Genomic DNA, 144,179 nt, shown 5'->3' with positions numbered 1-144,179 from the left:
GTGATTCCTCTGCATTTCATTTGGATGTAGCTTTGTTCATTGTTTGAGACTGACATCCACACACTGCTATATTTAAAATAGATTATCAACAAGGACTTACTCTGGGCTTCCCTGGTGGCTCAGCTGGTAAAGAATCCACCTACAATGTGGGAGACCTGTGTTTGATTCCTGGGTTGGGAAGATCCCCTGGAGAAGGGAACAGCTACCCACTCCAGTATTCTGGCCTGGAGAATCCATGGACTTACTGTATAGCACAGGGAACTCTGCTCAATAACTATTTCCTAAAAACCTACTGGAAAAAGAATTTGGAAAAGAAGAGATATATGGACATGCTTTTAAAAATGTCTGTAGTAAAGATAGTCGGTAGGAATGCTAGTGAATGTTAATGTCACAGTACTTGGAGAGATTTAGTTTAACTTAAAATATTCACTTCACTTGATTAAATTTTACCTTGATTAAACTATTTTTTTTTTCAGTTCTGTTCTTAATGATGTTGAGGAAAAAATTTTTTTTCTACCGCATTCTTTCTTTTGCACAACTTAATATTAGGACAGTTTTCCCATGCACTATCCATTCTTATTATTTTCTTACAATTCAACCATTAAACATACAAATATTACTATTAGAAAACATTGTAAATCAAGTGTCTAATTACCAAATAACTTATGTAAGGTATCTTTTAAGCAAGACTGAAGTAAGCTAAAGATGTGCATGTCTGTGTCTGTACTCTTTGCAACCCCATGGACCATATAGCCCATCAGGCTCCTCTGTCCATGGAATTCTACAGGTAAGAATACTGGAGTGGGTAACCATTCCCTTCTCCAGGGGATATTGCTGACCCAGGGATTCAACCCAGGTCTCCCACATTGCAGGCAGATTCTTTATCATCTGAGTCACCAGGGAAGTTAAATGAAAAAAAGAAGGGGAGGGGTGGTTATACATTTACTTCTCACATGGCTACAGCCAGAGACCTATAAATTCCTAAAGAGTAGCATATAGGTGATTTTGACCCATAGATTATGGGTTTAGTTTTGAAATAAACAGCAAAGGAAGATATTTTGATTTTTTTTTCCTTCATGAACTCCTCAGGCAGATGATATTGTAAAAATGGGAGCATCAGTTTTTAATAATTCTTTATTTAGGGTTTCCTAGCTGCCTATGGCATCCCACTCCAGTACTCTTGCCTGGAAAATCCTATGGATGGAGGAGCCTGGTAGGCTGTAGTCCATGGGGTCGCTAAGAGTTGGATACGACTGAGCGACTTTACTTTCACTTTCCACTTTCATGCATTGGAGAAGGAAATGGCAACCCACTCCAGTGTTCTTGCCTGGAGAATCCCAGGGACGGGAGCCTGGTTGGCTGCAGTCCATGGGGTCGCACAGAGCCAGACACGACTGACGCGACTTAGCAGCAGCAGCTGCCTACAATGTTCTAAGATTTGATAGAATAAACATAAGAATTCTCTCTTCTTTTTGTTAGAATCAATAAATAAATTTTGATAAGAAATGAAGATTCAAATGTAACTTTGTAGCCTCAGAAAATAATATTAAGTTGGTTAGACAGATCTCTTATGACATTTAAGTGACAGAAATTACTTTTAAAAAGGCAGTCTCTGAAGAGAAGGATTATGGTAATTCAGTAAATCGAATTCACACTAATGATCAGATCAGATCAGATCAGATCAGTCGCTCAGTCGTGTCCGACTCTTTGCGACCCCATGAATCGCAGCACGCCAGGCCTCCCTGTCCATCACCAACTCCCGGAGTTCACTCAGACTCATGTCCATCGAGTCAGTGATGCCATCCAGCCATCTCATCCTCTGTCATCCCCTTCTCTTCCTGCCCCCAATCCCTCCCAGCATCAGAGTCTTTTCCAATTAATCATATGCTTTAAGACAGATAACTAGCAACTGGTAATTTAAAAAATCCCTTTAGCTGGCCCTCCAAAGTGAGTGGTAAGATATACTACATAATACAACATAGTGATAAAGAATCAATACAAAATAGTATACAAAATATGGACTAAATTGTATGATGTACTAAAAGCACAACAGGCTTTCAAAGTAGAGAATTATTAACAAAGGGCCAGTCAAAAAATCTTTCCTGGAAAATAGAACTTCTAATTTTAACTTGAATTTTCAAGTTCTGAATGGGTAAAATTTTATATTCATGTAAAGATAAAAATGAGTACAGAGTTCATGGAGATGGAAGAGTAATTTTTTGTGGAAGAGAAAAGAAAATATTCTGATGAGGGCAGAAATGTCTGTTAGGCAGACATAGCTAAAATAGTTCAGAACTATCTGGGCTCAGATAGTTCTAATCATATAAAACTAGACAGATAATTTTAGATTTAAATCAGAAAGTAATTCATGTTTTTGGAAGGATTAAATTTGTAGAAATTTTTTAGAAGAAAAGAACATTGAAAGAATATTTGCATGGCATATTGAAATAAATTAGTTAAGTCAAGAAGTATATTTTAAAAGACAATTGAAGGGATACTGTTTTGTTTAGTCTGGTATCAATAAAAATAAAACAACCAGAATTTGTTGTCCTACTAATTACAAAGCTGTGTGTTGTCACCCTGCTTATTTAATTTATATGCAGAGTACATCATGAGAAATATTGGCCTGGATGAATCACAGGCTGGAAGCAAGATAGCTGGGAGAAATATCAACAACTTCAGATATGCTGATGATATGACCCTAATGGCAGAAAGTGAAGAGGAGCTAGAGACTCTTGATGAGATGAAAGTAGAGAATGAAAAAACTGACTTGAATCTCAACATTCAAGAAGCTAAGATTACAGCATACAGTCCTATGACTTCATTGCAAACAGAAGGGGAAATGTGGAAGCAGTGACAGATTTTACTTTCTTGGGCTCCAAAATCACTATGGATGGTGACTGCAGCCATGAAATTAAAGGATGTTTGCTCCTTGGAGGAAAGCAATGACAAACCTAGACAAGTGTATTAAAAATCAGAGACATTGCTTTGCTGACAAGGTCCATATAGTCAAAGCTATGTTTTTTTCCAGTAGTCACATATGGATGTGAGAATTGGACCATAAAGAAGACTGAGTGCCAAAGCATTGATGCTTTTGGATTGTGGTGCTGGAGAAGACTCTTTAGCATCCCTTGGACTGCAAGGAGATCAAACCAACCAATTCTAAAGGAAATCGACCCTGAATATTCATTGAAAAGACTGTTGCTGAAGCTCCACTTCTTTGGCCCACCTGATGCAAAGAGCCGACTCATCGAAAAAGACCCTGATTCTGGGAAAGATTGAAGGTAAAGAATGAGGGGGTGGCAGAGGATAAAATGGTTAGTTAACATCACTGACTCAATGGACATGAATTTGAGCAGACTCCAGGAGATAGTGGAGGACAGGGCAGTCTTACATGTTTCACTCTATAGAGTCACAAAGAGCCTGACAGGACTTAGTGGCTTAACAACAACAACAACAACTAATTATATGCAGTGAATAAGAGGAATTTGTCAACATTTCAAATTACAAGCTTAACAACAAAGAGAATGTGAGAAATAGAATATTTAATATATGTAAAAGTAGTCTTGAACATCTTCCTGTTACACCTGTGAGACAATCTGTTTTATGTGTTCATTCCCTAGTTTTATAGCAAACTCTTGCTTTTAGATCATGTTTCAAAGACCAATGAAGTACTCTTAATTTCACTTAAGTTACGCCAATACTCCTGAATTTCTTTAAAGTCTATCTATTATGTGCCATTTATTGATTTTCTTTGCTCAAGAAATCATACTTTAAATATACAAATATAGTTTCAGGATAAATTCATTTACATAATTATTTTTGTGACATTAGTATAGGTTAAATTCTCAATGCTAGACACGATGGTTTACATGCTGATTTAATAAACTAAAGGAGTGAAGGTATAAGAAAGATATTTAGATCAACCTAATTTTCTGTCCTACCACTAACATACTTTAAGAAGAAATGCAAAGTGCTTCAATAAATCACAGATTCTTTACTAGCATTAGGAACATTTCTAACATTTGGCTCCCCCCAAATAAGTTGTCTAGTTATTTTAGACTCTCTTTTCATGATAATACTTAAGTAATATACACACTTGAGTTCTAAGAAATGCTGCCCGCACATCAAGGCATGAATTCATAGGGCATTAAAATATTTTACTCTGTAGGCAAATGTTTTGATTAGGAAAACACAGAAGTCTATATAAATTCTCCAGTATATGATTTACATCTAGTTTAAAAATACTTTAAGAATTTATTAGCTCTACAAAAAATTCAATGAGTTAGAAATGAAAAGAAAAATGCCTCAGCTTTGCAATCCAATGCAGATCCTACAAATCACTGAATGTGCAGTTCATAGAGAATACAATACAGAATATTTCTGCCCTTGAAGACAGGGCAGAACCACAGGCCAGCACAGACAATAAGGAAATCAAACTAAGTGCTTTGTATGATTGTAACCATCTTTAAATGCACTTGAATAAAGATCAAGTTTAAAATTTTATACTTGCAATACTACAGAGGCTAATTCTCTGCAAATCAGTAATAAGGAAACTGATATAAGGAAATATGTATTCTGGCAAAAGTTAGTATAGTGCAAGAAGAGAAACTACAAACCAGGCAATGAAAAGAGAAACCCATATTCAATATTTCAAAAATTATTGTTTTAGGAAAATTAGGTAAAGAATCTGCCTGCAATGCAGGAGACCCAGGTTCAATTCCTGGGTGGAGAAGATCCCCTGAAGAAGGAAATAGCAACCCACTCCAGTATTCTTGCCTGGAGAATCCCCACTGACAAAGGAGCATGGCAGGCTACAGTCCATGGGGTCACAAGAGTCGGACCCGACTTAGTGACTAAACCACCACCAAACTAGGAGGACTTCCCTAGTGGTCCAGAGGTTAAGAATTCACCTGCCAGTGCAGGTGACATGGGTTCCATCTCTGGTCCGGAAAGATCCCATGTGCCTCAGGGCAACTAAGCCTGTGTTCTAGAGCTCACAAAGGGGAAGTGAAGTCACTCAGTCACCCATGCTCTGCAACAAAGAAGCCATGGCAGTGAGAAGACTACGCCCCACAACTAAAGAGTAGACCTCAGTCACCAAACTAGAGGAAGTCTGTGCACAGCCATGAAGAGCCAGTGCAGCCAAAAGAAGTTAGTAAATAAATACGTTCTACAAATGAAGGAGTCTTATAGGAATCTAAAAGAGGCTCCAGTGAATCCCAGTGGTTATTACTGCTAGGTAACTATATGTTAGGTTTAAATTAACTCTACTGCTAATGACAAAGAGTTCTTTCACAATGCGGATTTCATAGTGTGGATTTGGACTATCCACACCACATTTAAAAAACAGCATATATATATATGTGTGTGTGTGTGTGTGTGTGTGTATAAAACCTGTGAAAGTGAAAGTGAAGTCGCTCAGTCGTGTCCGACTCTTTGCGACCCCGTGGTCTGTAGGCCACCAGGCTCCTGCGTCCATGGGATTTCCCAGGCAAGAATATTGGAGTGGGTTGCCATTTCCTTTTCCAGGGGATCTTCCCAACCCAGGGATCGAACCCGGGTCTCTCTGTACATAGTCAATATTTCAAATTCTGATTCTGGAATAGCAAATGGGGTAAGCACAACCTGGAATGTTTCTTAATGTTTTATAATACTAGCAGAAAACATTTCCTTTTTTTTTTTCTTTTTTTCACCATAATGCATTCAAGGAAGATTTCTTGAGACCTTTAGTATGGATTTTTCCCCTGAAATTAATTAATAACAGTTATCAAAAATAGGTTCATGCCCTGAGTGAAAAGAAACAATTAGCTAGTTTAGGATAATTAATTCCTACAACTTGTATACTTTTCAGGGACTGCTTATATATGCCAATATTCCTTTGGCTGTCTGCCAAATAATGAGCTGCTGGTGTTTTTTTTTCTTTTTTAAGGTTAGCCATATCATCATTGCTAAGAATACTCTAAGCACTGAGTTGTATATTGGATAATATATGCTCTCCATATTACTTTCAACTCAAACATTTTAGTTTTGTCCACAAACAATTTTAGAAAGTATTTGCCTGTTAGTTTTCTTTCTGATGAATTACTTTAGGCTGCCTTTTAAAATTCATCATAAATCACCAGTGTTTGATGGTGAAATTTTAAAAACTCATTACATAGTCCTATCATAAAATTTCTTTTATATTGCATCACACTTAGCAATATGTACAACTGACAAGTAATGGAAACCTAGAAGAGGCATGCTAAGTGTGCAGTACATATGAAAAAGAGGACACTGAGATTAAAGAAGAGATTAAGGGCTGAAGGAAGAGAAAGAAATGGAAAAAAAAAAAAAAGAAGTCTAGTATAAAAGAAAACTGCTTTCAATTGGCTGAGTTCTACCATACCACTTTCTCTAATATAGTTGTCACTTTCACTGAACTTCTTTAAGATGCATATCTTAAAGATGCCATTTGACCTGTGAGACACAAAATTTTGATAGTTTTCTCTTAACTATTTGAATTGAATTTCTTATGTGATTGAAGTTGGTTTCATGGGAAGAACAAAAGGCAACAGTGATTCTACGATCAAACAGTGTATAATTCTGGTAGAGTAAAATCAGGGTAAAGACACAAGAGGGGGAGGGTGAGCTGCCGGGAGCCACCACGGGAGATCCCACCCATGACAAGGTCATGTGGAAGACCAATGACGAGCGAGGCGGATCATGGCTCAAGAGATTCCTTGGATCTGCTCGAGCATCTACCCCAAAACCAAAATCTGTCTGTCTTACTATTTTGTGCCTTTCACCAACTCTTTTGACATTAACAGGGGGCTATCCCCGATCACATTTCTCTGGAAAAAATCAACTTAAGGATTTAGTTAATAAGTCTCATGGGCATGAAAGGAGTGTTTTAATTCAAACCCCTCTGATGGCTTTCTAGCTTGCCTGACAGGTTTATCCAGACTCTTGCAATTAACACACATGATTGCTCGTCATGGCTCTTCCACATGACCTTGCCATGGGTAGGATCTCCTGTGGTGGCTCCCGGCAGTGAGCATTTTAGCACATTCATATTTATTTAAATTTCAAGATAAGACCAAATTTTGTTCAATTTAAGTAAGTAAAATGAAAGTTGCTCAGTCGTGTCTGACTTTTTGTGACCCCATGGACTATATAGTCCATAGAATTCTCTAGGCCAAATACTGAAGTGGGTAGCCTTTCCCTTCTCCAAGGAATCTTCCCAACCCAGGGATCAAACCCAGGTCTCCCGCATTGCAGGCAGATTCTTTACCAGCTGAGCCACAAGAGAAGCCTAAGAATACTGGAGTGGGTGGCCTATCCTTTCTCCAGCAGTTCTTTCCAACCCAGGAATCAAACTGCGGTCTCCTGCATTGCAGGTGGATTCTTTACCAACTGACCTATCAGGAAAGCCTGATATTTGTGACTTGAATATAAAATAACATTAATATTTTGAATATTTCATAAGTTATGAAAATAACTTATGAAACAAAAAACTTATGAGAGGGCCTCAACAGTAGATTTGACCACAAAGAAGACTCAGTAAGTCTGAAGATGCCTCAACAAAGGTCTTCCAATTTGAAATACAAAAAGGAAAGTACATAAAATGAATAGATCCTCAGAGATCTGTGGGGCACAATCAAACAAAAGGACATGTGTATAATAATAGTAAAAAATGAGGAGGAAAAGAGAAAGAGAAAGAAAAATTGTTCAAAGAAGTAACTGGTAAAAAGTTTCTAAGTTAAGTGAAAATGTTACACATCTAAGAACCTTAAAAAACTCCAAAAAGATAAGCTTAAAGAGATTTCCATCTAGTCACCTCAAAGCCAAGAGATATCAAGGGAACATTTCATGCAAAGATGGGCTCGATAAAGGACAGAAATGGTATGGGCCTAACAGAAGCAGAAGATATTAAGAAGAGATGGCAAGAATACATAGTAGAACTGTACAAAAAAGATCTTCACAACCAACATAATCACAATGGTGTGATCACTCACCTAGAGCCAGACATCCTGGAATGTGAAGTCAAGTGGGCTTTAGAAAGCATCGCTATGAACAAAGCAAGTGGAGGTGATGGAATTCCAGTGGAGCTATTTCAAATCCTCAAAGATGATGCTGTGAAAGTGCTGCATTCAGTATGCCAGCAAATGTGGAAAACTCAGCAGTGGCCACAGGACTGGAAAAGGTCAGTTTTCATTCCAATCCCAAAGAAAGGCAATGCCAAAGAATGCTCAAACTACCGCACAATTGCACTCATCTCACACGCTAGTAAAGTAATGCTCAAAATTCTCCAAGCCAGGCTTCAGCAATACATGAACCGTGAACTTCCTGATGTTTAAGCTGGTTTTAAAAAAGGCAGAGGAAAACAGAGATCAAATTGCCAACATCTGCTGGATCATGGAAAAAGCAAGAGAGTTCCAGAAAAACATCTATTTCTGCTTTATTGACTATGCCAATGTCTTTGACTGTGTGGATCACAATAAACTGGAAAATTCTGAAACTGATGGGAAAACCAGACCACCTGACCTGCCTCTTGAGAAACCTGTATGCAGGTCAGGAAGCAACAGTTAGAACTGGACATGGAACAAAACACTGGTTCCAAATAGGAAAAGGAATACATCAAGGCTGTATATTGTCACTCTGCTTATTATAACTTATATGCAGAGTACATCATGAGAAATGCTGGGCTGGAAGAAGCACAAGCTGGAATCAAGATTGCCGGGAGAAATATCAATAACCTCAGATATGCAGATGACACCACCCTTATGGCAGAAAGTGAAGAGGAACTCAAAAGCCTCTTGATGAAAGTGAAAGAGGAGAGTGAAAAAGTTGGCTTAAAGCTCAACATTCAGAAAACGAAGATCATGGCCTCTGGTCCCATCACTTCATGGGAAATAGATGGGGAAACAGTGGAAACAGTGTCAGACTTTATTTTGGAGGGCTCCAAAATCACTGCAGATGGTGATTGCAGCCAAGAAATTAAAAGACACTTACTGCTTGGAAGTTATGACCAACCTAGACAGTTGATCAAAAGCAGAGACATTACTTTGCCGACAAAGATCCGTCTAGTCAAGGCTATGGTTTTTCCAGTGGTCATGTATGGATGTGAGAGTTGGACCATGAAGAAAGCTGAGCACCGAAGAATTGATAGTTTTGAACCGTGGTGTTGGAGAAGACTCTTGAGAGTCCCTTGGACTGCAAGGAGATCCAATCAGTCCATTCTTAAAGAGATCAGTCTTGGGTGTTCATTGGAAGGACTGATGCTAAAGCTGAAACTCCAATACTTTGGCCACTTCATGCGAAGAGTTATCTCATTGGAAAAGATTCTGATACTGGGAGGGATTGGGGGCAGGAGGAGAAGGGGATGACAGAGGATGAGATGGCTGGATGGCATCACCAACTTGATGTACATGAGTTTGAGTGAACTCTGGGAGTTGGTGATGGACAGGGAGGCCTGGCATGATGCAATTAATGGGGTCGCAAAGAGTCAGCCATGACTGAGCAACTGAACTGAACCTCAAAGCCAAATAGGTGAAAGATAAAGAAAAAATAAAATTATGAAAACATCAAGGGAAAATGAGTCATTATGCACAAGAGAAACCCTTTAAGAGTAACAAGAGTAACAATGATTTCTTATAAACAATAGAAGCCAGGAGGCTGTGGTCAGGATAACATTTGAAATGATGACAGAGAAACAAACCAAAACAAACAAAAATCCATCAATCAATAATCCTGCTAACTATCTTTCAAAAATGAAGGCAAAGTAATGATACAATCAGATCGAATTTGTTGCTGGCATACCTACCTTACAAGAAAGATTCGGTCTAGATAGGAGTGACATCAGATGACAATTGAAATCCACATGATGAAGCAAAAAGTACCAGTAAATGTAATTATAAAAGGGATTATAAAATCTATTACAATTATATATTTTGTCCTCCATTTTCTCTTAATGAGTTTTAGCTATAAAAATCTATAAAATTTTATCACTGAAAAAGCTATATTATTAAATGTAATAGATGTAATTTATATGACATTAACGCCACAAAGAAAGGAGGGAAGAATGGAGTTATATTTGAGCAAGAATATGACACCAAGGAGAAATTCAAATATATGGAAGAAAAATGCCTATTCAAATATTTTGTTCATTTTTTAAAATGGTCTTCTCCTAATTCATTCACTTACTCGCCCTACCCACATTGGCTAGTTGTTCCTGCACAAGTCAAGCTCGATTTTCCCTTACGACATTTACTTTCTGATCTGTCTCTGCTTGAGGCACTAGATTTTCAGATCTTCAGAGCATTAGGATTTGTCATGTATGGCTAATTTTATTCAGGATTCTACAGAAAAGTCACATGATAGAAGTCCCCTTTACCAGTCTAAGACATCATTAAAACTTCTGTCATCATTTCTATCCCAGTTAGACACATATTGTATAAATGCTCAGACACAGACAAAAAATTAATCACAAACATCCATAAATAATCATAATTTCTATCAAGAAAGACATAAAAACCTGATGCAGAGCTATTCTTTCTAATAGTAATCATTTGACTTTATGTTGATTCATTTATTAATAAAAAATTAAAATTCTATCCATAATTTCTTTACTTCAATATTTGCTTATTATTTCTCCTGAACAATATAGGTACCCTATTTTTTAGTCACTATTATGTGCTTGTTTTTCTCTTCCCAGTGCAATCTGTACTCAGTGAACAGATGGTATATTTAGGGTGTATCAGGCATTTGAACTGATGATAACTCATTATCTGACAAGTACCAGTCAAAAGGCTTGAGTTTCTTAGGAATTTCCAAAAGATCCATCATAGAACTGAAATGGCCTACTCCAGTGGATTACATAAAGTCCTGAGCCCCATTTCAAGGTATGCACGGCAGCTTTGTGCTGCTAGCTACAATTCTACCTTAAAATCTTTTCAGAACCAAAGGTTTTGTGTTTCATTAGTTGTACTAACTCTGAAAGAAGATAACACACAAGTGTGTGTGGTCTAGGCTTTAATATCTTTTACAGTCCGGTATGTGAAATTAAAAGATGCTTACTCCTTGGAAGGAAAGTTATGACCAACCTAGATACCATATTCAAAAGCAGAGATATTACTTTGCCAGCAAAGGTCCGTCTAGTCAAGGCTATGGTTTTTCCAGTGGTCATGTATGGATGTGAAAGTTGGACTGTGAAGAAGGCTGAGCGCCGAAGAATTGATGCTTTTGAACTGTGGTGTTGGAGAAGGCTCTTGAGAGTCCCTTGGACTGCAAAGAGACCCAGCCAGTCCATTCAGAAGGAGATCAGCCCTGGGATTTCTTTGGAAGGAATGATGCTAAAGCTGAAACTCCAGTACTTTGGCTACCTCATGCGAAGAGCTGACTCATTGGAAAAGACTCTGATGCTGGGAGGGACTGGGGGCAGGAGGAGAAGGGGATGACAGAGAATGAGATGGCTGGATGGCATCACTGACTTGTTGGACATGAGTTTGAGTGAACTCTGGGAGTTGGTGATGGAAAGGGAGGCCTGGCGTGCTGCGATTCATGGGGTCGCAAAGAGTCGGACACGACTGAGCGACTCAACTGATTGAACTGAACTGAATGTGAAATTAAGAAACAAACAACAAATACCAACAACAGTCTAACTTAAGCTTGTATCTTAATGTCATCAGATAATTTGGTCATACTGAATGGGATTTAATAGAACCTCTGCATTAAGCCCTGGTCAAAGAATGGGGAAAGTGATCATTCATACACAATCCCAATGTTTAAAGAAATTGAAAGACCAAAATACACTTAACCTTAAAACCATACTTAATTAAACTTAATTTTCTTTTGGCTGTAGAAAAGGCACTTGAGAATTTCACAGGGCTTTGGGTTTATTACAGACATTAATTATCACTGCACTGATAAGTATAAAGGAGCCAGCTAATAGGGAATTATTGGAGAAGGAAATGGCAACCCACTCCAATATTCTGGCCTGGAGAATCCCATGGACAGAGAAGCCTGGTGAACTACAGTCCATGGGGTCACAAAACAATAGGGAATTATGGTTAATAGGAAGCCCAGAAAGAGTATTTTATTAGATCTTTAATGTTGAACAGTTTTGAAAAAGAAAATTCCAAAAGTCAATTATACAAAGTGTGGTGAAATAGAGGAGGAAAAGAGTGTAAAATGACAGTTACTACCTTGGTTTAAATGCAACAGAAAGATAAAGCAAACAAGCAAACGAAATACAGCCTGTTTGGCTTTCTATTTGATGAATGCTTTTAAATTGGGAGTTATTTTGCCTCCCAGGGGATCTTTTAAGATGTTTGGACACTTTGTTGTGACAAATTGAAGGTGCTATAGGACAGCCTCTCATGGCAAAGAATTATATGGACCAATTTAACCCTTATAAAGTTGAGAAAACCTCTGTTAGGAAATTCCATTTTTTAAGAATAAATTAATTGTGTATATTATATTTTGTCTATCTGCAAATTGCAGAAAAGAATTAGATCAAATGTGGAAAATTCTAGAACTTTGCTGGAAAGATAATCAAATAGGACTGGCAAACATTCAAAACTTAGATCCAAGTACAACTTTCTGAAGGTTAAATCCTTTTTAACTTCATCCAAATCAAGATGGGATGTGCGTCTTGAGAGATTAGAAATTCTGGTCATCTTTTGACATGTTTCCCTATCTGTTAGAGAGTATATAGCAAATGCTGGTCAGGAATGTATCCCTGTCAATTTTCCCTTTTCTTTTACCTCAGCTCATTTTCTCTAGCTTGATAGAAATAAAGTAGATACAGACAGATTGTGTGTGTAGAAGGGAAAAAGAGCTGGAAAGAAACTGAAAAGCTAATCCACTGTGATGCCAGTCTACACCTTAGATAGTATGCCAGAACACTAAGGAGCCATTGGTTAGAAATGCTGACAGTGTTGTCTCCTATGACAGTCTTTGAAACAGTAACTTTCAATAGCTATGCTCTCAAATTATGAAGGCAACTGTGAACTGTATCCCAACATTTTTTTTTTGAAACTTCTAGCTAAAATAGATCTTTTTTTTATGTCAAAATTAGTGTTTTCCAAAATATTTGGAGATTGTCTATCTTTCATTCTAATAGTGTCTGGCATATCAGGATTTTATAATATTCTAAAAAATAAGTATTTGTTTATTCTTGGGAATTTCACAGTTGAAATAACTTAGAGCCAACACCGTGTCATGAAATATTATGCTTTTGAATCACTATATTAACATATTGTCATATCTGAGAATTAACAACTGTTTTAAAAATAATTTTCATTTACATTCTGTAGAGTATTATCATCCATATAATGAATAGTATCATTACTCTTTATCTTTAGCATTTTTTTTGTTAAGAGTTATGTGGTATAGAGGAAAGATGATCCCATTTGCTTCAGAAAAAATAAGGCTGCTCTTGACTACCTGGAGCCTTCCCAGCAACTAGAGGGCACTATGGTTCCCCTCCATAATATAGCTTTGTTTCAGGCATAGGTAGAACTAGCTTGGGTGCTCTTGGCCAATAATACTTTGAAATTTCTGGCCATTTCCCCCTGGTCCAGAGGATCCCAGAAGTAATTTGCCCCACCTCTATACTCATGGACAGCTCACCTCCACTCAGATTGTCCTCAGAAGAGCCTGACCAAGGATGTTAAGTCAGCTTTCATCACACAAGCAGATGGAGTATGGCCTATATCTGGCCTTGCTATTCTTGTCACTCCTTTCCAATCCCACTATTTATGCTTAGACAATAACCAGGGTTTGATTGCAGAAAACAAAACCAACAATAACAACAAAAATAAATTTAAAAAGTCACTTTCATTCAAATTATTTTGACATACATGAGTGGTTAAACTCTTCTCAGATCCACTTTCTTGGGTTATAAAGTGAAGATAATAACAATAGCTACTCTAACAAGCTCAAAGTTATTCTCAGGTTCAAAAGAGATATCATTTATTATCTTCAAATTCTAGCATCTCCTTCTCCATTCTCACTTTGTCTCACTTGATGACTTATATCTCTCTCTACTTTACACCTTCAATTGGATGGTAACAGATATTCCAAACTCAACATGTTCAAAATTGAACTGAACTTTCCTCCAAATTTATTCTACCCACAGCCTTTCCAATCTCACTTGATCACAACAACTCTCATTTTCTCAGGCTAAAATATTGGAGGTATAATTCATTTCATTCTTATTCAATCCCAGTTTACTCTCTCAGGAAATGTTGCTTGTTTTACTTTCAAAATATATTTATAATTTACCTCTATAATTGTATGTGTTGAATTGTGTCCCACCAAAAAGATGTGTTGAAGTCTTAACCCCCAGCGCCTCAGAATATGTCCTTATTTGGAAACACAGTCTTTATAAAGGTAATAAGTTTAAAGTGAGGTCAATAGAATGGACCCTAAACAATATGATTAGTGTCTTTACAAAAAGAAACTAGGAGACAGACACATACAGAGAAGATAATCATGTGAAGATGGAAGATTGGACAGACACACACCTACATGCCAAGGAACACCAAGAGTTGAGGGCAATCCACCCAAATCCGGGAAAGGCAAAGGAATGATCTTCCTGTTCAGGTTTCATAGGGACCATTGCCCTACCAACACTTTGATCTCATATTTTGGGACCGCAGAATTGTGAGACAATGTATTTCTTTTGTTATAAGGCTCCTAGTTTGTAATACTTTATTATGGCAGCTTCAGAAACTAATATAATATCTATTATAACCTTTCATTTGGATAATCTCCCTAACCTCCTAAAACATCTCTGCTTCCATTCTGGAACCACTACAGAATGATCTTTTGAAATATATGTATAGTATTTTGTCCTATTCAAAACCCTGAAGCAAGCATTATTATAATTCCCTGAAGGCTAAAATGTTATGTTCTCCCACTACCTTTTGACCTTACAGTTGTGTTCTTTCTCACTCCTCTGCTCCAGTCACACCGTCCTCTGCACTGCATTTAGTGTAACCAACTGTTCTGGTTTGCCTGGAGCTGAGCATACAGGACATTCAGTACTAATCAAGACAATGCCAGGAAAACTGGGAAAGTTGCTCACTTTATTGCTATTTACTTAATAGACTAGACATGTTTCTTAGTAAGATCTTTGATCTAGAATTTGCTCTGGGTAGAGCAAGAGTTATTACCTCCCTCAACTACTTAAAGACTGTTCAAATCTTACTTTATTCACAAAGTCTACAATGTTCAGCCTAATTAAATTGTCACCCTCCCTCCTATGCTTCCAAACCTCCTATCTTGTTCTGTTTTCTTTTATTAATCATGCCAATCAACTCCCAATATATTACATATAATCTATCATATATAAATTACTTATTATTATTACTAATTTATTATAGATAATAAATCCATACACTAACCTCTGAATTTATAGGGATAAAGTATTTTACAGCAGGGATTGTGTGTTAGTCGCTCAGTTGTGTCTGACTCTTTGTGACCCCTTGGACTGTAGCCCGCCAGGCTCCTCTGTCCATGTGATTCTCCAGGCAAGAATACTGGAGTGGATTGCCATACCCTTCTCCAGAGGATCTTCCCTACCCAGGAATCAAATCCTGGTCTCCTGCATTGAAGGCAAATTCTTTACTGTATGAGCCACAGGGAAGTCCTGCAAGGATTATGTTCTATTTATATTCCTTCCCTTTTCTTTTATATTAAAAAAATTATCAATATAGGTGCATTTTTTGCTCTTATGAGGGGTAGAATACTATATTTTCTTTCATTTTTTATGCACTCTATATCATAATTCACTCTCTTTATTTTCCATATAAGATCACACGTTTGCCTAGCATCCTCATATAGCTGTTTAAGATCTCTACATACATCATTCATTCACTGTATCTTTTACTTGGGCTATCCTAGGTTTAGCACTGGGGTTTAAAGGATGAATATAATATAACCCTTGCTCTCATGAGTAGGTGTACTTACAAACAAACAGAAGTTTAATGTTAAATTTTAAGGACTATTTGAATTTTAAAAGACATAGTTGTAAGAAAAATGTCTCAATCCAAAGAAAGGTATTTCTGTTAAAGATCTGTAGATTAGTAAGCTATTTTAGAGATTTCTAAAATGAATAGTATGCCAAATATGCTAATAATACTTAGGATAATAATAATAATACTGAGAATAATACTAATGATTAATACTTAATAAATATATTATTAGCTAATAATATATTTAGGATATAGTATGGGTTAGGAAACCATGTTCTAGAGTCAAGACTGCATTTTTTAAAGACCTATTTCCTTTATTTAGTAGCTTGCGAATTCAGATGGGCCAAATTCTTTAAGCTCTTGTTTTCTTATCTGTGAAATGTAGCAAACAACTGTATAACACTTTCTGGCTCATAGTACATTGCACAGTGTCAAACACATAGTAATTTGCTCAGTAAATGCCACAGTTCATTATAGTATATAAATACGCTGATTTTATTTTAATATTTAGGTTAATATTATATTAAATATTTTATAATATTTAAAATTTTATGTTTTAAATTGTATGTTTTAGATGTACAGCTTTCAGTGTCTGCATACACTACAATGTGATCACCACAAGTCTAGTTACCATCCATCACCATGCAAGTTACCTCTTTCACCCATCTCACCCACCCTGCCAATATCCTTACCCTCTGGTAACTTGTAAAATCTTCTGAATGTCTTTGAATTATGACATTATATTATATATATGTGTGTGTGTGTGCATTCCTACATGTGCACATGTTCTTTTATTTCAGGACTGTAAGAGAATCCACAGATATGCAGATGTAAAGCAGACCTCTGGAAACAGGTGCTTATCCTATTTTTGGTGTACAGGAAGGGCTGACATAGTTTACAGATAGCATTTGTAAATGTAGTTCTATAGCTTAAGGACCTGAATCAGAATTATTCTTCTGTCTGAAAGGATGTGGAATATATATGATGCATGGATGTGAGAGTTGACCATAATGAAGACTGAGTGCCGAACAATTGATGCTTTTGAACTGTGGTGTTGGAGAAGACTCTTGAGAGTCCCTTGGAATTCAAGGAGATCAAACCAGTCAATCCTAAAGGAAATCAATCCTGAATATTCATTGGAAGCACTGATAATGAAACTGAAGCTCCAATACTTTGGCCACCTGATGTGAAGAGCCAACTCAGAAAAGACCCTGATGCTGGGAATCATTGATTGAAGGCAAGGGGAGAAAGGGGTGACAGGGTGAGATGGTTGGATGGCATCACTGACTCAATTGACATGAATTTGAGCAAGCTCTGTGAGTTGGTGAAAAGCCTGGCGAGCTTCATTCCATGGGGTCACAAAGAGTCGGACACAACTTAGAGACTGAACAACACCAACAATGCCACAAGTGGTTTCTTCAGGAAGCCTTTTGAAGGGGTAAAGTTGGTATATATCTCTGTTTTGAATATACTAGTTTCTTTTAAATTTCTGGTGAGCATCGCCTGAGTATGTGTCAGACTATGTTCCATGTGTAAAACCTCATACAGGTCTGTTCAACTTGTCTCTCTTCCAAAAGTCACTATATATTCCTACATCTCACAGTTGACACACAGTTCTTAGCATATGAACGCATTCATGTAACTCCTGCAGAAACTCATTCAGATCTATCATTTATTTGAACATTGTGGGAAATTGCCCATCTTCCTAACAAAGTTTTATGAAATTTAGAGAGCATTTTTTAACCCATTCAATTTCTATTCCCAAATTATTTCATACTTAATCTAGAGGAAATTCTTTTGAAACAGTTCATTATTATTTCCAGGCTACATTTTGACTTTTTTGATATTATATGATTTGTATGCTACAAATAGAAGGGTAAAATGATAGTTCCAAGTTTTCTTATTTTTTTGGTAATTTTTACTTTCAATTTACTCTGTTTTGATAACTAAAAATTAATAAAATATTAGTCACTAAAGGAAAGTCCTTAAGTTACATTTAAATATGCGATTGTGTATACCCCAAGACAAAGACATTGATTCAACAATTTTATGCATTGATTTTTTCCACTGAGTAAATTCATAATTTATATAAAGCCATCTTCCCTAAAATACAAGAATTATAACATGCTTAAAAGTCTTCAGATTTTGAGGACATAGTTTATAGCATAAAATAATAATAAATATACCTCCATCTAAATTGACCCTACATATCTGCAGGAAGATTAAACTACACCAAGTTGTACCTGTAATGTATCCATTCCAGTGAGTATTTGTGGGGTTAAATACTTCCTGGTAAGAGCAAGCCATGTGAAACAAGGCTACTATCTCTTTTGGCACTGGTTCTGCATACATCTTAGAATTTAAAAGGAGAATTATCTTGTTCATTATGCAGATTTTGATCACAGCATTTTTAAAGCAGATTGAAACAATAATAAATTTAGGAAAATCATTCCCCAATTTCATTCAATCATTCAGTTCATATTTACCTACTAAGTACCATAAAGTATTCATGGTGCTGGGGACTCACCCTATCTCCTCTTGATAAACAAGGGGAGTGAGGCAGTGAGACAGGCAGGTAAAATAATGGTATCAACCAAATTAAATAGTAGTAAGTACTAAAGGGAAAAATAATTGTCACGGCAGATTATGATAGAAAGTGACAAAATTATAGGGCTTGAAGTTTTGCTACATAGGTAGCTGTTCATGGAATATCACTTTAATATGATGGCAACTGAAATGAATAGGAACACTGAGAGAGTCAGACATGGTAAAACATGTAGAAAGTACTAGTAGAGTACAAATATTCAGAAGCAGGGAACATCCTGGGTTTATTTTTTATTTTTTTAACTGATAAAAGTTTTTATATCACTTTTGAGTGTAGGTTTATTTTTTGAAAAGGAGAAAACTAGTGGCTAAGGCATATTGTGGAAGTGGAAAGGTATGAGGAGATACTGGAGAATAAGTAAGGGATAGATAATAAAAAGACCATGTAGATCTCTTGGCTCCACCAGCAATAACATCTCTTCTCAAGAGGCAGGTCAGGTGGTCTGGTAGTCCCATCTCTTTCAGAATTTTCCACAGTTTATTGTGATCCACACAGTCAAAGGCTTTGGCATTATCAATAAAGCAGAAATAGATGTTTTTCTGGAACTCTCTTGCTTTTTCCATGATCCAGCAGACGTTGGCAATTTGATCTCTGGTTCCTCTGCCTTTTCTAAATCCAGGTTGAACATCAGGAAGTTCACGGTTCACATATTGCTGAAGCCTGGCTTGGAGAATTTTGAGCATTATTTTACTAGCATGTGAGATGAGTGCAATTGTGTGGTAGTTTGAGCATTCTTTGGCATTGCCTTTCTTTGGGATTGGAATGAAAACTGACCTTTTCCAGTCCTGTGGCCACTGCTGAGTTTTCCAAATTTGCTGGCATATTGAATGCAGCACTTTCACAGCATCATCTTTCAGGATTTGAAACAGCTCCACTGGAATTCCATCACCTCCACTAGCTTTGTTCATAGTGATGCTTTCTAAGGCCCACTTGAGTTCACATTCCTATGGAAAATTCTTCAAGAGATGGGAATACCAGACCACCTGATCTGCCTCTTGAGAAATTTGTATGCAGGTCAGGAAGCAACAGTTAGAACTAGACATGGAACAACAGACTGGTTCCAAATAGGAAAAGGAGTACGTCAAGGCTGTATATTGTCACCCTGCTTATTTAACTTCTATGCAGAGTACATCATGAGAAACGCTGGACTGGAAGAAGCACAAGCTGGAATCAAGATTGCTGGGAGAAATATCAATAAACTCAGATATGCAGATGACACCACCCTTATGGCAAAAAGTGAAGAGGAACTCAAAAGCCTCCTGATGAAAGTGAAAGAGGAGAGTGAAAAAGTTGGCTTAAAGCTCAACATTCAGAAAACTAAGATCATGGCCTCTGGTCCCATCACTTCATGGGAAATAGATGAGGAAACAGTGGAAACAGTGTCAAACTTTATTTTTGGGGCTCCAAAATCACTGCAGATGATGACTGCAGCCATGAAATTAAAAGACGCTTACTCCTTGGAAGGAAAGTTATGACCAACCTAGATAGCATATTCAAAAGCAGAGACATTACTTTGCCAACAAAGGTCCATCTAGTCAAAGTTATGGTTTTTCCAGTGGTCATGTATGGATGTGAGAGTTGGACTGTGAAGAAGTCTGAGCCCCGAAGAATTGATGGTTTTGAACTGTGGTGTTGGAGAAGACTCTTGAGAGTCCCTTGGACTGCAAGGAGATCCAACCAGTCCATTCTGAAGGAGATCAGCCCTGGGATTTCTTTGAAAGGAATGATGCTAAAGCTGAAACTCCAGTACTTTGGCCACCTCATGCGAAGAGTTGACTCACTGGAAAAGACTCTGATGCTGGGAGGGATTAGGGGCAGGAGGAGAAGGGGACGACAGAGGATGAGATGGCTGGATGGCATCACTGACTCGATGGATGTGAGTCTGAGTGAACTCCGGGAGTTGGTGATAGACAGGGAGGCCTGGCATGCTGCGATTCATGGGGTCGCAAAGAGTCTGACATGATTGAGCAACTGAACTGAACTGAACTGCACCAATGGTATAATGTTCTTGCCTGAGTAGTATAGTGGATCTGAAAAGAATAGGTCAGCACAGACTTAACTTGAGCACAGAGGTTTAGGCAATTCTTTGTCCTAGTAAATAATTTATCCAACTGGAATTTTGAAAATAACTACAATCTTCTACAATACATCTTTCAGTTAGGTTAGTGTATTGGAATATTTACTCCATGGTCTCTGAACTTTGTTGACTAGTACTTCCTGCCAAAAAAACTCTTGTCCAGCTAAAACTTCTGAATGTAACCTTATATGAAAATAGAGACTTTATTGAAACAGTTAAGATGGTGTCATACTGACTTAGAGCAGACCCTAAATCCTATGTCTGGTGCCCATCTAAGAAACAGAGGATATACAGGATCATACACAGGGAAGAATACCATGTAAAGATGATGTCAGAGACTGCAGTGATTCAGCTACTAGCCAAGGAATGGCAAGGTAGCCACAAGAAACTAGGAAGAGGAAAGGGAATAATTTTTCTGTAGATCCTTCAAAGGATGCATCGCCCTGCTGACATCTTCATTTCATACATCTACCTTCTAGAACTACAAGAAGAAAAAGAATTCTGCTGTTTTCAATCACCAACTTAGTGGCAACTTGTAACAGTAGCCCTAGGAGACTAATAAAGACCATACAGTCAAGATTCTAGTTACAACAAGTATCACCAGGGTTTTCGCTCTTCCCGTGGGAATCAGACAATGGGAGACACCAGCATGACATCAGAGGATGCACAGTAAGAACTCAGGATATATTACCCTGGCTTTCTTCTTTCTTCAGCTTTACAGTCTGGCAATAACTTCATCAGTCTACAACCACAGCTCCTATCTGTCTTTCATATTTCAGCCCTCACTGGCGCCTATGACACTGTATCCCTATCCCTTATCCCTTCATCCTGGGTGATGACAGCTACCCTTTGTCATTTATCACTAGATTCCTAAATATGCCATTTCCACCTCGTCTTTCTCTTTTGTATTAGTATCTGAAATTTTGTTCATTTTTTAATGTGTTCACTTACTATCTGTTTTCCTAATAAGAATATTTTCTATTAGACCTGAATCTCATCTGTTCATTGCTCTATTTCCAGTAATGGCACAGTACCTGGCTCAGAAAAGGAGCTCAGGATACTTCTTGAATGAAGAAAGATGACTGAATGGAAAAGAAATCCAAAATGTCACAAACCATCTTCAAAAGTAAATTGATCAAAATTTATGTCCACTTTATTAGATACTATATATATATGTATGCATGGATGTGTGTGTGTGTATATATATATATGCATATGCATACATGCATATGTATATGTCTATATAATACACATACATGTAATAGTTAGCTTGATGCCTTGATTAATTGACTAAAAAAATTAAGTAATTTTACCACACAGTAAAATTTCCCACACAGTAAAAGCTGTGACATAAAACCTAATCTACCAGATCTGATTCAATATTCTTTCTGGTGACAGCAGCATGTCTAGACTACATGGGTCAATATCTATGAATGTTCTCAAGTAACTATACTTAGTAAGTGCCCTAATTTATACTCAAATTTAAAGATCCTGGGTATATTATTTAGACTGCAATGAATTTCTTATTGGTAGAATCTTGATTACAATGTCTATATAATAAATGTCCCAGTGCAGTTTATTTCATTATTGCTAAAAAAAACTGCACAATTAAAGCATGGTGAATGTTGAAATTTCCACAATTGTTTCCTTTTAAATAGCACCACAACAAAATAGCTCAGATAATAAAAGAAAATTTATGTAAAGTAACACATGGACCATTTGGTTATATTTGACTTCTTAATATATTCAAAGGCATCTATTGCCTCAGGGAGAGAGTATATTTTTATAGTGAAAAATAATAACCTAGAGAAGAGCAAACAATAGGGGAAATTCCATTTATGGCTGAGGATAATAATAAGATGATATCTCAACTACCTAAAATAGAGATAATTTAAGGAAAGAAAAGAAACATAATTGGTGGAGAATAAATAGCAGTGCACATCCAAGGGATAGCAATGTGATACACATATTTGAAAGGAATACTAGTAGATTTAGAACAAGAGATGCAAGGAAGTCATAATAACAGAGATAATGCTCTTTGAAGGGTGTCATGAGATCAAGGACAACATGAGTCACTTTTTCTTAAAAGGTTTAAACAGAAAAGGAAAAATAATAATTTAAAGTATAAAAGAGAATCTAAAATATGTTAAATATGAAATGAGATATGCATATTTAAGAGTAACACCACCAGTCCTCAGATTGATATTCATATTTTTAAGGGTTGCCAGAAAAACCACACATGGAAAAATGAAGATAATATCTATAATGTATATCAAAAGGCATACAGTAGAGGTTTACTTAGATGCTTGGGTTTAAGGAGTATAATGACATGGATAAAAGGAAGGGTATAATCAAATGCATAAATGAAATGGCATAATGAGATGCATAATCGGACAAATGCAACGATACGCAAAGGAGAAAGCTGTAATATTATACACATTTTTAAGGAGTGTAATGAGATGCATAAATAGTAAGGTGTAATGAGATGTGCATGTTTAAGTAATGTAATGAGAAATATAGGTTATAATAACATACATGAAAGTAATTTAGTAACGAGATATACAAGGGAAAGGCTTTAATGAATTCCACAAACGGAGAATATGTAAAGATGCTTAAAGGAGATGTAATGAGATGTACATATTTGAAAGTTATAATGAGACACTTTAATGGAAGCGTGTAGTGAAATGTATATGTTTGAAAGGTGTAATGAGACACATTAAAAGGGAAGAATGTAAAGCAATTCTCTCCTCCTATGGAGAATAATATTTCCTGAAAGCTTTGAAGAGTCATCGTCCCAAAGAATTTCTGTATTTTAACTTCAGCATAAATTAAGACACCAAGAACAGCTTCAACTATTACCACATCAAATAGTTTTTCCCCCTGGGTTCACGTTATTTTTGGCTATATAATTTAAAACACTGCCCCATGCTTGGGGCCACATTCCAAGGACAATTTAGAAATGATGCCCATTATTAGACAAGCATACAAGAAGAGGGAAAGAATAAGGAAAATAAGAAATTAATAGCTACTGAGTCTATTTGACACTGGAGTTTTGCTAGGAATATTTGTGTAATTCCGTGTTGCAATAACCTTATAAGGCAGACATTTTTATCGCTGTGACAACTTAAAAAAGTGAGCTCAGAGGTTAAGTTGGTTGCTCAAGGTCATATGGCTGATTAGTGTTGGAGCCAGAACTTGAACATAGGTCTACCTGGTTCTAAAGTACTCCATTATTTCTATCTCCATTTGTATTTTGGTATTTTTCTTTATTCTCTCTCTCTCTCTGTTTTTTTTTTTCTTTTCTTTTTTTGTTTGGTTTTATTCTGCTGGGTAATTACTGCTAATTATGGTGGAAATCTCCAAAAAGGCCTTATTAACACCTCCAGTCATGAATGCCACATGTTTATACAGCTAATAGTTTTGCCAAGAGAGTAAGGGATAACAGAGTAACCACCTTGTTACTCGAGGCATCTGAAAAATTATTAATTTTTTAATTTTCTGAACAGTGTTTTTCCATATTTTGCTTCATATATATGAAAACTATTTGAACCCTGGAGAAAGGAACAGTTTGTTGTTGTTATTGTTTGTCAGTTTTTTCTTTTAGTACATATTAGACCAATAATTTTGCAAGGTAATTGTGGAACATATTTCAGCTAGACTGTGATTTTCCTAGAGGATGATTATGAAGTAGAGCAGATGAGACCCGGTTCACTGCCATTTAAAAATCCACGTGAACTTACTCAAGTTTCATAGTGTCTCTTGAAATTTAGTTTTGTTATCTATAAATTGGGAATAATAGAATTTGTCTTATCAAATTGTATTATAGGGAAATAAAATATATGTTAAATGTCTAGAACACTCAACAGTGTATAATAAGTGATAAATTAGTGTCAATTCCTTCTTACCAACTTTTAATTAAGTTTCAATAAGTAATTATACGGAAATAATCCTGAACTTTAGAAGTCTTTGCATTTAGTTGGTAGTTTATGTCCATAGACTAACTTATGGGGGGGAGGGAACCTAAAAAAAGCTATACAACAATGCTCTCTGTGATGGTTGTGGATGATCATTCATTTTTGGATTAATTGCTTATAGACTGAAAATATATTAATTGGAAGAGAAAATGATTTTTCATAAAATATGAGTATAACAATTATTTCCCCTTTTATTGACATAATTCAAATTAAACTAAGGACATGGTAAATTTGTAACCCTTTACCCTCACAGTAATAACTTTTCATGACCTTAGTCAATCAGCCTAATATAGCAATTATCATCTTGACCACAGTCCCATTGGAGTCCATGATTATTTTAGGATAACTACTTATTGTTCAATTAAGATTCTATGAATGGAGGTCAAACATTGGTCACTTCTACTCATTAAAATTTTGAAGTTTTATCAGGAGTATTTTTCTATACAACTGAGGATCACATTTATAATTAATTATGAAAAGACATTCAACATACAATAATAAAAAAGCTTGACTAGCTAGTTCAGATCTAAGGACTAGTTCATATCTAAGTGTATACTTTAGATTGACATACATTCTATTTAAGCACACCAAACAGTAAGAGTTGTTTTAGATGGGCCAGCAAAAAGATGAACAGAATGATTTCAAAAATTTCACATGGGCAGCTTTTACTTAGTTTGAAAAACTGACAAAACTATCCCCTATTCACCTTCCAGAATTGCACCAAATGACTCAAAAAGGCAGAAGACAGTTTTTGTTTTAGTTTTTACCAGTGTATGACCATTTGAAGGTTACTTCCTTTCCTCAGAAAAGGAAGAGGACATCAGCGTTTAAGAGGATATGTTCTGAAGTTAAGTTGCTTTGGTTCAAATTTCCTCCATAATATTTTCTAGATGTACAACTCTGGAAAAATTTCTAATTCAATTTGAATCTGTCTTCCTATTGCCTATGGCAACTCACTCCAGTATTCTTGCCTAGAAAATCCCATTGACAGAGTAGACACATTTCTGAGATCCAAGGGCACAGTGTCTGGCTAAATCAGATCAAGGCTAAATCAGAACCACAGAGACTGACCCTAACCCTACAACCAGGCTAATAAAAAATGAATAAAAAGTTAATAGTGAAATGTTGCCAGGAGAGTTGCAAGAACATGGTTAAGTACAAACATAAGACCTAAAACAGAGTGAGGCAGAGATTGAGAAAAGCTTTCTAATAAACTAGCCTCCACCACAGCATCAGTTCAGTTCAGTTCAGTTATGCAGTCATGTCCGACTCTTTTCGACCCCATAAATTGCAGCATTCCAGGCCTCCCTGTCCATCACCAACTCCGGAGATCACCCAAACTCATGTCCATCGAGTTGGTAATGCCACCCATCCATCTCATCCTCTGTTGTCCCCTTTTCCTCCTGCCCCCATCAGGGTCTTTTCCAATGAGTCAACTCTTCTCATGAGGTGGCCAAAGTATTGGAGTTTCAGCTTTAGCATCAGTCCTTCCAATGAACACCCAGGGCTGATCTCCTTCAGGATGGACTGGCTGGATCTCCTTGCAGTCCAAGGGACCTTCAAGAGTCTTCTCCAATACCACAGTTCAAAATCATCAATTCTTGTGGTGCTCAGCTTTCCAACTCTCACATCCATATGTGACCACTGGAAAAACCATAGCCTTGACTAGACAGACCTTTGTTGGCAAAGTAATGTCTCTGCTTTTTAATATGCTACCTAGGTTGGTCATAACTTTCCTTCCAAGGAGTAAGTGTATTTTAATTTCATGGCTGTAGTCACCATCTGCAGTGACTACCAAAAAGTAAAGTCTGACACTGTTTCCACTGTTTCTCTATCTATTTCCCATGAAGTGATGGGACCAGATGCCATGATCTTCATTTTCTGAATGTTGAGCTTTAAGCCAACTTTGTCACTCTCTTCTTTCACTTTCATCAAGAGGCTTTTTAGTTCCTCTTCAATTTCTGCCCTAAGGGTGGTGTCATCTGCATATCTGAGGTTATTGATATTTCTCCCAGCAATCTTGATTCCAGCTTGTGTTTCTTCCAGTCCAGCATTTCTCATGATGTACTCTGCATGTAAGTTAAATAAGCAGGGTGACAATATACAGCCTTGATGAACCCCTTTTCCTATTTGGAACCAGTCTGTTGTTCCATGTCTAGTTCTAACTGTTGCTTCCTGACCTGTATAGAGGTTTCTCAAGAGTCAGATCAGGTGGTCTGGTATTCCCATATTTTTCAGAATTTTCCACAGTTTATTGTGATCCATACTCAAAGGCTTTGACATAGTCAATAAAGCAGAAATAGATATTTTTCTAGAACTCTCTTGCTTTCTCAATGATCCAGCGGATATTGGCAATTGGATCTCTGGTTCCTCGGCCTTTTCTAAAACCAGCTTGAATGTCCACCACAGCATAAGATACCACTAAAGGAATTTGAAACCTGTGATATAATGTAAATAATCTTAGTTAAAAAAAACAACCCATTGTCTAGAGATAGAGTAATTAGCAGAACCTCAGCCAGACATGTTACAAATATTGGAACTATCTCACAGGACACATAAATAACTAAGATTAACAAATTAAGGGCTTCCCTGGTGGTTCAGAAGGTAAAGAATCCACCTGCAATGCGGGAGACCTGGGTTTGATTTCTGAGTTGGAAGGATCTCCTGGTGAAGGGAACATCTACCCACTCGACTATTCTTGCCTGGAGAACCCCATGGACAGAGGAGCCTGGTGAGCTCCAGTCTGCAGGGTCGCAAAGAATCGGACACAACTAAGCGACTTTCACTTTCACTTTCTTTCTTTTCTTTCAATGGAAAAGATGGAGAAGACACAAAATTAAATAAATGACTTCAGCAAAGTAATTTCAGCCAATTTCAGTAAATTTAGAAGTTATGAATCAAATGGTAAAGCTAACAACAAAAAATCATAGTAACAAAGATAAAGAATACCATACAACTCATTAGTGGACTCAAGATAGTCAAGGAAAAAAAAATCAATGAACTTGATGATATGTCAGTGAAAATTACCCAATGAAAACTGAAACTTGAGAGTAAAGTATTAAAAGAGGGAGAATCTTTAGAACATCTAAGAGGTGTGTAAAAATAGTAAAGAGTCTAACAAATTCTTAACAGGAATCTCAGAAGAAAAGAGAGAGAATGAGGCAGAAAAAATAATTGAAGAAATAATGTCCAATAGTTCTCCAAATAAATGACAAAAATTAAACTACAGAAGAGCTCAAAAAACACCAAAGAGATCATTGGTGGTTTTCATTTGTTTTGTTAGCCTACGAATATCATATTGTAAATGCTGAAAAAGAAAAAGAAAATTTAGTAGTCAAATGGGGGAATAGATCTATACATATAAAGAGAATTATAGCAGAGTTCATATCAGAAACTAGGAAAGAAAGAGGAACATGGACAGTTATCTTTAAAATATTTAAAGGGGAAACAAACAAAAAACTCTATCAAACTAGAATTACATACCCCCCCAAATATTCAAAAATGTGGAAGAAAATGGATCAATTATTTGAAAGATACAAACTATAAAAACTAACATAAAAAGAAGGTGATAATTTGAATATTGCTTTATCCACTATAAAATCTAATGAGTAATTAACAACACTTGCGGAGAAGGCAATGGCACCCCACTCCAGTACTCTTGCCTGGAAAATCCCATGGATGGAGGAGCCTGGAAGGCTGCAGTCCATACGGTCACTGAGGGTCGGACACGACTGAGCGACTTCAGTTTCACTTTTCACTTTCATGCATTGGAGAAGGAAATGGCAACCCACTCCAGTGTTCTTGCCTGGAGAATCCCAGGGACGGGGGAGCCAGGTGGGCTGCCGTCTATGGGGTCGCACAGAGTCAGACACGACTGAAGTGACTTAGAAGCAGCAGCAGCAACAACACCTAGTGAGGGCGAAAGCACTAGACCCAGATAGTACTACTATCAGGTCTGATGGTTCACTGGGAGGAAATCACGTCTCAGTATATATTTGTACTCATGGCTATGATTTATTACACTTAAAGGATATTAAGCACAATCATCAAAGGGACAAGGTTCATGATGTGAAGTCCAGTGGAAACCAGGTACAATCTTTCAAAGATCCTCTCCCAGTAGAGTTACACCAAACATTCTCAATTTAAGGTAGTGATGAGTTGTGATAACTTGTATGAAATGTTATCCACCAAGGCAGCTCATTAGAGACTCAGTGCTTAGATCATGTAGGCCCCTGTGACAAGCATATACCAAAATTTCACACACCCAGAAGTAAATTAGATGTTTAGCAGAAACCAGACTGTATAAACTATTTAGGCGCAGTGAGCCACTCTTCTCAGTAGGATGGGTGGCAAACTCCCAAGATATACAAGATTAGTTCAACACCTTAAAATCAAAGTTATGCATCATATCAACAGACTAAAGAAGAAAAATCATATGAACAGATTGACACAAAAATTTAATACTTATTCATGATAAAAATCTTTCAGAAAAATATGAATAGAGGGAAACTTCCTCAATTAAATAGGAAACAGCCACAAAGCCTACAGCTATCATTGTATCCAGTGGTGTGATACTCGATGCTTTCACTCTTGAGAATCTGAACAAAGCAGAATATTCTTTCACGCCACTCTTATTCCAAGTTGTACTGGAAGTCCTAGCTATTTCAATGAGATAAGAAAAAGAAACAAAGTGTATACATAGGAAAGAAATAAACTGTCTTTATTCAGAGAGGATATAATTGTATGTTTATATAGACCATTTTTAAAAATCTATAAAAACACCTGGAATAAAGGAGTATAGTAAAGTCACAGGAAACAAGTTTAATATATAAAAGTAAACTTTCCCTATATACCAGTAATGAACAACTAGAATTTAGACTTATAAAAATTCTAGTCAAAATAGTACCCCTAAAAGGAAATACTTGGGTATTAATCTATCAAAATATGGGTACGATTTATTTACAAAGCATATATATGTATACAAAACACTAATGAAAATAATCTAGGTAATAAATAATGGAGAACTAATTCATGTCCAAGGAATGAAGATTAAATGTTATTAAAATGCTAGTTATTTCTTACTTAATCTATAAGGCCAATGTAATTGCTGTTAAACTCTCAGTAAGCTATTTTTTACATATCTACAAACTGATTCTACAGTATATATGGAAAGGCAAAACAATACAATAGAGAATAAGAAAAAGAAAGTTCAAGGCATCACACTAGTCAAGTTCAAGATTTATATTAAGTTACCATAATCAATGCAGCATGATATTGACAAAAGAATAGACACATAAATGAAATGGGAACCCTCATACACTGTTGGTGAGAATGTGAATTGGTGCAAGAGACACAGGTTCAATCCCTGTGTTGGGAATATCCCCTGGAGAAAAGAATGGCAACCTGCTCCAATAGTCTTGCCTGGAAAATCCCATGGAAAGAGGAGCCTAGTGGACTACAGTCTATGGGGTCAGAAAACAGTTGGACACAACTTACCAACTGAGCACACAAGTATGTATATGTATATGTATATATATATATATATATATATATATATATATATATATGTTAATATACATATATTAATGACTTAGCAACTGAGCATGAGGCAAGAGATATATGAAAAAATCCTCAAGTACCTTGTAGTCCTAAAATAAAGTGCTTAAAATCTACAACAATGAGGATACATTAAAGAGACACAGGAGCCAACTGAATGAGTTCTCAAAGGCAATGCTGGAAAATTTGAACAAAATAAAGTATTATTCAGTTCAGTTGCTCAGTCATGTCAAACTCTTTACAACCCCGTGGACAGCAGCACACCAGGCTTCCCTGTCCATCACCAACTCCTGGAGCCTACTCAAGCTCATGTACATCACATCAATGATGCCATCCAACTATCTCATCCTCTGTCATCCCTTTCTCCTCCTGCTTTCAATATTTCCCAGCACCAGGGTCTTTTCCAATGAGTTGGTTCTTCACATAAGGTGACCAAAGTATTGGAGTTTCAGCTTCAGCATCAGCACTTCCTAAGAATATTCAGGACTAATTTCCTTTAGGATGGACTGGTTGAATCTCCTTGCAGTCCATAGGACTCTGAAAAGTCTTCTCCAACACCACAGTTCAAAAGCATCAATTCTTTGGCTCTCAGCTTTCTTTATAGTCCAACTCTCACATCCATAGATGACTACTGGAAAAACCATAGCTTTGACTAGATGGACCTTTGTTGCTAAAATAACATCTCTGCTTTATAATATACTATCTAGGTTGGTCATAGCTTTTCTTCCAAGGAGCAAGTGTCTTTTAATTTCATGGCTGCAGTTACCATCTACAGTGATTTTGGAGCCCCCCAAAATAAAGTCTGTCATTGTTTCCACTGTTTCCCCATCTATTTGACATGAAGTGATGGGACCAGCTTCCCTAATGGTTCAGCGGTAAAGAATCTGCCTGCCATGCAGGAGACATGACCCCTGGGTCTAGAAGATCCCCTGGAGAAAGGAATGGTAACCCACTCCATTATTCTTGTCTGGGAAATCCCATGGACAGAGGACCCTGACAGGCTACAGTTCAAGGGGTTGCAGAGTTATACGCGACTGAGCACACACATACACACAAATTAATATCAGGTTTTATCTTAAGCATGAATTAAATATTCCTGAATCCATTTGCTATAAATACTTTTGGAATAAATATACAAATGTGGGAGAACAGACAAATATCATATGCAGAATTACAAATACATATGTATATTATTTCCCCTCAAGGAGGTGTGGCATAATATTCAATACTGAAGTAATGGCTGCACAAAGACAGTAGCCTCTGCAAAATACAGAAAAGGAACAAAAAAGATAAACTTTACAGTTGAGAAACCTGACAAATGCTTTCTCAGTCTGTTGACCAAGGTTAACATCAACAGTAAGAATCTATGTTGATAGTACCTTCTTTTGATATAATGCGATGAGAATGGCAATTTACCTTAGTGACCTTACTCTCAAAAACCAATAATCTCAGCCTGATAATGAGAAAAACATAAGAGAGATCCCACTAATGACATTCTATAAGATATATGGCTAGTATTCTTCAAAACTGTCAAATCCATGAAAAACAAGAAAAGTTTGAGAAATTGTCATAGCTAAGAGATAGCTAAGGAAACATGACAATTAAATGTAATGGGGTGATCATAAAACAGAAAAAAAGAAATTTGGTAAAAACTAAGGAAATTTGCATGAAATGTTCCCCTGGTATCTCTAATTATCTTGAAGAGATCTCTAGTCTTTCCCATTGTGTTGTTTTCCTCTATTTCTTTGCATTGATCACTGAAGAAGGCTTTCTTATCTCTTCTTGCTATTCTTTGGAACTCTGCATACAGATGCTTATATCTTTCCTTTTCTCCTTTGGTTTTCGCTTCTCTTCTTTTCACAGCTATTTGCAAGGCCTCCCCAGATAACCATTTTGCTTTTTTGTATTTCTTTTCCACGGGGATGGTCTTGATCCCTGTCTCCTGTACAATGTCACAAACCTCAGTCCATAGTTCATCAGGCACTCTATCTATCAGATCTAGTCCCTTAAATCTATTTCTCACTTCCACTGTATAATCATAAGGGATTTGATTTAGATCATACCTGAATGGTCTATGGAGATGGTATGGACCTAACAGAAGCAGAGATATTAAGAAGAGGTGGCATGGATACACAGAAGAACTGTACAAAAGATCTTCATGACCATGATAATCACGATAGTATGATCACTCACCTAGAGCCAGACATCCTGGAATGTGAAGTCAAGTGGGCCTTAGAAGGTATCACTACGAACAAAGCTAGTGGAGGTGATGGAATATCAGTTGAGCTATTTCAAATCCTCAAAGATGATGCTGTGAAAATGCTGCACTCCATATGCCAGCAAATTTGGAAAACTCAGCAGTGGCCACAGGACTGGAAAAGGTCAGTTTTCATTCCAATCCCAAAGAATGGCAATGCCAAAGAATGCTCAAACTACTGCACAATTGCACTCATCTCACACGCTAGTAAAGTAATGCTCAAAATTCTCCAAGCCAGGCTTCAGCAATACATGAACCATGAACTTCCTGATGTTCAACGTGGATTTAGAAAAGGCAGAGGAACCAGAGATCAAATTGACGATCATGGAAAAAGCAAGAGAGTTCCAGAAAAACATCTATTTCTGCTTTATTGACTATGCCAAAGACTGACTGTGTGGATCACAATAAACTGTGGAAAATTCTAAAAGAGATGGGAATACCAGACCACCTGACTTGCCTCTTGAGAAATCTGTATGCAGTTCAGGAAGCAACAGTGAGAACTGGACATAGAACAACAGACTGGTTCCAAATAGGAAAAGGAGTACGTCAAGGCTGTATATTGTCACCCTGCTTGTTTAAATTATAGGCAGAGTACATCATGAGAAACGCTGGGCTGGAAGAAGGACTAGCTGGAATCAAGATTACCGGGAGAAATATCAATAACCTCAGATATGCAGATGACACCACCCTTATGGCAGAAAGTGAAGAGGAACTAAAAGCCTCTTGATGAAAGTGAAAGAGGAGAGTGAAAAAGTTGGCTTAAAGCTCAACATTCAGAAAACTAAGATCATGGCCTCTGGTCCCATCACTTCATGGGAAATAGATGGGGAAACAGTGGAAACAGTGTCAGACTTTATTTTGGGGGGCTCCAAAATCACTGCAGATGGTGACTGCAGCCATGAAATTAAAAGACGCTTACTTCTTGGAAGGAAAGTTATGACCAACCTAGATAGCATATTGAAAAGCAGAGACATTACTTTGCTGACAAAGGTCTGTCTAGTCAAGGCTATGGTTTTTTCAGTGGTCATGTATGGTTACAAGTGTTGGACTGTGAAGAAAGCTGAGTGCCGAAGAATTGATGCTTTTGAACTGTGGTGTTGGAGAAGACTCTTGAGAGTCCCTTGGACTGCAAGGAGATCCAACCAGTCCATTCTGAAGGAGATCAGCCCTGGGTATTCTTTGGAAGGAATGATGCTAAAGCTGAAACTCCAGTACTTTGGCCACCTCATGAGAAGAGTTGACTCATTGGTAAAGACTCTTTTGCTGGGAGGGATTGGGGACAGGAGGAAAAGGGGACAACAGAGGATGAGATGGCTAGATGGCATCACCGACTCTTGGTCGTGAGTTTGAGTGAACTCCAGGAGATGGTGATGGACAATTCATGGGGTCGCAAAGAGTCAGACATGATTGAGCGACTGAACTGAACTGAACTGAAGGATATGTGACACAGCTGAAAACAATGTGAAATTATAGAAGCGAAAATAGACATTAGTGGGAAAAATTGTAATAATCTGAATAATGTCTGTAGATTAGTCCATATTGAGTATCAGTGTTAACTTTTAGTTCTGAGGAGTACCCCAGAGTTATGTAAGACACTGACATTAAGATAAGCTGAGTGATGTATGTACTACAAATGAACTTTTCTTTAAGTCTAGAATTATTTCAAAATGGAAAGTAAAAAACACACAAACAGAACCTTTAAATTAAAAAAAAAAAGTTATTGTGTTAATCATTACTTATGAATATTTATCTACTAAATACAATCACTTAAAGAACAGTACAAAGAACAAAGGAAATAGTTTTTGCATTTATATGAAATGATCACTCGCATGGAAACTTTATTTTTCAGAAAACAAGATGCATACCAGTATGAGGTATATTGGTCAAATCTAATATATTTTTAAACATTTTACTTTTTTAGAACCTCTTCATCACTAATTAATTGACCAAAAAAAGTAGAATAAACAAAGAATATTAAAAAAAATTTTTTTCAGGGATTTTAAATTAAAGATAATGACAATTCCCATTAACTAAAGCGATGAAGGGAAGATGAATGAAGGACAACTTCAGGATGCAACAAATATAATACGGTTGTTTCACATAGTATTATGGAAATGGAGAGACAAAAGGTCACAGAAGCTGTCATTCCCTAATAATTTATTCATTCTATCTAACACTTAAGAGTGTATTTTCACATGTCTGACTCCATTCCTCCTTTTACCAGTTAAGGATTTTTGAGTAAGTCACTTGGTCTGCTTACCTTTTCCCAATTTTAAAAACTTGAGACTGACAAAATTCAATGTGACAATTTCTGTAAGCACTGAACAAAATTCTAGACCCAAATTAACTGCCCCTTCATCAGGGCAACCATTTTTGCTGCAATTGTAAGAAACTCACTCAAAGATAATTAAGCAAAAAGAATTGATCTATTCAAATAGGGTAAAAATCCAGAGAATATAGTTAGGCAGTCAAGCTCTTGAGAGTCAGGCCTGAATCTAGATCTAAAACTATCATTAAGGTATCTCTAGCTGTCTGTCTCCGTCTCCAAGTTCTCATTCCCTCTGTGTTGGCTTTGTTAAAGAAGCTTTCTTCCCATGGTGGGAGAACTGATCACCAGCAGCTTGTCATTATTTTGCTTTTATTACTAGAAATTTCCAGATGGTAAGTAATATTTTTTGACACTTCCCCAAAAGAACCAGGGCTTCCCTGGTGGCTAGGCTGGTAAAGATTTTGCCCACAATGTGGGAGATCTGGGTTCAATCCCTGGGTTGGGAAGATCCCCTAGAGAAGGGAATGGCTACCCACTCCAGTATTCTGCCTTGGAGAATTCAACGGACTGTATAGTCCATGGGGTCTCAAAGAGCGACTTTCACTTTCACTTTTCTGAAAGAAAAGGAATTCTGGCTTGTTGGGAGATGTGTCCTGAACTGATATCTGTAGCCAGGGATTTAGAATGATAATATTCAATAAGGTCTGAGTTATGTTTCTGCTGCTGGAGCAGGACCTGTGATCCCACGTAGCTAACTTACAATAACAGAGAAAGATTCTCAGAAAGAGTTGTAGCGTCTTAAGGGAAAGAAAACTGAGTAAAACCTTCAATATATGCATTTTGGTTATTATTATTAGTCTTTTCCATCATGAGTATGGTTATCATAATCTTTATTTACCCTTGGAATCCACACCTTTAGTTATAGGTTGATTTCTATTTTTGCTCAATTTTTTAATTGGTACAGACTACTTTTACTTAGATCTCTTATTTGTGTCTTATCTAAGTATCATAAAATGAGAGGCAAATGCATACAAAATAGAAATGAAGAAAATTTGCCCTATAATTTAAACATGCAAATAAAATATAGCATTTTTGAACATTTAAATACATCCGCATACACAATAGACAGTATAACTTATGGAGAATATGAACTCTCAAAAACCTGTATCTCACACCTTAAGAAAAATGATGTGCAAGTTCTTTCTTAAAGAATTAGAGCTAAAATATATGCACACTGTTTTTCAAAGTTCATTTTCCATGTGAATGATTTTCTTTTCTAAGCATAGTAATTAGTTGCAAATATTTCTCCTTAGAGTATAAAATATCAAACAAGTAAACAACCTACCCAGACCTCCTGTTTTATGATAAAGAATATTGTGCTAAACTGCAAAGGGTAGGGAGTCAAATAAACATTATTAATGCTTATTCAGCCTACTCATGTTCTGGCTGCCTCTATTTCTTTTGTTCTATAAAAGTCATATTTCTGTGAATTTAAGTATACTTTATACAATTACTTCTGCAGAGGAATACTATAGTTTTACATTTTACCTAAAACAGAAACAGTAGAAAATGAAATTTGGTGCCTGTGCTGTTGAAGTCCTATTTTTATTAGAGGAAAGATGCATTATAATATTTAAGCACAGTTAAATTACATTGATCCGAATTTTATCAGAAAGAAAATGCTAAAAAAATTTCAGAAAATAATTTTGGAATATAGAATCCCTCAATCTAAAATAATTGTAGCTTATATACACCAAATTAGAAATATGACTATTTCTGCTTGAAATATCATTTTCATTGTATTCAAGCAATAATAAATTGTTTTAATCTTTAAAAATTAATGCCATACATATGACAGCTCTTTTTAAATTTGTCCTGCATTTTTTTTTAATTCCCTAATGACTTGCTTCAATGTGTAAGATATTATTTCAGGGGTATAGAGTCATTTCAAGACCTGGGCCAGTTTTGGCAGGCATTTTGACAATGATAACTGCTCAATTTTCTTTCGACTGTCACTATTGTCCAGATATTCTTCACGTTTTGTATATGTGAAATGGTTGCTAAAATGTTTGTCTCTTCATTCAGTTCATCTGGGGTCCTAACACCTTCAGTGCCTTCCACTTTCTATATATAATGCACTATGCTTGAGCTCCAAAAAGGGAACGCAGGCAATGTGAGTTTAAGGGACAGTGCAAGTAAATAGTTATAAAGCAACAGGACTGGTCAGAGGGGAAGGAAGACTTTGTGATCCTGTGAATTTTGGTTAGAGTCTGGAGAGACTAGAGCCTAGCTAATATGTGATATGGGGTTCCAGCATTCCTTTCTCCCTTTCTTTTCTTTCCTCTTACTTTGGTGATTTTCCACTGTTGTGCCATTTGATATCTTTAAGGCTGTGATTGAATGGAGTCACCTACTGACATTGTCAGAGCGTAGTATTCATTGCCAAACAATGATTTCTATCAGTGATGGTCTCTTGGGCAATTTCCCATCAACACACTCAATCACCACTTAACACATTCCTATGATATTAGTCTTGGAGAAGGCGATGGCACCCCACTCCAGTACTCTTGCCTGGAAAATCCCATGGACGGAGGAGCCTGCTAGGCTGCGGTCCATGGGGCCGCTGAGAGTCGGACACGACTGAGTGACTTCACTTTCACTTTTCACTTTCATGCATTGGAGAAGGAAATGGCAACCCACTCCAGTGTTCTTGCCTGGAGAATCCCAGGGACAGGGGAGCCTGGTGGGCTGCCGTCTCTGGGGTCGCACAGAGTCGGACACGACTGAAGTGACTTAGCATAGCCTAGCATAGCATGATATTAGTCTTAAGCATAACTTTCAAACTGTGGCTTTGTGAAATGGGGAGACATTAACAGACTTGTGAGGTTTTATGTTTGTTTCTTTTCTCTTTATCCTGCTTGACATTGACATCTTTCACTTAAACAAATTACTATAGGCTAGAGATGGAGTTGAGTTGAAGTAGAGCACAAAAGGATTATACTCAGGATTAGCTGAGGAGAAGAATACAAATACCAGACAGGTTTGAGAATTTGAGCATGGATGAGTCATGCTTCATCTTTTGGGGGCACACAACCCACAGAGCCCCCCATGCATTCAGGATATGAGAAAAAAGGACATGGAAGCAATCTAAATTTCCATTAACAGAGGAATAAATAAAAAAGATGTGGTACATATATGCAATAGAATATTATTCAGTCATTAAAAAGAACAAAATAATGCCATTTGAAGCAACATGGAAGGACCTAGAAATTGTCACACTAAGTAAAATGAGTTAGACACAGAAAGATAAATATATGATACCACTTATACTGTATGTAGAATCTTTATCAAAAGACAGGGTACAAATGAACCTATTTATGAAACTGAAGTAGAGTCATGGATGTGAAAAAACAAACTGATGATTACTAAGGGATTGGGGGGGTTAATTGGGAGATTGGGACTGACATACACATTACTATAGATAAAGTAGACAGCTAATAAGAACCTGCTATAAAGCACAGGGAACTGTACTTAATACTGTGATGACTTACATGGGAAAATAATTTAAAAAGTAGATATATGTATAACTGATTAACTTTACTGTATAAGTGAAACAAACACAACATTCTAACTCAACTATACTCCAAAAAAAAGAAAAAGAAAAGAAATGCCCTCTAAAGAAACCAAGAGGGTCTCTGTCTTTTATAACCTACATGTAACCCAGTATGTTGCAGTGAGCAGCATTTTTTTTCCCTGTATTTTGAACAGCATGGAATATTGCATTAGCCCCAATAGATCTTAGGTTGGGGCAAGAAAGACGGATCCCCCAATGCTAGAGTGGACATAGAGCTAGTGAGCAAGTGGGAATGTAGACTTCTTGGCAGCAAATATCAACCTTTCATCAGACAAGAGAAGGACCCAGTGGGTGAGTTACATCAGGAGGGACGAAAAAGTGGTGCTGGGACTTTCTTTCAGGCCATAGCATTATGTAGGTCATGGAAACACCACCACCTCCCCCATCTTGGACTGAAATGCCATCTCATGAAAGAGAAGATGAAAAGAGAAAAAATAAAAGCAGGATATGATGGAGTTTAAATCTAAAACAACTGAGAAAAAAAATAGACTACATTAAATTTTCTGAAATCACACAGAGTGATTAATTTGAATTGTAAGGAAAAAAAAATAAAGAAAATGACATTTCTCTTGCACCTGAATATGTTCCCTGAAAATATCACACTTGTTAAAGGAGTTTATCAACTTTCATGCAATTGATCTATGGCCCAAGTTGATTCTTTTTATGGAGTGATTGAATATTCATGAAACTGTAGCTATACTTTAATTATGATTTGCTATCAGTATTTGAAATCCTGACAAGACAGGCACCCACATATTCCCAAGGGAATAGAAGCTGTGTTCCCATTTGAAAACATTAGCTGGTCTTAATAAGCTAAACCTTAAGAAATGCTTGCTTAACTCAAGGAGAAAGTCCCAGGAAAGCTAACGCCCAAGCATGGTGTTGGTAAAAACTCTTCTGAGGATTTAAGTGACCTATAATTTCACAATGATATACTTTTTTCTAAAAGAAAATACTCTTATTCTAAATATTCAACTTTATCCAGAGTATGTAGATGCCATTTGATTAAAATAAAATGTCTATAACTGAAAATTTGTTGAGAAGTCATTACTTCCGGCTATAATATTTTATAACTGTATACTTTTTTTAATCCTGGGGGAAATTTTTACTATAATTTCTAAAAGTGAAATCTCATTTATAAATATACTAAAATATTAAACAATATTTTAGGTAAACTGCTGTATACCTTCTAAAATGAAATGCAGGTCAGGGGGGGGATGAAGGGGTATTGATTAAAAACATTCGCTTTGTATGAATGATGGTGAAAGATGTCAAAGCTTAGTTCTACTAAAACATTCAGTGCCAAATTATACACTGTATTAAACAACATAAGAAGCATTAAAAATTAATAACAACTCAGCATTAAGTCCTGTTTATACTGTCAATAAAGATGATAATTGGGAAGGTTTAAAATAAAATTTGCAATAAAGGAAACAATTTAATTACTTAAAGTGCTTTTATAATATTGTGATTTTGCTTAAATTTTTATTTTAAATTATGTTAATTACTATTTGCCAAGGAAATGAGACAAGGAGAAAATGCAAGTGGAATGTAGTTACATGTGAGTTGTCAAGTGGGGATGTCACAGATACAGACTAGTACGGCTCTTCATTTTTACACTTCATCTTCCCTGGTAGCTCAGCTGATAAAGAATCTACCTGCAATGCAGGAGACCCTGGGTCTATTCCTGGGTCAGGAAGATCCCCTAGAGAAGGGATAGGCTATTCTCTCCATTATCCTTGGGATTCCCTGGTGACCCAGATGGTAAAGAATCTCCCTGTAATGCAGGAGACCTGGGTTCAATCCCTGGGTTGGGAACACCCACTCCAGTATTCTGGCCTGGAGAATTCCATGGACAGAGGAGCCTGGCAGGCTACAGTCAATGGGATTGACTGTAGAGAGCGACTTTCACTTAGGACTAAAGATGTCAGCCCATTTAAAAATTCTGGAGGACAGCATATCATAGGTACTTGGGGTGTGTGTGTGTGTGTGTGTGTGTGTGTGTTTTAGTCGCTCAGTTGTGTCTGACTCTTTGCGGCCCCATAAACTGTAGTCCACCAGGCTCCTTTGTCCATGGAATTCTTCAGGCAAGAATACTGGAGTGGGTTGCTATTTCCTTCTCAAAAAAAAAAAAAAAAGTTGGGATGTGGCACTGTCAATTTAAAGAATACTCCAAGTTAAATAGTTACAGCACTGGGAGTAATAATACCACATTTTCCTTTCAGTGAGAGATATGAAATTACCTAGGACTGACTATTTGACAGCCTAGAACATTAGGAGATAGTTTCCAGACTTGAAAAGACGATACCTGAATACCATGAAGAATCTCCATGTGGACTGACTAGAGAATAGGTTAATTTCCTTTCCACTTCTGGTGTCTTAACAAAGAACTAGCTAGGAAGGTCTGAATTACCTCCATAGAACAGGCTGATGCCAGCTACTGGGTTCCAGAAGTTGTCTCTTTTCTAACCAACAGATTTCAATTGTCCCCAATCTATAAATAGGTAAAGCATAACATGGGCAAGGCCCCTCTCTACTGGCAGAGGGGCCAACTATGCCGAGATTAAACTAAATAAATAGTGTTAACATGATATGCACATTTCTCCCAATAAATCTTGCCTGACTTTTGCAGTGTGTATCTGTGACTCCTTTACATGACAGTATGCTCATCAATGTGATTAGTTAATGGCTTTGCTATCTCTACCATTGTCAAATTATTGTTCAGTTTAAATTAGGTTGCTTAAGTTCATAAATGGATTTATAGGTTAATAACGGGTTTCTACTGACTTCTCTTAATAGAGATAACCAATTGATGCAATGTTTAGATTATAAACTGCACAGGGCAAAGAAAAATAAATTCAATATATAAATGTTTCAAATAGGTAAAGAACAATGTTCAACTAAAAGACAAATGAGCTAAAATAAATAAACTAAGAGATTTAAAAATGTATGAGGTAGGATTTTAAAACTGTGTGTGTTAGTAAAGAATAAAATACACATTTTATTGCAGATTAAGGTACTGAGTGTCATTTAACTTTCAAATTCTTAAAGACAATTAGTCATTTTATTTTAAATTTTCCATAATTAAAAATAAGTGGTTTCAATAATTTCTTATTAAAAAACCTACTAGATAAATATTTTCAAATACTGAGGTTAATAGAAGAGGGTACACTTCTTTCTCCTAAATGTAATTTAACTCAATAACCTGCTTTGTTCCCCTATTTTTTACACTTTACACCTAATCGATGACATTTTCCAATTGCAATTTGTAAGGTAAAATGAAGTAAATTGTAGGGCAAATATCTCAATAAAGGTGAATCTTGATACACAGTGGATCTTGGCATTTTATTTTAAAATTGCAGTCTCCAACTAAATTCAATCAAAAACACACTGAAAATTCACCTACTGATATCCTACAGTAGCTCGATCATCACAGCTTTTCTCTAATAATCCCTCTCACATCTGTTTTCACCAGTTGAGTCGATTTCTTACCAAGATTCAATTCTGTATTTCTTAAAAGTTATCTATGCAGCTTTACTGGTTATTATAATTACAAATTTCAATTGATGATTATTTAAAACAACAAAACATTAATATGAAAATAAAATTGTTGTATTATGAAAACAAGTTGACACTTTGGAAAAGATAAATGTAAGTTGATTTTTAAAAGTGCTAAAGAATTATGTGTGGGTGAGAAAACTGTGAAAGTTCAGTAAGAACATCTTAAACATATGGAAGAATGGTGCCCTCAGAACTGAAGGTAACTATGTTCTCACATTTACACATACACAAGCATGCGTACAAATGAACACAAAGGAATACATCAACATACCACTGAGTAGATTAGCTACCTATTCTCTAATATAAAGAACAATACTTTTATTTTTTAAATTAAAAAAAAAACCTTAAAGAATAGTTGATTTACAGTATACTGTTAATTTCTGCTGTACAGCAAAGTAACTCAGTTACACATATACATATATAAATATATATGTTTACATATATATTCTTCTACATATGCTTTCCATTCTAGTTTATCACAGGATTTTGAATATAGTTCCCTGTTCTCTAGAATAGAACCATTTGTTTATCCATCCTATACCTACTAGTTTGCATGCTAATCCAAAGATTCCAGTCCTTCTTTTTCTCACTTTCCCTCCACAATGGCAATCACAAGTGTGTTCTCTGTATGAATCTGTTTCTGTTTCATGGATAAATTTATTCGTGTCATATTTTATATTCCACATAAAAGTAAAATTATATGGCTTTTGTCTTTCTGACTTACTTTGCTTAGTGTGATCATCTCTAGGTCCATCCATGTTGCTGCAAATGGCATAATTTTATTCTTTTGATGGCTGAATAATATTCCTGTGTGTGTGTGTGTGTGTGTGTGTATACCACATGCTCTTTATACTTTCTTGTGTCAATGAAGATTTATGTGGTTTATATGTCTAGGCTATCGTAAACGTCACTGCTATGAACATAGGGATGCATGTATCTTTTCATATTAAGTTTTGCCTGAGTATATGCCCAGGAGTGGGATTTCTAGGTTATACAATAATTCTTTTTACTTTTTTGAGGCACCTCCATACTGTTTTCCATAAGGGCTGCACCACTTTATACTCCCACTAACAGTGTAAGAGGATCCCCTTTTCTCAATACCCTCTTCAACATTTATTATTTGTATACTTTTTAATGATAGTTATTCTATTGGTGTGAGGTGTACCTCGTGGTAGTTTTGATTTGCATTTCTCTTATAATTAGCAATTATGAGCGTCTTTTCATATGCCTATCAGCCATATGTGTGTCTTCTTTGGAGAAATGTCTAAATAGGCCTTCTGCCCATTTAAAAACAATTTTTTTTTAAATTATTGAGTTGTGTAAGCTGTTTACATATTTTGGAAATTAAACCCTTGTCAGTTGTATCATTTGCAAATATTTTCTCCCAGTCTGTAGGCTTCTTCATTTTGTTTATGGTTTCTTTTGCCATGCAGAAGCTCATAAATTTGATTAGGTCTTATTTATTTATTTTTTATTTTACTTCTATTGACTCAGAAGCCTGACCTAAGAAATATAAATATGATTTATGTCAAAGAAAGTTTTGCCTACCATCTCTTCTAGGATTTTTATGATGTCATGTCTTATATTTAAGTCTTTAAGCCATTTTGAGTTTATTCTTTTGTATTGTGTGAGGAAGTGTTCTAATGTCACAGATTTAATGAGGCTGTCCAACTTTTCCTAATACAACTTGCTAAAGAGTCTGTCTTTTCCTCACTGTATGCTTTACCTCCTTTGTGAAAGAGTAATTGTCCATAGGTATGTGGGTTTATTTCCAGGTTCTCTATCCTGTTCCACTGATCCATATGTCTGTTTCTATCTCAATATCATTCTGGTTTGATTACTATAGCTTTGTAGTATTGTCTAAAATCAGAGAGGGTTATGACTCCTGCTTTGTTATTTTTCTGTAGAATTACTTTTGTGGCAATTCTGCCTTTATATTGATTATATAAATTTTAGAATTATTTATTCTAGTTCCATGAAAAATGTCATGGGTAATCTGATAGAGACCTTATTAAATCTGTAGATTATTTTGGATGGTATATCCATTTTAACAATATTAATTCTAATCCAGTAGCATGGAAATCTTTCCATTTATTTGAATCATCTTCAATACTTTTTATTACTGTTTTTTAGTTCTTAGCATATACGTCTTTTTGTTTTGTTTTTATATTTCTTTGTTTCTGTTGTTTTGTTTGTTTTTTTAAAAGGACTTTATTTTTTATGGATATTTTAAACCTCTTTATTGGCATTCACGTGTTATATGGATAATTTTGCTTCCTTTCAACACTAGTGATTATAAAAAGAAAATCTCAGTCTTTTCAGCAACTGATTCTCACAGCACATTTGTTGCTATTGTTAAAGTTGTTCATTTTCACAGCATTATAAAAAAAAATGTGATCCAGGATGAAACCTGGCTTGTAAAGTCACAACTTACAAGTGAATTTTAAACATAGTCTGGAAGATTCTATTCATCCCTTTGTAACATGCAATTCTATGAATCAAATATAAATGTGATAATTTTAGATCGCTTTTGCAATTGCATCACCAACAAATGGTTTGCTTAAAAATATAGTTGTAGTTTTAAAAGCACACATACTTCCATAATCTTTTAATACCCCTTGTGAGGTAGAGCAGAACAAAAAAAGCAGTTTTTTTTTCACTTCTGAAAAATACATCCTCTATCAAAACCTTTCTGTTCTTATTTTTTTTTTTTTGTTTTTTTTTTTAATTTTTTATTTTTTTTAAACTTTACAATATTGTATTAGTTTTGCCAAACACTGAAATGAATCCGCCACAGGTATACATGTGTTCCCCATCCTGAACCGTCCTCCCTCATCCCTCCCCATACCATCCCTCTGGGTCATCCCAGTGCACTAGCCCTGAACATCCAGTATCGTGCATCGAACCTGGACTGGCAACTCATTTCATACATGATATTATACATGTTTCAATGCCATTCTCCCAAACTTCTCACCCTCTCCCTCTCCAACAGAGTCCATAAGACTACTTTTGGCCACAGCAATCAGAGCAGAAAAAGAAATAAAAGGAATCCAAATTGGAAAAGAAGAAGTAAAACTCTCACTATTTGCAGATGACATGATCCTCTACATAGAAAACCCTAAAGACTCCACCAGAAAATTACTAGAACTAATCAATGATTATAGTAAAGTTGCAGGATATAAAATCAACACACAGAAATCCCTTGCATTCCTATACACTAATAATGAGAAAACAGAAAGAGAAATTAAGGAAACAATTCCATTCACCATTGCAAAGGAAAGAATAAAATACTTAGGAATATATCTACCTAAAGAAACTACAGACCTATATATAGAAAACTATAAAACACTGATGAAAGAAATCAAAGAGGACACTAATATATGGAGAAATATACCATGTTCATGGGTTGGAAGAATCAATATAGTGGAAATGAGCATACTACCCAAAGCAATTTATAGATTCAATGCAATCCCTATCAAGCTACCAACAGTATTCTTCACAGAGCTAGAACAAATAATTTCACAATTTGTATGGAAATAAAAGGACTTTATTTTTTGAGCAGTTTTTGGTTCATAGCAAAATTGAGGGGGTCAATGAGAGAGTTCTCATATAATCCAAACATGTGCTTCTATTTATCAGCATTATTTTAACTATTCTAGGTTCTTTGCATTTACATATTAATTTTAGCATCTACACATCAATTTTTTAAATGGGATTTTGACCAAACTTTACACTGAGTCTGTAGAGTAATTTTATAAGTTACCACTTAATAAATCGAATCTTCCAATCCATGAGCATAGAATATCTCTTGATTCATATATTATTTTTCCCTCTACAGTGTTTTTAAGATTTTTTCTTTACTTTTAACTTCTATTTTTTGTTGTTTTTGTTAAATTAATTTTCAGACACTTTTCTGCCTATATTCTTGGCTCTATCTCTGTGACATGCCAAACATACATATCTTAGACTGCTTGATATTGTCCTACAGGTTACTGAGTCTCTTTATTTTTAAATCATTTTTTTGTGTGTTGTTTATGTTTCTATTTGTCTTTAGCTCAGTTTTCATATCAGTAAACTCATTTTCTCATTTTTATTTGTTTCTCCTTATAGTTTTTATTCCTTGTTACAGTAATCTGCATTTCTGTAGAAATATAGGTTGTTTTTTTTTTTTTTTAACTCCTTCAGTATTCTCACTATCTCCTTTTTGAATTCAGTGTCTGTTAGACTAAAGATATCTTTCTTATTGTTCTTTCAGGAATATTCTCTTGATCTTTTAATTGGGAGCGTTTCTTCTGCTTCTTCATTTTACCTTTATTTATTTATTTTTCTCTATGAGTTTAAGAGAAACAATTATGACCATGGTCTCAGAGGGCTATCTTTCTATGAGAGTGCCCCTGTGTATCCTGTCTGGGTTTAATATTTTTTGGTGTGAGGGTTGCCTTTAATGTGGTTGCCAGCAGTCTCTTCCAGGAGTATACACTGGCTGTTCATTCCCTTAATAGGAGGTGTGACTGGTGTTGTGGTGACCAAAGCCTGCATTGGATAATGAGAGGGGCCTCCACACTCCAGATCCTTTAAGTTGTCTCCACACAGCCAATAGCAGACCTCTCCCTGGATCTGTTTTCTAAGCCCTATGTTTTAGTACCCAGCCTGTTCATAGCAGAGGAAGCATGTCTTAGGTTGGGGTCTCTCTGTTTTGCCTATCAAAAAGGTGGTTGTGCTCTCCTCTGAGAAGCTCCTTTCTGACTTGGCTGATCTCTCCCACCAGTCAGAGGATCTTCCCAGGGTGTGAGAAACTCCTGTTTTTTAGCTTCCTCCCGGGGTGCAGGTCCCATCCACATCTTCTTTTTCTTCTTCTTTACTTTTTTTTATATAAGATATCCTACTGGTTACATGGAGATCTGTCTTGTCCTTTCAGATGCCTGCAGTATTCTGCTGGTGTCAGAAGGTGTTCTATAGGACTTGTTCCATTTGTAGGCATATTTCTGATGGATTTGTGGAAGGAGATGAGTTCCACATTGTATACCATCTTGCCATCTTGAATTTATATACCTATAATGCTTTTTTTAAAATTTTAAAATGTGGATTAAATCCATTGTCTGTGTATTTTCTATAAAAAGATCAGTATTTGCACAGCATGATTGAAAAAATTATACAATATTCTTGTATATTCTTGTATTCTTAGAATACAAGATGTATTCTAAGAATCACTTGTATATCTTGGTATATTTGAATGAGTGAGTGAGATAATCTTCAGTCATGTCCAACTCTTTGCCACCCCATGGGCTGTAGCCTGCCAGGTTCCTCTGTCCATGGAATTCTCTAGGTAAGAATATCGGAATGGCTAGCCATTCCCTTCTCCAAGGGATCTTCCTGACTTAAAGATCAAACTCAGGTCTCCTGCACTTTAGGCAGATTCTTGACCATCTGAGCCACCAGGGAAGCCCATATTTGAATGTATTAATGCATTTATATACAATATTTGAAGAACTGACTTGAAATGATTACCATAATAAATATGGCAAATATATTCACATTAAAAAAACAAAGATAAAATATATTCAGGAAAGCATAAGGCTGAATATACAAGTACACATGCCACAAATACTTTTCAGTTAATAAAATTGGATCATTTATTTGATTTTAAGTTTCTTTGCAAGTAGATCAAATAGGATATCAACATAAATTACTGTTTTCACAGGCTCAAAAGGACCTACCTATGGAAAAGAACTGAAAGGTCAATGAGTGTCCTGTGATTTCAGTCAGTAGCATATGAAAATCACACCGATGGTCTATATCATTGTCACATAATTACTATCACTTTTTTCTTGCTGATAAAGGCACTTCTCCATCTTGTTCAGACATTTTAGAAATATAATTTTACACTAAAATACTGCACCAGAGCTTATACAGTCATACATGAAAATGATATTATGTGCATGCATGGAGAAGGAAATGACAATCCACTCCAGTATTCTTGCCTGGAGAATCCCAGAGACAGGGGAGCCTGGTGCGCTGCCGTCTATGGGGTCGCACAGAGTTGGACACGATTGAAGCAACTTAGCAGCAGCAGCAGCATGCATATGAAGCAGTACCCAAACATGCACAGTACACAGAACTAACAGAAGTAAAGTAATTAAAGTTTACAGTTAAGCCTTTTGTTTAAGCTTTAAACTACTCCAGTTATGTAAAATATGGTTCAACAATGGATTCAGCTACATATTAATTAAAAAACGTATGAGTAAAAGGATAAATTACTTTTAGAGCTATTCTAACTTTCACAACTTGCAAGTTTTCAAAATTCTGTTCAGAACTGAAGTCTTATAACATGAAGTAACATGAAGTGACAACCTCCAAAAGTGTGTATTATGTTTCTCAAAATTAAACATTTGCTAAACTAATGCTCATTACAGCATGACAACTGAGAAATAAAAGACACATGCAACTTAAAACAGAAAACATCTGTTCTGTCTATACTTCATGTGGAGATCATTACTGAAAATATAGGTCAATTAATTTCTTTGTTAGCTTTCACTTCACAGGGATCACTTAGAATGCTGGATTCTACTGAAGATATTCATTAGTGAAAACAAGAAAACTAATTTTTGAATAATTCTCTGTTAGTTAAAAAATAATGACAAAAAGGAACTTCACTGTGTTCTATTCAGCTTCTCTCCACTGTAATCATATCAAAGCACCAGAAACTCATCCTTCAAGCTATCCAATCTCCATCTCACCTATGTCATCACATAATATTTCCAGGAAAGGGTGTTTCCTTTCCTTTCATAATTTCCACAATCCCAATTCATATCAGGAAAGGTGAAACTACCAACTGCTCTCATTTTAGATTACTAGCTTACTACATATAAAACATTTATGGCACCCCACTCCAGTACTCTTGCCTGGAAAATCCTATGGTCAGAGGAGCCTGGAAGGCTGCAGTCCATGAGGTCGCTAAGAGTCGGACGTGACTGAGCGACTTCGCTTTCACTTTTCACTTTCATGCATTGGGGAAGGAAACGGCAACCCACTCCAGTGTTCTTGCCTTGAGAATCCCAGGGATGGGGGAGCCTGGTGGGCTGCCGTCTATGGGGTCGCACAGAGTCGGACACTACTGAAGTGACTTACAGTACAGTACAGTACCAGTAAAACACTTGTGAAGACAGTCATTAATATATATATATATATATATAAAATATACTACATATGGAGATCAAATAGGAAATCAACAGTGTATTATATATGTATATAATATATACATATATATAATATTTATTTATAACACTGTGTCTTGAACTACTGTATTAATAAATTTTTCACATGATGAAACATAATTTAAGTATGAGATAAAAATAAAATAGTATTTTAATATCTATTTTAATATTTAATATGTTAATTGCCTGCTAAGCATGATTACTAATTATACCACTAATAATAGTGGGTATTTTTATATACACCAAATTGTCCTCCTAATAATTTGATTTTGGCCACCTTTTACAAAGTTAAGGTCATAATTATTTGACCTCACTATGTTGGTGACCAACACTTTATAATTAAATTTGAGGCATAACTGCCATTTTTTGTTGATTGCTGCTGTGTCTGCAACATTAAAATGTTCTTCAACTACCTTTTAAAATATTCATCCATTTTTCAAAGTTAAGCTTAGTTAAAACTGGCTGATATAATCCATGAATCCACTAACCAGGTAGACATAAATATCAATAAGTAACAGTGAACTGAAAGCTAGAAGGAATGAGGGCTACACTGCCATCACTGCCGCTTTGAAATCATACTCCCCTGAGAATGCTTTACTAATCAAGTATGACACAGGACCACATGACACACAGACTAAATCCCAGTGCCTGACCAACCCACATAGTAAGTAATATATCAAACCTCATATAACGAAGCTCACTATTTTAATACTGCAGATTAAAAGCAAACAGAAGAAGTGCTAGTTTATATTTTTGATATCCCAATGGGTTGTGATTGCCAAGTCCTGGTTATACATATAACATTTCCAAGATTGTAATTCAATAGCACAGGTCTGATCATATACCTATACTTCCTAAAAATGTGAGTGGCTGTCTACTGCTTAGTCAAATTATTTTTACACTCAAAACAGTTCACATTATAATTCCATTCTATATTTCCTAATTATTATACATGCACCATTTGTTCTAATCACTTAGAAATACTAATATTTTTTTAAAATACATACCATACCCTCCCATCAATGGGTTTCTGATCAAGATACACCTTCCGTCTAAAATATTACTCCGATTTCTATTTCCACCTAACAAAACACTTTCCATTCTTCAACGATCACTTCAAATGTTATCTCAATGGAGCTTTTTTAGATTTGATAGATAAATTAATATCTAGCCTTCGTTTAATTTTAGTTATATTTCTCTCATACCAACCATACACTGATTCAAAGAGGATGTGGATTAACACACAGTATAATTGCTCTGTCAGGCTTAGGTGTGATGGAGTTGGCAGGTGAAATGAATTGGGGATCTTTTCTTGTCCATTATTGGAGCAAGTGAGGAAATTGGCTGAAGATCAATATCAAAAGCCTCAGGTTCAAAATTTCTGAAATGACACATCTTCAAAATACATATGTTCAGTGAAATGACTAAAGTACTCTGCAGATAAAATTAAATAATCATACTTTCTCCTTTGAATTAATTTTTTTCTTAACTTTAAGCATCCCCCTACAGATATTTCTTAAGCCTTTGATATCTGAACATTTACATGTACTACAGTATATAATTTCTCTCTTTTTTTTTTCAGTTATTTGAGATTGAATATACTGGTATATACTGCATTTTTCAAAGCACAAAATTATTTCCAGTAGTGAAAAACTGTGGAAGCCCATATTCCACATTAGTCATTGGCAACATTTATCCATAAAGTGATAGGTAGTAAATGTTTCAGGCTTTGTGAGTAACAGGGCAGTTATAACTATTCAGCTCCAATTAAGTAAGCCACATAAACAAATGAGCCTGACTGCATTTCAAGATATATATCTTCCTTCACAGACATTGAAGTTTTAATATACTTTTTATACGTAAAGAAATATGCTTTTTTAAAAATCTTTTTTCCAACCACTTAAAGAGGGTAAAAGGTATTCTTAACTCAAGGGCTATACACAAATAGACAATGGGATAAATTTGAACCATGGTCCACAGTTTGCCAGTCTCTGTTCTAGCTCATAGATTTCCAAATTACCTGTGCCAGATGCTAACTTTGGGACAAATCAAAAGTAAAGAGGATGAGACTCCATATCAGAGTGTTATCACCTTATACTTTTGTAGGGAAGCAAGCTTCGCCATCCCAAAATATGGTTTTTGGCACAAGGATTATTTTAAATGAACAGAAGACTCAGGGAGTTTTTCTTGTTTCCTCCCACTTAGCTGCCTAAGGAATTTAGAGAGAGGGCCTGGCCCAGAAAGAGCACTATCACCAGAGATACCCACAAAGACTTTGGGCTAGGTGTGGTGGGGAACACTTGTCAGGGCCTAGAGATCAGAGTCCCACTCTGTATCACACTGCCTCTGTTAGGCCTAGCAAACATTTGTTTACCAAACATTTGCTTTTCCACCTCCACAGCAACTGCCTTCCTCCCCTTTGAAATCCCAACCCTTCACTTCCACCTCAACATCCTCTTTTGTCTTTAGCTGAAGATAGAATTTAAGGTGAGAGTTCCAGCAATTCTGAAAAGTTACTAAGTTTTCCTGGGTCTCTTCCAAGTATAAACTTGTTAAACTATTGTTTGATTTTCTCCTGTTACTTTTTCTCTTATCAATTAAATTCTTAAACCATTCAGAATAATCCAGAAAGACAGAGGGAAGTTTTTGCCCCTCTCTCTCTCTCTCTCTCTCTCTCTCTATATATATATATATATAGTTTGTTTGTTTGTTTGTTTGTTTTCTTTTGGGCACCAAAGTTGTGAAAGAAGAAAAAGAACTGAGTTAGGGACCTGAATAAGGTGAACTCAAAAACACAAATAAGAAACTAACTTTAGGATAAGCTTAATTAATCCTAATATCTGATTTTATAAGTAGATAAATTAGGGATCCCCAGAGAAAGAGAACCAAGAATGGCTTTCTTGACATTAGAGAAACCATTTTGGCATAAGTCATTTTGTGTTCTATGTCTGGCCATAATGCTTAACCTTGAATAGGACTCAGTAATCAGTGATTATAAGAAAAGTGAGGGAATGCAGTAACAAAGTAAAAACAGTCAAGAAACAATAGTTCAGCAATAAAAGAGTCTTACTTCCTCCCCAAGGAATATACCCAGCAATCTATTACAGTCTTTGAGCTCTGCAGGACTGAGGGCCCTACCCAGGTAGAAGACGGGATGATGCTGCTGCTCCTATGACTTCAATCAACTAAATCTTGGACTCAGTCAATCTTTGCCCCAAGTCAATGGTGAATTCTCCTCTGCTCAATCCCCTCATGAATATGCATATACCCTTAGCTTAAAATTTCCTCAATTATGTTGTTCAAGGAGATATTGCTTTGAGAAAAATTCCCAGGGTTCTCTTTACTTCTTGCAAGTAGCAACAAATCCTTATTTCTCCCAGCTTTGGCTTGGTTGTATCCTGAGTAATTCTAATTAAAAGACTGTGGATTCAAGTCCCAATCAGAGGAATATAGTTTCAAGTCCATTACAGTATTTTAAAGATAATGATATTAATTTTGATAAGTTGATTTTTTTAAAGTGATTGAATACATTGTTAGACAATACAAAGAAGGCTTGTGTTTTAGGACTCAGTGTGATGATGAATTAAACCAAACTGCTAAATAAATCCATTACCACAGTAACCAAATTGTAAACTTGAATTAGACTGAAAGATGGAATTTTCTTATTTTTGGTTCATACGAATCAAAATACTAAATGACAATGAATCTTAATTTCAAAAGGTCACTTTTAATGTGTTTCAGGAAATTGTAGAAGAGAAGAATTTGCTACCATAAAATAATCCTCTTCAGTATAAGGTTTATTTTAGGCTGATAATTTTTAAGAAACTGTAGCCATAGGAGACCCTGGAGAAGGAAATGGCAACCCACTCCATTATTCTTGCCTGGAGAATCCCATGGACAGAGGAACCTGGCAGGCTATAGTCCATGGGATAGCAAGAGTCGGGCACGTCTTAGTGACTAAACCACCACCAGCAGCCATAAGAGAAGCTCTGAACGCGAGTCAAATATACCCTTTGTAAAAGAGTTACATTTGAAAGGGAAATCTTTTGCAAGTGTGTCTCCCCAGTTGTACCAGCAAGACGGAGATGACTCTTATCAGTGGAGAAGGTGCTTGCTGCTGCTGCTGCTAAGTTGCTTCAGTCGTGTCCGACTCTGTGCGACCCCATAGACGGCAGCCCACCAGGCTCCCCCATCCCTGGGATTCTCCAGGCAAGAATACTGGAGTGGGTTGCCATTTCCTTCTCCAATGGAGAAGGTGCTTAGTCCCTGCCATGTCACCCTTTGTGACTCCGTGAACTGCAGCCTGCCAAGCTTCCCTGTCCTATACTATCTTCCAGAGCTTGCTCAAACTCATGTCCACTGAGTTGATGATGCCATCCAACCATCTCATCCTCCAATACCCACTTCTCCTTCTGCCCTCAATCTTTCCCGGCATCAATGGAGAAGGCATGGACTTAAAATCTGCATAACAACTTTTTACTGTGCTTTTCTAGGTAACCTCTTGTAACAGATTTTCCAATTTTCAACATCTTTGTGTCTTTACCTGGAAAAGAGATTTAAGGTACAGGGTCTGGCCAGGTTAGAGTGTTAGTTTCCCTGTTTCTCCCACGTGTACATGCCCTTTAACTGTGGTTTGTTTTTCTCATGTTAAACTGTTATTTGTGAATTTAATCCTTTGGCAATCAAAAGAGCACAGAAGGAGAGAAGGGAAAGAAATTTTTCCTCTCCAACAAAGTATTCTCAAAGCTGATATATAAGAAGAGTCATAGTTTGAATTTATGGCAGTAATTTAAATATTCTTTCTATTTTCCAAATACTAACTGTGGTCAGGCTATTAAACTGGTGAAATATAAGAGATTACCTTGTCCGTTGTAATATGGCTGAAGATATCTTGGCTAAAGAATTATGAAGTGACACATATAATCTCTTTTATATCTCTGACTAAATAGAGGGGAAACACAAAATAAATCTGGCAGGTGAAAATAAAAAGGGGAAGGAAAAGAAAAGAGACAAATAAATGTGAAAAAAAATGAATGTTTGCTCTTATATATTTTAAATACTTAAAAGCACCTTTTGAATAAGCAAACGTTAAGCTCTGAATTCTTAAATAAAATTTACTCTCTTGAAAATACAAGGCATTTTTTAAAAAGTCAGTGAGGACATAGAACCGAGAACTTGTTGAGAGTGTTTCCAGATTTCTCTCAATGGACATTTGTCTCCCTGATTTAGGAAAATAATAGCTTGCTGTCATTTTCAGCTTTAGGTCATTTGACTTAAGGCTTAGATAAAGATACAAAATCAAGTCACTGAATCTGAGATAAGATTGTACCGTTTGAGACAGAAAGGAAGCGGGTAGGGCACAACCATTAAAAATATGACACAATCATTAAGAAGAACAGGATACTACAAAACCAGTTAGAACCCACTAGGCCCAAGATGGTGGAAGATTGGACTTTCAGTAGACCTTCAGCCTCATTATATGCTCATTGTAATACATTAGTTAAATGAGTCATCATGAAGCTGTTTACCTCAGATTGGGACTTGAACCTATGTGCTTAGGACTTAAACCCAGACAAAACCGAGTTTAGAACTCAAACCCAAGAGGCTAGGACTCGAACTTGGTCAAAACCCTGCTTGAGACTTGAACCCATGTAACTGGAACTCAAATCCAACTCATGGTCTTCCAACTGAGATCACAGACCTGGTCTCAGAACCTGATATAATTCAGGTTCTTGATGGCTCATCACAGAAAGAATTCAGTGAAAGACAAAAGGATAGGTAAGAAGTAGATTTATTCAGTGTGGGCCATAACAGATGGTGAATGTAGCCTCAAAATGTGGTTTGGTTAACTTTTATGCTTGTGTCCACTCATAGTTGCTTCACATATTGGATGACTCTGCAACCCAATGAACTGTAGCCCACAGGCTCCTCTGTCCACGGATTCTGCAGGCAAGAATACTGAAGTGGGTTGCCATTTCCTCCTCCTGGGGATCTTTCAAACACAGGGATCAAACCCACGTCTCTTATGTCTCCTGCATTGGCAGGCAGGCTCTGAAGGGCTGGTTAATTTCATAAGCTGCTGAGGGAGGGAATTTTTTTTCCAACTATTTTGGGGAAGGGTATGGAGATATTCAGGCATTTGGCCACCACCCACTTTTTGATCTTTAAAGGTCAACCCTGGAAGTGTAATGGCACCTCTAGGTGTGTCATTTAGCTTCCTGGTATGTTGTTGCTGTTGTTTAGTAACTCATTCCTGTCCAACTCACTGTGACTCTATGGACTACAGCACTCCAGGCTTCCCTGTACTTCACCATCTCCTGGAGTTTGTTCAAACTTTTGCCTATTGAGTCAATGACACCATCCAACCATTGCAATCTCTGTCATCCCCTTCTCCTCCTGCCTTCAATCATTCCCAACATCAGTGTCTTTAAAATGAGTCAGCTCTTTGCATCAGGTGGCCAGGATATTGGCGCTTCAGCTTCAGCATCAGTCCTTCCAATGAATATTCAGGGTTGATTTACTTTAGGATTGACTGGGTTGATCTCCTTGAGTTCATGGGACTCTCAAAAGTCTTCAGCAATACAGTTCAAAAGCATCAATTCTTTAGTGTTCAGCTTTCTTTATGGTCCAGCTCTCATATCCATGCATGATTACAGGAAAAACCATAGCTTTAACTATAGAGACCTTTGTCTGCTTTTTAATAAACTGTCTAGGTTTGTCGTAGCTTTTGTTTCAAGGAGCAAGGGTCTTTTAATTTCATGGCTGCAGTCACCATCTGCAGTGATTTTGGAGCCGAAAAAAAGAAATTATCTCACTATATCCATATTTCCCCATCTATTTGCTATGAAGTGATGGGACCAGATGCCATGAACTTCATTTTTTGAATGTTGAGTTTTTAGCCAGATTTCTCACTCTCCTCTTTCACCTTCAAAAGGCTCTTTAACTCCTCTTTGCTTTCTGACATTAGGGTGGTGTCATTTGCATATCTGAGGTTATTGATATTTCTTGCAGCAATCTTGACTCCAGTTTGTGCTTCATCCAGCCCAGCATTTCACATGATGTACTCTGCATGTAAGTTAAATAAGCACAGTGACCAAATGCAGCCTTGACGTATTTCTTTCCCAATTTGGAACCAGTCCATCATTCCATGTACGTTTCTAACTCTTGCTTTTTGGCCTGCATAGTGTTTCACAGGAGGCAGGTAAATAATTTCTTTAAGAATTTGTCATAGTTTGTTGTGATCTACAGTCAAAAACTTTAGTGTAGTCAATGAAACAGAAGTAGATATTTTTCTGGAATTCGCTTGCTTTTTCTATGATCTAATGGATGCTTGCTAATTTGATCTCTGATTCCTCTGCCTTTTCTAAATCAAGCCTGCACATCTGGATGTTCTCAGTTCACACACTTGAAGGATTTTGAACATTACTTTGCTAGCATGTGAAGTGAGTGCAATTGGATGGTAGTTTGACCATTCTTTGGCATTGTTCTTCTTTGGGATTGGAATGAAAACCGTCCTTTTCTTTTTTTTTTTTTTAATTTTATTTTATTTTTAAACTTTACATAATTGTATTAGTTTTGCCAAATATCAAAATGAATCCACCACAGGTATACATGTGTTCCCCATCCTGAACCCTCCTCCCTCCTCCCTCCCCATACCATCCCTCTGGGTCGTCCCAGTGCACCAGCCCCAAGCATCCAGTATCATGCATCGAACCTGGACTGGTGACTCGTTTCATATATGATATTATACATGTTTCAGTGTCATTCTCCCAAATCTTCCCACCCTCTCCCTCTCCCACAGAGTCCATAAGACTGTTCTATACATCAGTGTCTCTTTTGCTGTCTCGTACACAGGGTTATTGTTACCATCTTTCTAAATTCCATACATATGCGTTAGTATACTGTATTGGTGTTTTTCCTTCTGGCTTACTTCACTCTGTATAATAGGCTCCAGTTTCATCCACCTCATTAGAACTGATTCAAATGTATTCTTTTTAATGGCTGCACATCAAAGGAAACTATTAGCAAGGTGAAAAGACAGCCTTCAGAATGGGAGAAAATAATAGAAAATGAAGCAACTGACAAACAACTAATCTCAAAAATATACAAGCAACTCCTACAGCTCAACTCCAGAAAAATAAATGTCCCAATCAAAAAATGGGCCAAAGAACTAAATAGACATTTCTCCAAAGAAGACATACCGATGGCTAACAAACACATGAAAAGATGCTCAACATCACTCATTATCAGAGAAATGCAAATCAAAACCACTATGAGGTACCATTTCATGCCAGTCAGAATGGCTGTGATTCAAAAGTCTATAAGCAATAAATGCTGGAGAGGGTGTGGAGAAAAGGGAACCCTCTTACCCTGTTGGTGGGAATGCAAACTAGTACAGCCACTATGGAGAACAGTGTGGAGATTCCTTAAAAAACTGGAAATAGAACTACCTTATGATACAGCAATCCCACTGCTGGGCATACACACTGAGGAAACCAGAAGGGAAAGAGACACGTGTACCCCAATGTTCATTGCAGCACTGTTTATAATAGCCAGGACATGGAAGCAACCTAGATGTCCATCAACAGATGAATGGATAAGAAAGCTGTGGTACATATACACAATGGAGTATTACTCAGCCATTAAAAAGAAAACCGTCCTTTTCTAGTCCTGTGGCCACTGTTAAGTTTTTCAAATTTGATGCCATATTGAGTGCAGTACTTTCACAGCATCACCTTTCAGGATTTGAAATAGCTCAGCTGGAATTCCATCACCTCCACTAGCTTTGTTGGTAGTGATGCTTCCTAAGGCCCACTTGACTTCACATTCCAGGATGTCTGGCTCTAGGTAAAGGATCACACCACCATAGTTATCCAGGTCATTAAGTTTTTTTTTTGTATAGTTCTTCTGTGTATTCTTGCCACCTCGTCTTAATATCTTCTGCTTCTGCTATGTCCATACCATTTCTGTCCTTTATTGCGCCCATCTTTGTATTAAGTGTTCCCTTAGTATCTCTAATTTTCTTGAAGAGATCTCTAGTCTTTCCCATTCTATTGTTTTCCTCTATTTCTTTGCACTGATCACTGAGGAAAGCTTTCTTACCTCTCCTTGCTATTCTTTGGAAATCTGCATTCACATAGGTCTATCTTTCCTTTTCTCCTTTGCCTTTTGCTTCTCTCCTTTTCTCAGCTATTTCTATGGCCTCCAGACAACCATTTTGATTTTTTCCATTTCTTTTTCTTGGGGATGGTTTTGATCACTGCCTACTATACAATATTACAAATCCCCATGCATATTTTTTCAGTCACTTTGTCAACCAGATCTATTCCCTTGAATCTGTCTATCACTTCCACTGTATAATACTAAGGGATTTGATTTAGGTCAAAGCTAAATGGCCAAAACTTTCTTCAACTGAAATCTGAATTTTACAATAAGGAGTTCATGATCTGAGCCAGAGTTAGCTCCTGGTCTTGTTTTTGCTGACAGTATAGAGCTTCTGTATCTTTGGATGCAAAGAATATAATCAATCTGACTTAAGTACTGACCATATGGAGATGGCCATGTGTAGAGCCATCTCTTGTGTTGTTGGAAGAGGGTGGTTGCTATGACCAGTGCATTCTCTTGACAAAACTCTGTTAGTCTCTGCCCTGCTTCATTTAGTATTCCAAGGCCAAATTTGCAATGAGTGTATACTGAGGATTGAGGTCTAGGTCTCCAAGCTATCATGGACACAGTTGGCTCTAATCAGTTTATGTTGTGTCCTCGGGCTGTGTTATTCTTTCAAAGGCTGTGCCCTGTCCCTTTCCCTCCTATTTAAATCACAGGTGATATAACAGTTCTTGTTGCTGTTGTTCAGTCACTAAGTCCTATCCTACTCTTTGCAGTCCCATGTACTACAGCAAGCCAGGCTTCCCTGTCCTTCACCATCTCCCAGAGTTTGCTCAAACTTATGTTTATTGAGTCAGTGGTCCTATACAACCATCTCATCCCCTGTTGCTTCCTTTTCCTCCTACTCTCAATCTTTCTCAGCATCAGGTTATTTTCTAATGGATTAAGCAATCTGCATCAGGTGGCCAAAGTAGTTGGAGCTTAAGTTTCAGCATCAGTCCTTCCAATGATATTCAGGGTTGAGCTCCTTTAGTATTGACTAGTTTGATCTCCCTGCTAAGGGACTCTCAAGAGTCTTCTCCATACCACACCTGAAGAGCATCAATTCCTCACAACTCAGCCTTCTTTATGGTCCAACTCTCACATCTGTACATGACTATTGGAAAACCCATAGGTTTTACTATATGGATCTTTGTTGGCAAAGTGATTTTTCTGTTTTGTAATATACTGTCTAAGTTTGTCATAGGTTTTCTTCCAAGAAGTAAGTGTCTATTAATTTTGTGGCTGCAGTCACTGCAGAGACTTTGGAGCCCAAGAAAATAAAATCTACCACTGTTTCCACTTTTTCCCCATCTATTTGTCATGAGTGATAGAACCAGACACCATGATCTTATTTTTTTAAATGTTGATTTTTAAGACAGCTTTTTCACTAATAACCGTTCCTTGGCCAACCATAAAAGACCAAAACGTGGGTGATGTCCCAATTCTTAGAAATCCCCATCCCCTTCTACAAGAGAGTTAGAATATTCCTCCTACTCAGACTATGAAATTATGCAATCCATAAATATTAACTACCCCTACACCTCAGGCCTCTCTCACCTTCTTAGATGGCCCACACTCTGTCTGTGGCATGCATATCTCTTTTAATAACCCTGCTTGCAGTTTACTTTGGCTTGCTCTTGAATTCTTTTCTGAGCTGAACCAAGGACCCTCATCCCAGGGACTCAGTTGAGACCTGGAACAAGACCATCCTTTCGTATCCATTTTTTTTCCCATTTTGATGTCATGATAATAATGACTACTTCTGCTATTGTGTTTACAATCACCTAATAGGGCACCAGTGAAAATAAAACCCCTGGAGATGGGAGTATTCTTTCATATTTTCATTGAAATCACATGTGATATAAGAGAAAACGATTTTGTAGTACTCTAGAGTCCTAGGTAGTGCTAGCGGTAAAGAACCTGCCTGCCAATGTAGGAGACATCAAAGGCCTGGGTTCCTTCCCTGTACCGGGAAGTTCCCATGGAGGAGAGCATAGAAACCCACTCCATCCCTCTGGGTCGTCCCAGTGCACCAGTCCCAAGCATCCAGCATCGTGCATTGAACCTGGACTGGCATCTCGTTTCATACATGACATTTCACATGTTTCAATGGTATGGGGAGGGAGGAGGGAGGAGGGTTCAGGATGGATTTTCTTTTAAAAATAAATAAAAAAATAAAAAAAAATAAAAAAGAAATTAAAGGTGTATAAAAAAAAAAAAGAAAGAAACCCACTCCAGTATTCTTGCTGGGAGAATCGCATGGACAGAGCAGGCTTGCAGACTCTAGTCCATAGGGTCACAAGGAGTTGGACACTATTTAAGTGACTTAGCACAGAGTCTAATTTACTTTTTGAACAAGAGCCATGCCGAATAAGATTCCTTGACAAAAACAGATGTTTCTTTAAGAGACACTCAAACAAGGTAATATGCTTAAAATTGGGGAAATATTTAAAGAAAGATGAATCTAAACTGACATTGAAATATTTCTGATGATGGCCAAAATACATGGAACACGTGGTTTCCAACTTATAAAGGATTTACTCATTGAAATATTTCTGATGATGGCCAAAATACATGGAACACGTGGTTTCTAACTTATAAAGGATTTACTTGCATGTTACCCTACCTTCCTCTCCTTTGGACGCACAATTCCCATTCTACCACCTGTACTAGATATTAGTTCCTAAAACACATATTTGAATTTCCTGATTTTATGAAACAAAAAATATGTATATTTAACAAGAATAAATTATCTCAAAACACTGTATAAATGAAAAGCTTGCTAAATATATTTTCTTTATTTTTTTCTATATTATCTAAGTATTAAATATACATTTCTATTATTTACTATTAATACTTTATTTAAATTTATTTATATTACATGTTATTTTTGGTTTCATTTTTAATCACTTCTTTAAAAGAAGTTATATATCTGATAAAAACATAATAAGTACAGAAGAATAAAAAAAGGAAAAATTAATATTGCATGTGAAGAGGAGGCAGTGGCAAACCAAAGTATTAATATATCCATGGAAAAGATGTTATCTTGCTAAATGACTGTGAACATTTTCAAAGAGCAGGAGGAAAAACTAAGGCCTAGAAGAGAAAAGGAAGGACTAGAATGTGCATAGCAGCTATGTACAAGTAGAAAAAGGTTGTAGCAAGTTCTGAAATTTCCATTTCCCAAAATTATCAACTAAACTATTTTAGAAATATTAGTGATATTATAAGGGGAAAAAAAATAACCTAGGTGTTACTGTGAATGGAAAACCAAAAACCTTGAATACTAATTGCCCAGAGAGGTTCTTTGACAAATGAGATATTATTTTGACTTTGGTTTGAAGAAAACTGTTTTTACTTAAAATTTATAACAGTACAAATATAATCAGAAATAGAGAAGACTGAATGTGGATTATACAAGTGTATGACAAGATTATTTGGCATGATTGCATGTCTTCTTTTGTACAATAAATGTTTGTTATTTCAGAAATGAAATTACTATTACTTTGAAATCTATCTCTCACATGGGTTGAGAGCTAATCTAAGAATTATGAAGTGTTGTGAGTACTTTGGAGTTGGCCAGTGTACTTCACTAAGTTAGGGAAAAAAAAAAAAAAACAACAGGTGTTTGATTTCTCTACAGAACACTATGTCTGACACAAGTCTTTTCATAAAGGAAATGAACAAACTGAAAGAATTATTGAGACTCTTCCAACTAAACAAAAATAACTATATCTGAAGAGACCTTTCTTCTTTATGGGTGAGGAATAAAATTGTGATTTCCTAAGAATTTTTAATGATGTACAATTGGAAATAAATTATAGGACATTTGTTGAAGTTTCTTCTTAGGATAAGAAATAATAAATATGAAGACAAATTGAAGGCCTGCAATCACAATTTTGTTTTTCAAGTGACTCAAGGAGGCCCAAAGTAGGAAAACCTTGGAAAGGTTTCCTACAAAGTAGGAAAGTGGACAATGATAGAGCAAGAGCATTAAGTGAAAAGTATCAGAATTGCATACGTTTATTTTCCAAGTTCACTAACTAAAATCTTATGAAATTTTAACTCATTTTTTAAATGGCAGATTTTAGAATATCAGTTCTTATATAAGTTAAATATTCACATAACATTCATTTAAAATTAATCTAAACATCTCCTTTAGTGCTTGCAAAAAAAATACATTATAATCTACATTTTTTGAAATAAGTTCAAATGTGGAATCTGTTTCAATATGTTATGATTTGAGTGTTTTCCAAAATAATCTGGGGTAAACAACATATTGGTAATACTGACTTTATACTCAATGCATTCTAAGGTCCAAATATCAACCTAACATAAATTGGGAATATAACTTCCTTATAACTTGGATATCATTAGAATTTTCTAGGATTTTTAGTACAATGTCTACGTAAGTTTATTTAAAAAATAAGATACCTAGAGAAAAAGCAAAAAATAAATGAAAAAAATTCAAGAAGATAGAAGAGGAACATGATATAATATGTATTTAAATGGATTTGGAAGAAAGAAAAGCTTCTCACCTAAAAGGAAGACACACAATTTCTCAACCACAGGAAAGAGATAACAAGTAAGAACATGCTTAATTACATTGGGAAAAAATTAAGAAATTTAGGCTATATTTATGGAGAAATTTCTATCTTAAGAGACTACAAGTATAGTCTACAGTATAGACAAAATCTCTTTGGAGCAAGGAAATGTATAGATAGTCATCTCAAATAAGTTAATGCTGTGTCTAAATAAATTCTTTTCTTTCTTTCTTTCTTTTTTTAAACTTTCCTTTCATATTTAGATGTTATAATATATATGAATCATGATAATTCACCAATTTCTGCTTTAGGGGTCTTATTTTTCACCTGTTTTGATTAATGCCTATTAGTTGTAGCTCATCCTTTGTAACATTAAAATACACATAAGGAGGACAGTGGTTCCTGAATATTGTATTGTAGAACACATTTTTATTCAAAAATCTATTTTATATGCAAAGAAAATTTCCATTACACTGACAAAAAATAACATGAATATACAAAACGATTGCTTGGAATCAGCCAGTTAAATTACTGCCTACTATAATGTTGCTTGTTTGAGGATCTGTTCTGACACTGTGCCACAGCTAATTAAAAATGTCTTTTGAGAGACTTACTGAGTGCATTATTAATCTAATAAATAAATTTTAAGAAACATGCATATAATAATACTTGAAACACACAAGCATTATTGAATACTTGGAAAACTTGGATGAGTTATTTCTATATTTTAGTTCAGTTCAGTTCGGTCACTCAGCTGTGTCCGACTCTTTGCAACCCCATGGACTGCAGCACACCAGGTTTCTCTGTCCATCACCAACTCCCGGAGCTTACTCAAGCTCATGTCTATTGAGTCAGTGATGCCATCCAACCATCTCTGTAGTCCTCTTCTCTTCCTGCCTTCAATCTTTCCCAGCATCAGGGTCTTTACAAATGAGTCAGTTCTTCACATCAGGTGGCCAAAATATTGGAGTTTCAGCTTCAGCATCAGTACTTCCAATGAATATTCGATTTCCTTTATGATGGACTGGTTGGATCTCTTTGCAATCCAAGGAACTCTCAAGAGTCTTCTCCAACACCACAGTTTAAAGCATCAATTCTTCAGTGCTCAGCTTTCTTTATAGTCCAACTCTCACATCCATACATGACTACTGGAAAAACCATTGCTTTGATTAGATGGACTTTTGTTGGCAAAGTAATGTCTCTGCCTTTTAATATGCTGTCTAGGTCAGTCATAACTTTTCTTCCAATGAGCAAAGATCTTTTAATTTCATGGCTGCAGTCACCATCTGCAGTGATTTTGGAGCCCCTCCCAAAATAAAATCTCTCACTGTTTTCATTGTTTCCCCATCTATTTGCCATGAAGTGATGGGGCTGGATTCCATGATCTTAGTTTTTTGAATGTTGAGTTTTAAGCCAACTTTTTCACTCTCCTCTTTCACTTTCATCAAGAGGCTCTTTAGTTCTTTGCTCTCTGCCCTAAGTGTGATGTCATCTGCATATCTGAGATTATTGATATTTCTCCTGGAAATCTTGATTCCAGTTTGTGCTTTATCCAGTCCAGCATTTCTCATGATGTACTCTGCATAGAAGTTAAATAAGCAGGGTGACAATATACAGCCTTGATGTACTCCTTTCCCAATTTGGAACCAGTTCAATAGTGGTTTTAGTATTTTCTGTTTGCTTTTTGCTTTTGCTATGGCAACGTTTTTCCTTACATTACTATTGTTAATCTTTCTTGAATAGGTAAATCTTAGATTATTCTCTAGAAATGCTACATTTTAATGAGTTATAAAATTTGCATTTTGTTCAAACTAGCTTTTAAAATGCAGTAAAGTTCTTACAGAATATGAATTTTGAATCTGAATGAAGAATGAAAGGGTGCTGGTAAGTATGCATAAATTTAAAGAGTGAATCTTTTTACAAATTATTTTACATTTTTTTGGAAGCCAAATTAATTTTTGAAGAAGCATATATGTGAATAATATGAAAATACTGTCCAGACTGTTCAAGCTACCTTTCATTTAGGATAATTTTCAATTTAAAGAATTAATTAGTTCTAAGTTCAAATATAATTTCAGCAAATGATTTAAAATAAAAGCAAAAAATTTTAGTCATTTTGGCTAAAATAATATGACTGATTTTATTTACATGCAAAACTTTCTCCAATCTATTTATTAGCCATAGGGTAATATTTGGAAAAACAGCCAGGTAAAACAAATCTATGTCAAGTAACAAATTCTGACATTGAAAAAGAAAGTCAATGGGAATTAACTGACTTATGTACTTAAAGACTTGTAGCTTCTATTATCTCTCATACTCTGATATATTTAAGAAAATATGATGAGGATAAGTACTTTGGGGTGGATTAAATTTGTTTTCAATGGCTTGACAAATCAATCATGAAGTGAGATTTCTAAGATTTAGGGTGAGTATCTCTCATAAGTAATAAACTGTTTTTACTATGTGTGTGTGCTAAGTCTCTGTGACCCGTTAGCTCCTCTGCCCATGGGATTCTCCAGTAAGCATATTGGAGTGGATTGCAATGCCCTGATCTTCCATGACCCAGAAATTGAATTCACATCTCTTAAGTCTAATGGATTGGCAGGTGCGTTCTTTACCACTAGCACCACTCATAGCTCCTCAATTTTAGGTTCAAATTCTTAAAAAAAAAAGAAAGAAAGAAAGAAAGAAACATAAGTATTTATCCTTACAGTAAAATAGAATTTGAACATTGGACTACATATTCAGAGACCTCCAATAAATCAATACATCCATTTTCATAGTTTAGCAGGAGCCAAAGTTGCCAAAAAATATTTTTATTTCATAACACAATTTTTTGTTTGCAACTTTTAAAAGATGAAACATAATAATTAAATATCCTTTGTTCTACCTATCATTAATTTTCACATGTACCTCACTGGGAAAACATGTCTTTGTCTTACATAAGCTGAAAGAAAAGCCAAAACCCAGGTAAATTAATATTTCTAAAAATACTTCAAAGGTTGGAAAATATAATTTTTAATTCTACCATTTAGTTTTAAGTTCTTGACAAAGATCACCGAAGTTAGTTTCTATATATCAGAAGAAAAAAATAATCAAGTAAGCAATCATTGCCGTAAGTGTTGCCTTTTTTCTTTTGTGTAATCTGTCCACACATCAAGACTCAATTTATTAGTCAATAACTACTCTCTGTTTTAAAATAGGATACCTCCTGCCATATCAATAAACAAGAATGTAAGAGCAATCAGTGATTTCAGGCCTTCAAATGTGAATAAGGTCTCCCAAAAGGGAACACAATGCCTGTGATCCAGCAGATTGCTGAGGAGTTAAGGGTGATGGGAGAGGTCAAAAACATGGGCTGGCTCCAGATAGCCGAGATGCATATAAAAGAAATGACTAATTATCCCAGACTTTTGCATCTTCCCAAAACCTAAAAAAAAGAGTGCTAAGTTCTTTAATTTGATATCTGGTTTTCCTTCCTTAACAATAATCTTTGAGAGGCAGATCGCCTGCCCCTTTTGTTGCAAACTTGTACGAAATAGCCTGACTCCCTGTTCCACATCCTCAGAGCAGTTTCTCAGGCCTACCTGAAACGAAGTCTCCTGGGCTCAGAGTCCTAACATTCCCACCAAATAAAGTAACTCTCTACTTTCAGGTTGGGACTAATTTTTTTTTAGTCAATGCTGGGAACTCTTCCTTTTTCCTTTTTCATTTTTCAATAGCAGCATAGAAATAAATTGAAGGAATGAAACATTTGAAAAATATGTCAGGAGAGTTATTTGGAGACTGCTTTGGACAATATTAACATGTTTGTCCTCTTAAAAACAGAAACAAATGATTATGCAAAGCACATGGGAAAAAGAAATATGAACACAGAGAACGGTGACAAGCCTAGCAGGAAAATGAGATGTACCTGAATGTTTTATTCCATGGCACTGGAGAAAAGTCGCTAATCACTATGGGAATTAGTAACAATTTTCTTTTAGCTGATATATCACTGGAAATACTTGATTTTCATTTAACCTACTTAAATTGAACATTTTTATTTGAAAAGTTGAATGCATTCACAAAGTGGAATAAAGTTCCAGAAAGAGTACCAAATTTTCTGTTTTACTAAAATTATATTAGTATTGCATCTAAATAAATTTTAGCATGTTATAACCATAATTTTTAAATAAATTGTCTTTGGTAACAAATTGTCCTGTAAGTGGAAACTCTTTCAAATTTATTTTTTTCATTTTAATCAGCAATCTTCAATAAAGAGGATTAGAGTATTAAAATATTTCCACATTAAATGTTTTGTTATAATAAAAATAAAATTTGAAATAAATATTAGAGCTATATAAAATAATTTTATAATAGTTACTTGCAATTTTGGAAGTATTATAACTACATTGTTCCTTCAAATTCTACTTTCCAATATCACACATTAATTTAATAAAACTAATACCAAACTGTGTTAGAAGATTCTCTTTGGAATGACGCCATTATGGGATTATTCATCTCATCTTTTTGATGGAAATAACCTCATATAGATATAAATTTTATTGAATAGGGCACCTGGCTGAACAAAATATAACTGCAATATCCTCTAGTCAGCAGTAGAATTTATTGTCTGACAAGAGCCACAGAGTACAATTAGGACATTAATAAAAATGATCGGAAAGCCAGGCTGACCATCACCGCTACCAGTTCATCTTCTGAGGACCACTTGAACATTTCTCAGCCTGTGTCCCTATGGAGTGGATTTGAAGGATCTAAAACACAATACCTTTATACAGTGTGCAGCTGACTGGTTCAGAAACAAAGTAAACACAAAGGAACAAAAGCATAGTATCTATCTTTAAAAGGCAGTTCTCAGTAATGCTTCACGTTGGCAATTTTTTAGTTTTTACTTTAAAGTTAAGTATATAAAGACATAATTTTGTGTATAGTTGGTAGCTCAAAATAACTTTCATTGTAATAGAGGATCCTTGGAGAATTTACAGAATCCTCTTCAGTCAATTGCAATTCTGATGTTCTACATGGTTACAACATTTTTTTTTTCATTAACCTCTAATTTACAAACACAAACCATTCTAAATGTTTCAGAACAGATGTAGGAAATAATTATAATTTATATTGAAATCTTCATCTTCTAGTCACATAGTTTTAAACCATCTATCTTAAGAGAAAAAAATCTTACTGAAGAGAATTATAAAGAAATAAAAAAAGAAAAAGAGGTGCCACAATTTTAGCTATCCAGTCCTACCAATTTACCTATTATTGCACAGATGTGCAATACTTGCTGTTTTGAGCTGTTTGGTTTATAACAAGATGTGCAACACTGATAAGACAATCTGCACTTATTTAGATATGCTTTTTCATGGAACCTCTGATTATAGCCCTTGGACATTTAGTTGAATGCTTTGATGGTTTTTCAGATTTTGTTTTCAACTTTCTAAAGGGAGATTACTTGACATGATTGACTTGGAATTTAATATGCTACACATAAAAATAAATATATGGTGGTCCAATGTTTAAGAATCTGTCTTCTAATGCAGGGGACATGGGTTTGATTCCCAGTCAAGGAACTAACATCCCACATGCCTTGAGACAACTAAGCCCATCCACCACAACCACTGAGCCTGTAGGCTCTAGAGCCCAAGCGATCTAGAGAAGCCTTGTGCCACAACTATGACCCGAAACAGTCACATAAATTGGTAAAAAAATATTTTTCTTTAAATACAAATATATAAAAAAAATTGCCATTACAAAAATACTAAAGATTAATGCTTAATACCATTACTCAATTTTTAAAAATCCAGTCAACCTGGTCAAAAAACTAAGAGTCCCACCCCCTATATAGATTAATTTATTTTTTTAATTTAAATTTATTTATTTTAATTAGAGGCTAATTACTTTGCAATATTGTATTGGTTTTGCCATACATCAACATGAATCCACCATGGGTGTACATGTGTTCCCAATCCTGAACCCCCCTCCCACCTCCCTCCATACCTCAACATAATAAAAGCTATATATGACAAACCCACAGCAAACATTATCCTCAATGGTGAAAAATTGAAAGCATTTCCCCTAAAGTCAGGAACAGGACAAGGATGCCCACTTTCACCACTATTATTCAACATAGTTTTGGAAGTTTTGGCCACAGCAATCAGAGCAGAAAAAGAAATAAAAGGAATCCACATTGGAAAAGAAGTAAAACTCTCACTGTTTGCAGATGACATGATCCTCTACATAGAAACCCCTAAAGACTCCACCAGAAAATTACTAGAGCTAATCAATGAATATAGTAAAGTTGTAGGATATAAAATCAACACACAGAAATCCCTTGCATTCCTATACACTAATAATGAGAAAATCGAAAGAGAAATTAAGGAAACAATCCCATTCATCAGGTTAATTTCTTGAGTAAACAGAATGACTGTTCTGATCTTGAATAGAAGCAAGTCATATGATTTGGATGAGATAAAGTAATCCTCATTCAACATCAAATTTCAGTTTTATGTAGTTAGCTTGCCTCAGAATTAGCTATTATGCTTCCATTGGCCCTTACTTATCGAAAATGGAAGGAGAGTGGGGCATGTATGGCATAAAACATAAAAAACACATCTGTCTGAGACCATCTTCCTCCTTAGTTTCAACTCATCTGTATTAGAATTATGGTAACATATACTTACTCCATTTTTTTACTCAGATTTCTCACTTACTATGTGCCCCAAAATAGGCAATATAAGGGTGTTCAAACCCTTCTGTGCATGCTAGTCTTTCTATTACTGACTGCATGGACTTTAGTCTCATGATATTAAGCAAATATATCATGTAAATCATACTATTTTTCCATTAACAAATCAACTTTTATTTTTCTCTTGTATTTGCATGTACTCAGTAAGTGTCTGAAAATGAAGCAGATGAAGGAAAAAATAAATTTTCATTTATTCAAAATTGTAGTAATTTGTAATTTAAGATGACACCAAAGAAAGTTTTGGAGACGGGATATATCTAATTGTCTTTGGAAAGCTTGTCGTAGGGTGAATGAGTTTTTTCCTTTATAATTTACATTTTGATAAGGTCAACTTTCTCATGAGAAGTCCTTCATTATGCTTTTTGCAGAGAGCTCTGAACATAGGACAACACAAAAACCAAGTGTTCCTACCTTAAGGGAAATTTCTGCAGGTCTTCTGCCCAGACTTCATATATCTGCAACATAAACAGAAACACATCTAATAGTTATTTGCAGTATGTAAAAAGCATTAAAAAGCAATATTCTTCAAGTAAGCCAAAACTAAGACACTGTACCCTTTTCTCAGCAGAGATCTCTTTTAGTGGAAAAAAACAGAAGATATGATAGAGCCATTCCATTTGACTAAGACTAAAATAAATAAAATAATAATAAAGTGGAAATTTTTATGATAGTGGAAATTTCATGATATTCTGGAGCACTGAGTCCCTAAGTTTCAACTGATTCTCATATAGCAGTAAAATATAATGATTACATAGAACTTTGTAGTTTACATTTTATGATTTGATTTTCATTAAAAATAAACAAACAAACAAAAAACAGTGAAAGATTCAGGCACTTAGGAAAAAGGTTGGCAAAAATGGATAGTAATCCCTGAGAGGAAACAAGTGTAGTAAGCCTAGGATTGCCTAGTTGGAGAAAGTTTCCAGGCTGGAGTATAGAGAAAGGAACCCTGTCAGATCCTGGTGGTCTCCCTGAGATCTGGAGACAGAGTTGGAAATTTGGACAAATCAAAATGGCTAGAGTTTTCTGGGCAGAGTAGAAGAGAGAACTGTAGAGAGACAAAATTTTGGAGATGTTCAGAGAATCCCGTGAGTACTCAGTTGAGCAATGATTAGTGCATGTTGTGAAGATATTACTCATGGCCAGAAAAAGAAACATATGAAAATTAAGAGGGAGGAATACCTGATTTTCATATAAAAATGAGAACAGTGACTGTTGCTGTCGGGTTGGAAAACCTCGCAATTCAAGGAACACTGATTAAAATATTAAAAGGGAATCCTAGAAGAAATGTAACTCATCTCATCTAATGGAGCTGGAAAAGCAAGATCTGAAAAGATCAAGTTGTTTGCACCAACTTAACCACATCTTGAACAAAACTCAAAGATATTTATGGGGATTTAAACAGTCCATGGGATTACAAAGTCAGACATGACTGAGTGACTAACACACACACATATGGAAGTTAAAACTGTACAGCAATGAATAAGTTTATAAATATCCTAATCATGTATAAAAGATCAAAGCTGTTGACAAGTAATTTAACAATTAAGAAAAGGGAAAACAATATTCTCACTCTAGTTTTGCAGTTCATCAATATATAACTGATTTTGTGAAATATCAGCACATTGAGTAATCCATTCTTTTTATTTAGAGAGTTACACCACTGTCCAAAAAAACATATAATGACATTTCCTAGTTCTGGTAGTTCTTTCTCCTTAAATTTTATTTGCCTGGTTTAAATGAAGTAAACATGTCATCACAAATATGAGCACAATTTTATTTTTTAAACACAATTTTATTTTTTATATATTTAAGAATATATTATATTTTAGGAAATATTAGAAACTTCTCTCCTTGCATAAAGGCATGGAATAGTGTTGCTACTGAAAAAAAAAAAAAAGGAGTGAGGAAGAATTGGCAAAAAAGAAAAGCAAACAATAGTACTATGCATTGGAATTTAACATTTAAATCATTTTGTCAATCTTTCGAAACTATGATGCCAGTGTTTAGGTGACTCACCACAAATGACTTTAAGTGTTGGTTCTGTGATTAGTATTGTAGATTAACATATTTACTGTCCTATGTAATTCAAGAAGGCCACTTGTTTATAATATGTTAAATAAAGTATCCCTATTGTACAATTCAGAATATTACCTATTTATAAAAATAAAATTCATGATTCAAAAAGTAAATACAAAGGATATTAGAAGCTATTTTTAATTAAAAGAAAAAAATCATGATATGCCAAAATGTATGGAACGCAGCCAAAGCATACCTTAAAAATATATTCACAGCATTTAATGCTAATAACACAAAATAAAAAGTTTCAAATCAATTATCTATACTTTCACTTTATAAAATTAGAAAAAATAACACAGAAAACTAATACCAAATCAAATAGCCAAGAGGAAGCCATAATATGAAAAAATTAATAAAACTAGAAAACCCATTGGAGAAGGCAGTGGCCACCAACTCCAGTACTCTTGCCTGGAAAATCCATGGATGGAGGAGCCTGGTAGGCTGCAGTCCATGGGATCGCAAAGAGTTGGACACGACTGAGCGACTTCACTTTCACTTTTCACCTTCATGCATTGGAGAAGGAAATGGCAACCCACTCCAGTGTTCTTGCCTGGAGAATCCCAGGGATGGCAGAGCCTGGTGGGCTGCCATCTATGGGGTCGCACAGAGTCGGACACGACTGAAGCGACTTAGCAGCAGCAGCAGCAGCCGCAGTAAAACCATACAGGAAAGTCAATGAAACTAAAAGCAATTTTTTAACACTTATTGTTTCAAAGAAGTTTTATGTTTACAATAAAATTGACTGAAAGGTACAGTATTTCCCTGTACCCTGCCTCCACATATGGATGTGTGTGCATGCTAAATCTCTTCAGTCATGTCTGAACCTTTGCAACCTAATGGACTGTAGCCTGTCAAGGTCCTTTGTCCACAGCATTCTCCAGGCAAGAATATTGGAGTGCTGGAGTGGGTTGCCATGCCCTCCTCCAAGAGAACTTCCTGACCCAGGGATCAAACCCATGTCTCCTGCATTGTTGATGGATTCTTTACTGCTGAGCCACCAGGGAAGCCCCCACATAACTACCCCCATTATTAATATCACTCACCAGAGTGGTACTTTTCTTTCCTTTATTTATTCTTTAACCAAAGCTGAATTACATCAATACAGTATCATCACCCACGATCTATAGTTTACTCTGGGATTCACTCTTGTATTGCACATTTCATAGATTTGGACAAATGTATAACGAAATATCAATATATCCATTGATAAAATATCATACAGTGTTTTCATTACCCTAAAATCTTCTGAGTTCTAACAAATTATCCCTTCCTCCAATCTTAAAAACCACTTATTTTTTATTGCCTCCATAGATTTTACTTTTCTAGAATGTCATATAGTTGAACTCATACAGTATGTTTCCTTTTCAAATAGCCTTTTCAGCCTTTTAACTGAGCAATATCCATTGAAGTTTCCTCCACGTTCTTCCTTAACTTGATGGTTCAGGTCTTTTTAATGCTGAATAATATTCCACTGTCTTGATGTACCACAATTTATTTATTCATTCACCTACTGAAGGAAATCTTGGTTGCTTATACATTTTGATAATCATGAGTAAAGCTGATATTAACATCTGTGTGCAGGTTTTTGCATGGGTTTATTTTTAATTCATATGAGCAGTCACCAAGAAGTATGACTGCTGGGCCATATGGTTAGAGTACATTTAGTTTTGAAAGAAATCACCAAATCATCTTCCAAAGTGACTATACCATTGTGCATTTCCATCAGTGATGTATAAGGGGCAGTTGTGGCCGTTGGATACATAAAGAGAAAGGAAAAACAACACTTATTCTCTACTGGGTATGACAATGAATTCTAGAATGATTAAACACTGAAATATAAATGATAAGCTAATAAAGTTTTCTAGATGATAATATAGAAGACTATCTTCATTTGTTAAGATAATTAAAAGACAACATTCACATGGCCAATCACCATGCAAAAGGTAGTATAAGTTTGTTAACACTCAGAGCCATGCAAAGTGAAAACACTATTACTAAAAGACATGTAGACTTAATACTCTAACTCTCTAGAAAGACTGAAATATAACAGACAATGATATCAGTATCTGAATGAAAAAAATCCTTCATGCACTTATGAACAAGTGTAAAGTGGCAGAACCACTTTGGAAACAGGTTGGTATCAATTATGCAATTTAATGATTGACACATAACCAGAGCTAGAAATTTCACCCACCATTGAACAGATATGCTTGCATGTATATATCAAGAAATATATACAAAATTGGTAAGAGCCCAAACCTGGAAATAAATGTCTATCAGTAAAACGATGTTAAAATAAAATGTTAAATTATTAAAAATATTTTAAAAATTTAAATTATTTATATTAACATCACATAGCAATGAAATTCAACAAATCACAACTATACAAATAAAACATGGCTGAATCTCACTATCATAATTTTGAGCAAAATAAAGTATAAGGAGACTATAATCTCTATGCTTTCATTTACATAAAATATCAAAAAAGTAGAAACTGTATGTGGATGCTAGTTCAGGTGGTTAAACATAAAGAAAAGCAAAGAAATAATTACCATAGCATCAAAAATGTCAGCTAAGGTTGATTGAGAGAAAGCAAGCAACAGTCAAGAGAGGCTATAAAGGGAAATTTTTTGATGTTGGCAATGCTTGTGTCTTTAAACCTAACTGGTGGTTACAAAGTGTCCGCTTTGCTATGATACTGAGTTGCACATTTTTAAAATATGTGTCCTTTATAGTGTTTCAAAACAAAAAACTTAAAAGTAAAGTTAACTGCGGATAATTAATTAATGGACAGATAAATGATGTTCCATCACTGTTTCAAATTTAAGATGTTTAAAAACAACTCAGAATCTTTTTTCTCCAAATTGTTTCCCATGTTGGACTTCCAAATTCTGTCCAGGATATCAAAACTTGTTTTGACTTCTAACTTGAAATATATGCTCCTTATATTGTTGAAGTGGAAAGATTAGGTGCTTTGGAATCTGAAAACCGATGGTTTTAAATTCTAGCATTTCCTTTTATCTGTGAGGTCACAACAAATTACCTTACCGACTCCCACCACTAGTTGCTGCATCTGATAAATGACCATGGAAACTAATATCTATCAATATTAGGATTAAATGAAATGACAAACATAAAAATTTAGCCCATAGTACATATCTTTAAAATGTTGATTCCAATTTTCTCTAAATGCAAGCTGGATATATGATCAGAACTTTTTGAACATGTTTGTAATGTGTTTCAGGAAGAGAAAAGAGCCCTGACCACTGGGAGCTAATATGGCCTTGTCAACTAGGCTGTTTTACTTGACATTAAACAAGGCATTCAGTAACCATGATGAATCTAAAAGACCAAACAAATGCAAAACAAAACCAAAGTCCCACAATTATGTCTCCTGCGCATGTGCATCCTCAGTCATATCCGATTCTTTGCAAGGCCACGGACTGTAGTCCCTCAGGTTCTCCCATCCATGGAATTATGTCAGAACTTGTACAAAAACTAGAATATTGTTCAAATAACAAAAATGACCCTAATATCCCCCTCTTTTTTCTAACATTAGTGATTGCTGATTCTATACAAATTACTGCTTTAGGATTGGTTCATATCTCTTGCTTTCTAAATAAAAATTATTAGGATAAACAATTATAGGATTCTATCTCCTTGAACCATTCCCCAAATCACCCAGCACAAGATCAAATCTTATAAAACCCTTCTAACATCCTATTAACAGACAATTCACAGTCCAGTGTGTACAACTCTTTGCAACAAGTCAATAACTGCAATACCGATGCAGATGTGCCCTTGGTCATCTTTGACTCTGGAGCACTAGCATATTTCACGCAGCCCCCTTTTTGGAATCCATTGTCCTCTACATGTAAGATCTGTTTCCCTTCTTGCACGAACTATTCTGGCAACCTAAGTTAGATTTCCTCTCCTCCCTTTCTCATGTCCTATCCATATTAGAGATTGCTGAATACTTATTAGTCTAAAAAATTCTCTTCCTAAAATATACTATTTATTAGATATCCAATTTTACACTTCCATTTTAATACTTAGTGAGTGAAAGACTGTCAGTAGCTATTCTCTCAAGAGACAAGACGCATCCTTTGTGCCGATGAACCTATTGTAAACTGTGATATAGCTACGTGCTCCGAGATAAAGAGACAAATGCATACCTGTAAATGGAAAAGCAATTTTCTCTTATGCTTCATATAATAGTGTGTCAAAATTCTCTAATTCCTTTGTTTTGTCTTAAATAAAGAAAGGTTAGATTGTGAGTAAAATTCTGTTTTGATAGCTTGAATCCCTGGAATAACCCCCACAGGAATTAACAGGAAGCAAAGCTAGTCAAAGCAATGTTTGGAAAATAGAAGTTTGTACCTTGTCATTATATTTCACATTTTCAACTAGACCTGCAATGAGAACAGTAGCTTCCTTTTTTTATTATTCAAGAGATACTTTCCAGTTGTGCTTTTAAAAAAGTATTTTTAAAATTATATTTTACATAACATGACACACAAATTGCACACTGTAGAAAGAATTGTCTGCCTTCCTGAATGAAACCATTTTAATCTCAAGAGTTTTATTATCTGTTAAAATCTATTTAAATATAGGCATTCAATTTTACATTACTTGACATTTATGGGGAAGCTATTTTACAGCAGCAGGTTTCTGAATAGACAAGATCACAACAAATATTCATGATTATATGACATGCCAGATTGAAAAATATGGGGAAAGAATGATCTAAATAATCTGAGCAGTTCATATACATGAATATATCTAATCAAACTGTGGATCAGAGGTCAAATAATACATTATGTGTGTTTGAAAACTGTAATTATGACTTGTATAAAAACAGTCTACCTATATTCATTTACCATAATATTAATTGAAGCTGTATTGTTTTGAATATTAGTAAATATTTAATAATAAATCAAATAATAGAGACATGTAATTGTAATGTGGTATATTCACTTAGTGTTTAAATCTTTATTTTTTAAAAAAGAAAATAATAACAAATTTGCTAGTTGAACTATCTGGAAAGGCAATAAATAATATTTTATTTATGAATTATGATCTATCCATGGGCCAGAAATTATCTTAGCTTTTCCTTCAATGATACAAAAATACCAATCATGAGCAGAGTTTTAGATATGGAAAGAGATGACATTATAGTTTTTTGTACCACTTGCTCAAATTGCCAGCTTGAATTACAGTTTAAGGAAATTGAGAGAATGAGTTTATACATCCAGAACTTTCTACAATTGGCCTCATGAGTCTGATGTATGACAATTCAAACTGGGATTTTTTTATGAACAAGAAAGGGAACAAATCACCACAAGATTTTAAATTACACAGAAGAATCTGTATGAAACTTCTATCCATCAAATGGCCACTGAAAAATGAGGTAATTACCTAAAATAATTTGCATGTTAAGGGATAATACAATATTACAAAGTAAAGTCCAGTTGTGAAAGCAATGCATAATTTCCTGATTAATGTCTCATGCACAATATTCCTCCATGCTCTGTCAGAGCCTAAATAACAATATGGCCAATCAATCAAAAAAAAAAAAAAGATAACTCAGACAAGAAATAAGTTCAGCTCTAATTAATCATGACTTGAATTCAGGGAATTTTAGAATTATGACAACTAATCACAGTATATTATCACAGTATATTATATTTTAAGGCAATACATTTAGATTTTAATTGGTCTAATTATAGATTTTCAGTAATTTAAGATTAGTATGTGAAGGAAATTTTTTCTTGGTTTATAAATGTCATCTATTAAGTTATTGAAGGAAACTTCACATTAAAATACCAAGTCTGTAACTCCCAACTCTGCCAAAAGTTATGATGAGAGCGATATTTAGTCAGGAAGACTGAGAATGTGAGTGGTGTAATATGGCCAAAATTCCTTACACAAAGATTATGAAACAGTTCCCTTCTCAGTGTAAAGTGGGAGCATTTCTTCTAAAAGATTTAATCTCCTCTGTCGTTTGAAGGCAGGTGTCATGTTGAACAAAGGAGAAGCGGATGAGGCAAAGCCGCACTAACAGATCCAAGGACTGGAGTCGCTTAAATTCAAAATGGATTTCCTTTCACTTTTCTACTATTCTGCTCTAGTGTAAAAAGAAAAACTCTTTAAAATCTTAAGGTTATTTATGGAACTTATTATTGAGGTTCCCCCCCCACCCCGCCCCCCGACGCCTTTCTCTTTATTGGTAGGAAGGAGAAAGCAGAGGGAAGAGAAGCCAAAATGTTCTTCTTCCTTGTTGTCGGGTGTGGGATCATGATGAAAGGCAGCCCTTGAAAATGTGTCATAATTATTTTAACCAGCATGAACACTGACTATCTTTTTGCTTCTTGTCAAGAAGCATTAATATTTGGCAAGGGAAGAAAGCAAGTCTGGAGGTCAGACAGGTTGTTCTGTCTGGGCCCTGATACTCATTGATTGTGACCTTAGGTAAATTACTTAACCTCTTTCAAGCCTGGTTTTTTAACCTTATAACTGAGGATAGTAACATAACATACCCTACTGGAGGTTTGTGACTGTTGACTAGAACCAGTATGAATCACTAGTATCAGTTCAGTTCAGTCACTCAGTCGTGTCCGACTCTTTGCGACCCCATGAATCGCAGCACACCAGGCCTCCCTGTCCATCACCATCTCCCGGAGTTCACTCAGACTCACATCCATTGAGTCGGTGATGCCATCCAGCCATCTCATCCTCTGTTGTCCCTTCTCCTCCTGCCCCCAATCCCTCCCAGCATCAGAGTCTTTTCCAATGAGTCAACTCTTCGCATGAGGTGGCCAAAGTACTGGAGTTTCAGCTTTAGCATCATTCCTTCCAAAGAACATCCAGGGCTGATCTCCTTCAGAATGGACTGGTTGGATCTCCCTGCAGTCTAAGGGACTCTCAAGAGTCTTCTCCAATACCACAGTTCAAAAGCATCAATTCTTCAGTGCTCAGCTTTCATCACAGTCCAACTCTCACATCCATACAACCACTGGAAAAACCATAGCCTTGACTAGAATAGTAGTAGACTAATGACTAACACCAGTAACTCAACCCAGTGACTGGCTTGTGTAAGTGCCAAGTATACAATACAGATTTTCTTTTCTTTTTTTTTTTTGTAATCAGTGTTGTTATCAAATCATTTATTTAACCTCTTATACTTTTTTCCTCATTTCTGAAATGGCGATAACAGTATATATCTGATACATTGTTTTCAGAATTACATGAGTGAATACACCTAGATTTCTTAAGTAAATAATCATTGCTAGATGTTAGGCACATGTAGCCATCCAAGTTCAAATGAATTAAAAAAGAAAAATTTGAAATATCACATGACTTACATTTCAACTGTTCATTAGCAATATATAGCTAATTCCTCCAATATTAGATAATACAGATTAAATATTTCATCATCTCAGAAAATTCTATTGAATAGCCACAATAGATATATACTTAAAGAAAGATTTGTAGGGACAAATGACCATTCATTCACAGTGTTATCCAGTGAGTGGGGTGGAAGGAAGGGGATGAAGAATAGACAGTTTATAGATGATTGATTTGTACTTTACATAACTTCATATTTTTCATACATGGGCTTCCCTGGTGTCTCAGACAGCAAAGAATCTGCCTGCAATGCAGGAGATACAAGATTGATCCCTGGGTCAGAAAGATCCCCTGGAAAACAGAATGGCTATCCACTCCAGTATTCTTGCCTGGAGAATCTCATGGACAGAGGAGCCTGGTGGACTACAGTCCATGGGGTCACAAAGAGTTGGATATGACTGAATGACTAACACTTAACACTTGTATTGTTTCAAGTTGTTTTAGATATGCTTATTTTACATTTAGGCATATATTATTTTAAAAATTAAAAAAATTATGCAATAACAATTATGAACACTAGTTTCATAATAGATTGAATTATAAAATTGTCATTTTATAATTATTTTAATAACTATATTACAATTAATTAATTTAATATATTAAATAAATATATTCATGAGTTGGTAATGGACAGGGAGGCCTGGCGTGCTGCAGTTCATGGGGCCGCAAAGAGTCGGACATAACTAAGTGGCTGAACTAAACTGAACTGAACTGAAACTGTAATTTAATAAATTATAATTTATTATTAACTAATAGAGTTAGTTAATAATGAAAGAATTATTCAAGGTACCAATTCAACAGCAATGTACCCTGTAGACTTCACTTGATGCAACAACTTAGTTTTCAAAAAATATGCTTTTGAGTAATATGCCAATGCAACAAATCTTTCCAGAGGAATGGTAATCTAAATTCGTGCAACTGTGGTAGCTAAGACTTTTAAAATTTTTTCAGCCATGGAATCGTCTCTTAAGTCACATATGAGTGCCATTCAATTCTCAGAACTTATATAAGAATATGTTTATTTAATATTTACTAACAAATAGTATCAATAATGAAGAGCAATTATATCATCATTTTTCAAGTGATCTAATTTCAACACTCTTGGCCATTTTTTTTTCCATTCTCATCGCTTTGGCCCTGGTTTCTTGGGATATTTTGATGCTAATGATTATTCTTTAATTTTGGAAATATAATATGCCAAAGTCTTGTCCTACAACTCTCTCCCTGCTTCTCTCCTTCCTCCTGTACTGCTCTTTCTCAGGTGAATATGCGGCTTTCTATTCTTCCTCCGCTCCTTAAACAGTGTTTGCCCCAAATTTTATCACTGACTTTTTACTTGTATCACTTCAAATGCTCTTCTCACTATTCTACTCTGTTTTCATATTTCATATATCACCTATATACTGATTATATTAATTATTGTACCCCCGATGAGAATTTTTCATTTAAATTCTAGACTTCTATTGTGTAATGTTTTGTATGCTCCATGGTCTCAAACTTGGATTTTTGTAATATTGAGCTCATCCGTTTTTCTAGAGCTGTATTTACAAAACAAATTCACATGTACACACCAAATTTTCCTCATTTGTTTTCTTTTCACTAGTAATAAAGACCTGATGATTTTCTAGCTATATCTACTTTACACCTTTCCATTAAGTCACTAAATCATGCTCACTCTGCTTTCTATTATATGTAGTTCATACTCATCACTGTCTTCAGATGCTTAGTTCCCCTGCTTGCATTTAATCCCCCAGAAATTCTCATCTGAGCTACTACAATAACTAATTAACTCATATTACCTAGTATTAGTTTAACCCCCAAATGCTACCAATACAATTCTTTCTAAAACATCAACTTAAAAAAATTACTTGAAAATCCTTAATGATTTTCATCACTTTCAAGGACTTTCACAAACACTTTAGCATGCATGAGAGGTCCATTTTCATGGTACACATTTACCTCCTTAATTCAATTGCTATACCTACATTGTAATGTCCCTGATCCCTGGCTATGTCAAGCTACCTGCTCTTCCCTAAATGTGATATGTCTTCTCGTGCCTCCAATATTCACTGTATATGGTCTTTGCTCTACTTGTAATCTTGTCTTTTTTTTAAAAACAAGCTTCCTTTTATTGAATTATGAAATACATAGAAGACACAGTACACAACACCTGTATGGAGCTTGCTAAATTATTCCTAATTTACATGGAAGTACAACTAGAACCCAGTTAAAGGAAGTAAATTGACCATCCCCCCAGCCAGTCTTTTTTGCTTTCTTGAAAACCTCATAATATTTTAAGCCTCAGAAACATTATTTCATTTTGGGTACATTTTTTCATACTTTTTTTCACCTCTTTCTCTGTAAAATTCGGGTTCTGACATCACGTAAAGCACCTATAATAGTGGATTATAAAGGTAAATCATTCACCTGTTTGGAGAGATAATGAGACCTCTAGAAGTTTCATTCTTAGCATAATACCTATAATGGGTAGAGGTTAACATGTCATGAATAGCAGATTAATTACATAAACTATGGTTGTAAAATATTGTGAATAAAAATATCAAAGATAGCAAAAATCACTGAAAATTAAAAGGAGATATTCAGAAGTATAATTAAAATAATTTGAAGTCTCATTACTCCCCCCTCGGTGAAATACTTTCTTCATTTGGCTTTGAATGTTCACTAATCTCATGGATTTTGCTCGTCTTATTGATTTTTCTTTCTCAATCTACTTTGTGGATTCCTCCTTATATTTACACCTTCCAATATTGGAAAAGTCCAAAACTAAGATTTTGTTTTTGCATATTTTCTTTATTTGAACACTCCTAGAGACCTCATGTGATCCCCTTGCTTTCAATATTTTTGCTATGCTGAAGACTATTAGTTGTATACCAGTTACACACCAAAATTAAATTCAGCTGCCTACTCTTAATGTTATCCTGTCAAACTTCACATATTAGAAACCAAGATCCTCATCTTTCCCACTAAAATGTGCTGTACAATCTAGAAAATTGTAGCTCTCCCCTTCCAATTGTTTAAGGCCTCAAACCTTCAGGTAACTCCTGATTCTTATAGGACATCTTGTTAAACACATACTCAGAAAATATCAGAATCTGACCCTGACCCAATGCCTCCACTGATATAATACTGTTCAAATCATCATTCTCTCTCATCCTTATTTGTGTAGAAAAAACCAGAAGTTATCTCCTGCTTCTGCTCCTATACCCCTGCCCCCATCATTCTAGTCCCTGTTGTTGTTTTTGTTCAGTTGCTCAGTCATGTCTGATTTTTTGTGACCCCATGGAATTCAGCATGCCAGGCTTCCCTGTCCTTCACTTTCCCAGAGATTGCTCAAATGCATGTCTGTTGAGTCAGTGATGCCATCCAACCATCTCATCCTCTGTCGTCCCCTTCTCCTCCTGCCTTCAATCTTTCCCAGCATCAGGGTCTTTTCTAATGAGTCAGCTCTTCGCATCAGGTGGCCAGAATATTGGAGCTTCAGCTTCAGCATCAGTCCTTTCAATAAATATTCAGGGATTGATTTCCTTTAGGATGGACTGGTTGGATCTCCTTGCTTCCAAGGGACACTCAAGAGTCTTCTCCAACACCACAGTTCAATGCATGAATTCTTCAGTGCTCAGCTTTCTTTATGGTCCAATACTCAGATCTATACATGATACTGGAAAAACCATAGCTTTGACTATACAGACCTTTTGTCAGCAAGGTAATCCTTCTCATCTTCTAGTCCCAGTACAGCAGCCAAAATAATTCTGATAAAATATAAATCAGATCATGCTTCTTTTTTGCTCATAACCTTCCAGTGGCTTTTTTATTCACTTATAATAGAAACCTACATCCTTGAGTTGGCTTGTAAGACCCAAATATATCTCAATTACATATCTGACCCGATCTTCCACTTTTCTTCACCCATGCAGTTCTAGCTTTCTGGTCTCCTTTCTATCCTTTGAATAGACCAACATGAACCTAGATCCAGGCATCTCTGTTCTCTCTGTTTGAGAAACTTCTCTCTCACACATCAACATGACTCAGTCTAAATCTCTCACCTCAAATAATGTGGTCATCACATTATTTAAAATTGAAATTACTGTCACATTTCTTACCCCTCTTTAAACTTTTTCCTTCACAGTAATTATCATGTAATATATTGCACATTTAGTTAGTAATTTTTGTTTGCTTATTCTTTTCTCAATTCTTGTAGAAAGGTAAGTATACAGGACAGGGATTTTTACTGGAATATACTTAGTGCCTAGAAGGGTGCCTGACACACAGTCATCAATAAATATTTACAAGATCAATGATTGTCTAAAACAAATAAGAAATTTGAGAGATAAAACTAATGAATAGATGAATTGGAAAACCTATTAGGCTGAAACATAGCAAAAATAATTCATATCTAAAAAGTAATAAACACATTCCAAAGAGAAACAAAACAGGTAAAGAAACATTTCCCAATAGGGGGTCCGATAAAACTTACAGACTATTGAAGGATAACCATTCCTATTTTTAATAAAGTGAACAATATTGCTGAATAATAATTATTTTCCCTGATACTTTATCTCTCAGACTCCTCAAAATACTGAATAAAGTAGAAAAAGGCAGACAATATTTTCATAATTATTTGACCACATAAACTATATCTGATCTTCTTATGAAACTATAGTTATAGAAAGACTTTTGGGAAATTCTGAAGAAAAAGGAATATTATATGTGAGCTGTAATTCTGTCTCAGTATGGGAAGATAAAAAATACTATGATGCATGAACCTGGGAAACTAGAAAGCTTTTAAAATTTTTCTTAAAGTTGAATAATAATTTGTTTAGTCGTGAAGAAGCAAGGTCTCTGTAGATAATTATTAGTAATATATTATAAGATGCAATCATATTACCTGAAAAATAAGACTTCTGAGGTTTAGAAAAAACATAGAGTGGAAGATTTTGTTTTGTTTTGTTTAAATCTAGGTGAATAATAGCATTTCTTAATTCTACAGAAATGCAATTTATCTCATGAATTACACTTGTATATACTTCCACAAGTTTTTCATCCTAGAGATCATGAAAAGTTCTAGAAAAGATCAACCTACCAAAATTATTGAGAGACTGTAGCATGACATAATAAAAGGAGCTAAAGATTTGGAATCAGAATACTTTCTCAAGTATAGTACGGACATGAGCAGTGAAGTATTATTATCTCTATATTCAACTCCATGGGGAAACAGCCAAGATTTAAGAATTCAGTTTTGTAAGTCTACATCAGAAGTCAAAATCGAAGACATGATTAATGCATAACCCTCTGATATCTAAAGTTGGTTCATTATCATCTTTAGTTGATTTATTTGTCTAATATCAGTTACAATTAGGACCATGCCAGGGATATAAGCCTACATTTAAATAAGGTTATAAAAAGACAAAAATATGCTGGTTGTATGAATTGCAAATTAGAATATTCCTATGTCAAAAAGATCACAGTTATGATGATATTGCTTTTTTTGCACTAAAAGTTTAAATTTTTTTAAATTTAATTTAATTTTTTAACTTTACAATATTGTATTGGTTTTGCCATATATCAAAATGAATCCGCCACAGGTATACATGTGTTCCCCATCCTAAACCCACCTCCCTCCTCCCTCCCCATACCATCCCTCTGGGTCGTCCCAGTGCACCAGCCCCAAGCATCCAGTATCATGCATCGAACCTGGACTGGTGACTCGTTTCATATATGATATTATACATGTTTCAATGCCATTCTCCCAAATCATCCCACCCTCTCCCTCTCCCACAGAGTCCAAAAGACTGTTCTATACATCAGTGTCTCCTTTGCTGTCTTGTATATAGGGTTATTGCTATCATCTTTCTAAATTCCATATATATGCATTAGTATACTGTATTGGTGTTTTTCTTTCTGGCTTACTTCACTCTGTATAATAGGCTCCAGTTTCATCCACCTCATTAGAACTGATTCAAATGTATTCTTTTTAATGGCTGAGTAATACTCCGTTGTGTATATGTACCACAGCTTTCTTATCCATTCATCTGCTGATGGACATCTAGGTTGCTTCCATGTCCTGGCTATCATAAACAGTGCTGCGATTAACACTGGGGTACACGTGTCTCTTTCCCTTCTGGTTTCCTCAGTGTGTATGCCCAGCAGTGGGATTGCTGGATCATAAGGCAGTTCTATTTCCAGTTTTTTAAGGAATCTCCACACTGTTCTCCATAGTGGCTGTACTAGTTTGCATTCCCACCAACAGGGTAAGAGGGTTCCCTTTTCTCCACACCCTCTCCAGCATTTATTGCTTGTAGACTTTTGGATCACAGCCATTCTGACTGGTGTGAAATGGTACCTCATAGTGGTTTTGATTTGCATTTCTCTCATAATGAGTGATTTTGAGCATCTTTTCGTGTGTTTGTTAGCCATCTGTATGTCTTCTTTGGAGAAATGTCTATTTAGTTCTTTGGCCCATTTTTTGATTGGGTCATTTATTTTTCTGGAGTTGAGTTGTAGGAGTTGCCTGTATATTTTGGAGATTAGTTGTTTGTCAGTTGCTTCATCCACGCACATATGGACACCTTATTTTTGACAAAGGAGGCAAGAATATACAATGGATTAAAGACAATCTCTTTAACAAGTGGTGCTGGGAAAACTGGTCAACCACTTGTAAAAGAATGAAACTAGAACACTTTCTAACACCATACACAAAAATAAACTCAAAATGGATTAAAGGTCTAAACGTAAGACCAGAAACTATAAAACTCCTAGAGGAGAACATAGGCAAAACACTCTCTGACATACATACATCACAGCAGGATCCTCTATGACCCACCTCCCAGAATATTGGAAATAAAGGCAAAAATAAACAAATGGGACCTAATTAACTTTAAAAGCTTCTGCACAACAAAGGAAACTATAAGCAAGGTGAAAAGACAGCCTTCAGAATGGGATAAAAGTTGACATTTTAATAAAGATTAAATGGCATATCTTTGTAATTTAGAAAAATGATAAAGAAATTAAGTTTCTATTTATGCATGTATATCTGTCTAATTGTTCCTACTTTCCACATGATATACTAAATTTACTAATTGTTAAAATCCTGTTGTTTCTCTACTCTAAATGAAATACAAAGGACATAGAAATTAAGTGCTAACTTTTAACATCAATGAAACAATGTTATTGAAATATTATACTTTATTTCTCTCCTGTAATAGGCTTACAAATCTTTATATAATTGTTCAATAAAGAAATTTTAATTTTGTATTTTTTAAGCAATGACTGTGTAGATCACAATAAACTGGAAACTTCTAAAAGAGATGGGAATACCAGACCATCTGATCTGCGTCTTGAGAAGTCTGTATGAAGATCAGGAAACAACAGTTAGAACTGGACATGGAACAACAGACTAGTTCCAAATAGGAAAAGGAATACATCAAGGCTGTATATTATCACCCTGCTTATTTAACTTATATGCAGAGTACATCATAAGAAATGCTGGACTGGAGGAAGCACAAGCTGGAATCAAGTTTGCTAGGAGAAATAACAATAACCTCAAATATGCAGATGACGCCATCCTTATGGCAGAAAGTGAAGAAGAGCTCAAGAGCCTCTTGATGAAAGTGAAAGAGGAGAGTGAAAAAGTTGGCTTAAAACTCAACATTCAGAAAACAAAGATCATGGCATCTGGTCCCATCACTTCATGGCAAATAGATGAGAAAACAGTGAAACAGTGGCTGACTTTATTTTTTTGGGCTCCAAAGTCACTGCAGATGGTGACTGCATCCATGAAATTAAAAGATGCTTACTCCTTGGAAGGAAAGTTACAACCAACCTAGACAGAATATTCAAAAGCAGAGACATTACTTTGTCCACAAAGGTCTGTCTAGTCAAGGCTATGTTTTTTTCAGTAGTCATGTATGGATGTGAGAGTTGGACTATAAAGAAAGCTGAGTGCCGAAGAATTGATCCTTTTGAACTGTGGTGTTGGAGAAGACTCTTGAGAGTCCCTTGCACTGCAAGAAGATCCAATCAGTCCATTCTGAAGGAGATCAGCCCTGAGTATTACATTGCAAGGACTGATACTGAAGCTGAAACTCCAATACTTTGGCCACCTGATGCGAAGAGCTGACTCATTTGAAAAGACCCTGATGCTGGGAAAGATTGAGGGTAGGATGAGAAGGGTATGACAGAGGATGAGATGTTTGGATGGCATCACCAACTCAATGAACATGATTTTGGGTAAACTCTGGGAGTTTGTGATGGACAGGCAGGCCTGGCATGCTGCCATTCATAGGGTCACAGAGTTGGACACAACTGAGCAACTGAACTGAACTGAAATGATGGTATTTATTACAAAAAGTCATGCATTCTAGAGTATGTGAAAAAGTAGAAAGTGAATGGGTACTTGTACTCCAGATGAGGACTTCCCTTGTGATTCAGATGGTAAAGAATCTACCTGCAGTGCTGGAGACCTGGGTTTGATCCCTGGATTTGGAAGATCCCCTGCAGAAGGGAATGGCATCCCACTCCAGTATTCTTGCCTGGAGCATCCCATGAACAGAGGATCCTGGCTGGCTACAGTCCATGGGGTCGCAGAATCAGACAAAACTGAGCAACTAACATACATACACACACACACACACACACACACACACACACACTCCAGGTGAATGAAATCAGTGCAAGTTTCTTAGCTTAATTTCTTTTCTGGCTGGGGTCAGTGACGGGAACTAACATTTATTTAAAATTCACTATATATGGAATCTGTACTAATAGTATGCTATGTAACTGTTTAAGTCTTAAAATAACCCACGAGGCAATACTATTATTACTATTTTGCTGATGAGAAAAAGGAGATTCTGAAACATAAGAAATTCAGGATGGGGAGGAAGATTGCAACTTGGTCTATTTGATACTAAATGGATTCTTACATACCAAATTCAAATACTGCTCAATGAAATCACAATGGGGTTTTAAGCATATTGTCACATGCAAATATTTGCTAGGGTACAGAAAATTGCATAGAATTAGGCAAATTTGATATTACAAATCACCACAAGCACTTTCATACCGTAAAAACTGATATCTTCTTTAAATGTAATTTGATTAAAATGGAAATTTGCTGTATTATATTACCGATCTTGAAGATAGAAAGATGCAGTATGACATCTGCCACCACATAGTGATAGAATTTGAACATAAGCTTATAATTTCCTAATCCATTACTTTTTCCTATTTGAGTTAAAATAAGAAAAAGTTGTGAATCCTTCATAAGTAAACTTCTGAACCATGTATTTCTGCTTCATTGACCTGGTTGTGTATGTTTTCAACATAATTGTATTATAAAATAGTGCATTTTAAGGACAGATAAAGTTTACAAAATGAAACATACCCATTAGTATATCTAGGAAACTAAACAATAATCACACACATTTTGATAATCTTGTAGTGACATTTGGGGGTGAATAATCTTTAACACTCAGAATCATAAAATTAGGAGTAATTGCAAACATGTCAGTCTACATATTTCAACTCATTCCACATCAGTGATTTGAATAACTTAGTAAACAGAAAGTTACATTTGAAACACTTCTTAACACACATAAAAAGCTTTTCAATCATGTGTGTGTCTGTGTGTTGTGTGTGTGTGTGTCTTAGGTAACATTTTCAAAGCTGTTAAAATACTATCTTTTGATGTGTAAATTAGTTTTAGTTAAGCTTTTATGAAATTTCCATTGTATATTTAGACTCACTTTCTAAAATTATTATTGTAAGATTTAGATCAATGTCTGAACACTAGAGTATACGCATACAAGAAAGGTATATACATGCACAAAGGAAATTTGCTCACTTTGTTGTAAAGGGACAACTCTAATTGTTTTGGATGTTCATTACTTCTCCACCTTTAATAACTTAGCAAGACACTGGTTCTGCAGGTCTGAGTTATTCTGGAGGCTCTTCCTTCCTAATAAGATCAGTTATACTAGAAAGCCTACACTGATGCATAGTCACATAGAGGTTCCTTGTCCCTCTTTTCCTGCAAATACATACAGGATAATAGAGTCAAGGTCACTTTCTATTGGACAGTTTGCCATGGTTCATCCATTCTACCTATGCCCACTCTGTGAACGCCTCTCTTACGGGATAATGTGAGCCTGGGAAACGGTGTATTTTCTGCTGCTTCTCTGCTTACAAAATTTTGCCAGATAACCCCATTTTAACTTTATATGGAGTGATAGAAGTGGTGTGTGTGTGTATGGGAGCCTGTGTCTCCAACTGTACAACAGTGGTACAAAAAGGTACATAATGTTGTAATGTGAATTTAAAAATATAAATACATAGTTATTTGGGTTTACATTTGGTAGTTATAACTAGAGAATAAAATAGTTTTCACTGTTGTCTTTCTACTGAGGAAGAATTCTCTATTAAATCAGGAACACACAACCAGTATCTTCTCTCATTTCTTCTAATGCCTATTTCAAACATTCACTAGTAGCCTTGGACTTCTTTCTCATCACCACTCTTCAATAAAGTAGAGAAAAATGCTTCCATTTATATAACTGAATTTGAGGTTTTGAAATACACAACTACCTGCCCAGTTAGTATTCATGCCTGGAGAATCCCTTGGACAGAAGAGCCTGGCAGGCTATGGTCCACGTGGTCACAAAGAATCATACATGACTGAAGTGACTGAACATGCATGCACTACCTGGTTATGGAAGCTGAGGAAGTATCTTTAGCTCCCCCTCTCAGACATTTCCTCTTCTCTCGCCCTGGAGAGTTACTTATTCATCTTCTATATTGTCCCTTTACCTGGATATGTTTCCTATGTGCTACTTTCTTCAAACTCAAATTATTTTTTTACTGACTTATCTTCTCTAGAAGAGACATTTTTTGTCTCTTTTATTCCTTAAAAATTGAACACATGATGATGAACCAAAAGAGACAAAGCTTTATTACACTTAAAATCTGAGAGGAAAGAAATGAAAACAAATGAATAAAAACATAAATGGATAAAAACAAACAAACAAAACAATAATGATAATAATTTGGGCTGAGAAGGAAATAAACAGATAACTATTTATATGCAAAATAGTCTTTGGAAAAGGTGACTCAGGAAGACTTGAGACTGAAACCCAAAAATAGAAAACACTATGGGAACACCTGGAAAGAGAGTTCCAGGAAGAGGTCAGATTAAGCTGAACCTAGAACATGGGAGGAAAATTGAACTTCCTTCCTAAATTCAATCCATTTCTTCCAATAATATTATTTCCAGTTCAGTTCAGTTCAGTTGCTCAGTCCAGTCTGACTCTTTGCGACCCTATGAATCGCAGCACACCAGGCCTCCCTGTCCATCACCAACTCCCGGAGTTCACTCAGACTCACGTCCTTCGAGTCAGTGATGCTTTCCAACTATCTCATCCTCTGTCGTCCCCTTCTCCTCCTGCCCCCAATCCCTCCCAGCATCAGAGTCTTTTCCAATGAGTCAACTCTTTGCATGAGGTGGCCAAAGTACTGGAGTTTCAGCTTTAGCATCATTCCTTCCAAAGAAATCCCAGGGCTGATCTCCTTCAGAATGGACTGGTTGGATCTCTTTGCAGTTCAAGGGACTCTCAAGAGTCTTCTCCAACACTACAGTTCAAAAGTATCAATTATTTGGCACTCAGCTTTCTTCACAGTCCAACTCTCACATCCATACATGACCACTGAAAAACTTATATGCAGAGTACATCATGAGAAACGCTGGACTGGAAGAAACACAAGCTGGAATCAAGATTGCCGGGAGAAATATCAATAACCTCAGATATGCAGATGACACCACCCTTATGGCAGAAAGTGAAGAGGAACTAAAAAGCCTCTTGATGAAGGTGAAAGAGGAGAGTGAAAAAGTTGGCTTAAAGCTCAACATTCAGAAAACGAAGATCATGGCATCCGGCCACATCACTTCATGGGAAATAGATGGGGAAACAGTGTCAGACTTTATTTTTTTGGGTTCCAAAATCACTGCAGATTGTGACTGCAGCCATGAAATTAAAAGACGCTTACTCCTTGGAAGGAAAGTTATGACCAACCTAGATAGCATATTCAAAAGCAGAGACATTACTTTGCCAACAAAGGTCCATCTAGTCAAGGCTATGGTTTTTCCTGTGGTCATGTATGGGTGTGAGAGTTGGACTGTGAAGAAGGCTGAGCGCCGAAGAATTGATGCCTTTGAACTGTGGCGTTGGAGAAAACTCTTGAGAGTCCCTTGGACTGCAAGGAGATCCAACCAGTCCATTCTGAAGGAGATCAGCCCTGGGATTTCTTTGGAAGGAATGATGCTAAAGCTGAAACTCCAGTACTTTGGCCACCTCATGCGAAGAGTTGACTCATTGGAAAAGACTCTGACGCTGCGAGGGATTGGGGGCAGGAGGAGAAGGGGACGACAGAGGATGAGATGGTTGGATAGCATCACTGACTCGAAGGACGTGAGTCTGAGTGAACTCCGGGAGATGGTGATGGACAGGGAGGCCTGGTGTGCTGCAATTCATGGGGTTGCAAAGAGTTGGACACGACTGAGAAACTGAACTGAACTGACTAGACAGACCTTTGTTGGCAAAATAATGTCTCTGCTTTTCAATATGCTATCTAGGTTGGTCATAACTTTTCTTCCAAGGAGGAAGCATCTTTTAATTTCATGGCTGCAGTCACCATCTGCAGTGATTTTGGAGCCCAGAAAAATAAAGTCTTACACTGTTTCCCCATCTATTTCCCATCAAGTGATGGGACCAGAGGCCATGATCTTCGTTTTCTGAATGTTGAGCTTTAAGGCAACATTTTCATTCTCCACTTTCACTTTCATCAAGAGGCTTTTTAGTTCCTCTTCACTTTCTTCCATAAGGTTGGTGTCATATGCTTATCTGAGGTTATTGATATTTCTCCCGGCAATCTTGATTCCAGCTTGTGCTTCTTCTAGCCCAGCATTTCTCATGATGTACTCTGCATAGAAGTTAAATAAACAGGATAACAATGTACAGCCTTGACGTACTCCTTTTCCTATTTGGAACCAGTCTGTTGTTCCATGTCCAGTTCTAACTGTTGTTTCCTGACCTGCATATAGGTTTCTCAAGAGGCAGGTCAGATGGTCTGGTATTCCCATCTCTTTCAGAATTTTCCACAGTTTATTGTGCTCCTGATCTCTGGTTCCTCTGCCTTTTCTAAAACCAGCTTGAACATCTGGAAGTTCATGGTTCACGTTTTGCTGAAGCCTGGCTTGGAGAATTTTGAGCATTACTTTACTAGCATGTGAGATGAGTGCAATTGTGCAGTAGTTGGAGCATTCTTTGGCATTGCCTTTCTTTGGGATTGGAATGAAACCTGACCTTTTCCAGTCCTGTGGCCACTGTTGAGTTTTCCAAATTTGCTGGCATATTGAGTGCAGCACTTCCACTGCATCATCTTTCAGGGTTTGAAATAGCTCAACTGGAATTCCATCACCTCCACTAGCTTTGTTTGTAGTGATGCTTTCTAAGGCCCACTTGACTTTCATTCCAGGATGTCTGGCTCTAGGTCAGTGATCACACCATCGTGATTATCTTGGTCCTGAAGATTTTTTTAAGATATTATTATATTATATTAAAATATTATTTAAGAACTTATTATATACCTGAATGTAATGATGCAAATAAAATCTCTGTCTTCAATCAAGCTTATACTGGAGAAATGACATATACAATGAACAGATAATCATATGTTAATAAATAAAAGAATTTCTGCTATCAATAAGACCTTTGAAAAGCAGAGATGTTACTTTGCCAGCAAAGGTCCATACAGTCAAAGCTATGGTTTTTCCAGTAGTCATATATGGATGTGAGAGTTGGACCATAAAAAAAGCTGAATGCCAAAGAATTTATCCTTTTGAACTGTGGTGTTCAAGAAGACTCTTGAGAGTCCCTTGGACTGCAAGGAGATCCAACCAGTCAATCCTAAAGGTAATTGGTCCTGAATATTCATTCAGGAAGGACTGATGCTAAAGCTGATTCTCCAATACTTTGGCCACCTTATACAAAAAGCTGACTCATTAGAAAAGACACTGATGATGGGAAAGATTGAAGGCAGGAGGAGAAGGGGACGACAGAGGATGAGATGGTTGGATGGCATCACCAGCTCAATGGACATGCATTTGAGCAAGCTCCAGAATATAGTGAAGGACAGGAAAGCCTGGTGTGTTGCAGTGCATGGAGTCACAAAGAGTTGGACACAGCTGAGTGACTGAAGAAGATAAAGAAAAATTTTAGTATCATGGAATGGTGGTCAAGGTGGCTTCCCTGAGTGGTAATGTTTGATCAGAGTGCTTAACAATACTTAGGTAAATCAGGTTAAACTGGGGGAAAGGACACACCAGGCCACAATAAATCAGTGTAGAACCTTGAAAGCCTAGAATATGTTTACCTAACTGCAGGAGTAACAGGGATGGTGTTGTGGGAGTACTTAAGTCACAGAGACAGCAGTGGAAAAATGAAGCAAAGTGATAGACCAGGGCCAGTACATAATAGTGCACTGAATCCAACATCTGGGCATAGGAGAGTAAATGTAGAAGTTCAAAGTTTAATTCAAATTCTATCTCCACATTACTTTTTTACTTACATGGAGAGGACAGGCTTCTCACAATGTTTCCATGAAGTCACATACTGCCCAGATACACCTTGCATTCATGTTAACTAGTAATCAGTTATTTTAAGCCCCTGTTGAACATTAATACCTTTTATAAAGAAAGATTTTTATTTATTTTTAAAATAAATATTCCTAGCTCTTTCCCATGAAAAGTAGAAGCCCAGATATATATATATAAATATACATAAATTTCTAATGATATGCAGTCTGATGAGCAACAGAAGTAGAAAACCACTGTTTTCTATTCGCTTGGTCTAATTGACCATTGTTCACAGAAAACACGAATTATCAGTAGGAAATAAGTTGTCATCAAGATGATTTCTTTCTCATTTTAGTTGCGTTTTTATCATGGAGATTACCTTTGCTGAGTGTGTTGATGTGACTTTCAATCACATTTTGCTGCCTGGATGTTATTGAAGATTTCTACATTCTCTTTTCAAACTTGAATTGTTATCACTAATGAAAAGATTAGTTTGTGGGCAATGAATGCCATTTTAATGGTAAAATTTATGAAAGTTATTTTCCTAATACTACAGGGGTTACAAATTATCTAGTCATAACTTAATAGATATTACATCAGGGTTGGAATATTATTAAGTTTGTTCTCATTGATAATTCTATCACAAAAATAATCTTTTAAAGTATAGTTAATAAACGAGATTAATATCTATACTATATGCTCAATAGTTGTAAAATATTACCGGAAATTAAAATGCACAAAGACTTATCTTAATGTTTAATATGAATGAAAATATAGAAAGGAAATGATACTCAGTAATCTTCCAGCTGAACCTAAGAATTCCAATACCAAAATTGCTTTAAAGAATAAATTCTGATAGAAAAAAATATATACTACCACTGCATATGAGCCTTGTGTATATTAAAAGAATGAATTACATTAAATGTGGTATTGTTGCACACATGAAAGAGGAATTCTTTTTGGGAAATAAGATGAGTCAATCAGAGTTCCTCAAAATCAAAATAAAATAAAATGTCCTTCTAAAACAAGTCTGCATCTGAATATCACACCATTCAACAAATATAGTTAGGTTTAGATATTATATATAAAATTTTCCTTAATTACCATAGCAGCTTTCTCTTTAAATATTTTTCAAAGAATATTATAATGTTTAGAAAAGCAATGATAAATTCATAAATGTGTTAAAGGTGACATATTTAACGTCTAACTCTAGACTAGTGATTCTTTTGAGAAAGAAAGAAAAAGGTTTCAATAAAAAGGGACTAAGTGTGGTATATCACAACATAAATCTGTAATTGTTTTGATATTTTAATCTTCACATTTATGCCACTAAAATAAATTTTAAAATACTGTATAACCTCTTTTTAAAGAATATAAGAGCAGGCATATGCTTTAAAAACTTATAAAACATTGCCTTAGAATTCCAAATGACATGTTATATGCTGATGTATGATATGGGGCTCAGTGCTAAAAGCAGGGCATGTGACATCTCTTCCTTCATTAGGGAGAGGAAGCCATATTAGAGACATTAAGGAGAAAGCTTGTGTAACTTTGTAAACATCAACCCTCACTACATATTTGACTGTGGTGGCATTTTAACATATATGTGGGAAAATTGGGATTTTACTCTTATACCATTGCAAATCTCCTTTCTTGCAACACATTCTTTGGAGGGAAAGATAGGGAAGGAAACTTTACTCATAAATATATACAAACCACTAGCCAAAACCCGGAGAAGGCAATGGCACCCCACTCCAGTACTCTTGCGTGGAGAATCCCATGGATGGAGGAGCCTAGTAGGCTGCAGTCCATGGGGTCGCTAAGAGTCGGACACGACTGAGCGACTTCACTTTCACTTTTCACTTTCATGCATTGGAGAAGGAAATGGCAACCCACTCCAGTGTTCTTGCCTGGAGAATCCCAGGGACGGGGGAGCCTGGTAGGCTGCCGTCTATGGGGTCACACAGAGTCGGACACGACTGAAGCGACTTAGCAGCAGCAGTAGCACAATTAGAAATTAGGTGAATAAATTTTAAGTACTATTTCTAAATGGGTCTCAATTCTATGCTATATTCCTTGAAAGATAAGAGGATCAGGAGGCATGGTTCAAACATACTAAGATCTCCTGATTTTTAGCATCAGCAGCAGCCAAAATAGTTAAAATACAAATATGAATCCCTGTGGGCTTCTCTGATGGCTCAGTGGTAAAGAATCTGTGTGCCAATGGAGGAAACGTAGGTTGGTTCTCTGGATTGGCAAGATCTCCTGGAGAAGGAAATGGCAACCCACTCCAGTATTCTTGCCTGGAAAATCCCATGGAGAGAGGAGCCTGGGAGGCTATCATTATGGGGTTGCAAAAGAATTGGACAAGATTTATCGACTAAACAAACAACAACAAAAATGAATTCCCATGCTTCATGATATATTTATGTTTTCAACTTATCTTCATTACTTAACAGCAGAATGTGATTATCAAAAAAAAAGAATGTGATTATCAAAGAAAATCAGTCTAGGAGATTTCAGTGATAAATGGCATCAATGACACTGTCTATGTATGTGTGTATATATATATATATATGTATATGTATATTTATTTATTTATAATCATGTGTATAATCTGTCTTGGAAATTGAGTTTCTGGCTATGAATCAGTTCAGTTCAGTTCAGTCACTCAGTCATGTCTGACTCTTTGTGATCCCATGAATCGCAGCACACCAGGCCTCCCTGTCCATCACCAACTCCTGGAGTCTACCCAAACCCATGTCCATCGAGTTGGTGACGCCATCCAGCCATCTCATCCTCTGTTGTCCCCTTCTCCTCCTGCCCCCAATCCCTCACAACATTAGGGTCTTTTCCAATGAGCCAACTCTTCGCATGAGGTGGTCAAAGTATTGGAGTCTCAGCTTCAACGTCAGTTCTTCCAATGAACACCCAAGACTGATCTCCTTTAGGATGGATTGGTTGGATCTTCCTGCAGTCTAAGGGACTCTCAAGAGTCTTTTTCAGCACCACAGTTCAAAAGTATCAATTCTTCGGTGCTAAGCTTTCTTCCCAGTCCAACTCTCACATCCATACATGATTACTGGAAAAACCATAGCCTTGACTAGATGGACCTTTGTTGGCAAAGTAATGTCTCTGCTTTTTAGTATGCTATCTAGGTTGGTCATAACTTTCCTTCCAAGGAGTAAGTGTCTTTTAATTTCATGGCTGCAATCAGCATCTGCACTGATTTTAGAGCCCCCAAAAATAAAGTCAGCCACTGTTTCCCCGTCTATCTGCCATGAAGTGATGGGACCAGATGCCATGATCTTAGTTTTCTGGCTATGGTTTTTTCTTTACAAAACTGCTGTCTCTATGGAGCTGTCTAGGATAGAACACACATTCAGAAATGTCTACTGGACTGCTGATTGCATTGCTATAGGGAAAAGCACTCCTGTGTGGATTAGCCAATGGGTGGCAGGAAAAGGGTGAATCACATTTTAAAGATAAGCTATGTTTGGAAACTTTCCTGTATTTGGCATATTCTCCTAATAGGATGCAACTGATGGGGAATATAATTATGATGAAAAGATGCTTTATAATAGAAAGGTACACTATGAGAGGTGGCTACTTCTTTTTTTATATGGCTTTCTTCTAGAGATCTTCAACTTGCATCTGAATACATCCTTAAAATTACTATGCTATAACAGAGTAGGTAAAAGAGATTCAAAGTCTTGAGAAAAATGTTTTTAAACAGTAAATGATTTGAAACAGATTAGAAAATGATCTTCAATGCCATTCAACTATGAATTTGCAAAGGTCATAATAATTATGTTATTTCTGAAATGCAAATGAGCATTAACCTGAACATTAAAAATTAACATACTATCTATAACCGATGATACTCATACATGCATTTTTTTCTGGAATTCAATAAAGATATTCTAAAGCTCTAAATGTGATACAGATATGTGCTGTGCCTTTTCAGACTGTATTGAAATACCATAAAAGGAGCAAAAAAAAAAATATCTTATCAAAGGAGGATTAAACAAATTATTACATATTTGGTACATTCTCAATCAATCAGCTCCAGCTTCTCCACCACATTTTCTAATAAATAACCTATCCTCTTCTAAAAGGGTCAAATGCCAAATCTTAACTCATCCACCATAGTAGGCTTAGTTAGAAATACAACTGCAGAAATACAATTTCAAACTTAAGCAAAGGACATAATTTACATTTAGCCTTTCACATGTCACAGCATTTTAGTCTTGATAAAAATCACCTTGATTATATCCTGCATCTTAAGAACTTAAACTGCCTAGGCAAGTTTTTACTACATACATTTTACTTCTGAGTTCTCATTGGTATAATTAAACAGAATAGGTAATCGTCATTTGATGAAACAGTTAACAATTGCTTATTTGACCTTGAGATATTCTGGAGACCAAATACTTTATGATCATTCCCAAATTAATGGAATATTAAATGTGAACAGAGATGTGAGTTAGTCAATCTATTTTTCCATTGCAATGATGTGGATTTCAAAGATTGATTATTATTCATCCACAAAGTTGGATTCACGTGTGTGTGTCAATAGAAAAGTGTTTTTTAAACCATTAAAAAGCTGTATTTAATGCCACAAATCAGTATTATAAAGCTTTTTAAAAATTGAATTGCTACATAAAGCATAAAAATCAAGGCATTTCAGGGTAATGCATTATTAATATTTTTAAATATTTTATTTTGCATCAAATTTGAAATATGGACTTTGATTTACCTTACTATATTTGTAAACCTTAAAGATGTATAAATATAGAAAGCTCCATGGTACCAGTAAAAAACAAATTACAATGTAACTTTTAGATGTAAAACAACTTTGAAGATTCAGTAATTCATGTATTTGTTTTTTAACATTTTGCAAGTGAAAACTACATTTCATTCTAGATTGCACCAAAGCATAAACACACAAAGCATTACCTTTACAGAAAAAGGAAATCTATCAATAAAATTTAAACTATCAAGTTAATCTTTAAACTCCTCCAGAGGAAATGAGATATGGAACTGCAAGTAATACCACAAGACTATTCCTATGAATTGCTATTAAATTTTTATACCTCTGTAATTAGACAGCAAAGACCAATCATTTAAAACTTGGAAAGAAAATAATCTACAGGGTTTATATGAGTTTAAGTATTTTTGTTTTCAGTAATGGTAGAATATATTCATAAAACATTAAGACGCATATAAACATAATCTAGTGGAATGACCAAAATGCAAGCAACAGTAGTTAAGAAAAATATAGCTGTGGAAAGATATTTTGTAAATAAATCTGATATCTAAATGGTGATGTGAGGATTTGATTCATTGAACAGTATTTGAATATTCAATGAATAGTGTCTTTCAAAATTAATACCACCTTCTTCATTATGTAGAAAAATAGTTTTCATTAGGGACATAGATTTCAATAGGAAAAAAAAATTATGAGGGCAGTTCACAAGGAAAATCTGCAGTAAGACATGAAGGTCCTTTGTACTTTATCAATAACTTTTTCAGTATTGTCTGTTGTTTTTCTGGACTTTCCAGGTGGCACAGTGGTAAAGAATCTACCTGCCAATGCAGGAGATGCAAGAGATGTGGGCTTGATCCCTGGTCAGGAAGATCCCTTGGAGAAGGAAATGGCAACCCACTCCAGTACTCTTGCCTGGAAAATTCCATGGACAGAGGAGACTGGTGGGCTACCGTTCATGGGGTTGCAAAGAGTTAGATACTACTGAGTGACTGAGCATGCAAGCATGTTGTCCTTCTAGCTCCCTCTAGGCTTATATTACTTTCAGTTATTTGTCACTAATCCTTGCTAAAGCTGAAACTCCAATACTTTGGCCATCTCATGCAAAGAGTTGACTCATTGGAAAAGACCCCGATGCTGGGAGGGATTGGGGGCAGGAGGAGGGCAGGACGACAGAGGATGAGATGGCTGGATGGCATCACCAACTCAATGGACATGAGTTTGAGTGAACTCCGGGAGTTGGTGATGGACAGGAAGACCTGGTGTGCTGCAGTTGAAGGGGTCGCAAAGAGTCGGACATGACTGAGCAACTGTACTGAACTGAACTGAACTGAATCCTTCCAGTCAAGGACTTGGGGGTACTAAATTTCAGCAGTTTTCAAACTTCAGCATGCATAAAAACCACCCCAAAACTTGGTTAAGAATGCAGTTTAACAGATTAAAATTAATAGGGTTTGTGATTCAGTGTTGGGGGATAAGGGAGGGGACCCAAGTGTCTGTATCTTCAATTATTCTGATGCAGGTAATCTGAGACCAAACTCTGAAAATCCTGCCATGGGGAATACTTGAATGAATACAAATCTCCAGGACCAAAAATGAAGAATTACATATGTGGGTTTAATGTTGGATATCTTAGGGGTTTCTGAAATTTATAAATAATGTGATCTTGAAAATTCAATTTTCTTGGTTCTCAACTTTCTCATATAAAATTTTGGGTATACTAATAAATGAGGTCTTAGGATATTTTGAATTTTGGGGTTTCCTAAGAACAATAGTTTTCTCTAGCTATCAGGAAATAAAATTGTATGGAGGAAACACTCAGTATTCTTCAAATCAAAGTAAGTTGATTTTTGCCTGTTTTACTTCTTGCTAATAGAAGGAAAATTATGACCAACCTAGATTGGCATATTGAAAAGCAGAGACATTGCTTTGCCAACAAAGGTCCATCTAGTCAAGGCTATGATTTTTCCTGTGGTCATGTATGGATGTGAGAGTTGGACTGTGAAGAAGGCTGAGCACCGAAGAATTGATGCTTTTGAACTGTGATGTTGGAGAAGACTCTTGAGAGTCCCTTGGACTGCAAGGAGATCCAACCAGTCCATTCTGAAGGAGATCAGCCCTGGGATTTCTTTGGAAGGAATGATGCTAAAGCTGAAACTCCAGTACTTTGGCCACCTCATGAGAAGAGTTGACTCATTGGAAAAGACTCTGATGCTAGGAGGGATTGGGGGCAGGAGAAGAAGGGGACAACAGAGGATGAGATGGCTGGATGGCATCACTGACTCGATGGACATGAGTCTGAGTGAATTCCGGGTATTGGTGATGGACAGGGAAGCCTGGTGTGCTGCAATTCATGGAGTTGCAGAGTCAGACAAGACTAAGCGACTGAACTGAACTGAATAGTAGATGTCTCAGGAATATTGAATATACAGAATAATATATTGTCACATACATAGTTTTCTACCCAAAGTACCAACCCTTTTTCAGATTTACCCTATCTTTCTATTGCAAACTGCTTCTCTGGATACCAAACATGGCTGCCATGGAGACTACTATTTTATAGTGTAATCTATCCCTGGGAGCATTTGATTGATTCCGGTGCCATACTATATCTAAGGTATACCAAAGATTCTCTTCCCTCATTTTTGACCTGAGTCTCAGAACAAGTAGTCACTTTCTAAATACTTGACCTTGTAAAATAAAAATCTCAGATGATACTGAAAGTAGTGTAATCTGAAGCAAGAGATTAGAAATAAAGCTCAGATAAGCAAAGCAAAGTTGAGAGTCAAAGAAATAGTTTGACTATTGCTATCCTTAATCAACATTGCTATCCTTAATTTTCACAACAGATTCAAAGGTCTTGGTATATTTAACTTTAGAATAACCCAATTTAAATCTTGTTTCTATGCCAACCAAACAATAACCCTAATTAATAGAGTAGATTTTGCATGTGAATATTGAAATTTCATTTATGGCTTCCCAAACCATACAATGCAAAGGTAAGGGAAGGTTTGTTTGAACTTGATTGGATTGGAAATTAGTAAAATGTAATTTTCATAATCTTGTTCTGTAGCTTCCCTACACGTATGTATTGGCCTTGGGAGTATAATAACCAGTGACTATAAGACACCTGGATTTTGAGGAAAACAGTCTCCTTACTCCAGCATTGCCTGAGGAATTCAAGAATCAAGAAATATTAAATATATAGAATTACTTAGAACAATAAATATAAATTTGCAGGTCTGAATTTAAAATATGAATATTTTAATAAACTAATTATTTATTCTAACTAATATTTAGATAAGACTATAGGAAAGGGATTCAATATATAAACCTCTATATTTTATTTTTGTAAAGCAAGGACATGTCATATTGACAAAATGTTTTAAATGTATATAACTCTCACCAATGATGACAAATGAATAATTTAACTTGTCTTTAAATTTTGCTAGCCTAAAAATACTTGTAAGTGGTACCTTTATCATAGATTTTACAACTTATTAAAAAGGTTATAACTCTCAGTGTTTGCTGCTGCTAAGTCACTTCAGTCTAGTCCAACTCTTAGCAACCCCATGGACTGCAGCCTACCAGGCTCCTCCATCCATGGGATTTTCCAGGCAAGAGTACTGGAGTGGGGTGTCTCAATGTTTAGTGTTATTTTATTTTTCAGGAGTATATTATCTACAAATCATTTATATTATTTTTGCATTAAGAAAAAATGAGTTTTGATTATATTAATACACACCTAGCCACATTCTGCCACCTTTCCATATGTCTTTCTTAGAATCATAAAATGACAGACTAAATTGAAATTCTGCTAAAATCTAAAATATACAATACACGAGAATAAAAATTTAGTACGTAGAGTTCATAAGAATCTGTAGAAAGGCTGATAGGGACAATGAATGTAAAAGACCACATGAGGATTATATTTTGCCAATTTCATTATGGAACCTGCTTGGAAGATATTAGTCATTCATTAACAAGAAAGGGAAAAATTACTACCTGTCCTATGAGAGAGACTTTATCCAGCAGAAAGACCTGTTTGGTACTCTCTCATCTCTATATATTATTTCTTTAATAGCATTTTGCTGATGCCTATTTGCTGTATACAATTTAGAGCTATCCCACATTTTTAGGAACAGAAAGTGTACAGATTTATATACAAGGATATTACATCAAAATAAATGAAGAACGGGGAAATTGCCCTCAAGATGGTTAAACAGAAGCATTGCTGCCTTGCTCAACTTCTCGCAAAGAGTCAGACACAACTGATCTACTTTCACTTTCACTTTTCTTTCAGTGAATGGAGAAGGAAATGGCAACCCATTCCAGTATTCTTGCCTGGAAAATCGCACAGACAGAGGGGCCTGGTGGGCTACAGTTCACTGGGTCACAGAGTTGAACACAACTGAGTGACTAAGTCAGTGAATGGGCTATTTGCTTCTTGAACAAGTAATTACCTTCAATTCCTCACACCAGTTGAGGCTCTATAGTTCTAACTATAATCACCTATGCCCATGCTGCCACAGGTGTTATGACTGGGCCAAGTCCAGAGAACTCAGTACAGGATGATTTGTTACCCCCAAAAATGTAAACTAAAAACATGCTGTAGAGTAGATCTTTTTCTAAAAAATCTGACAAAAATTCATCTCATGCTTCCTGTCACTAAATATGACTATTTTAAAAGTCACAGTGGTTAACTGTTGGCATATGTAGTGGGTCTCTATTTCTAATCATGTAAATGAAAAGTCCATGAGATATCAAAACAGCTCTTAAACTTAATTTTTAATCATACTGTGACCAGTAGACTGTAAATGCTTTTTTCTTAAACCTAGTGTTTTGTATTTGAGACATTTCTTTTTATCCAACATCAAATGTGTAGTTAATTCAATTCATATTTTCACCTTATACTTTCACAGAGCATCTTCTACATACAGAAAACGTTGTTAAGAGCTCTAAGGACTCAAACATGAATAAAATGTCTTTAGCGTTATATGTACTCTATCCATCTCTGCCAAATCCAGTTAACAGGTCTGTGCCTGACTTTCACAATTTTGTCACTCCATTGAAAACACAACAAAATATGTTTGGTATTTAATATGATTTTTCTTACATAAAAGAATACCACAAAAAGTGATCTTACAAAACTCATATTTAATACAGAGATATTCTTGAGGACATTATGTATGATTTTACTCAGGGTATTTTATTTTATCCAGAATTCAGTACAAGGATAATTCCTGTTTCCCCTTTTGAAATTTCTAGTTTTTTTTTTTTTTTTTTTTTACTTTACAATATTGTATTGGTTTTGCCATACATCAACATGCATCTGCCATGGGTGTACATGTGTTCCCCATCCTGAACCTCCCTCCCACATCCCTCCCCATACCATCCCTCTGGGTCATCCCAGTGCACCAGCCCCAAGCTTCATGTATCCTGCATTGAACCTGGACTGGCGATTCATTTCTTATATGATATTATACATGTTTTAATGCCATTCTCCCAAATCATCCCCCTCCTCTCTCCCACAGAGTCCAAAAGACTGTCCTATACATCTGTGTCTCTTTTGCTGTCTCGCATACAGGGTTGTCATTACCATCTTTCTAAATTCCTAGGATTTTTTAAAAGTTTTTTTTTTCTTTGTGTATATGTGTATGTTGTATGGCATTGATGGTAAATATTGTAGCTGGTTGTATTTGTCATTTTGATTTGTCAGTAGAAATGTTAAAGCTAACTCTATGATCAGATCCGGAGAAGGCAGTGGCACCCCACTCCAGTACTCTTGCCTGGAGAATCCCAGAGACAGGGGAGCCTGGTGGGCTGCCGTCTATGGGGTCGTACAGAGTCGGACACGACTTGAAGTGACTTATGATCAGATCAAGGTATTGGTCAGTATTCTTAATTTATTGCTTGTTTCATATTATCATTTTAAAGTTTTTGTATCTGATTTTATAACTTGATTGCAGGTAATTAGTTAAAGTAGGCTACACATATGTATATACATGTAAGCACATAAAAAGAGAAGGATAAATGGAATAAGAAATAGAAGAGAAGCAAGAAAGCAGGTAAGAATGGAGAGAAAAAAATAGCTTTGGCAGACATTAGACAGGTAGCCCCTGAGTTGACTGTCATCTCTAGATGTGTTGTACTTGATCTTGCACAATATGCAAAATAACTAGAGTTTAAATTAATTGGTCAACATTTAAACAATGTCACAAAAATCACATTTGATTTATCTTGAAAAACTGGAAGGCATAGAAAAACATTTATATTATTTCCTGGAAACTGTTAATAACTATTGCCCTCTTTAGGCAGGTAGGCACTCTTCAGGTGCTAATACTTAATGTGATTATTTGTTTGTAATGCTAACTTTGTCCTCTCCACATATTTATACTGCTTTGTCACCCTTTACACTCACTTTAGACTTTACCACTGAGGTATGATTCCTGTTTCTTTGGGAAACTCAATGATAAAGGGTATACAGATACACACACAAAGAAAGGCATATCCCATTTACAGTCTTTTAAAATGAAGTGGAAGAGAGTTCCATAAATAGGAGTAATAAATAAATCAAAGTCTTGACAGCCCCTTTGGAGATGCATTCTCTACAAAGTGATTGAAAACTAAATTAACATAAAAGTATGGGATAATTGACTCTCCCTTACTCTATACAGATGTTGAAATGGTAGAGCAAGCAGATAGAGCAAGGTCCCATATCCATCTAAGGTTCACACATGTGATGCTGCATGTCATCCTGTTTGTTCACTATTTGAGAAATTGTCAATATATTTGTTGAAAATCAAATAGAAATTATCATTAGCTTAGAAAGTTTGTTAATAGCAAAGCGACTCAAGAGCATAAACAATGCAGATTGGCAAGTGCCATTCAAACTGAGAAAAGCACAGTATTACACTATACTAAACAGCTATGAATAATTGGTGCTCTAAGGATGTATACCTGTAAATATGCCATTAAGCACACTGCTATAATAGATGCAGAAAGAATGGGGCATAATGGAGGACAAAAGATAGAGATCAGGAAAGATTAATTCTAGCTGGGAGTTTTGTGGAGACCTTGGAAGAGGGTGGGTATGAACAGGGATTTAAGTAAATCAACATAGGCTAATGAAGAAAATGAAAAGATGTATAATCGCTCATCACTCAGGATAACATTTTTTCTTGATCCTAAATTAAACTTGCACAGAGATAAACATTTATGACAATTAGGGCTACAGCCTGAAGCATTTTGGCTCACAAACTAAGTGCAATGGTTAATGAGCAAAGATTTCTGTTCCTTTGCATGCATGAATACTAAGTGTAGAATTTATCATTCACTAAATCATATCCACTTTTTTCTTATGCATTTCACCAGTGGTTACATCAATTGTCATTTAACTGCTCTAAATAATGTGTTCTCTTCCCTGTTGAATTAAGCTTTTCCTATCAAGGCTAATGATTTTCTGATTTTCACATGCCAGTGATTTTTGGCAGTAACAAATGATGCCTCTCTTTTGAGTGTTGCAAGTAGCTTAAATTATATTTTACAAACCCATTTAAAGGATCATTAGTTAAGTTAATATCCTTGCTATTCAGGAGCAGAGAACAGTTTGTAAAGTATAGGCTAACTTAATACTACTATATTCTCTAGTATATCAATAGCTGAAAAATAGCTTTTAATCTCTATAACTATAGGTAACTCTGGCCTAAATACATCATTATACCTACTTGTTGGTTGATACTCTAATTCTTGTGACTTCTGTAAAAGTTAATGGCACTTGAATAGACTGTAGAGAACAAGTGCTCTTTACTACAAACAATAATAAAGTTGCTCTAAGTTGTTCTAGTTCTTAACCATCAAGTTACTATCCAGTTATTTACATAGTACATCTTGTACTTCTCACTATGTTTTATTTCCGCAGACAATACTGCTTACAAAATTTTGATCTGGGGAAGAAGAAATTTTGAAAATGTTAATGAAAGCATCTTGTTTTAAAAATCTATTTATGAAGGTCTTATCTTCTTTGGTCTTGATAAAATCCATCATAAATATCTATAATATAATATAAAATGGGAGAATTTTGTTTAACATGCCTGATGACTGACATATCAGCAAGGAGTTGGCTTTGTACTTCGAGTAGGAGCAAAAGGGCAACTAAATATCCTTTGTTGAGATAAGCTTAAATCTACATGGATCTGTCTTCCTCCTAATCATAACTCAAACATTAAACACAATATAGTGCCTGATTGTAGCCATGTGTTGAGAGTCTATCTAAATGACACTGTGCCACTAGAGAGGTGATACATTGATTTCTTCATATTGAGGAATGGCTGACACCCTCCACGTTTCATAGCAGTTTGTGCATCTTTATACAGATTATATTTTACTATGGGCAGTGGAAGGACAGTTCATGGGACACTGGAAACTCCGGCATTAACTCATCAACGGCCACTAACCCTGAGAATCTAATGCCAACACTGCACTCAAAAGATCAGGTAGATTTCAGTCATTGAGTTACCACTTAGATGGTTAGCACCATCTAAATATCTTTAGAATAACAATTAGTTACATTAATTACTGAGTATGGGTGAATCCTTTCAGATATCAGATAGGAAGTTTACATGCATGAAAGAAAGGAGGTATAAGCATTGAGTCCACTGAATATCATATAAACTTTACAGAGCCATCAGAAGCCATATCTTTTGCCCTCTTGACTTCAGTCCATTGGTACATGAGAAAAGAAAGCATCATGATTTATGGAGAGAAAGTGAAAGATTACTCTATTAATTGCTATATTTTTTCAAAGGGTTTAGAGTATATCTTCCAGTAAATTTTTGATGACAAAGACCATTAAAAAACATTTGAAAGAATATTAGGGATAATCATAAAAGTTTTTATTTGAATGGTTGTGAACCATAAATTAAAATTGTGAGTCTGTTGAATATTGGAAATAACACCTAGGATGGTGCAGAAAAGCTCCTGGATTTTACAGTGGGTGTCCGTGAAGAAACCTACTAAATATTTAGGAGGTTAGAGGTACTGTACATAATGTGATTATTTTCTAGTAGCAACTAATGCACCAATAGTTCTATGAAGGGAGTGAGTGTAAGTGAACATGTCTAGTATCTTTTTGAGTATAGTTTTAAAGGGTACTTTTTTTATACTGTCGGGATAGAGACAAGCAACTGATTTATAACAAACCCAGCAAGGGAGGAAATGACAATCTTAGTAAGTTCAATAACACATCATTTAAAACTATCTTAGAAGCTATTAACAATAGATACCATGTGTAGTTTGGCCCCACATTTTAGCTTGTTGCACCATTACATCTCAGTTCCCACCTGAAATGGGCATGTGCCCCAAAATAGTTTGCCTCTTGAGTTTCAGGCGCTGATCTCACTAAGATTACAGCAGTGCTGTTGTGACCCATACCTTATAAACTTCATTTGATTTCACTGTGCAGCTAGATTCCTTCATTTTCTTGATACTCTGACCATAATATTCATTTTATATACGATAAATCTCCCTGAAGCTATTTTAATGGAGGGCATGTTCATTTGAACAAATGATATCACTATAACAAAGGATGACAAAAGGAAAGAAGAGAATGTGAGAGGCAAAATGAGGCAACAACAGATTGTATTTATTTTCTACTATGCGTTATAGCTGAATTAAATGCTTACCCCTCAAAATGTCTCATTCAAATCTCTTAACCATAAACTAAAAATGTAGATGACCTTAAAAATTATCCTGCAATGGAAAAGAATATCTCACCACACGGTGAAGAAAATAGTATGAAATTTATGGTGGGAGCCTAAGACACTGACCTTCCCATAAGACACAGAGGTAAAGAATTTGCCTGCCAGTGCAGAAGATATGGGTTTGAGCCCTGACCTGGGAAGATCCCCTGGAGGAGGAAATGGCAATCCACTCCTGTATTCTCTCCTGGAAAATTCCATGGACAGAGGAGCCTGGCAGGCTACAGTCCATGGGGTTGCAATGAATCGGACATGACTAAGCAACTGAGTGTGTGCCTGAGACATTGAGACATTTTAGAAATAAGGAAACAGGCGTAGAGAAGCTTAAGGTACTTGCACAATATAAAAACCCAACAGTGAATATCAGAGCCAAATACAAACTGAGCTTTTCCTTTATTCAGTTTTAATTATTCCACTATACTGTGTCGCCTCCACAAATTGTATATAAACTACCTTCACACTTTAAATGAACCAATCACATTTCATGATTTTTAGAAACGTAAAAATCATCTTAGCCAATAGCTTCAAATGTTCTTCTTTATTAGTTTTTAGTACAAAATCCGAGCTAAATCTTGATTTTGTTCCTTTATGCACCTGTTGGTTGAAATGTCAATAGGAAGAAAATGAACAATTCAGGATTTGAAGAAGGAAAATGTCATGGCCACCTATTTTCAAAAATTGGCCAGTTTTTAAGAGTTAAATGCACTATGTTTGATTCTGTAATTGGAGAGTACTTAAAAATATTCCCATAGTTCACTGGTCCCTTTGTAAACAACAGTAAGTATATGTTTATAGTATACATATACACATGTGTGTGCTAAGTCACTCCAGTCGTGTCCAACTCTCTGTGATTCTATAGACTGTAGCTCACCAGGCTCCTCTGTCCGTGGGATTCCACAGGCAAGGATACTGGAGTGGGTTGCCATGCCTTCCTCCAGGGGATCTTCCTGACCCAGGTATTGAACCCACCTCTCCTGTGACTCCTGCATTGCAGGCAGATTCTTTACTACTGATCTACCAGGGAAGCCCCATATATATACACACATATACATATACACATACACATACACTGAAAGTGAATGGAGACACTAAAGTGAGCTAGTAGCTGTACTGAATCAGATTTCAGGAGGAACATCATCTCAAGCAAATATCAAATATCTTTCAGATACAAAGATACAAATATCTTTCAGATCTTCAATGCCTGTACTTAATTATGCACTATCTATTTTTCAAAAGCTTTTATTTTTGCACTTTCTACTATGCTAGGGATTGGTGTTTATAAATCGGCACATAAAAATATCAGAGTTTATACATTTATGTGTATAGACATACATTAAATGCTTTCAAAGAAAATAGTATCTGTTGCATTGTGCAAGTATGTTGAAATTAAAATATCTTTGTTAGCATACTACTTCTGTTAGTATTCTTCAAGTTGTTTTGAAATTTAATCTTTTTCTCATCAACACAAAAGAGATTCTAATATTGTGACATAGAAAAGATTATAATTGCTTAATTATTTGTGCAATATGGCAAATACACATTTTGCACATATCAACAGAGATGCTATGTGGATAAAAATGTTTCCATTATGTATTTGAATTCTTAACAAATGTGCTTACATCAAAATCTTAATAAGTTTAAAATGTGTTTTTTTTTTTTTTTTTTTTGCTCTGTTAAATAATAACTACTTCCATTTCTCACTACAGTATTTTATAATTCATGCATTCAGGAAATATTTACTTTTCTTGTACTTGGTAACAGGCAGTATAGTAGGCTGTATGGATAAAGCAGTGAGCTTCGCTCACAAAATTGTTGTCTTCAGTGAACTTACAACCTAGCCCTTGCCTCTTAACTCTGTGTTTCCTAGGGTCTCAGGTTCTACTAAAATATACGTGTGGAGTCTTACACCAACCCCACTGAATCAGAATCTCAGTCATTAGTCCTTACCAAATCTATTTTGAAAAATAAAGAAAAAGCTTTATTTTTTAGAATACTTTCAAGTTTACAGAAAAATCACAAAGAGTACAGAGAGTTCCAATATACCCTATATCTAGCTTCCTCTAGGAGCAACACTGTATTCTTATGGTACATTTGCTATAATGAATAAACAAATGGTAAGGATCAGCAGTAAAGAATCAGTCTGCCAAGCAGGAGACACAGGTTTAACCCCTGGCTTGGGAAGATATTCTGGAGAAGGATATGGTAACCACTCCAGTATTCTTGCCTGGGAAATCCCATAAAGAGAGGAGCCTGGCAGGCTACAGTCCAGTGGGTCACAAAGAGTTGGACATGACTCAGTGACTAAACAACAACAATAGCAACAACAGTACAGTATTATTACCTAAAGTTCATAGTTTATTCAGTAGTTTTAAACCAATGTCTTTTTCTCTTTCAGGATCCTATCCAGGATCCTATCCAGAATGCCACAGTACAATTAGGCATCATGTCTCCTTAGGTTTCTCTTGGCTGTGACATTTTCTCAAACTTTCCTTGTTGTTGATGATCCTGACTGTTCTGAGGAGTATTTGATGTGTATTTTGAGGAGTACTGACTAGTTTTAAGAATGTTTTTCAACTGGGATTTGTCTAACATAATCCTCATGATTAGCCTGGAGTTACAAATTTTGAGGAGGATGGCCACAAAGGTAAAGGGCCGCTTCATCGCATCTTATGAAGGATACATGCTGCCAAAATGACGTGTCCCTGTTGATGTCAACCTTGGCTACGTGGCTGACATAGTGTTTGTCATGTTTCTCCACTCTAAAGTTACTCTTCCTGCCTCCTGCTTTCAACACTACACTCTTTGGAGGAAATTACTCAGCAGAGCCTGTATTTAAAGGGCAAAAAGTAAGGCTCTGATTCCTTGAGTGTAGAGTATTTCTATCAAATATTTGGAATTCTCTCTCATATTTGTCTTCTCTCATTCATTTATATATTTATTTGATAATCACCTTATACAGACTCATGCATATTTATTTAATACTTTTATCTATAATCCAATACCACATTATTTTTTGTATAGATTTTTCTAGTTTTGGCCATTGAGAGCCCTTTCATCTGACTCCTGTGTTCAATCATAACTGCAGTATTTTTTTTAAAACCTTTTTATTTTGTACTGGTGTATAGCCAATTAACAATGTTTTGATAGTTGCAGGTAAATAGCAGAGGAACTCAGCCATACATATACATGTATCCATTCTTTCCCAAACTCCCCTCCCATCCAGGCTGTCACATAACATTAAGCAGAGTTCCATTTGCTATACAGGAGGTCATTGATTGTAGCTTTTTTGAGAACATCACATTCTGAAAACTATAAGATGCTACAGACTCATCTTTTATATTTCTTGTCCCAGTCCTAGAATCAGCTATTTCTCCTAAAGTCCTGGGTTTCTTTTTTTTTCGGAGAATAGTATTAGAAACTAAAATCGGTGTGCTAGATATGCTTGCTGCTACCAGGGTACCTGTCAGGTGACAGGGCAAAAAACAATATGTGTATGTACTATGTTATGTTACATATCTGTAAATATTCCTCTATATATCCAAATGTATCTATATTAAGCAAAACATCCATTTACACTGATATCTCCAATTCTAGTCCACAACAACATAGATTATTGAAACTTTCTCCTCTTGTGTTGCTTCAGTCATGTCCAGCTCTTTGTGATCCTATGGACTGTAGCCCGCCAGGCTCCTCTGTGCATGCGATTCTTCAGGCAAGAATACTGGAGTGGGTTGCCATGTCCTTCTCCAAGGGATCTTCCTGACCAGGAATCGAGCTGCGTCTCCTCCTGGTCCTATATTGCAGGCCAATTCTTTTACCTCTGACCCACCAGGGAAGACCACTTTCATTGCTTATCTGTAAAATTCCTACTAACAATGATAATCTGTCTCTGCCATATGCCATACATTTACTTATTTACTTCTAGTACACATATAGCAGTATCACAAATATTAACCAATACTCCCATGGGACACTTTACCAGGAAGAGTTCTTATGCATTCTTTCTTTGCCTTTAGCCTTACACACACCATTTAGTGTCAGTCACTAGGCTGGCCCTTTATCTCACCCACTTAAGTAAGGCTGTTTAATACATGTATAATACAGTTACATTGTTTGGTCACATTTTGCCTTCCATCCAAGTGTAGTCCAATCTCCTAAATTACTATTTTTTACTTCACATGCAGTAAGATTCACTCTTAGTACTACGGTAAAGTTCTATGGGATTTGACAAATGCACAGAATTATGTATCCACAATAATAGTATAATACAGAATAGCTTCACTGGTCTAAAATATCCCCTGTGCTTCAACTATTAACCACTCACCCCTCAATTCCCTGCAATTCATGAACCCTCTATCATTGCTAAAGTTTTTTGTTTTTTGTTTTTTTCTAAAATATCATACAGTTCAAATCATCCAGTATATAAGCTGTTCAGACTAGGTTTTTTTTTAGTCTATCACTGAGCAAAATACATTTAAGAATCATGTAGCCTTTACATGATTTGATAGCTTATTTCTGCTGTATTGACATAACCAGTTTGCTTATCAAGTCACCTATTGAATGACATCTTGATTGTTTTTGGCAAGAATGAGTAAAACTGCTCTTAGCATTCACACAGTTTTTGTGGATATAAGTTTTCAAATTATTTGGGTAAATACCTAAGAGCATGATTGATAGATCTCATGGTGAGACTATGTTCAACTTTCTAAGAAATTGCCAAATTGTCTTCCAAAGTGACTGTACTATTGGATGTTCTCAATAGCAGTAAATTAGAGTTCCAATTGTTTGCACTCTTGCCAGATGTTAGTACAACAGATTTGGGGAGATTTTAATCACTCTAATAGGTATGTACTTATATCTTATTGCTGTTTTAACTTTCAATACCCTAGTTACAAATAACATTGAGCATTCTTTATTTACTTAATTTCCATTTATATCTCTTCTTTGACTAGATGTCTTCAACATATTGCTCATTTTAAAATTGGATTGCTTGTGTTACTATTAGTACACCCATGGCAGATTCATGTTGATGTATGGCAAAACCAATACAATATTGTAAAGTAATTAGCCTGCAATTAAAATAAATAAATTTATATTAAAAAATAAGTTATTTGCATACTTTGGATACAAATCCTTTATTACATATATGTTTTGTGCATATTTTCTCCCAATATTTATATTGTCTCTTCATTCTTTAACAGTATTCCTCTCAGAGCAGACATTTTAATTGTAATAGTCCCAATTATTACATTTCTCTTTCAAGGAACATGGTTTTGGTGTTGTGTATAAAAGCTCATCACTAAACACAAGATTACTTGAACTTACTTTCTTATGCGCTTCCTTTCAAAAGTTTGTAGCTCTGTGTCTCACAGTTTGGTTCATTATTCTTTTGAGTTTACTTCTGAAAAAAAGGTGTGAAATCTCTATGTTCATTTTTTTGCATATTAATATAGATTGAATATCTGTATCTTTTCAAAATTCATATGTTGAAGCCCTAACCACCAATAGGGTGGTATTTGTAGACAGGGTTTTGGGGATTTAACTAAGGTTAGATTAGGTCACAAGAGTGGGGCCCTTGTTTGATGGGATTTTATAAGAGACACCAGAGAACTTATTCTCTTCCTCTCTCTCTCTCCACTCCATCCCTCCCTCCGTCTCTCTCCTTGCTGGCACTTGATTTTGGACTTTCTAGCTCCTCCAGGATTTTGAAAAATATATTTCTGTTGTTTAAGCCATTCAGGGTATGGCATTTTGTTATGGCAACTTGAACAGAGTGAGGCATATGAAAGTCCATCATTTCAAGCACCATTCAATGGATTATTCTTTCTCCATTGAACTGCCTCTGTTCCATGGTCAAGATCATTTGACCATATTTGTGTGAGTCCACTTCTGGGCTCTGTACTATAATTTACTGATCTGTATTCTATTCTTTTGCCAGTGCTATCTTGTATTGATTATTGTTTCTTTGTATCATCTTGAAATTGGGTACTATAACTCCTCCAAAATTTATCATTATTCTGTTAGCTATTCTAGGTGTTTTAGCCTTTTTATATAACTTTAAAATCAGTTGGCTGGTATGTATAAAATAGGTTTTCAGGATTACAACTAGTACTGTGTTGTTCTGTATAAATCAGCTTGGGAAGACATTGATGTATTAACAATAATTTATCTTCCAAACCATGAATACAAACACTCTCTCCATATGTATCAACAACCTCATATATGCAGATGATACCACTCTAATGGCAGAAAGAGAAGAGAAACTAAAGAGCCTCTTGATGAGGGTGAAAGAGGAGAGTGAAAAAGCTGACTTAAACTCAACATTCAAAAAACTAAGATCATGGCATGTAGTCCCATCACTTCAGAGTAAGTGCATGGGAAAACAAGTGGAAGCATTGACAGATTTTATTTTCTTGGGCTCCAAAATCACTGCAGATGGTGACTGCAGCCATGAAATTAAAATACACATGCTCCTTGAAAGGAAAGCTATGACAAACCTAGATGGTGTATTAAAAAGCAGAGACATCACTTTGACAACAAAGATTTGTCTAGTCAAAGCTGTTATTTTTTCCAGTAGTCGTGTACGAATGTGAAAGTTGGACTGTAAAGAAGGTTGGAGACTGAAGAATTGATGCTTTTTAACTATGGTACTGGAGAAGACTCTTAAGAGTGCCTAGGACAGCAAGGAGGTCAAACCAGTCAATTCTAAAGGAAATTAACATTTAATATTAATTGGAAGTACTGATAATGAAGCTACAATACTTTGACCACCTGATGCAAAGAGTCAGTTCATTCAAAAATAGCTGATGCTGGAAAGATTGAGGGCAGGGGGAGAAGGGGGTAACAGAGGATGAGATGGTTGGATGGCATCACTGACTCAATGGACATGAGTTAAATTCTAGAAGATAGTGAAGGACATGGAAGCCAGTTCATGGGGTTGCAGAGTAGGACAGGACTTAGCGAATGAACAACAATGTGAAGATTAAGTTATTTGTTTCTGAACCTGGAGTTTTATGTCTTCTGCCAGCATCCATGAAACCATAACAGACTATATTACTAGCTTACAAGTAGAATAAAAGTCCAGATACTGACAAGAATAAGGTAGAGTAAAAGCCTGATATGCTGATGTACTTGGGTTACTTTTCTAGCTCATGTTGCTAGTATTGACAGTAATTTTCAATTAAGATATAAGAAGGTTAGAGGGGCTTCCCAGCTGGCAGGTGGTAAAGAACCCGCCTGCCCATACAGGAAATGTAAGAGACATGGGTTTGATCCCTGGGTGGGAAGATCCCCCAGAAATGGGCATCACAACCCACTCCAGTATTCTTGCCTAGAGAATGCCATGGGCAGAGAAGCTTGGCAGGTTACACATCATAGGCTTGCACAGAGTTGGACAGGACTGTAATGCCTTAGCATGCACACAAGAAGATTAGACAGGTACAGAAATTTGACATGGTATCCAGCTGATATTAAATAAGATGTGGGGGGAGATCATTTTTTCTCCAGGATTATTTTTAATATCATGGAATGGCAGAAGGAAAATAATATAGAACTAAGGATAGGATTTAGATCATACCTGAATGGTCTAGGGGTTGTCCCTACTTTCTTCAATTTAGGTCTGAATTTGACAATAAGGAGTTCATGATCTGAGCCACAGTCAGCTCCCACTCATGTTTTTGCTGACTGTATAGAACTTCTCCATCTTTGGCTGCAAAGGATATAATCAACCTGATTTTGGTATTGACCATCTGGCAATGTCCATGTGTAGAGTCTTCTCTTGTGTTGTTGGAAGACAGTGCTTGTTATGACCAGTGCATTCTCTTGGCAAAACTCTATTAGCCTTTGCCAAATTTGCCTATTACTCCAGGTTTTTCTTGACTTCCTACTTTTGCATTCCACTCCCCTATAATGAAAAGGACATCTTTTTTTGGTGTTAGTTCTAGAAGGTCTTGTAGGTCTTCATAGAACTGTTCAACTTCAGCTTCTTTGGCTTTAGTGACTGGGGCATAGTCTTGAATTACTGTGATACTGAATGATACACTTGATATTGAATAGCCTTGGAAACGAACAGAGATCATTCTGTTATTTTTGAGATTGCACCCAAGTACTACGTTTTAGACTCTTTTGTTGACTATGACGGATACTCATTTCTTCTAAGGGAGTCTTGCCCACAGTAACAGATACAATGGTCATCTGAATTACATTTGCCCGTTCCTGTCCATTTTAGTTCACTGATGCCAAAAGCGGCGATGTTCACTCTTGCCATCTCCTGTTTGACCACTTCCAATTTACCTTGATTCATGGACCTAACGTTCCAGGTTCCTATGTAATATTGTTCTTTGCACATCAGACTTTACTTTCATCACCAGTGTCACATCCACAACTGGGCGTTGTTTTCCCTTTGGATCCTACTTTTCATTGTTTCTGGAGTTATTGCGCCACTTTTCTCCACTAGCACCTACTGAAGTGGGAATTTATTGCAAAATTCAGACTTAAATTGAGGAAAGTAGAGAAAACCACCAGACCATTAAGGTGTGACCTAAATCAAATCCCTTATGATCATACAGAGGAAGTGACAAATAGATTCAAAGGATTAGATCTGATAGCCAGAATGCCTGAAGGACTATGGACAGAAATTCATGACATTGCACAGGAGTCAGTGATCAAGACCATTGCCAAGAAAAACAAAAGCCAAATGGTTGTTTAAACAGGTAGTACAAACAGCTGAGAAAGAAGAGAAACTAAAGGCAAAGGAGAAAACTACTTTTTCCTTTTTCTCTAGAGAGATACAGATTGAACCTGGGTCTCCTGCACTGGTAGGCAGATTCTTTGCCTTCTGAGCCACCTGGGATGCTCCATTCAACACAATCCTCAATTAATTGTAGATATAATTTAGAAAAAATGATAACTCTTTGGAAAATGATTTAAAGTCTATTAAAAGAAAACATGCATGCTATTTTCAACATATGCAAGCCCATAGGTAAACTTTCTTAAACTTAGCAATTTTAATATTTTAAAATTTAGTTCTAGAGGTGAGTATATACAGGGTAATTAAATGTGATTTTGATTTTTCTAGTTACACACTGATTGCAGATGTTATGGTTGATACTAGGACTCTTGAAAATTCCATGCTTAGTATATTTCAGTTCAGTTCAGTCGCTCAGTCGTGTCTGACTCTTTGCAACCCCATGAACCGCGGCACTCCAGGCCTCCCTGTCCATCACCAACTCCTGGATTCTACCCAAACCCATGTCCATTGAGTTGGTGATGCCATCCAACCATCTCATCCTCTGTCGTCCCCTCCTCCTATCCTCAATCTTTCCCAGCATCAGGGTCTTTTCAAATGAGTCAGCCCTTTGCATCATGTGGCCAAAGTATTAGAGTTTCAACTTCAACATCAGTCCTTCCAATGAACACCCAGGACTGGTCTGCTTTAGGATGGACTGGTTGGATCTCCTTGTAGTCCAAGGGACTCTCAAAAGTCTTCTCCAACACCACAGTTCTAAAGGATCAATTCTTCAGCACTCAGGTTTCTTTATAGTACAATTCTCACATCCATAAATGACCACAGGAAAAACCATAGCCTTGACTAGACGGACCTTTGTTGGCAAAGTAATGTCTCTGCTTTTTAATATGTTGTCTAGGTTGGTCATAACTTTCCTTCAAAGGAGTAAGCATCTTTTAATTTCATGGATGCAGTCACCATCTGCAGTGATTTTGGAGCCCCCAAAAATAAAGTCTGACACTGTTTCCACTGTTTCCCCATCTATTTCCCATGAAGTGATGGACCAGATGCCATGATCTTCATTTTCTGAATGTTGAGCTTTAAGCCAACTTTTTCACTCTCCACTTTCACTTTCATCAAGAGGCTTTTGAGTTCCTCTTCACTTTTTGCCATAAGGGTGGTGTCATCTGCATATCTGAGGTTATTGATATTTCTCCCGGTAATTTTGATTCCAGCTTGTGATTCCTCCAGCCCAGCATTTCTCATGACGTACTCTGCATATAAGTTAAATAAGCAGGGTGACAATAAACAGCCTTGACGTACTTATTTTCCTATTTGGAACCAGTCTGTTGTTCCATGTCCACTTCTAACTGTTGCTTCCTGACATGCACACAGGTTTCTCAAGGTGCAGGAGCGGTGGCTGCGACAGTGCAGGAGGTGCTGAGAGGAGCTACCCCACCTCCAAGGTCAGGGGCGGTGCCTGTGCTTTGCTGGAGCAGCCGTGAAGAGATATTCCACGAAAAAGGTAAGAGAAAACCAAGTTAGATGGTAGGTGCTGAGAGGGGGCATCAGAGAGCAGACAGACTGAAACCACAATCACAGACAACTAGCCAATCTGACCACACGGACCAGCGTTGTCTAACTCAATGAAACTAAGCCATGCCGTGTGGGGTCACCCAATATGGATGGGTCATGGTGGAGAGGTCTGACAGAACGTGTTCCACTGGAGAAGGGAATGGCAAGCCACTTCAGTATTCTTGCCTTGCGAACCCCATGAACAGTATGAAAAGGCAAAAAGATAGGACACTGAAACATGAACTCCCCAGGCTGGTAGGTGCCCAATATGCTACTGGAGATCAGTGGAGAAATAATTCCAGAGAGAATAAAGGGATGGAGCCAAAGCAAAAACAACACCCAGTTGTGGATGTGACTGGTGATAGAAGCAAAGTCCAATGCTGTAAAGAGCAATATTGCATAGGAACCTGGAATGTTAGGTCCATGAATCAAGGCAAATTGAAGTGTTCAAACAGGAGATGGCAAGAGTGAACATCGACATTCTAGGAATCAGTGAACTAAGATGGACTGGAATGAGTGAATTTAACTCAGATGACCATTATATCTACTACTGTGGGCAGGAATACCTTAGAAGAAATGGAGTAGCCATCATCGTCAACAAAACAGTCCAAAATGCAGTACTTGGATGCAATCTCAAAAACGACAGACAGAATGATCTCTGTTTCAAACCATTCAATATCACAGTAATCCAAGTCTATGCCCAGACCAGTAACGCTGAAGAAGCTGAAGTTGAACAGTTCTATGGAAACCTACAACACCTTCTAGAACTAACACCCAAAAAGATGTCCTTTTCATTATAGGGGACTGGAATGCAAAAGTAGAAAGTCAAGAAACACCTGGAGTAACAGGCAAATTTGGCCTTGGAGTACAGAATGAAGCAGGGCAAAGACTAATAGAGTTCTGCCAAGAGAACACACTGGTCATAGCAAACACTCTCTTCCAACAACACAAGAGAAGATTCTACACATGGACATCACCAGATGGTCAATACCGAAACCAGACTGGTTATATTCTTTGCAGCCAAAGATGGAGAAGCTCTATACAGTCAGCAAAAACAAGACTGGGAGCTGACTGTGGCTCAGATTATGAACTGCTCTTTGCCAAATTCAGGCTTAAATTGAAGAAAGTGGGCTAGACCATCCGTGTATAACCTAAATCAAATCTCTTATGAATATACAGTAGAAGTGAGAAATAGATTTAAGGGACTAGATTTGATAGACAGAGTGCCTGATGAACTATGGACAGAGGTTCATGACATTGTACAGGAGACAGGAATCAAGACCATTCTCAAGAAAAAGAAACGCAAAAAGGCAAAATGGCTGTCTGGGGAGGCCTTACAAATATCTGTGAAAAGAAGAGAAGCTAAAAGCAAAGAATAGGAAAGATATATCCATTTGAATGCAAAGTTCCAAAGAATAGCAAGGAGAGATAAGAAAGCCTTCCTCAGCAATCAGTGCAATGTAACCATATTTGCATCCTCACAAAAAACTTTGTTTTGTATAAACATGAACAAACATGTACATGAAATATAGACATGTGTCCACAGCCTGTTTTTTTCCCCCAAAGTATGGAAACAGTGTGAGGAAGCATTCCATACACAACTTATTCTATGGACATGGTTATAAATACAATTTTCACTATATTAATTTAAATAATTATTATAGACATTTGTGTACGTGATCAAAAGTGAACCTATTTACTGTACTATTTCCTTCATCAAATAGTAATAAGTGATTATAATAAGTAATCTTAATAATAATGACTTTCAGTTCACTTCAGTTCAGTTCAGTCGCTCAGTTGTGTCCGACTCTTTGCGACCCTATGAATCGCAGCATGCCAGGCCTCCCTGTCCATCACCAACTCCCGGAGTTCACTCAGACCCACATCCATCAAGTCAGTGATGACATCCAGCCGTCTCATCCTCTGTCATCCCCTTCTCCTCCTGCCCCCAATCCCTCCCAGCATCAGAGTCTTTTCCAATGAGTCAACTCGTTGCATGAGGTGGCCAAAGTACTGGAGTTTCAGCTTTAGCATCACTACTTCCAAAGAACATCTGGGACTGATCTCCTTTAGGATGGACTGGTTGGATCTCCTTGCAGTCCAAGGGACTCTCAAGAGTCTTCTCCAACACCACAGTTCAAAAGCATCAATTCTTCGGTGCTCAGCTTTCTTCAAAGTACAACTCTTATATCCATACATGACTACTGGAAAAACCATAGCCTTGACTAGATGGACTTTGTTGGCAAAGTAATGTCTCTGCTTTTGAATATGCTATCTAGGTTGGTCATAACTTTCCTTCCAAGGAGTAAGCGTCTTTTAATTTCATGGCTGCAATCACCATCTGCAGTGATTTTGGAGCCCCCAAAAATGAAGTCAGCCACTGTTTCCACCGGTTCCCCATCTATTTCCCATGAAGTGATGGGACCAGATGCCATGATCTTAGTTTTCTGAATGTTGAACTTTAAGCCAACTTTTTCACTCTCTTCTTTCACTTTCATCAAGAGGCTTTTTCATTCCTCTTCACTTTCTGCCATTAGGGTGGTGTCATCTGCATATCTGAGGTTATTCATATTTCCCTTGGCAATCTTGATTCCAGCTTGTGCTTCTTCCAGCCCAGCATTTTTCATGATGTACTCTGCATATAAGTTAAATAAGCAGGGTGACAATATATAGCCTTGATGTACTCCTTTTCCCATTTAGAACCAGTCATCTGTTCCACGTCCAGTTCTAACTGTTGCTTCCTGACCTGCATATAGGTTTCTCAAGAGGCAGGTCAGGTGGTCTGGTATTCCTATCTCTTTCAGATTTTTCCACAGTTTATTGTGGTCCACACAGTCAAAGGCTTTTATGCACTTCAAATCAAAGGAAACTAATTAGTGAAAACACAATTGATGGTGGGGCAGGAAATTTTTTTCTCATCTAAACCAATTAAAAGCAAATAATTTCTCCCATTTTATAAAAGTAGTTAGATTCAAAATCTCAAACCTCCTTACTAAGTTGTATTCAGCATACATTTTATATACAGCAGCTAAACACTGAGACATGATAATAAAGGAAGCAAATTATGTCCATTTGCAAGGAAACATCACAGACAAACCATTTGAGACCGTTATTAGAATCAAACTGGCTTCATTTAAAATACAAATTGAAAGATTGTCCTGAGTTTGTTGTTTCTATTCCTACCTTTTTGATCAAATCTATTACTGTGCCTCATTCCCTTTATGTCTATCACACAAACACACACATAATCATAATCATACTGGAAAATATGTGGGTTTCTATACTTACATGTGATCTCTAATATTTTTAAATGAATACTGACTTTTCAAAAAAATCTAAATTGAATGCCATAAGCTAAAGGTATCAAAATGAACAGAAATGAAAATATTAGGAATATAGCAGTTAGATTAATTACAAACTTAATTCTTTGCCTCAAAAAGAATAACATGTTGACATTTTAAAAACTCATTTTGAGGGAAAAAACAAATAGATTGAGAAAATTTCCATATAATCTCTGAAAGGATATAGTTTTCAGTGAGTGTGAATTACATTTTATTTTATACAAGGTTTTACTAGTGTGGTATTTTCTGTTATATTGAGTTATAACTCCCAACCCATAGAGGCAGCTTTTGATTTGATTTTCATTGCCTTGGGCAAGCATGATTGAGGACCCACAAGACTGTAGAAGATGTTGATTGATTCTTTTGATCCTAGGAGATAATAGAAAGTGTTTAAATTGGTTTTGTTAAAAAAATCTGAGGATGAATTGAGACTTTAGGCAAATTGCACAGAAGATTTTTAATCTTCGATTTGTTCAAATCTGTAACATAGGAAACAGAAAAGATTTATATCTCCTCTTGTCAAATTCCTTTCTATTTCACATCAATCACTTTTTTTTTCCTCTTCACCTTTTCTGGTACTATGTGACTCCTTTATTCCTAGAATTAGAGGCCTCTGAGTTTTATTTAAATTAAAAATGGTGTCAAAGTCACACATACAATGAAACTTAAGCCACAGCAAGTCTGGAGATCAGACCAAAGAGAAGTGGACAAAAAATTATCAGTGGCAAAATAAAAAGTGAATCTATGTGCTTCTCTTTAGGAGTCTAAAGCACTAATCATTATATCCCTACCTTGGACAATCTGACAAAATACTTCCAACAGAGCTCTTATGATACACTGCTGTCCTATCAGAGTGTCTCAGCTAGATATTAAGAAGAATGGCAAATAATATGTTACTGTCAGTATATACAGAACTGAAGTTTATATGGTGATTAGAAGATGCATGGTTGTACTGAGAATACTTATTTCCATATTAACAATGAAAGTGAAAGTCTCTCAATCATGTCCGATTCTTTGCCACCCCATGTACTATACAGTACATTGAATTCTCTAGGCCAGAATACTGAAGTGGGTAGCCTTTCCTTTCTCTAGGGGATCTTCCCAACCCAGGGATTGAACCCAGTCTCCCACAGTGAAGGTGATTCTTTACCAACTGAGCTATCGGGAAAGCCATATTAATGATAGTTACAGAAAAAAGCAAAAGCGAAGGGGACTTCTTTGGGGTCTGTAATCCAGAGGTTATTTTACCTCTGTGCCTTAATGGGACATCATCACTCAAAAATATAAAAGTTTGGTGTCTCCACAGGCAAGGAAAACAAGAGAAAAACAGATGAGACTATGTAAAACTAAAATATCTGCACAGTGAGGAAAATTATCAACAAAATGAAAAGGCTTCCTACTGAATGGAGATGGTACTTACAAACAATACATATCAAAAGGTTAATATCCTAAATACACAAAGAACCATATGATTCAACATCAGAAAAAAAAGAAAGAACAAAAAAGCAGATTAAAAAATGGCCAGAGGACCTGAATAGAAAATTTTCCAATGTCAACATAAAGATAGCCAACAGGCACATGAAAAGGTGTGAAATATCATTAATTTTAAGACAAATGTAAATCAAAACTACAATGAGATAACATCTCACACTGTCAGAATGTTCATTAACAAAAAGACGACAAATAATAAGTATTGGAGAGATGTGGAGAAAAGGAGACTCTTGTGCACTGTGTGTGGGATTGGAGACTTGTGTAGCCAATATGGAAAACTATATGGAGATTCTATAAAAAATTAAAAATACAACCACTATATGATTCAGCTATCCCCCTATTGGGTATTTATCTGATGAAAACAAGAACTCTAATTTAAAAAGATATATGCATACCTATATTTGTTATAGCATTAGTAGCAAAAACCAAGATGGAAGCAACCTGAGTGCCCATCAGTAGATGGGTAAAGAAGTCACCCCCACACACCCACACAATGGAATATTACTCAGCCATAATAAAGAATGAAATCTTGCCATTTGTGACAACTTGGATGGACCTGAAAGCATTATGCTAAGTGAAATAAGACACTTAGGTAACAGAGAAAGGTAAATTTGTATGTATGATTTCACTTAGGCTTAAACAAATGAAGCAACATAACTAAACATAAACAAAGTCATAAATATAGAGAACAAACAGGTGGTTGCTACAGGAGTTGAGGGTGGAGAGAGGAGAGAAATAGTTGAGGGAGATTAGGAGATACAAACTTCCAGTTACAAAATAAATGAGTCATGGATATAAAATGTACAATGTTGGAAATACAATAAATAATGACATAATATGTTTACATGATGACAGATGGTAACTGGACTTATTGTGGTGATCATTTTGAAATGTAGAGAAACAGTGAATCACTAAATTGTGTATCAGGAACTAACATAGTGTTGCAAGTGAATTATACTTCACAAACTAACAAACAAACTTGGAAAAAAAAAAAAAAAAAGATTTAGCGCTACCCAAGTGTGGAAGGAGGAAAGGAAGAGGGCATTGAATGAAGGGGGTTAGATGGTAAAAACTTCCAGTTATAAGTACTAGAATTGTAATGTACAAAATGATAACTATAATTATCATTTAGTATATTATGCATAAAAGTTAATAGAATAAATCATGAGTTCTCATCACAAGGATTTTTTTTCATTTCTTTAATATTATATCTCTATGAGATGATGAAAGTTCACTAAACTTATTGTGAGAATCATTTCATGGTGATATAAAATCATTATGCTCTACATCTTAAATTTATACAGAGCTATGTCAATTTTATCACAATAAAACTGGAAATAAAATAAAATTTTTAAATGTAATAGTTTGGGCACACCAGTACTGAATTCAGTAGTGTTAGGCACTTTCCCAAGCACACTCATAGATATTAACTTATCTAGATTTTTAAATAATTCCACAAGAGAGATTATATTATCCTCATTTTCTGATAAACTACTTGGGAAACATGAAGGATAAATGAGTTGCACACACAAATGAGTAAGGCCAGGAACTGAACAATATGTTCATATTAATAACCACTAACCACTAAGCTGTGCTAAATTAATAGTTCTCTAGGTCTAAGCCCTTCAAAAGCTTCACCAAGCACCCAAGAAGCCTTCTGTCAATATTCATTTTGGACCTTTAGAACTGGTTAATACAATTTTGAAACACCTTTCTCCATTTAGTTTACACTGATTTTGTGCTACTTCTCTGGAAGATATGAGTAAATGGAAATTTTATTTTGTAATTGAAAATGAGATCCTCAACAGTTAGCTTCATCACCACAAACACACTGAATCAACTGGAAGGCCATGTATCATGTAATTGCTCTTGGCCTTCTACATTTGTCTTTGGCATTTATTCTCATGAAAACCAAAATACTAATTTTCTTTGCATTACCAAACAAAGAAAAATCTTTATAATACATAATTTTAAAAACATAAAATTTATATCATGTAAAGTAAGACTTTTGCACGCTAAAAAAGTCCTAAAAAGACATTTTTAAACATGTTAATTTCTTGAATTGCCATTTCTTTGCACATTATGGCATTTTATACCACCAAATATCTTTTCAACTGATAACAGGTGACTATTAAAAAAACAACCCAGTAAATGTTACCAAACTGATAAGCTGTGAAATGGATCTATTTTGTTTTTATTTCCAAAAGGATTGAGAAATTCTGAAGGGAAAAAAAAAAAAAAAGATCCAGGTGATGATACTGAAAATGAGATCAAAATTGTGCCTTTTTCAGTGGGAATCTGGCTATTACAAAACCTTGTTATTTGTTTGTGCGTCTGTGTACGGAAAATTTTTGCATTTCTCAAACTCTAGAAGATCTCAGGTTGTGAAATTTCCCTTCTGTTATCACTGCCTCTGCTCCCAAACGTGGCACGGGTACTATTTGACCAAGTTTGTCTAACAGAGTAAGAAGACTGAACAGGCACTGCTGCCTCTAAAACTTATTCTTTATGTTTATTTTTCCTAGGTGATATCAAGTGTGTTTTTTTTTTTTAATTCTTTAACATCTCTTTGTGAGCTAATACAGTTTTCCTGAACATTCTAAGTTAAGCATAATAATTTAGGTTATATGAGAGTTGTTGTTGTTGTTGTTCGGTCGATCAGTGTGTTCAACTCTGAAACACCATGGACTGTCACACGCCAGGCCTCCCTGTCCTTCACCATCTCCCAGAGCTTGCTCAAACTCATGTCCATTGAGTCTATGATGCCAGCCAACCCTCTCATCCTCTGTCTCCCCCTCCTTCTCCTGTCTTCAATCTTGCCCAGCATCAGGGTCTTTGCCACTGAGTCTGCTCTTTGCATCAAGTGGTCAAAGTATTGGAGCTTCAGCTTCAGCATCAGTTTTTCCAATAAATATTCAGTGTTGATTTCCTTTATGATTCACTAGTTTGATCTCCTTGCTGTCCAAGGGACTCTCAAGTGTCTTCTCCAACACTGCAGTTCAAAAGCACCAATTCTTAGGCTCTCAACCTTTTTTATGGTCCAACTCTCACTTCTGTCCTGTCTATTTATTATAAAGTGATGGGACCAAATGCCATGATCTTTGTTTTATAATGTTGAGTTTTAGGCCAAGAGAGTTAATTAATATTAAACACTCAATGTTTTGAATATAACACTAATTGTATATAAAATAAAGAACACTATAGGTTTTTTTGCCTCTTTTTCCTTATGCATTTATCCTGTAGGACTTAGTAATTAAGGACAAGAGCAATGGATTAAAAAAAACCTGAACTCAAATTTCTGGTTCCCCATTCACTTAATTTTGGGAACTCTGGAGATAATTTTTTCTCATGATAAAAATGTGGTGAAAATATCCACTATATAGAGTTGTTATGAAGATTAGATGAGATTTTGGAGGAAGGTTCTTGTATTTGGCACAAAAGAGACAAACAATCAATAGTGGTTAAACAAAATAATATTAATCAGTTCAGTTCAGTCGCTCAGTTGTGTATGACTCTTTGCCTCCACATGGACTGCAGCATGCCAGGCTGCCCTGTCCATCACCAACTCCTGGAGTTTACTCAAACTCATGTCTACTCAGTCGGGGATGCCATCCAACAATCTCATCCTCTGTTGTGTCCTTCTCCTCCTGCCTCCCATCTTTCCAAACATTAGGGTCTTTTCCAATGAGTCAGTTCTTCGCATCAGGTGGCCAAAATACTGGAGCTTCATCTTCAGCATCAGTCCTTCCAATGAATATTCAGGACTGATTTCTTTTAGGATGCACTGGATGGATCTCCTTGCTGTCCAAGGGTCTCTCAATAATCTTCAACACCACAGTTCAAAAACATCAATTCTTCAGTGCTCAGCTTTCTTCATAGTCCAACTCTCACATCCATACATGAATACTGGAAAAACCATAGCTTTGACTAGATGGATCTTTGTTGACAAAGTAATGTCTCTGCTTTTTAATATGCTGTCTAAAGATCATAGCTTTTCTTTCAGAGAGTAAGCGTCTTTTAATATCATGGCTGCAGTCACAATCTGCAGTGATTTTGGAGCCCAGGAAAATAAAGTCTGTCATGGTTTCCATTGTTTCCCCATCTATTTGCCAAGAAGTGATGGGACCAGATGCGATTATCTTAGTTTTAAAAAACTAATGTTGAGTTTTATTTTTTTATTTATTTTTTTTTCACTTATTTTTTTTAAATTTTATTTTATTTTTAAACTTTACATAATTGTATTAGTTTTGCCAAATATCAAAATGAATCCGCCACAGGCACATGTAATGTTGAGTTTTAAGTCCGCATTTTCACTGTCCTCTTTCACTTTCATCAGGAAGGTCTTTAGTTCCTCTTCATTTTATGCCATAAGGGTGGTGTTATCTGCATATCTGAGGTTATTGATATTTTACCCAGCAATCTTGATTCCAGTTTGTGCTTTATCCAACCTGGCATTTTGCATGATATACCCTGCATGTAAGTTAAATAAGCAGGGTGACAATATACAGCCTTGACATAATCCTTTCCCAATATGGAACCAGTCTGTTATTCCATGTCTGGTTCTAACTGCTGTTTCTTGACCTGCATATAACTTTCTCAGGAGGCAGGAAAGGTGGTCTGGTATTCCCATCTCTTGAAGAATTTTCCAGTTTGTTGTGATCCACACAGTCAAAGGCTTTGATGTAGTCAATAAAGCAGAAGTAGATGTTTTTCTGGAACTCTCTTGCTTTTTCTATGATCCAACAGATGTTGGCAATTTGACCTCTGCTTCCTCTGCCTTTTCTAATACAGCTTGAATATCTGGGAGTTCTTGGTCAGCATACTGTTGAAGCTTCTCTTAGAGAATTTTGAGCACTACTTTGCCAGCATGTGAGATGAGTGCAATTGTGCGGTAGTTTGAGCATTCTTTGGCATTGCCTTTCTTTGGGATTGGAATGAAAACTGACCTTTTCCAGTCCTGTGGCCACTGCTGAGTTTTCCAAATTTGCTGGCATATTGAGTGCAGCACTTTCACAGCATCATCTTTTAGGATTTGAAATAGTTCAGCTGGAATTCCATCACCTCCAGTAACTTTGATTGTAGGCCTATTTGACAGCATTTTAATGCAGTTTGCTGCTGCTGCTGCTAAGTCGCTTCAGTCGTGTCCAACTCTGTGCAACCCCATAGATGGAAGCCCACTAGGCTCCCCTGTCCCTGGGATTCTCCAGGCAAGAACACTGGAGTGGGTTGCCATTTCCTTCTCCAGTGCATGAAAGCAAAGTGAAAATGAAGTCGCTCAGTCCTGCCCAACTCTCAGCGACCCCATGGACTGCAGCCTGCCAGGCTCCTCCGTCCATGAGATTTTCCAGGCAAGAGTATTGGAGTGGGGTGCCATTGCCTTCTCCTTACTGCAGTTTACCTCATCATTTTATCTGTGCAATAGCAGTTCCTTTGTCAAATCTTTTTCCTAACTGGATATCTAATGAGACATATGAGCAAGGGAGTTAAGATGCAGTTTTTTTAACATTTTCTTTTTTTTTTAATTTTTTTTTAAAGAATTATGTGATGGTATTTTTAATTATTAAATTAATGTATAGTTGCTTTACAATGTTGTGTTACTTCAGGTGTATAGCAAATTGATTCAGTTATACATGTACATATACACATACACAAGTATCTTTTTTTCAGATTATTTTCCCTTCAAGATCATTTCAAAATATTGACTATATTTCCCTGTGCTATAAGTAAGTCTTTGTTGGTTATCTGTTTTATATATAGTTGTGTGTATATATTAATCCCAATCTCCTAATTTATCCCCCTCCATTCCCCTTTGGAAACCATAATTTTGTTTTCTATGTCTGTGAGCCTATTTCTGTTTTATATATAAATTCATTTGTATCATTATTTTTTTAGACTTCACATATAATATGATATTGCAGAACTATTTATGATAGCCAAGGCATGGAAGCAACCTAAATATTCATCCACAGATGAATGGATATGACATATATACATATATCATATAATAGTAATGGAATATTACTCAATCACAGAAAAGAATGAAATAATGCCATTTACAGCACCGTGGATGGACCCAGAGATGATCACACCTAGTGAAGTGTACTAGACAGAGAAAGAGCACAGGCTTTTGAGTTGAATCTCAGATTTGTCATGTACTATCTGAATAGTTATGGAAAAGTTACCAAACCTTCATTAATCTCATTTAAGTGGAAATCACAATGTATAACTTATGAGGAAGCTGTGAAAATTAAATCAGGTCATTTATGATAAAGAATTCAAAGAAAAACAACTGGTATAATTATCATTATCATAAATTCACTATAGAAAAGGTTACATATAATATTCATTTCAAAAGGATAGTTGACAGTATTCCATTTTGCTGTGTCAAATGCAGAGGTAAAATAACGCTGTTGACGGCAGGGTAGTAGGAGCCATCCACTCTGGGGCAAGCAATAAAAATCATTGTTTATAGGGAATTTAAAAGGATAATATTACTAACTAAAAACAGGTTGTATTTTTATTATCATCATGTGCTAGAAACTCTAAATAATATTCCTAATGAGGTAGACTGTTTCCACTGCTTACACTTGCCTTGGTGCTCTACTGGTAGCAAACTGCTGGTATATTTTATAATTGTTTTGTACCTTTAAACTTTAGTTTTAGTTACATAAATTCTCATGATCATTTATAGTGTGTTAGTTAAAACAGGGAGTAGATAATTTGTTTATATAAATTCAAAAGCATTTTACTTTTAAACATTTCAACAGACATCTTGAATTCCTTTAATCTTAATGAAACAATCATTGTTCTATTGGCTTTTAAATTTGTTAATAAATGGAATATACTTTTGCTAAGTGCAAAAACTATAATATTGAAAAATTTCAAACTTCAAAATTGACAATTCTCTCAATCTGAAACTATTGCACACAGTTGAATTTGATTTATCTCCTTCTTAGTAAGCAAGAAATTCCATATTTGACCTCTCACATATTTCTTGTATAATCTTCAAAGTTTCTGCCTTAGTTTAATATGCACTGTATGTCTGACTTAAAATGTCTCCCCATTCAAAATGTATTCTGTGAGAAAAACAGACTGCCAGAGAATGACCTTCATAGTAAAATGTATAGAGTGTTTTTAAGAAATAAAATAAATATATTCTGTGTCAAAAATGCTGTGGAGAATATCCTAACATTTTACAAAATAATATACATGTTTCTGTTTCAATTCTATAATTATAAAAAATTATTTATTTAAAACTTTACAATAAATATATCAGAAATTAGAACATTTAATGCAAAATTTACTTTCTTGCCTTGAGGGATGTATATGCAGGACAATTAAATTCAAACTGAAGTAACAGAGTTATCATGTCACATATTCTATCACCTTTCATAACATTCAGGCAAGAATTGGGAGAATTGAATATCTCTAAAACTGTATTTGTAATACAAGGTAATCTACTTGAATCATCATGTCACTGGAACTCTAATGTATGAAACTTTATACTGGTTCAAACTAAAATATCCCCATGGTAGTGTTTGTATATCTCTGCATCATTTACTTCTTATTTGTCTGTGAACTGATGTGTATATACTCTATTTAAATGAATGAAAATGGTAAGGATGATAAATACTATATTCAACCTCAACACCCACATTATACTTCTTTTTTATGCTGCCTTTACATTTGTAATACTCAAATATAATTCCCCAAACTATATTTTTCCTGCTACTACAATAATTTATGCTTATTTAACTGTCTCTTTTTGACTATGCTTTATTTGAAGGTTGTCCTCATTTTGTCAAAAACATATCAACAGGGGAGTTTAAAAACATATACTTATAACCAATATAAATTCCACCTTATCCCAAGAGTAAATTCTTATTTTGTATTATTTACTATTCTAGAACTTAAAATATCACTGTTTGGGAATTTTTTTTAATGGAAAGAGTATTAAATAATCAACAAGATGTTTTTTATAAATTTCTTTTATTTAAAATGTAGTTCCACAGACTAAATAGCATTATAACCTGGTTCAAATCTATTTTGTTGGACATGTAGAAGCACATGATCGTTATGTAGGCTATATGTCCATTTAATTTTGATAAGGATTTATACTATTAGAAACAAAAAGCTTTGTGTTTTAACAATTACCATGTGAATAATTATCATAATTATGGTCCTAATGCATCAAAGTAGAGAACCTAATGTCAAACTTCATATAATAATAGACTTATGTGATTCTTTTGAAAACTATAGTGCAAGAACACTAAGAAATGTCACCATAATGTTAGAAAAGAGTGTCATTTTCTCTTGCATTTGGGAAAGAATCAATAAGTATTTTACTTTATTTTTTCTCTTTTATATATGTCTTTTTACTTTAATTTTTCACTGGGGGAAAATTGCCCTACAGTGTTGTGATAGTTTCTTCCATACAACAATGCAAATCAGCCATAATTATACATGTATCACCTCCCTTTTGAGCCTTCCTCTCTTCCTCTACATCCCACCACTCTAGCTCATCACAGAGCTCCTGACTGGGCTCCCTGTGCTAGACAGCAACTTCTCAACAGATATCTATTTTACACACGAGAGTGTATATATGTCTATGCTACTCTCTCCATTGGCCCACTCTCTCCTTAATGCACTATGTCCATGAGTCCGTTCTCTATGTCTGCATCTCCATTCCTTCCCTACAAATAGCTTAATCAATACTATTTTCCTAGATTCCATTTATATGTGTGATTATACAATATTTGTTTTTCTCTTTTTGACTTCATTCATTCTGTAAGACAGATTCTAGGTTCAGCCACCTCACTAGAACGGACTCAAATTCGTTCCTTTCAGTTGTGTGTGCCACGTCTTCTTCATCCTTTCGTCTGTCAGTGGATATCTACATTGCCTCTCTAGTATTTGCCTTTTGTTGCTACATTTCAAGATACTGTTAATGAGTGTAGGGTGGATACATATGAAGCACAGTTTTGTAGGAACTTACTATAAGCCTGCAGATGATTGTAAGACAGATCAAGTAATGTGTCTTTGGAGAGTACGAGTGTTGGGGTTCAAAGAAAGGAGAGTTTGTGAAGCACATGGAAGGGAACTTTTTGAAGTGAACATTCAAATGTAGATAAGCATTTGGCATGTGAAGATACAGAGAAAGTAAGTGGCAAAGAGCAGGAAGATTAAGAAAAGAAAGAGTGCTGGGGATTGGTGGAGTGGTTCTGTGTGTATGTATTTGTGTGTGTATGTGCTTGTTTGTGGATGCACGTGTGTGTGTGTGTGTGTGTGCTGGAGTACACAAGAGAGATGATTCTAGTATGCACAGAATGGTCCATGCATTTTGAAATTTTAAAAAACTAAAAAAATTTAAGTTAAAAAATCTAGGATTTAAAACAAATAGTGCTACAAATTAAAATAACTGTTATGTATCATAACTATTCACAGTATGTCAAGAACAGTTTGGCACATGGAGCTGTGAAATAAACAGCTTAATCTGTTGGTTATGTGCAATTCTTATATTTTATTTGTGTTTTCATTATTATCTGTCCTTTTTACTTCCTCTTCTCAAGAAAAACATTTTGGAAAGCATGGGAATGAATGTGTTGCATGCATGAGTTCACACTGAATTTTTTTAAAAGTATATCATTCACAAACTTAAGGTTTAAATTACAATTGATAAGTAATCATAGATGATATACTTCACAACAGTTGTAGTATGGGAGTCTCCTAACATATTCTGGAGGCCAGAGACAATGAGGACTAACTGGAGATTTCACCGTCTCTAAGATTAAGTAAAGCAATGGAAATTGTGCTTTGGATATATGGCTTTGACTTTGTGTGAAATGAATTGGATTGAGGAGAGTTTGGCAATCTAAATAGAGAAGATGAACTTTTAAAAAAGGCTGATAGCAATGGATATATTAATAGAAAAGAGGAAGGTATACAAGTGTAACTATATATGGAAAGAACAAGAACAGTCCATTAATGACAGGTAAGGATAAAAGAAGTTTCTGAGAGTAGATTGCTGACAGCATGGTAGTGAATAGAAATAAGGCAGTTAGAAATAGTAGACAGCTGGATCATATCCAGTGTTAGATAAATGAATAGGATAGAGACCAAGATGGCCTACTGACAGGATAACATTTAATTTTGAATCTGGAGAGAGAAGTGTAACTATAATTTGGAGGTAATAGTTATAGAAATAGATTAAAGGAGCAGCAAATAATAAACAAAGGAGAAAGATGAGGACTAATTATTAATCTAAAGTATTTTTATCTAAGTAATGTATCTATTTAGAACAAAGAGAAAGAGGAAGGAAAGGATATCAAAGGAACTTTGGGAAAGAAAAGAACAAGCATGGGATAATTCAAAATAATCCAAAGGGAAATAAATGTAGGATGAATGAAGAAGGAAATCTATCAAAAGCTCAAAGGTTATAGAGATTGTGCTATGAGAAAAAAGCTATCATATTTATCAATTTGGTGGTAACCACAGGACTTGAAAAAATCTCATAGCATATAATACCTGAGCATTATCAATGTGCCAGAAGTTGTACTAGAGTCTGAAGTTATAAGTATAGGGATGAATAAAGAAAATATAATAATATATAAAGACAGATTTTTGTACTCATGGTTTTTAAGTCACAGAGATAATGGAAAATAAGAAACGTTTATGAAGTGAATAAAAGGCAAAGACATTAAATAAGTATGTGTATATTACAAGAAGGAGGGGAAAAAAGATCTGTAGTATGAATATACCTTTGTTTTTCGAGGCATATGTATGATTATATTAAAATAGCTTTCTTTTCTCTTAAACAAAACTAATTATCTAGTTGTTAGAGTTCTTTGTTGTTGCTCAGTCATGTCCAACTCTTTGCAACCACATGGACGGCAGCATGCCAGGCTTCCCTGTTCTTCATTATCTCCCAAAGCTTGTTCAAACTCATGTCCATCAAGTTGGTGATGCCATCCAACCATCTCATCTGTCATCCCCTTCTCCTTCTGCCTTCAAATTTTCCCAGCATTAGGAGTCTTTTCCAATGTTGGCTCTTTGCATCATCTGGCCAAAGTATTGGAGCTTCAGGTTCACCATCAGACCTACCAATGAATATTCAGTGTTGACTTCCTTTAGGATTGGCTGGCTTGATCTCCTTGCAGGCCAAAGGACTCACAAAAGTCTTCTCCAGCACCACAGTTCAAAAGCATCAATTTTTTGGTGCTCAGCCTTCTTTATGGTCCAACTTTCCTGTCCATACACGACTACTGGAAAAAAAAAACTGACCATACAGACCTTTGTCTGTAAAGTAATATCTCTGCTTTTTAATACTCCTTCTAGGTTGGTCATAGCTTTTATTCCAAGGAGCAAGTGTCTTTTAATTTCATGGCTGCCGTCACCATCCACGGTGATACTGGAGCCCAAGAAAATAAAGTCTGTCACCATTTCCATTTTCCCCATCTATTTGTGATGAAGTGATGGGACCAGATGCCATAATCTTCGTTTTTTGAATGTTGAGTTTTAAGCCAGCTTTTTCACTCTCCTCTTTCACCTTCATCAAGAGGCTCTTTAGTTCCTCTTCATTTTCTGCCATAAGGGTTGTATCATCTGCATATGTGAAGTTATTGATATTTCTCTCACTATTCTTGATTTTAGCTTTTGCTTCATCCAGCCTGGCATTCCACATGATATACTCTGCACATAAGTTAAATAAGCAGGATGACCATATAAAGCCTTGACATATTCCTTTCCCAATTTTGAACCAATCTGTTATTCCATGTCTGGTTATAACTATTGCTTCTTGATCTGCATACAGCTCATAAGATAGGGCTCTTACTTATGTATATATACTACATACATGGCATGCAATCAGAACCAACAACATAATATGTGAGGTCCATTGAAAAATAAAATGTGAATTCCCCTGTTAAAACAATGTTAAGAATTTTAAGACACTGATAAGAGAACATTAAAACAAGCATAGGGTCCTCTTGAATATAAATTCTATACATACTTGTTGCTGTTCAGTCACTAAGTCGTGTCTGACTCTTTGTGACTCTATGAACTGCAGCACACCAGGCTTCTCTGTCCTTCATCATCTCCCTGCGTTTTCTCAAACTCATCTCCATTCTGTCAGTGATGCCATCCAATCATCTCATTCTCTGTTGCCCCCTTCTCCTCTTGCCCTCAATTTTTTCCAGCATCAGAGTCTTGTCCAATTAGTCAGTTCTTCACATCTGGTGGCCAAACTATTGGAGTTTCAGTATCAGTCCTTCTAATGAATATTCAGGGTTCAGTGTCCTAACTCTTTATCTCAAGCTAAACTCATCTCTCCTCCAAGTCTTCTACTTGAATATTGCCTTATACACCTCACTGACTGTTTCCCCAGTCTTCCAGTTTCTCAAAGCCAATAAGTTAATAACTGAATGAATGAATGAACTTATTTTAAAATTTCTTCCCATTTTATATAAATTTTTAATTTATGACACCTAGGTTCTAAATTTTAAATGCATATAGAATCTGAACCAGTCTTACTATAGCCCCTGTTCCCACCCTGTACTGAGCCACCATCATCTCACTCTTGGATTACAGTAATTGCTTTTTTTTTAATTTAATTTTTTATTGAAGGCTAATTGCTTTACAGAATTTTATTATTTTTTGTCAAACCTCAACATTAATCATCCATAGGTATACATATATCCCCTCCCTTTTGAACCTTCCTCCCATCTCCCTCCCGATCCCAACCCTCTAGGTTGATACAGAGCCCCTGTTTGACTTTTCTGAGCCATCAGCAAATTCCCATTGGCTATCTAATTTACATATGGTAATATAAGTTTCCATGTTACTCTTTCACACATCTCACCCTCTCCTCCACTCTCCCCAGGTCCATAAGTCTATTCTCTATGTCTGTTTCTCCATTGCTGCCCTGTAAATAAATTCCTCAGTACCATTTTTCTAGATTCCGTGCAAGTGTGTTAAAGTACGATATTCATCTTTCTCTTTCTGACTCACTTCACTCTGTATAAAGGTTCTAGGTTCATCCACCTCATCAGAACTGAGTCAAATGTGTTCCTTTTTATGGCTGAGTGATATTCCATTGTGCATGTGTACCACAACTTCTTTATCCATTCATCTGCCGATGTACATCTAGGTTGCTTCCATGTTCTAGCTATGGTAATTAGTGCTGCAATGAACAATGGGATACATGTGTCTTTTTCAATTTTGGTTCCCTCAGGGTATATGCCTAGGAGTGGGATTGCTGGGTCATATGGTGGTTTTATTCCTAGTTTTTTTAAGGAATCTCCATACTGTCTTCCATAGTGGCTGTATCAATCTACATTCCTACCAACAGTGCAATCATGTTCCCTTTTCTCTCCACCCCCTCCAGCATTTATTGTTTGCAGACTTTTTGATGAGGGCCATTCTGACCAGTGTGAGGTGACATCTCATTGTGGTTTTGATTTGCATTTCTCTAATAATGAGTGATGTTGAGCATCTTTTCATGTGTTTGTTAGCCATCTGTGTGTCTTGGAGAAATGTCTGTTTAGGCCTTTTTCCACTTTTTGATTAGGTTGTTTGCTTTTCTGGCATTTGCTTCTTAACTGAGCTCCTTGATCCTACCTTTGCCCTCTTCAATCTATCCTCAACAGAATAGCCTGGATGATTCCATTAAAGACAAACTCAGATGAATTCACTCCTCAAAGCCCAAAATGGGCCCCTAGGCATCTCATCATAAGAAATAGAATCCATAAAATCTCCTCAAATTTCTATGAGATCTGACCTCTTGTTACTTTCTCTCTTCTTCTACTACTCTCTAGTTATCCCCCATTCTGTCTAGCCATGCTCCTTACCTTCTTGACAGTTTTGTTAAATCTCATTTTCTCTATTAGGCCAATCTTGATGGACTGAAGTAAAACTGCCACAACTCCTTGGGCTTCATCTCCTCACACTTAGTCTCCCTTTCTCTGCTCTAGCTTTTCATACCCTCATCACCTGGTAAGGGCCACATAATTTATTAGGTTTGCTTTTCGCTTCTCTTCCTCCAAAAACATGAAAGCACCTTCCGTGGTGGCTCAGTGGTAAAGAACCCACTTGCTAATGCAGAAGCCACAGATTTGATCCTTGGGTTGGGAAGATTCCCTGAAGTAGGAAATGGCAACCCACTCCAGTATTCCTGCCTGAAAAATCCCATGGGCAGAGGGGCCTGGTGGGCTACAGTGTACTGGGTCACAAGAGTCAGACAGGCCTTAGCAACTAAACAACAATAACAACAACGGCTAGGAAAGAGATCTTTATACCCTTCTACAACTGAAGCATCTAACACAGCATGTGGCATATAGTAGGCAATCAATAAATAATCACTGAATGATGGATAATTAAATACATGAAGAAACTAGAAGCTGAAAACAGAGCTGAAAACTGTATCAAAGTATTATACATTGAGTAATGATGAATAAATCTTGTCAAACCCTGAAAACTCTATAATAAGCAATAAGATATAACTAAAAATATTCTACTTTACTAAGTGGTATTTATAATGATGGTGGTCATAAAATGTATACTTATTGGAGGATAACAAGTAAATTTAATTTAGTTCTATGTTAGATGTTTTTCACTGTCCTTTAATTTCTAATAACAAATATCAACAAATGTATCTCCTTATGGGTGTTATTTCTAACATTTAAATTTCTGACCTCTAAAATAGTAGGAATTGATTAACATTTAAAAACATGGAAATGTGAAGAAAATGAGAAAATTAATGATTGTACCTCATAACTCAGAGCTTATGACTCAGCTTCAACATATCATATAAAGGCTTTAGACTTCTGATAATCTATTCAAAATCTATGCTCTTGCCCCTGGGTTGGCAAATAAGGAAAAGTATATAACTAACTCAATTTAATCCCAATCAAAGATCCAGTAATCATTGGAGTTGTATGCAAATAAACTATTAGAAGAGAATCCCATAGTCTCTAATCATTTTTATTTAGGCAACAATATTAGAAGCCAAGTACACATTGTTTAAATGTCATTTTCCCCTGATTTGCTATCATTCACTATGCACTATTATTTGAAACTGTGAATTGTGAGGTTGAGAAGAATGGGAAGCAGCATAATGCAAAGTTTTAGAAAATATGCAGTTAGAGATGATACTACCAGAATGATTCTTTTACAAATATAAAGTTTATTATGTCATGACTGTTGAAAATCCTCCCCTTTGTATTAGTCAAAGCCAAAGTCTTCACAATCCTCCTCAGCCCTATGTGATTAGATCCACCCTACCTGAAATCTGTATCTACCACCTCCTTTTTCTTCTCACCTACCATCCTCTTACTGTTCCTTCAGCCCCAGAAAGACTGGGTCCTTTTCTTTTTTTATTTTTATTTTTAGTCTTTTGTTTTTAATTAGAGGATAATTACTTAACAAAGTTATAATGGTCTCTGCCATATGTCAACATGAATCACCCATAGTTATATATATGCGCCTTCTTCCTCTCAAACCATTTTCCCACTTTCCTCCCTGTCCCATCCCTCTAGGTTGTCACAGACCTCTGGCTTTGGGTTCAGTGTGTCATACACCAAATTCTACTGGCTATCTACTTTACATATGGCAATGAATATGTTTCAATGCTATTCTCTCAAATCATCCCACCTTCTCTCTCCCCTACTGTGTCCAAAAGTCTGTTCTTTATGCCTGCATGTCTGTTGCTGGCAGGTTCATCAGTACAATCTATCTAGATTCCATGTATATGCATTCAGTTCAGTCACTCAGTTGTGTCCAACTCTTTGCGAACCCATGAACTGCAGCACAGCATGCTTCTCTGTCTTTCACCAACTCCCAGAGCTTGCTCAAACTCATGTCCATTGAGACAGTGATGTCATCGAACCATCTCATCCTCTGTCATCCCCTTTTCCTTCTGCCTTCAGGGTCTTTTCCAATGAGTCAGTTCTTTGCATCAGGTGGTCAAAGTATTGGAGTTTCAGCTTCAGCATCAGTCCTTCCAATCAATATTCAGGAATGATTTCCTTTAGGATTGACTGGTTGGATCTCTGAGCAGTCCAAGAGGACTCTCAAGAGTCTTCTCTAAAACCACAGTTCAAAAGCATCAATTCTTTGGCCCTCAGCTCTCTTTACAGTACAATTCTCACATCCATACATGACTACTGGGAAAAGCATAGCTTTGACTAGATGGATCTTTGTTGGCAAAGTAATGTCTCTGCTTTTTAATATGCTGTTTAGGTTGGGCACAGCCTTTCTTCCAAGGAGCAAGTGTCTTTTAATTTAATGGCTGCAGTCACCATCTGTAGTGATTTTGGAGGCCAAGAAAATAAAGTCTGTCATGGTTTCCATTGTTCCCCTATATATTTGCCATGAAATGGGACCAGATGCTATGATTTTTGTTTTTTGAATGTTAAGTTTTAAGCCAGAGTTTTCACTCTTCTCTTTCACTTTCATTAAGAAGGTCTTTAGTTCCTCTTCACTTTCTGCCATAATGGTGGTATTATAGTCATATCTGAGGCTATTGATATTTCTCCCAGAAATCTTCATTCCAGATTGTGCTTCATCCAGCCTGGCATTTTGCATGATGTACTCTGCATATAAGTTAAATAAGCAGGGTGACAATATACGCCTTGACGTAATCATTTCCCAATTTGGAAGCAGTCTGTTATTCCATGTCTGGTTCTAACTGTTGCTTCTTGACCTGCGTACAGATTTCTCAGGGAGGCAGGAGAGGTGGTCTGGTATTCCCATCTCTTGAAGGATTTTCCACAGTGTGTTGTGATCTACACAGTCAAAGGCTTTGGTAAATCAATAAGGCAGAAAGAGACGTTTTTCTGGAATTCTCGCTTTTTCTATGATCCATCAGATGTTGGCAATTTGATCTCTGGTTCCTCTGCTTTCTCTAAATCCAGCTTGAACATCTAGAAGTGCATGGTTCATGTACTGTTGAAGCCTGGCTTGGAGAATTTTGAGCATTACTTTGCTAGCATGTGAGATGAGTGCAATTGTGCAATAGTTTGAACATTCTTTGGCATTGACTTTCTTTGGGATTAGAGTGAAAACTGACCTCTTCCAGTCCTGTTGCCACTGTGGAGTTTTCCAAATTTGCTGGTATATTAAGTGCAGCACTTAACAGCATTCTCTCTAGGTTTTGAAATAGCTCAATTGGAATTTCATCACCTCTACTATCTTTATTTGTAGTTATGCTTCCTAAGGCTCACTTGACTTTGTATTCCAGGATGTCTGGTTATAGGTGAGTGATCACACCATCATGGTTATCATGGGTCATGAAGCTCTTTTTTGTATAGTTCTGTCTATTCTTGCCACCTCTTCTTAATATCTTCTGCTTTTGTTAGGTCCATACCATTTCTGTCCTTTATTGAGCCCATCTTTGCATGAAATGTTCCCTTGGTATCTCTAATTTTCTTGAAGAGATCTCTAGTCTTTCCCATTCTGTTGTTTTCCTGATGTCTTTGCATTGATCACTGAGGAAGTCTTTCTTATCTCTCCTTGCTATTCTTTGGAACTCTCCATTCAAATGGGCGTATCTTTCCTTTTCTCCTTTGCCTTTCACGTCTCTTCTTTCTCAGCTATTTGTAAGGCCTTCTCAGACAATCATTTTGCCTTTTTGCATTTCTTTTTCTTGGGGATAGTCTTGATAACTTCCTCCTGTGTAATGTCATGAACATCTGTCCACAGTTCTTCAGGCACTCTGTCTATCAGATCTAATCCCTTGAATCTATTTGTCACTTATACCTTATAATTGTAAGGTTGGTCATACCTGAATAATCTGATGGTTTTCCCTAATTTCTTCAAGTTAAGTCTGAATTTGGCAAAAAGGAGTTCATGATCTGAGCCACAGTCAGCTCCCAGTCTTGTTTTTGCTGACTATATAGAGCCTCTCCTTCTTTGGCTGCAAAGAATATAATCAATCTGATTTCAGTATTGATCATCTGGTGATGTCACATGTAGCGTCTTCTCTTGTGTTGTTGAAAGAGGGTGTTCACTTTATAAATATCAATATATGATATTTATTTTTTCACTTTCTGACTTAGTGCACTTTGTATAATGGGCTCTAGGTTCATCCACCTCATTAGGGCCAACTCAAATGTATTCCTTTTTATATCTGAGTAATATTGCATTGCATATATATATATCACAACTTCTTTACCCCCTCCTCTATTGATGGACATCTAGGTTGCTTCCATGTCCTAGCTATTATAAATAGTGTTTCAATGAACACTGTGGTACATGTGTGTTTTTCAATTATGCTGTCCTTAGGATATATGCCTAGTAGTAGTATTGTTGGGTCATATTGTAGCTTTGTTCCTATTTTTTAAGGAATCTCCAGAGTGTCTGTATCAATTTGTATTCCTACCAACAGTGCAAGAGTGTTCCCTTTTCTCCACACCATCTCCAGCATTTATTCTTTGTGGACATTTTGGTGATGGCTATTCTGACTGGTGTGAGATGATACCTCAATGTAGTTTTGATTTAAGTTTTCTAATAATGAGCAATGCTCAGCATCTTTTCCTTTGTTTTTTAGCCATATATATGTCTTCTTTGGAGAAATGTCTCTTTAGGTCTTCTACCTACTCACTCGCATCCTTTTGATAATTGTTCCTCTTCCTGGAATGTGCCTGGTAACTCCACACCATACTTCAAGTCTTTGCTCAATCATCATCTTACTGATGAGTTTATGTGTATATAAGAGAAACATATAAACATACATTTAAAACTAGCCAGCCTTGTGCTTGGTGATAAAACCTTAGAAAATCCCTGACAAAGTAAAAATAAAACAAAAAAGTGCACCAGCATCACTACTACCATAAACCACCACGGAAGTGCTACCCAGTAAAACTGTGTATGCTCATGTACACACATGCACATACATACACACGCATCTGTGTATTTATTTTTCTACCTGAAGATATAATTTACTTAAAAACCCAGCAATATAATTCAAAAAGACTTCTAGGAAGATGATCATTGAAATGAAGTTAGCAAACATCAAAACTTTTCTGAATGTCTACTGGTGTTTTTTAAGGGATATACTGGATGCGAATCAATAAACTAGAAATGAGCAATATTTATAACAAGAAAACTAGAAGTCTTCACTAAGGAACATAAAAGAACACTTGAATAAAATAAGAGACTATTATAAGAGATTCAATCATGTAAGGAGGTTGAATTTCTTAATTCCATCTGTCATTAAAATGTAATAATATCCCAGTCAAAATCTCCATCACAAAACAATTATATATCTACTCTAAAATGTGAAGATATGAGAATTGGCATAATATATGCATAAAATAAGAGTAATGATTGTGTAATTTCCCTCCAAGTACTAAAATATATTATAAAATTATAATATTAAACATTTTATAATGCCAAGTTTTATTTTTACATTTGTAAATGAGACTACTCAGTCAACTACTGAAGTCTTTCATGTCTAAAATTGTCAGGGTTTTTATTTAATTAAGTGGAGTCTTCAAAGTATAGAGTCATATAATCTGCAAAGATTGAACAATTTACACTTTTCTATCCAATTTTATAATTCATTTCTTTCTCTTGTAGAATAAATTGGTTCATATTTTCAAGGTGTAATAATAATTCCAAAATCAGACAACCCAGTTTTGGAATTTTGTAGCTTACTTGCTTTTAATATTTCTCCATAAATACTCAGAGAATTGTTTGCTTTGTTTTGAAAAAGATATATTTTATTAGTCATCTGTCTCCTCTTAACTCCCCAGTTTTGTTTTGTTTTTTTAATTTTAAACCGAACAATTTCTGAATTTTACTAAACACACCTATAGCATGTATGGAAAAATACTTTTCTTTTGCTGAATTAATATGGTTCTAACAGAGTCCCGGCAGAAAGTGAAGAGGAACTAAAAAGCCTCTTGATGAAAGTGAAAGAGGAGAGTGAAAAAGTTGGCTTAAAGCTCAACATTCAGAAAACTAAGATCATGGCATCCGGTCCAATCACTTCATGGGAAATAGATGGGGAAACAGTGGAAACAGTGTCAGACTTTATTTTTCTGGGCTCCAAAATCACTACAGATGGTGACTGCAGCCATGAAATTAAAAGATGCTTACTCCTTGGAAGGAAAGTTATGACCAACCTAGATACCATATTCAAAAGCAGAGACATTACTTTGCCAACAAAGGTGTGTCTAGTCAAGGCTATAGTTTTTCCTGTGGTCATGTATGGATGTGAGAGTTGGACTGTGAAGAAGGCTGAGCGCCGAAGAATTGATGCTTTTGAACTGTGGTGTTGGAGAACACTCTTGAGAGTCCCTTGAACTGCAAAGAGATCCGACCAGTCCATTCTGAAGGAGATCAGCCCTGGGATTTCTTTGGAAGGAATGATGCTAAAGCTGAAACTCCAGTACTTTGGCCACCTCATGCAAAGACTTGACTCATTGGAAAAGACTCTGATGCTGGGAGGGATTGGGGGCAGGAGGAGAAGGGGATGACAGAGGATGAGATGGCTGGATGGCATCACTGACTCAGTGGACGTGAGTCTCAGTGAACTCTGGGAGTTGGTGATGGATGGGGAGGCCTGGTGTGCTGCGATTCATGGGGTCATGAAGAGTCGGACACTACTGAGCGACTGATCTGATCTAATCTGAACAGAGTCCCTTGGACTGCAAGGAGATCCAACCAGTCCATTCTGAAGGAGATCAGCCCTGGGATTTCTTTGGAAGGAATGATACTAAAGCTGAAACTCCAGTACTTTGGCCACCTCATGGGAAGAGTTGACTCATTGGAAAAGACTCTGATGCTGGGAGGAACTGGGGGCAAGAGGAGAAGGGAACGACAGAGGATGAGATGGCTGATGGCAT

The sequence above is a fragment of the Bos taurus genome, chromosome 7 (genome assembly GCF_002263795.3).
Source record: "Bos taurus isolate L1 Dominette 01449 registration number 42190680 breed Hereford chromosome 7, ARS-UCD2.0, whole genome shotgun sequence".
Lineage (NCBI taxonomy): Eukaryota > Metazoa > Chordata > Mammalia > Artiodactyla > Bovidae > Bos > Bos taurus.
Note: the sequence above shows the minus strand (reverse complement) of the source record.